This window comes from Bufo gargarizans, chromosome 10, assembly GCF_014858855.1.
Source record: "Bufo gargarizans isolate SCDJY-AF-19 chromosome 10, ASM1485885v1, whole genome shotgun sequence".
Taxonomy (NCBI): domain Eukaryota; kingdom Metazoa; phylum Chordata; class Amphibia; order Anura; family Bufonidae; genus Bufo; species Bufo gargarizans.
This window is the reverse complement of record NC_058089.1, coordinates 7,514,250-7,658,428: the sequence shown is the minus strand read 5'-3', so window position 1 is coordinate 7,658,428 and position 144,179 is coordinate 7,514,250. Positions and strand designations below refer to the sequence as shown.

At 45.2% G+C, this 144,179-nt stretch overlaps 2 protein-coding genes across 5 annotated transcripts in view; both read left to right on the top strand.

The window, feature by feature from the left end:
* Positions 1-61,462, top strand: part of LOC122920135 (1-aminocyclopropane-1-carboxylate synthase-like protein 1) — a 98,574-nt gene extending 37,112 nt beyond the window's left edge. For 2 of the 4 annotated variants that reach the window (XM_044269342.1, XM_044269346.1), the window contains exons 2-16: positions 34,979-35,609; positions 36,626-37,155; positions 37,446-37,505; positions 38,971-39,041; positions 39,259-39,328; positions 39,417-39,483; positions 40,512-40,609; positions 40,884-40,961; positions 41,433-41,533; positions 43,348-43,437; positions 43,692-43,737; positions 44,224-44,365; positions 45,018-45,160; positions 46,199-46,352; positions 59,037-61,462. In XM_044269342.1, coding sequence (XP_044125277.1) covers positions 34,979-35,609; positions 36,626-37,155; positions 37,446-37,505; positions 38,971-39,041; positions 39,259-39,328; positions 39,417-39,483; positions 40,512-40,609; positions 40,884-40,961; positions 41,433-41,533; positions 43,348-43,437; positions 43,692-43,737; positions 44,224-44,365; positions 45,018-45,160; positions 46,199-46,352; positions 59,037-59,317 — 2,562 coding nt within the window. In that variant the 3' untranslated portion in view covers positions 59,318-61,462. Of the gene's footprint in view, positions 1-32,959; positions 33,190-34,978; positions 35,610-36,625; positions 37,156-37,445; positions 37,506-38,970; positions 39,042-39,258; positions 39,329-39,416; positions 39,484-40,511; positions 40,610-40,883; positions 40,962-41,432; positions 41,534-43,347; positions 43,438-43,691; positions 43,738-44,223; positions 44,366-45,017; positions 45,161-46,198; positions 46,353-59,036 lie in introns of those variants that run through there. The other 2 variants (XM_044269343.1, XM_044269344.1) reach the window with 2 other exon arrangements.
* Positions 61,463-84,295: 22,833 nt separating this feature from the next.
* EXT2 (exostosin glycosyltransferase 2) lies at positions 84,296-139,377 on the top strand. The gene is made up of 14 exons (XM_044270430.1): positions 84,296-84,407; positions 85,471-86,036; positions 90,293-90,382; positions 91,010-91,123; positions 92,629-92,824; positions 95,029-95,168; positions 95,276-95,369; positions 106,803-106,934; positions 121,685-121,874; positions 125,117-125,283; positions 128,908-129,051; positions 129,788-129,916; positions 131,256-131,338; positions 138,425-139,377. Exons 2-14 carry the CDS (start codon positions 85,501-85,503, stop codon positions 138,561-138,563), a joined length of 2,154 nt encoding a protein of 717 aa, XP_044126365.1. The 5' UTR covers positions 84,296-84,407; positions 85,471-85,500; the 3' UTR covers positions 138,564-139,377.
* The last annotated feature ends 4,802 nt before the right edge of the window (positions 139,378-144,179 follow it).

Here is a 144,179-nt window from a genome sequence, read left to right as displayed (position 1 = left end):
CAGTGTAGGGCAGTTCTGTATTGACTAGACACACCTGCCCACACTGTAAGACCACCACCACCACCACCAAAGGCTCGTCTGGTGACAACAGTGGCTGGTGCATATCGCTCTTCCTTATGTCTCAAACATCGTTGCCGGCCATCATTTCTGCTCAGCGTGAATCGACTTCCATCAGTGAACAGTACTGAGGCCCACTGGTCCCTCGTCCAACGTAGATGCTCCCTGGCAATGCCTCCTGTGGTCAGGTTTTCTTGCAGGTTGTCTAGCACGCTGATGTAAACAGTTTCGAATGCTCTGATGTGACACTTGGGTTTCTCTTACCTCCCTTAAAGGTGCCTGGAGTTGTCTGGCATTCATCATCCTGTTCCACAGGGCATTGTTCACAATGAAGCGGTCATCAGTGTCCACTTCTCTGCCTTTCTGTGACTCTTCCAGTCTTTGTATCTCCGATACAACCTGCTGATGACACTCCGCGACACTCTAAGCTCCGTGGTCACTTCCGTCTGAGAACATCCTGCTTGAAGCCTCGCAATGGCGAGGTACTGTTAATCAATTTTTAGGAGTCGTCTTGGTCTCATGATGTCAAAATGTGAACAGCATGATGAGGAGGACTGTTTAAATACCAATTCTAATTGAACCAGGAAATTTATTGGGCGATTCATGGATCAAACACCTGTTGTGAATTTTGCCTTTAAGCTCCTTGTTAAAGAACAGCAAGTTGTGCAAAAAGGTCTCCTGTAAGGGTCCATTCACAAATTGCGGAACGGGTGCGGACCCATTCATTCTCTATGGGACAGGAATGGATGAGCTGTCCGCATCCACATTTCCGGAGCGTTCCCCACTGATCTTCCGGTCCGCAGCTCCGGAAAAAAACAGAGCATGTCCTATTCTTGTCAGCAACTGCGGACAAGAATAGGCAGTTCTATGGGGGTGCCGGCCGGGTGTACTGCGGATCCACAATGCACTACAGACGTGTGAATGGACCCTAAAGGTTATAGGGCATTTTAGGTTCATCCTTAAATTTCACCCACATGCCAAATATCTCTACCATTTTGTGAGTAGTGTAGATATGAGATAGATAGATGCTGGATCATGTGCCATGTTGTGTCATCCGCCATTGTAATGCATGTCCTGTGCCTCCGCTGCCGTCATCCAGAGTCTTTTGCTGTGACTTCCAGGATGTGGTTTTTGTATTTATCCTGATTATAGACATATCTGACCCGTGTGGGAATCTTTCCTCCACAGAACATTGCTTCATCTCTGATCTTCCCCTGGAACCTGCATGCCGGGGATTACATGGCGATCCATTCTGCTTATTACCTGCTGCGACCCTAATTACGGAAGGCATCAACAGCGTAATCTGTTTATGGATCCCACAGAATTAAATCAGATTAAAAATAGTAACAGGCTGTAATAAACATCCCGCGCCGCCACCGCTGCACTTGGCGCATTTCAGTGGAAAACAGAACGTTTGTTTCCATTTAATTCCATTTGATATTGTGAATCTTAAAGTGACCTACACCTTAAAGGAGTTTTGCCCGGATTTGGCCCCTTTTCAAGTAGACCCTCTAACGTGTGGCAGCTAGGGAATGAGTCATACTCAGATGCATCGACCCAACGCCCTTGGCGATCTTCTGGCCTCCTGCTTAATTCTAGCCTGGTTATGGATGAGGTCACATGTGCCGTATCAGCGGTGACGTGTCCCCAAGTGGCACGTGACCCAGCAGTAATGTGCCACCTGGGGACACGTCTCCACTGAGTCCAGTCATTGGCTGCAACATCGCACATGACCCCATCCATACCCCGATTGGGAGTAAGCAAGCTGGGGACCAGAAGATCACAAACGGAGCCAAAGGAGCTGGAAACAAAGAGGCAGAAAGTAGGTGAGCACGCGAGGGGGCCTAATTAACAAAATCCCGGAAAAAACGTTTAAAGTGCATTCTTCATTCTTTGGTCAAGGAGGCCCAACATCAGCTGATCGTTTATTTAATGACTGGGCAGAGCATCCATAATACACTCTGCCCCATCATAGGGAGAACTGCTAGGCTGTTCATAGTCCTCTCTACTTATGCCTGGCACTGACCTGCATGATGATGCAATGAGATGATGGACACAAAAGGACGTGTCACAAACTATTAACCCCCTTATCTACCCTGGACCCAAAAGAAAGGTGGCATTAACCTTTCCATTGCCCTAGCCTACCGGGGGATCAAACAGTTACCAATTTATCACCCTGGACCACCAGAAAATATGAATCACTTTACTGGTCTATACCAACAAGGATAGCAACATTAATCCATAAAGAAAATACCGATAACCCTCCACTACCCTAGACCACCAAGGACGGTGAAATTAAAGTGGTTGTCCAAGATTAGAAACACGTAAGCAACACAGGTTGTGCATAGCATTTCTACTCAGTCTCATTGACTTCAACGGTGCTGAGCGGCAATACCAGACAGAAATCATGGACACGTGTGGCACTGTTTGTGGAAGTAAGCAGACAGATTTTTTTATATCTACTACCCTAGACCACCAAAAATGGTTACACTGTCAACTACCCTAGACCAACAGGAAAGCATGAGTCAACAACTGTCGTAGACCACCTGAGAAGCAAGTATTAACCTCTACCCTGATCTACACCGCCAGGGAAGCAGACATTATCCAATTTACTACCTTACACCATCAAGAATGGTGACACTAGACCTTCCACTATCAACTAACCTAGACCAACAGGAAAGCATGAGTCAACAACTGTCGTAGACCACCTGAGAAGCAAGTATTAACCTCTACCCTGATCTACACCGCCAGAGAAGCAGACATTATCCAATTTACTACCTTACACCATCAAGAATGGAGACACTAGACCTTCCACTATCAACTAACCTAGACCAACAGGGAAGCAGGAGTTTACCCCTCTACTGTCCTAGACCACCTGGGAAGCAGGCATGGTCCCCTATCCTGCCCTTGACCACCAGGGTTGGTGGACACAATTGTTGCAAACGCTCAGCTATGTAAATATTAACAGCAAAGAAAAAAAAACAGGGGTTGGTCAGCACATCCCAATGTGTAGGTGCACGTCGCCATGGTTGAAAGCACAAAAGCAAAAACAATGTAACAGCACTCTCCACACACAAATAATAAAGTAAATACAATCGTGCCATACTCACTATAGAAAATGTACTAATGCTACATTATAAATGTGAGATTCTTGGCAAATACATTTTGTACAAAATCGTTTGTGCCTGTCCGCCAACGGCAAGGTGATTACTTTAGGACAGGAACCTACACTAAATACCACCACCTTCTCTGGTGCCATACTGGCCTCCATTAAATTCAGGGAATGCAGGTTCCACATGCATGCTGAGCCCACACTGTTATACCTCTCCTGGTGCCAAATGGCCTTCCATACATGCAGGGAGAGCAGTCTACAGCTTTATGCTTAAACTAATTAAAATGAGCCTGCGGGACTTCATTATTTGTGTTTGCAGACTGCTGTTGCATTGTGTTTGTTTTTGCTTATGAAAATATTATCTCTGTTTTCTTTTCTTTTGTCTCTGGCTATAAACAAGAACGTTCCAATTTACTGACAGCAAGCAGAAATCTTGAAAATGGCAAATTCAAAGTATAGGAGAAAGCTGCAGGACATTTCATTAAGTAATGACTGGCAGCACAACATTTGCCAAGCTGCTGTGTTGCCCGCGTCCTAAGAGCAGATCCTGGAGTCGTAAGACCCCCCTCACGTTTGGAGGGACTCTGTTATCATCTCTGGCGCATGTTGTGCATGCAGAATGCTTCCTCTGTGCGCGCTCCGGAGCGGAAGGGAAGTGCGTTCCCTGTGTGCCAGTGAATAAGCCCACTGTGCACCAGTCTGTGACTGACACAGCGCGGGCAGTGGGAGGAGTGGGCTATGCTGATGTGAAATAGCCTCCCGAGACGTTTAACCCTTCATCTGCCGTTGCTATCTGCACATAGGATGCTTTGTTTCTGCACATTACTTCTATACATAGAAGGAGACAAGGAGATCTGTGGTCGCAAGAAATACATCAACCCATACATTCTAGTGCTAGGAAAAGTGGTACAGCGCCCCCTGCAGGATGGGATCATTCAGGTCAATTATGCTATTAAAGGCCGTGATCGGCCCAGCAAACATGGTCTTTGTGTCGGCCGCAACTCCCCTGACCCGAACTGGCTACCATAGTAATCTACTTATAATATTGATTAACTACAAATACAAGGACTCTGTTTTTGGTCCTAGAAGGGTTCCCCCCAAAAAAGCAGATCGCAGCAATCGGAGATCCGCTGTAATCTGTGGGGAAACTCAGCAAGAAGTGATCAATTCTCCTGCAGCGCCCCCACAAGGGAAAAGAAAGTGGACTCATCACCTAAGAAAAATACCGCCCTCAGACAGAAAAGTCCGTTCGCTGCAAGACTTGGCTTGCAGTTATGTCTCGGGTAGATATGTACACGATTACAGGTGTGGTCTGGTTCTTGCCACAAGAGGGCGTAAAAGTGCTTCCCCTGCTGTCCTATAAAAAGGCTCTCAGAGGCTATTTTTGGGTAGTGTACCTATTGCTGAGAGAATGTTGACTGCCAGACATGCCTCTATGACACTTGAAAGACATTTTGCCCAGTTGACCCTTTGAGAGGGGGCGCATCACTGGACTGAGAGAAGTGGGATAGTTGTTTCGATGAATGCTCCCCCTCCAATCTAGGTCGTTCTGACCCACCTGTTGGGAGTAGGGTTGCCACCTTTCGCAACAAAAAATACCGGACCAGTTAAGCCACACACCAGAGGGGATGTGGTTGTGGGGGCATGGCTTAACACGGGGCGTCAAGTCGCTGTCACACTGTGGATCCCAATATTATTAATGTCCCCCAGTAATAGTAATGCCCCCATTAGTGCTGCCCAGAATTAATAATGCCCCCAGGATTAATAATGACCCTATTAGTACCCCCAGTAATAGTAATGCCCCCATTAGTGCCGCCCAGAATTAATACTGTCCCTATTAGTGCCTCCCAGTAAGAATAATGCCCTCATTAGTGCTGTTCTGTAAGAATAATCCCCTCATTAGTGCCCCCCAGTAACATTTTCCCCATTAGTGCCCCCAGTAAGAATAATGCCCTCATTAGTGCCCCCCAGTAACATTCTCCCCATTAGTGCCCCAGTAAGAATAATGCCCCCCAGAAAGAATAATGGCCTCATTAGTGCCCCCCAGTAACATTTTCCCCATTAGAGCCCCCAGAAAGAATAATGCCCTCATTAGTGCCCCCCAGAAAGAATAATACCCCCCAGAAAGAATAATGCCCCCATTAGTGCACCCCAGTAAAAATAATGCCCCCCATTTGTGCCCCTCAGGAATTATAATGTCCCCATTAGTGCCCCTCAGGAAGAAAAATGCCCCCCATTAGTGCGCCCCAGTAAAAATAATGCCCCCCATTTGTGCCCCTCAGGAAGAATAATGCCCCCCATTAGTGCCCCCTTCTCTGCTTCTGCCCAAAAAAAAAAGGCACTCATCCCCTGCATTTGCTCGCGCTGCTGACTGGAAGCTCAGGACCTGCGCTCAAGCAGATGACGTTTCACAGGTCCTGTCCTGAGCTTCCAGTCAGCAGCGCGAGCAAATGGAGGAGGGGGTAAAGGCTGCACTAATGAGCGCCCCGCAATGGAAGCGCTCATTAGCAGCAGACCTTGTAGGAAAATATTAATTGCCGGTAGAAAAAAAAATTACCGGCATAGACAGGGCCACTAAAATACCGGCCTTCCTCGTGAAATGGTGTTGGGAGCAGTGGGTACATGAGGGCAGGCACACACATGATGCACAGGCACAAGCAGCTCCCACAGTTTCCACCATCCAGACACAGGCGGCCCCATCATTAACCCCTGTCTCTGTTTGGTCCATTTCCAGGCGTAGCAGAAGGAAATTTGGTGTCATGGCGCACATTATGTGTCCTGCCACTGACAGTCAGCTACCGTCCAGTAAGTTTGCAGTGGTGTCGTGAACAGGAAACCTGGACTCCAAAAGTTTGATTTGTGCTGAAAAGTTTATGCAAATTTCCCCCAAAAAAGTCCCCAATTTGTTAGATTTTTAGGAATTTAAATGTCGGAAAGTATGCAACAGGGTTTTTATAGCCCATGATCCTTCAGAGCTGCATTCACAAAACTACTGATTTCAGAGGTGGCGTTTCTGAGCAATCCCTGCAAGTTCAGTGTCTGCAGAGCTCGCTCTATGGAGTGTCCTTCATTGCCAGCGTCGTCTACACCAGGATAATTCTCCCAGAATGCGGTGCAGCAGAGATGCTCAAGATCAGATCTGCAAAGTTTCCCATGACTAAAAATTTTCCTTTAATTGCAGCAATAATTTCTACCTCGAGAATCTCTGGATGAGTTCATTCTGCGGCGATCAGCGTTTGTTCTATTCCTGTAAATTGATAAATGGAAAAGTCAGAATTACGCGTTCTCTCGTATTTTCCAGTCCGATCCGCTGAACATTTTTGTTTTTTGGCTCTGAAATGGATTGGGAGCCGCTCCAGCATCATCAGGAAGTCGCCAATACTGCAGGGGGGGGTGACCGTAAACAAGGGGCGATGGTCACATTGGAGCGAGGTGTAGGGTCCATGGGGGGGGGGGGGGGACATGTTGAGACAAACCCTGCTGGCGTACGATGTCCGAGAATCATTAATTCCGCCGCCTTGTTGGGATCTTCATGTGCCACTAAATTTACAACAGCAAGGGAGCTAATGTGTGCCAATTATTTGGAGCCCGTGGCTCATCTCTTCCATGCCCTGCTGCCCACATTTTAGGTAGCAAAGTTGGTGGCGCAATTGACACTTGCGCCAAAAACTGCAAGATCAGCACATTCCTGTGCTGCAATACTCTGTGCTGCTGGGGTGCCTGCTCCCTCCACAATGCGACTAGCAGTCTGTGACCACTAATTCGTCTCATGCAACCTGATCCCCACTAGTATCATCAGGTCACTGCCTACCACAAGATCAGCCTATACCTCTCCTGAAATACTCTGTGCTGCTGGGTAGTCTTCTCTCAATACAATAGGCTGTGACCTCCAAATCATGTCCCCCGTCTCATGGAAAACCGACCTCACTAACATCATCACAAGAGAGGACAGGTCGCTTCCCCCCCAACAAAATCTACCCACCTCTCTTCTAAAATACTCTGTAATGCATTTTGCACTCGCGTGAGAAAAATCGGCATGTTTGGTACTCAAACCCGAACTTCTTCACAGAAGTTCGGGTTTGGGTTAGGTGTTGTGTAGATTGTATTATTTTCCCTTATAACATGCTTATAAGGGAAAATAATAGAATTCTTAATACAGAATGCATAGTACAATAGCGCTGGAGGGGTTAAAAAAAAATAAAACATTTTTTAACTCACCTTAGGCTACTTTCACACTAGCGTTCGCCGGTCCGCTCGTGAGCTCCGTTTGAAGGAGCTCACGAGCGGACCCGAACGCCTCCGTCCAGCCCTGATGCAGTCTGAATGGAGCGGATCCGCTCAGACTGCATCAGTCTGGCGGCGTTCAGCCTCCGCTCCGCTCGCCTCCGCACGGACAGGCGGACAGCTCAGAATGCATCAGTCTGGCAGCGTTCAGCCTCCGCTCCGCTCAGCTGGCGGACACCTGAACGCTGCTTGCAGCGTTCAGCTGTCCGCCTGGCCGTGCGGAGGCGAGCGGATCCGTTCAGACTTACAATGTAAGTCAATGGGAACGGATCCGCTTGAAGATGTCACCATATGGCTCAATCTTCAAGCGGATCCGTCCCCCATTGACTTTACATTGAAAGTCTGAACGGATCCGCTCAGGCTGCTTTCACACTTAGAATTTTTTCTAAGTTATTAATGCAGACGGATCCGTACTGAACGGAGCCTCCGTCTGCATTAATATGATCGGATCCGTTCAGAACGGATCCGATCGAACGCTAGTGTGAAAGTAGCCTTAGTCCACTTGCTCGCGCAGCCGGCATCTCTCCTGTCTTCTTTTTTGCTGTGTGCAGGAAAAGGACCTGTGGTGACGTCACTCCGGTCATCACATGGTCCATCACCATGGTAAAAGATCATGTGACGGATCATGTGATGACCGGAGTGACGTCACCACAGGTCCTTTGACTGCAATCAGCAAAGAAAGAAGACAGAAGAGATGCCGGCTGCGCGAGCAAGTGGATTAAGGAGAGTTAAATGATTTTTTTTAACCCCTCCAGCGCTATTGTACTATGCATTCTGTATTCAGAATGCTATTATTTTCCCTTATAAGCATGTTATAAGGGAAAATAATACAATCTACCCAGCACCTAACCCAAACTTCTGTGAAGAAGTTCGGGTTTGGGTACCAAACATGCCGATTTTTCTCACGCGAGTGCAAAACGCATTACAATGTTCCCGCAACGCACCCGCACCTTTTCCCGCAACGCCCATGTGAACTCACCCTTAGGCCTTATGCACAAAAAAGTATTTTCTTTTCGTGTCCATTCTGGTTTTTTTTGCGGACAGTGTATGGAACCATTCATTTCAATGGGTCCGCAAAAAAACGGAAGTTACTCCGTGTGCATTCCGTTTCCGTATGTCTGTTCCGCAAAACAATAGAACATGTCCTATTATTGTCCGCATCACGGACATGGATAGGACCGTTCTATCAGGGGAAAGCTGTTCCGGTCTGCAAAATACATACGGTTGTGTGCATGGGGCCTTAGTCTGCGACCTCTTACTTCACATCATGTCGCTTCGCTTATTACCTGCATACGGTCCCATAGGAACGTCCACATAACAGCCCACGCGGACCCTAGGAGCTAGCAATCTAAGCTGAGACACAGCATCACAACCCAATGGTATCATTTATGTTACTATGGTGTCCGTAGGGCTGCGTCTCTTGCTGGCGCCGTCTAAACTTGAGGTATTAATAGACACGGCTTTAATTAATTATTTGCCTTTCCCACAGATCTCATCTCGTATAAAATTCCTCCACTTCTGTTTGCAGACTTTTCTTGGGAGCCATTTCAAGTCTTGAGACGGGGCAGAAGATGGTCTACAAGGAGAACCGTCTGTGCCCGGAGCAACCAATCACAGCACAGCTTTCATTTTGCAAGACTGCTCTAAGAGATGAAAGCCGAGCTGTGATTGGCTGCTATGGGACGCTTTCCTTTTAGGCCATCTCCCTACGTACCCAGATACTTCCAGGAGCATATAGGCTGTAGACGTTCCGGTACGGAAAAGTGTCCGAAATAGATTTTACCCAATACAGTGAATGTAAAGTGAAACACTCGAGCACCGCCCCTTGAAATGTCCATAAAACGTGACTCCCAAGGGTTATAGGACATACAACGTCTCCTGGGTCATGCGATTGGTGACAAATTTAGTCCTAGTCAGTTAGCCCATGGGTGTTCCTATTCACTGACAGCAAGCAGAAGCCTGGAAAGTGTTGAAGAACTGACACAGAATACAGTAATTAAGCTTTATTTACAGAAAAGCCTTGAATTTACAGCGGTCACGACTTGAAATCTGGAAGACGCCACCTGCTGAGTTCTGGGAAATGTTGTGAGTGGCTCCGACTTCAATCTGCAAGAAAAACCTGACTCCATGAAACAGACGATTTATTGAGGCTTTCTGTTTGACCCCCTGTCCTGTCAAATCATTGCGCTATTCAGTCAGCTGGTCCGCTCTTATCTTACTGAATGTAGGAATCACAAGGAATATGAATGTCGAGCCAGAGCTGGGTCATAAAGGAACCAACGTCACATAATAATATCCACAGAATGCTTTACAAAAAGCTCTGACGCCTGCGGATTCCCAGCAGTTGTGAAACCACAAAACTCAGCAAGCTGTAAGCTGTTTCACCGAATCTGGTGATCCACAGGATGAAAACCACTGCCCCATACTGACACCTGGACGCAAAGGCTCTAATCGATCAAACCGATTGAAGGAGACTTCCAAAAATATGCTTGCTTATAATACTGCAAAAGAACATATCTACTATACTACTTCCCCCATGTATACAAATGTAACTACTATAATACTGCTCCTATGTACAGGAATATAACTACTATAATACTGCTCCTATGTACAAGAATATAACTACTATAATACTGCTCCTATGTACAAGAATATAACTACTATAATACTGCCCCTATGTACAGGAATATTACTACTATAATACTGCTCCTATGTACAAGAATATATCTACTATAATACTGCTCCTATGTACAAGAATATAACTACTATAATACTGCCTCCTATGTACAAGAATATAACTACTATAATACTGTTCCTATGTACAAGAATATAACTACTATAATACTGCCCCTATGTACAAGAATATAACTACTATAATACTGCCTCCTATGTACAGGAATATAACTACTATAATACTGCCTTCTATGTACAAGAATATAACTACTATAATACTGCCTCCTATGTACAAGAATATAACTACTATAATACTGTTCCTATGTACAAGAATATAACTACTATAATACTGCTCCTATGTACAAGAATATAACTACTATAATACTTCTCCTATGTACAAGACTATAACTACTATAATACTGCTCCTATGTACAAGAATATAACTACTATAATACTGCCCCTATGTACAAGAATATAACTACTATAATACTGCCCCTATGTACAAGAATATAACTACTATAATACTGCCCCTATGTACAAGAATATAACTACTATAATACTGCCCCTATGTACAAGAATATAACTACTATAATACTGCTCCTATGTACAAGAATATAACTACTATAATACTGCCCTCTATGTACAAGAATATAACTACTATAATACTGCTCCTATGTACAAGAATATAACTACTATAATACTGCTCCTATGTACAAGAATATAACTACTATTATACTGTTCCTATGTACAGGAATATAACTACTATAATACTGCCCCTATGTACAAGAATATAACTACTATAATACTGCCTCCTATTTACAAGAATATAACTACTATAATACTGCCTCCTATGTACAGGAATATAACTACTATAATACTGCCTCCTATGTACAAGAATATAACTACTATAATACTGCTCCTATGTACAAGAATATAACTACTATAATACTGTTCCTATGTACAAGAATATAACTACTATAATACTGCTCCTATGTACAAGACTATAACTACTATAATACTGCTCCTATGTACAAGAATATAACTACTATAATACTGCCCCTATGTACAAGAATATAACTACTATAATACTGCCCCTATGTACAAGAATATAACTACTATAATACTGCCTCCTATGTACAAGAATATAACTACTATAATACTGCCTCCTATGTATAAGAATATAACTACTAAAATACTGCTCCTATGTATAAGAATATAACTACTATAATACTGCTCTTATGTACAAGAATATAATTCCTATAATACTGCCCCTATGTACAAGAATATAACTACTATAATACTGCCTCCTATGTACAGGAATATAACTACTATAATACTGCCTCCTATGTACAGGAATATAACTACTATAATACTGCCTCCTAAGTGCAAGAATATAACTACTATAATACTGCCTCCTATGTACAAGAATATAACTACTATAATACTGCCTCCTATGTGCAAGAATATAACTACTATAATACTGCTCCTATGTACAAGAATATAACTACTATAATACTGCTCCTATGTACAAGAATATAACTACTATAATACTGCCCGCTATGTACAAGAATATAACTACTATAATACTGCCTGCTATGTACAAGAATATAACTACTATAATACTGCTCCTATGTACAAGAATATAACTACTATAATACTGCCTCCTATGTACAAGAATATAACTACTATAATACTGCTCCTATGTACAAGAATATAACTACTATAATACTGCTCCTATGTACAAGAATATAACTACTATAATACTGCTCCTATGTACAAGACTATAACTACTATAATACTGCTCCTATGTACAAGAATATAACTACTATAATACTGCTCCTATGTACAAGAATATAACTACTATGCGGGTATCGGCTCTCTTTCACATATTTGGTGGGACTGCATCAGTATGCGCCCCTTCTGGAGCCAAGTGGAGACTTTAACCAACAAAATCTGCTCCACCTCTGTATCTTTGGATCAAAAGCTGATCCTACTCTGGTGCCCCAACTCTTCATTCACCCCAACCAAATCAGATTTGCCTACTATGTTACTTACTGCCGCTAGGCTTCTAGTCCCCTTGATGTGGAAGCAGACTCTGCCTCCCACTATTTCGAGGTGGCTGGAAAAAGTGGACCAACTTTACCGGTTTGAGGAGTTGGCACACTGGGAAACCCATACGCGTGCGAAGTTCCTCAAGGTGTGGCTTCCCTGGAAGAAATTCAGGTTTCCTGACAGTTAGAGCGATTCCCCCCCCCCCCCCCCTTTTTTCCCTCTTTACCCTTGTCTGTCTGTTTGTCTTTCTTTACTTTATTGTTATATTGGATCTCTATTGGACCTAATTTAAACTTGTCCATATGCTTGGATAGAGATGATATTCTTGCATATCATTGTTGATACAGACCATGGCACATGATATTTGTAATGTGCATTACCGGCATTTACCATGTTACACCCTTTTGGCTATACTTGTCAAATGTACTATTACCCACTTTGACTGTATCTTTTCCTTGACATAACCAATAAAAAGAGATTTGGTTAAGAATATAACTACTATAATACTGCCCCTATGTACAAGAATATAACTACTATAATACTGCCCCTATGTACAAGAATATAACTACTATAATACTGCCTCCTATGTACAAGAATATAACTACTATAATACTGCCTCCTATGTATAAGAATATAACTACTAAAATACTGCTCCTATGTATAAGAATATAACTACTATAATACTGCTCTTATGTACAAGAATATAATTCCTATAATACTGCCCCTATGTACAAGAATATAACTACTATAATACTGCCTCCTATGTACAGGAATATAACTACTATAATACTGCCTCCTATGTACAGGAATATAACTACTATAATACTGCCTCCTAAGTGCAAGAATATAACTACTATAATACTGCCTCCTATGTACAAGAATATAACTACTATAATACTGCCTCCTATGTGCAAGAATATAACTACTATAATACTGCTCCTATGTACAAGAATATAACTACTATAATACTGCTCCTATGTACAAGAATATAACTACTATAATACTGCCCGCTATGTACAAGAATATAACTACTATAATACTGCCTGCTATGTACAAGAATATAACTACTATAATACTGCTCCTATGTACAAGAATATAACTACTATAATACTGCCTCCTATGTACAAGAATATAACTACTATAATACTGCTCCTATGTACAAGAATATAACTACTATAATACTGCTCCTATGTACAGGAATATAACTACTATAATACTGCCTCCTATGTACAGGAATATAACTACTATAATACTGCTCCTATGTACAGGAATATAACTACTATAAGACTGCTCCTATGTAAAGAATATAACTACTATAATACTGCTCCTATGTACAAGAATATAACTACTATAATATGATCCTCTACACAAGAATATAACTACTATAATACTGCTCCTATGTACAAGAATATAACTACTATAATACTGCCTCCTATGTACAAGAATATAACTCCTATAATACTGCCTCCTATGTACAAGAATATAACTATATAATACTGCCTGCTATGTACAAGAATATAACTACTATAATACTGCCTCCTATGTACAAGAATATAACTAATATAATACTGCCTGCTATGTACAGGAATATAACTACTATAATACTGCTCCTATGTACAAGAATATAACTACTATAATACTGCTCCTATGTACAAGAATATAACTACTATAATACTGTTCCTATGTACAAGAATATAACTACTATAATACTGCTCCTATGTACAAGACTATAACTACTATAATACTGCTCCTATGTACAAGAATATAACTACTATAATACTGCCCCTATGTACAAGAATATAACTACTATAATACTGCCCCTATGTACAAGAATATAACTACTATAATACTGCCCCTATGTACAAGAATATAACTACTATAATACTGCCTCCTATGTACAAGAATATAACTACTATAATACTGCCTCCTATGTATAAGAATATAACTACTAAAATACTGCTCCTATGTATAAGAATAGAACTACTATAATACTGCTCTTATGTACAAGAATATAATTCCTATAATACTGCCCCTATGTACAAGAATATAACTACTATAATACTGCCTCCTATGTACAGGAATATAACTACTATATACTGCCTCCTATGTACAGGAATATAACTACTATAATACTGCCTCCTAAGTGCAAGAATATAACTACTATAATACTGCCTCCTATGTACAAGAATATAACTACTATAATACTGCCTCCTATGTGCAAGAATATAACTACTATAATACTGCTCCTATGTACAAGAATATAACTACTATAATACTGCTCCTATGTACAAGAATATAACTACTATAATACTGCCCGCTATGTACAAGAATATAACTACTATAATACTGCCTGCTATGTACAAGAATATAACTACTATAATACTGCTCCTATGTACAAGAATATAACTACTATAATACTGCCTCCTATGTACAAGAATATAACTACTATAATACTGCTCCTATGTACAGGAATATAACTACTATAATACTGCCTCCTATGTACAGGAATATAACTACTATAATACTGCTCCTATGTACAGGAATATAACTACTATAATACTGCTCCTATGTACAAGAATATAACTACTATAATACTGCTCCTATGTACAAGAATATAACTACTATAATACTGATCCTCTACACAAGAATATAACTACTATAATACTGCTCCTATGTACAAGAATATAACTACTATAATACTGCCTCCTATGTACAAGAATATAACTACTATAATACTGCCTCCTATGTACAAGAATATAACTACTATAATACTGCTCCTATGTACAAGAATATAACTACTATAATACTGCCTCCTATGTACAAGAATATAACTCCTATAATACTGCCTCCTATGTACAAGAATATAACTAATATAATACTGCCTGCTATGTACAAGAATATAACTACTATAATACTGCCTCCTATGTACAAGAATATAACTAATATAATACTGCCTGCTATGTACAGGAATATAACTACTATAATACTGCTCCTATGTACAAGTATATAACTACTATAATACTGCCACCTATGTACAAGAATATAACTACTATAATACTGCCTCCTATGTACAAGAATATAACTACTATAATACTGCCTCCTATGTACAAGAATAGAACTACTATAATACTGCCCCTATGTACAAGAATATAACTACTATAATACCGCTCCTATGTACAGGAATATAACTACTATAATACTGCCTCCTATGTACAGGAATATAACTACTATAATACTGCCTCCTATGTACAAGAATATAACTACTATAATACTGCCTCCTATGTACAGGAATATAACTACTATAATACTGCCTCCTATGTACAGGAATATAACTACTATAATACTGCTCCTATGTACAGGAATATAACTACTATAATATTGTCTGAGTTGCAAGGATATTTACAATTTCAGTGACTGACAGCAGTTTCTGAATAAAAGCCTATGATATGAAGATGACTTCTTTAGTGTATAATTGATCATCTCCATATATTGCAGTACGGTGACTTTATTTCTGACTGTATCCCGTTAGGAGGAGATGATGGGGGTCCTGCTGGGGTTCACCCCGCTATCTGATCGCTATCTGGCTCTCAGCATTGGCCACATCTCATGGAAACACTGCTAGAAATATTTAGACAGAAAGTAATTTGTTTTGCTGCAGAACTCGAAGCCGTTGCCATGGAGACATTCGTTTTTTTTTATTGTTTTCTAATTTTCTTGGCTCGGCTTCTGTGGCTCTTAACCCGCTGCGAGAAAGTCTGGGAATACAGAGGCACAGGAGTGGCTGTGGTGGGGTGCATGGTAGACAGATAAGCACCCCACATACTATACATGACGCCTCCCGTATGTTATACAATGTAGCAGCGCACATCAGTATGTACAGAGACATGCACTGACCTCAGGCTAAGCGTCCGCAGCCAACACAAGTTCCATGAACCTGATGGGAGTCCACATGAAAAATACTTCTCCCGCCCTAGGGCATAATTATATGGGATGCAGAGTTTGCAGTTTCCCCAAGCTCTGGATCCTGAGGGGTCCTACAGGTTCCTCTGGCCTCTATAAGGAGGCCCATTTACACACTTTGTATTGGGGTGTAAGGAAATTAGACCTCACCCCTGACCCTCATGATCCTGGCTGCCCCTCCAAATAACCTCCAAAGCTCAAGATAATATTGTTTTCTGAACTGTGCTGGAAATCGTCCGCTATAGTGCACCCCACCGATCTCCTCCATGGGCCTGCACTGTGTGACCGTCATCAACCAAGCCTGAGGCTGCACTACTGACAACGGGTATCTTTATTTTACCAGCGGCAAATCCTGCGAAGGAGACCTTTTTTGGTTACGTTTATTTATTATCTATGTTTCTGCAAATGGTCACATAACTGAATGTGCGGGAGACTCCTGGAATAAGGGGAGATCTTCCCGACACCCTGAAGAACACACCAATTCCAGTCCTTGGTGTCAGGATATTATATATGGTGACGCCTGGGAGAAAGAGGATTGTAGCTGCACATATTATGTGGGGTCTGTATTAAGGGTTGGTTTGGGGTCTGTGCATATGTGGGGAAGGGGGTCTGTATAAATTGGGTTCTAGTAGGCACCTACCTACGGTAAATAGGTAGTTTGGGCTGGGGTCTACGTATTTAAAGGTCTGTATTAATGGGGATCTGCTCAGGCGTCTATATTTATTTTGACAGCCTTTTCCAGGGTCTATATTCGTATTGGGGTTCTGATCTGGTGTCTATAGTTATTTTGGGGGTCTTGTCTAGGGTCTTCATTTATTATGAGGGTCTGTATTTATTTTGAGGGTCTGGTCTGGGGTCCCACCAGTCCCTGCTGACAGGACATTGTCTGCGATGGTGCATAGGAGTAAAAGGGTTGTAGGAACGAGGACAGATAAGTAAATCTACCTCTGGAATCTATACAATGTGGGGAGAAGGGGGGTCTGGTCTGGGATGTATATTTACTTTGGGGTTATGATCTCGGGTCTTTATTTATATAGGGGCATGATCTGGGGTTTGTATTTAGGGGTCTAATCTTTAGTCTATAATTATATAGGTGTATGATCTGGGGTTTGCATTTAGGAGGTCTAATATCTGGTCTATATATATAGGGGTCTGATCGAGGGTCTATATTTACTCTGAAGGTATGATCTGGGTCTGCATTTAGGAGGTCTAATATTTAGGGGTCTGGTCTAGATTTACTTTGTAGGTATGATCTGGGGTCTGTATTTAGGGGGTCTAATATCACGCTGTGGAGTACTTGGACGCGTGTGATGGAGCATTGTCCTGCATGAAAATCATGTTTTTCTTACCTTGCAGACTTCTTCCTGTACCACTGCTTGAAGAAGGTGTCTTCCAGAAACTGGCAGTAGGACTGGGAGTTGAGCTTGACTCCATCCTCAACCCGAAAAGGCCCCACAAGCTCATCTTTGATGATACCAGCCCAAACCAGTACTCCACCTCCACCTTGCTGGCGTCTGAGTCGGACTGGAGCTCTCTGCCCTTTACCAATCCAGCCACGGGCCCATCAAGACTCACTCTCATTTCATCAGTCCATAAAACCTTAGAAAAATCAGTCTTGAGATATTTCTTGGCCCAGTCTTGACGTTTCAGCTTGTGTGTCTTGTTCAGTGGTGGTGGTCTTTCAGCCTTTCTTACCTTGGCCATGTCTCTGAGTATTGCACACCTTGTGCTTTTGGGCACTCCAGTGATGTTGCAGCTCTGAAATATGGCCAAACTGGTGGCAAGTGGCATCTTGGCAGCTGCACGCTTGACTTTTCTCAGTTCATGGGCAGTTATTTTGCGCCTTGGTTTTTCCACACGCTTCTTGCGACCCTGTTGACTATTTTGAATGAACCGCTTGATTGTTCGATGATCACGCTTCAGAAGCTTTGCAATTTTAAGAGTGCTGCATCCCTCTGCAAGATATCTCACTATTTTTGACTTTTCTGAGCCTGTCAAGTCCTTCTTTTGACCCATTTTGCCAAAGGAAAGTTGCCTAATAATTATGCACACCTGATATAGGGTGTTGATGTCATTAGACCACACCCCTTCTCATTACAGAGATGCACATCACCTAATATGCTTAATTGGCAGTAGGCTTTCGAGCCTATACAGCTTGGAGTAAGACAACATGCATAAAGAGGATGATGTGGTCAAAATACTCATTTGCCTAATAATTCTGCACTCCCTGTATATAGGGGTCTGATCTAGGGTCTATTTTTACTTTGGAGGTATGATCTGAGGATCAGCATTTTGGAGGTACAAGGTCCCTTGCAGTCATGAAAGCATGATGAACAGCGCCTCCCCCCCATCATGGGCTATACACAGTCTGTCTATCTATCTGTCTATCCTGGGACTGTGATTACAGAAAGTTTTGGCCCGAGTGACTGGAGCTTCTATTTGGCTTCTGATCTAAGTCCAGAACCTCAAGAGCTTAAGATGAATGAGGGCTGGGATCATCACCCTGTCAGGGGCCAGTAATAGCGTTTCTAAATCTCTTCCGTAAATGGTAAGTCTACACTGTATTGGGGGGACGATAACCTCATAGTGACACTGATCTATTTTATTATGGGGGTGCCCCCACCAAACCCTATTCCTACGCCCCACCATGCCTAGATCACATAAATCACTGTATCTACGTCATTAAAGCCATGGAGCTCAGAAACACAGCAGGTGCAGATTTCATGTTGAAACCCTTTAGCCGTGATGCCACTTTGGCAATAGCCTTTGTTTTCTTGCATGCCAGGCTCGCAGGTGGGCATCAAATCCATTATATTAGGCCAGGGATCCACAACTTCGGGCATTCCAGATGTTCTGAAAACTACGAGTCCCAAAATCCTCATTTCACTTCTATGGAAGTTACAACAACTGCCGAGCTAGTTTGCATGCTGGGAGTTGTGGTTTCACAGCAGCTGTGTTCGAATTGAACATTTAATTTTCACAGTTTTCCCACATTTATTGCAGTTTTGCAGATTTTTTTTTTTGCTCACATTATTAAAAAATCATGGCAAAAATGTATCTCGAGTAACGTCACTGTGGAGACTATCTTATGGTTCTACACAGCTCTCATATGGGGAAACTTTCACATGCGCGGCACAGCTCTCCAGCAGGCTGTTCCAGCAAAGAATGCCAGGAATCGGCCAGACTAAAACCATTGCGTGCAGAAGTTTTTGTCCAACTGAATCCTGGCAAATTTGCCAGGGAGCGCCAGGATCTTCTCCAGATCCCATTATAGTCAATGGGGTCCTGCAGGCAGGGAGCAATATCCTGAGAACTCCGGCAGGAATAGCCTACTGGAGAGCTGTGCCGCAGATGTGAAACTAGCATAAAAACAGTGTTTCATACTCCAGTCTTAAACAAAAGTACACTAAAGTAAAATACCTCTGAATGAATGTGGTGCATTTTGGAAAGTCGCAGTTATTAAAGGGGCTATCCGAGCCTGGAAATGCCCCCCCATATGCCCAGGACCCTCACACTGATTCTACTTACCTGGTCCCCGCACGGCCGCCGCTGCTTCTCCCCGTGCACAGATGAAAACATCTGGTGTCGGGGGGCGGCGACGAGCCTCACTATTACCGCCTGCCATTGGCTACTCCCCCCCCCCCCCCCCCCCGATATGTGGGGACCAGGAGCTGCGTGTGGAGTCAGGTAAGTAGAATCAGTGTGAGGGGCCCGGGCATTTGGGGGGGCATTTCCAGGCTCGGATAACCACTTTAATTCTACTCCTTCTATGAGCAAGTGTAGAGTTGAGCCTAAGGCCTCTTTCACATGGGCGTTGCGGGAAAAGGTGCGGGTGCGTTGCGGGAACATGCGCGATTTGTCTGTGCGAGTGCAAAACATTGTAATGCGTTTTGCACGCGCGTGAGAAAAATCGGCATGTTTGGTACCCAAACCCGAACTTCTTAACAGAAGTTCGGGTTTGGGATCAGTGTTGTGTAGATGTAATTATTTTCCCTTATAACATGGTTATACGGGAAAATAATAGCATTCTGAATACAGAATGCATAGTACAATAGCGCTGGAGGGGTTAAAAAAATAAATAAAAATAAATGTAACTTACCTTAATCCACTTGCTCGCGCAGCCCGGCATCTCTTCTGTCTCTTTCTTTGCTGATTGCAGTCAAAGGACCTGTGGTGACATCACTCCGGTCATCACATGATCTTTTACCATGGTGATGGCTCATGTGATGACCGGAGTGATGTCACCACAGGTCCTTTGACTGCAATCAGCAAAGAAAGAGACAGAAGAGATGCCGGCTGCGCGAGCAAGTGGATTAAGGTAAGTTACATTTATTTTTTTAACCCCTCCAGCGCTATTGTACTATGCATTCTGTATTCAGAATGCTATTATTTTCCTTTATAACCATGTTTATAAGGGAAAATAATAAAATGATCGGGTCTCCATCCCGATCGTCTCCTAGCAACCGTGCGTGAAAATCGCACCGCATCCGCACTTGCTTGCGATTTTCACGCAGCCCCATTCACTTCTATGGGGCCTGCGTTGCGTGGAAAACGCACAATATAGAACATGCTGCGATTTTCATGCAACGCACAAGTGATGCGTGAAAATCACCGCTCGTGTGCACAGCCCCATAGAAATGAATGGGTCCCGATTCAGTGCGGGTGCAATGCGTTCACATCACGCATTGCACCCGCACAGAATACTCGCCTGTGTGAAAGGGGCCTAAATCTGTGCCATTACCTGGCTTCAGTAATAATAAATCTTTCTAAGGCCTCATGCACACGACCGCATTTATTTTGCGGTCCGCAAAAAAACGAATCCGCAAAAGGTACGGATGACGTCTGTGTGCATTTCGTATTTTGCAGAACAGAACAGCTGGCCCATAAAAGATCAGTAATATCCTTGTCCATAATGCAGACAATAATAGGACACGTTCCTTTTTTTGCGGAACGGAAACGGAGTGCACAAGGAGTAAACAAAAAAAACGAAAATACGTTCGTTTACATGAGGCCTAAATGGTTTAGGCCACGCCCTTCCTGGAAAATCACACCCAGTTTTCCAACTTTTGGCTAGCATAGAATAAAATAAAAAAATAACATTTTTCTTGTGCAAATTGCAACCCTATTGTTCCACTGCAAAGGTGTTGATAAATTGCTGCCATAGTCCTCTGTAGAGCCGTACTGTATCCTTGTATGCCTCCAATTACATATGACGGCATACAGACTTTATTTCAGCGGGATTCATATGGAACAATTTGTGACAGGCTCCATTAGAAGCCGTATCTCCAACATATGGTGCACCATGTGGCGGCACACATAGTCCCCGCAGCCTCATAGTTTAGTGAGCCTGTGTGCTGCCGTGCAGCCTCCTGGCTGGATGCTGAATGGATTTGTGAGTAATTAGATCTAAATTGAATGAAGCTGAAAAGAAATAAATCACAGCAAAGAATACTCCTCACGGTACACTACTCCGAAAATGATGATGCTGGCCCTTTAAATGTCCATGTAGATGGCTGAAGTCCTGCCAAGGTCATCATCTGCTAATATTTTGGGTTATTTTGCTTCCAGATGTTGATGGGAATTTGGGAAGGCATGCAGAACGGTTTCCACTGATCAGCAGGGGTCTGCCCCAGTATTTTGCCCTGTGGCGGGGCGGGTCGCCGTCATTCCCAGATATTGGCCCAGAGGAAGATTACTGGTAATGATCCCAATGGTTGCAACATTCTGAAAGCAAAGCAGAGCAATAACTCCAGGACCGAAAGTCTAATCTTTAGAAGTGATGAAATTCCAAAAACGCTTTAATCCCCAAAAATTAAAAACCATGCTCCAAAAATATAAGCGTCCTGACTTTGGCCCTGTGATCCAGCCAACAGGGCGGACAGAAAAACATTAGCTACAGCTGATTTCACAACTTATGGCTACATGCACACTAACGTATTTGGTTTCCGTGTCCGTTTTTTTTGCGGATAAGATGCAGACTCATTCATTTCAATGGGTCCGCAAAAAATGCGGATAGCACACCGTGTGCTGTCGCATCAGTATGTCCGTTCCGTAGCCCCGCAAAAAAAAATTGAACATGTCCTATTCTTGTCTGTTTTCTGCATTGTTACAATGGGTCCGCAAAAAAAACGGATGGCATACGGATGGCATCCGTTGGTTTTTTTGTGGACCGCAAAACACATGCGGTCGTGTGCATGTAGCCTATTTCTTTTGTGCAAATCACAGCTAGGTATCTGGAAACCATCAGCAAGCAGGTCCACTGCGGGTCACTGATCTGTAGTCCATGTCATGCACCTCTAGTTAGTACTCGTATGGGCTGTACAGAGGATTGGTTAAAATATGAGACTTTTATACTTACAAATGGGTTAGCAAATTCTCCCCTATGTGTATCACCATTTGCAAGATCTCTGCTGGCTGTGCGTCTTATACCAAGAGCCAGAAAACATGTACAGACCTAATACTTATCACAGCTGAGATTTTGCTGCAGTTATACCAGGTCTAGACCATGCTCTGTTGGGTAAAATGTATCAACTGATTGCCTAATACATGGTAACAAAGTATCAGGAAAGGAGACACATTTGTGCCGCTGATGCGTTTAGGCTACCTTCACATCCGCGGCATGCAGATCCGGCCGCCTAATCCGTCAGACAATGCCGGGAATCGGCCGGACACAAACCGTAGCATGCAGCCCATAGCGGGCCACGGCGGTGACAATGCAGAAATTGGCTGCTCCCTCCGTCGCCGGATGTTTTGATCGGGGAGATGCCAGCGCTGGCCGTGCGGGAATCGGGAGCGACGCGGGTGCCAGAGAGCGGGTTAAGTATAACCTATATGAGGGGCCCTGGCATTAGAGGGGGGGTCGATATAGGGATTGGATAACCCCTTTATTGGGGCCAGCAGACATCCTGGTTGCATCCTGCAGTGCCGGATCCGGAGAATTCTGCCACGCTGCCGCACGCGTGAAAAGTAGCCTGGGCTGGCAGAGGACGGTCTAGACTGGATACAACTGTATCAAACTCTCAGCTGTGAAAAGTAGTAAGTAGGTCACGGCAGCCTCTGGATGTGAATGCCCCCATTCACTAACAGCAAGCAGAGATTTTAAAGTTTGAAACAATTTATTATAAATAAATATATAAACAGGATTGTTGCAGAACATGTACGTATAATGAAAAGCGATAACATTTTGCAACATAACTTCTGTATCAATTCCTTAAGGTTTTCAAGATCTCTGCTTGCTGGGAACCAGCTTTGATATCTTTCTGCTATGGTTAACCCCATGTCAACTACTGTACTGTGCTTGGAAATGATGTACCTGTTATTGGAGTGTTTGTAATGCTTTGTTAATCTTTAATTAATAAAAAGATACTATTAAAAAAAATCTTTGATATCTTTCAGTGAATATAAATCAGTCATCGTCATGTGACGGACACACGGGGCTCATTACAAAACAATTTACCAAAGCTGTGCCTTGTAACGAGCAACGCTCCTGTGGGTCCATGACATGTCCTGGACACACTATTAGAAAGCTTAATATGGGATGGCAGCAAGCAGAGATCTTGAAAACGATGTGGAATTGTTGCAAAAGGTCAACTGGAAAGGTATACATTATACAAAGAATGAAAAGGATTTGCTAGAACTGGGATAAGTGGGGTACTCCCATCTGGATGGCCTAAATATCCAGTAGGTGTAAGTCCTCCGACCCCCCGTCTCTGATAACGGAGAGGTGGCTGCACGCGCCGAACTCCGTGTTGTTTTACTATGGCCATTTTATGGTTTTTAATGCAATTTTGCAATAAACAAAAACAATGCAACCGCGAGGTGTGAACAGACGCGTGCTGCCAGTTTGATGGTAATGCCTTGTTTATCTGTATCCAGTAACAGGGCGACAGCTGAGGACCCCGCTGCCCAGTAAGCAATATGCCTGCAGGATGTTCTCTCTGTAATCTGACTTGTTCGCTTGCTTTAAAGTCATCCTCTTAATCTGTGCCGATGTAGCAGAGCCGATCTTGTCCTATAACTCTTTGGGGCTCCACTGAAATAGGGCAGCCCTGTGTCAACACATCATCTGAGCGAAATGACAACTCGGCTCTGCTACATCTCTCTGATCGCCTCCCAGGTCGGGGGTGTGAGGGGTTAAGCGGAGATGCTGCACACTGGGTGCTCTCGCTGCGATGTGTAAACATGTTCTTGGCAGGACGAAGGTTTGGTTTTGAAATGTGCTGCCCGGCAGGACTTCAGACGCAGAGAGAAATCCATCTTCCCCTCTCTGCAAATCCAGTTACCAAATACAGCGCGGCGGGTGACGACATCCCAGTGCTACTGGCGGAACATGGATAAGTCCACCGCCAACATGACTTAGGCAGCGTGAATCTACTGACACCCCCTCTATTGCTTAAAGGGGGTGTCCCCCCCATAAGAACTTATGGATAGATAGAGTTAAATGCTGCAATTGCAGCTACCTGCAGTCACCACTAGAGGGAGCTTGCTACATACTGGTTTAGGGAATGTATGCACTGCATGCAGTAAGCTCCCTCTAGTGGTGACTGCAGGTAGCCAAAATTACAGTATAAAACTCTAGAAGCAGGGGATTTGGAGCTCTGTATCACAAAAACAAAGCTCAGACGGCTAAACACACATATATTACGACATGAATCAGTACATAAATTAGGACCTATAATTGATATTTCAATGTGCCTCTCACAGACTTCGGTAGAAAGGGCCAGACAAATGTGTGGCAGCCTCTCTGTCGGTTATAACTGGTCAGATGGAGGCCTCCACCAAAATGTTTTCCTAGGAAGCCCCTGCCTACCCCATACCCAGCTACGTCATCATACATACGAATGCTGGGTTTATGTACAGACCATATACAGTGCGACATCATCACATGGAGCCTGGCCCCAGCTCTTACACTATATTAACCCCGCATTTCCTGCACTGTATGCACAACCCTTACTTTTCCTCCATGTGCCTCGCATCAAAAATGTTCCTTGTTCCAAAAAATTTGCTTCCGTCACTCGGCGCCTGCATTTGTACAGTTTTGATTTCCTGCCACCAGTTGAGCAACATACTCTGTGTGGCTCTCTGCTTGCTGTCAATGAATGGAAACATTCTTGTTTATATACAGAGACTTAAAGGGATTGTGCTGAGTTGTAAAGTTATCCCCAATTCATGGGATAGGGAATAACTAACTGATCGGTGAGGGTCCGATCGCTGTGACCCCCACCTGATCCAAAGAACGGGGGGTCCCCTTAAAGGGGTTATTACATCTTAGACAATGGGGGCATATCACAAGGATATGCCCCCATTGTCTGATAGGTGCGGGTTCCACCTCTGGGACCCGCACCTACAAGATGAACGGAGCTGGGAGAGTTGTGCCTGGAGGACCCCGGGTTTCCCGGGGTCCGTCCACCACCAGGCGCAGCTCCCTGCCTCTTCCATTGAAGTGAATGGGAGCACACTGCGCATGCGCGGCCACCGCTCCAATTCATTTCTATAGGGCCGATGGAAATAGCCGAGCCACCGCTCGGTATTTTCAGCGGCTCCATAGAAATGAATGGAGGGCGCCTGCGCATGCGCAGTGCGCCCTTCTCAACTTTCTCCGCTCCAGTCTCCTTGTAGGTGCAGGACCCACACCTATCAGACAATGGGGGCATATCCTAGCGATATACCCCATCGTTCATGTTTAGGGTTACTAGCTGGGGGCAAGTAAGCTGACGTGTGGCCATCGCTGGCACACTGTGACGGATCCCTTATGTTTTCATAGACCCCACTGATTTCAATGGAAAGCAGGGTGTACACGTGTGAACTTTTGGGGGCAACAGCGAGCGATGTGACCGGATCCATCCTGCACAATGTGGATGGACGTCTCTGTGCTGCACGCACAATGGTTTATAATATATCAGGAGATGTTTCTCAGCGTCGCCCCTGCCGGGTCCAGAGGTGAAGACGCTTCCATTTCTTTCAAGATGCATTCGATGGGCACAAGACGTTCCACTCTGATTGTCTAATCTCCTGACGTCACCCATCCTGCTGTTTAGACTCCTGAATATACACAGACGTCAGCGCGAAGACAAGAGCAAAAACTGAGCGCGGTCTGGGGCTGTTGCGCCCCCCGCTGGAGACTAGCGGAACTGCAATCACTGCTCGCTGGAAGTTTATAAAACATAATATTTTATTCATATAAATTGTTATATTTTTTCAATAAAACAAAAATTTACAACATAATAAACACTTCAGGTTGCATCTGAATGTGGCTTATAGGGATTGTACAGATATAGAAAGTCAAATTGCACCTGTGTATCGTACCAGATGTGGTCGGGACAAAGCCAACGTAAACTGTGTAAGGACATAGGGATTGTATAGGATCAGAAAAACATGGCTACCTTCATCCTTACTCAGCGCCATACCTGTCCACAGTCCGTGCGTGGTACCGTGAGCTGCATAACCCAGTGGTGTCTATTGTACTTCTAATGAATAAATTATGGTGTAGACTGGATGAAATTGTAGCAAACCTTCAGCTGTACGCAGTCTAGGCTCTGTATTCATATTCCAGCTACTAGATCAGGGGTAGGCAACCTCCGGCTGTTGTGAAACTACAACTCCCAGCATGCATACTTGCTCTGCTACTCTAAGAACTCTTTATACAAATGAATGGAGCATGCTGGGAATTGTAGTTTCACAAGAGCTGGAGTGCTGAAGGTTGCTGATCCCTGTACTAGATGGAGTATTTTGGGAATCTCCAGGTGAACTGATACAGAAAGTATATGGCAGTTTCCACGTCCGGTCGTCCTCCTGTTGTCTAAGATATGGAGGAGAGGGCTGTGGAGGTGGGAGCACTACCAAACATACAGGAGAATACAGCATTACATACCTCCAGTGATGTACATGTTCTCTTTCCTTATCTTCTCCATTCGCCCAGACCACCATAACTACTTTTGCGCCATGTCTCGTCTCTGCAGAGTTAACCAGACAGATATCTTAGATTCCTCACTTACCTCAACAGTGTTATCCCGCTGCCACCCACAATACTGCACCCGCTGTTCTCCCTCACACCCCCAAATACTACACTGCAGGCATACGGATAGTCCCCCTTAAAATTCTGCATAAATAACTGTGCCAAGCAGAGTGCCTTCAATAGTGCCCACAGTAGTAACACCACCCCCTAGAGCACCCCAATATTAAAGGGGTTGTCCCATCGAGACAATGTCTCCCCTGTTAACAGGATATGGGATAAGTGTCTGATCGGCGGGAGCCTGCGTTCCCCCGTTTGGCGCGGCAGACTTACATGGGTGCCTGCCGCTCTATTCAAATGGGGGAACTTGCAAGTTACCAGCGGAGAGGAGGAGCACGAGAGCGGATGCAATGTGACGTGGTCCGTCTCTTCTGGAGCGTCCCCTTGGCGTTTTTACGAGCGGCGAGGTTATGAAGTAGCTGCGGTGAGTAAGGTGGTGGTACCCACCAGGCGGAGGCATGAGTCTGTTTGGAGTAGCACAGGCGGCTGCAGCCATGAGGCGGGTGTTTGGAGCCGCCGCTGCGGTACAGTAATACACTGGTATAGATTATACGCCGCGCGCTCCTGCACTCAGCAGGCCTAAGGTGCCGTTTTTTTAAATCACTACAGCATTCCAGTTTAGGCTACTTTCGTACTGGCAGTAGCCTTTTCCGGCATGGTGTTCCAGCAGGGGAACAGCCTGCCGGATCTGTGCTGCCGCTAGTGCACCATGCTGGCTGAAGAGACAACCCCTTTAAGGCCTCCTGCACACGACAGTATTTTTTAACGTCCCGCAAAACATGGTTCCGTTGTACCGTGATCCGTGCCCGTTTTTTCTTCCATGGGTCTTCCGTGATTTTTGGAGGATCCACGGACATGAAAAATGCAAAAAAAAAATCTAAGTCAAGTTTGCCATTGAAATGATAGGAAAAAACGGACACGGATCACGGACGTGGATGACAATCTTGTGTGCATCCGTGATTTTTCACGGACCCATTGACTTGAATGGGTCAGTGAACCGTGAAAAAAAATAGGACAGGTCATATTTTTTTCACGGCCAGGAAACACGGATCACGGATGCGGCTGCGGTTTCCGATTTTTCCACTGACCTATTGAAAGTCAATGGGACCGCAGAAAAACACGTTAAACGTGACAACGGCCACGGGTGCACACAACGGTCGTGTGCAGGAGGCCTAAGAGTAAGGGTACTTTCACACTTGCGGCAGGACGGATCCGGCAGGCTGTTCACCCTGTCAGATCCGTCCTTCCGCTGTTTCGCCGTGCCGCCGCTCCGTCCCCATTGACTATAATGGGGACGGGGGCGGCGCTCTGGTGCAGTACGGCGGTGCACGGCAAAAGGCTTCCGGACTAAAAGTCCTGCATGTCCGACTTTTTAGTCCGGCGGCCTCTGACCGTGAACTGTCGTACTGCGCCGGAGCGCCGCCCCGTCCCCATTATAGTCAATGGGGACGGAGCGGCGGTCCGGCGGCACGGCGAAACAGCGGAAGGACGGATCCGACAGGGTGAACAGCCTGCCGGATCCGTCCTGCCGCAAGTGTGAAAATAGCCTAATCTGAAAAAAACTTTTTTTTCCCCCCCCAATGAAATCGAAGAGTGGATGGAGGATAAACTGAAATATCAGGAAGCGGCGGGAAATAGAATGGATTAAGAGGGACACTTAGGGACATTTTGGGGATCCATTGGTGAGAATCTACACCAAAGGGGTCACTTAGTGATGGATGTGAATGAGGGTGGGGGTTTTTTTGTTGTTTTTTTCCTCTCTCTTTTTCCCACCCCCTCTCGGCAGTCCCATGCTTTATATTATATCTTTAATAAATAATGACAATCCTGTCCTGGAATATAAAAGGGTAAGGCTCCATTCACACGTCCGCAGCGTGTTTCGCGGATCCACGGAGCTGTGGATCCGCAAAACATGGAAAGCGGCAATGTGCGTTCCGCATTTTGCGGACCGCACATTGCCGGTACTAATAGAATATGCCTGTTCTTGTCCGCAATTGCAGACAAGAATAGGACATGTTCTATTTTTTTGCAGAACGGAAGTGCAGGTCCGCAATTCCGTGTCTGGGCCGCATAGGAATGAATGGGTCCGCAATTATTTTGCGGAAAGAAATTGCGGACGTGCGAATGGAGCCGAGGCTCTAGATGAAAAAGGGTGGCCATCTTTAACACTATATATAATTTTTTGCCAGCAATAGCGTGCCTCCAGGAGACGCATTTGATTGGACCCTGGGAAAGGATTTACTTGGGCCCCTGGATCCCGTCTTCCCTAGCATGCGATCACGCCGCCACCACAACACACACCTGGTAGAGTAGGAAACTTTTATAATATAAACATAAAGAACTGGTTCACAAATCAGTCCTTAGATTGACCCGTTTACCACCTGTAGCTCCTCCCACTTCTCCAACCACCCAGCACCCTTAGGCCTCATGCACACGACAGTATTTTTTCACGGTCAGCTAAACGGGGTTCCGTTGTTCCATGATCCGTGTCCGTTTTTTTCTTCCGTGTGTCTTCCTTGATTTTTGGAGGAGCACCAGACCAGAAAAGTGAAAAAAAAATCTAAGTCAAGCTTGCCTTGAAAATTATACGAAAAAAACAGACGCAGATGACAAAAATGTGTGCCTCAGTGTTTTTTCACGGACCCATTGACTTGAATGGGTCCGCGAACCGTTGTCCGTCAAAAAAATAGGACAGGTCATTTTTTTTGACGGACAGGAAACACGGATGCGGATGACAAACGGTGCATTTTCCGAGTTTGAAAGTCAATGGGTCCGCAGAAAATCACGGAAAACGGAACAACGGACACGGATGCACACAACGGTCGTGTGCATGAGGCCTTACTGACGTAAAACAATATATATATATATATATATAATATAGCTTGCAGTGAATGACTGTAAATCCTTACAGTTGTGAAGACTCCAGCGACTCAGGATCAGTGCTCTGGGCGATATACCGATGTTCACGATATACAGCGGTATTAAAAAACGGCGATATCGCTGTTTCCTAATTACCGCTGTATTTTGCGACGTCACACGAAGCTGTCATGTGCGCTGACCGCTTCAAAAACTGCATCCGCGGCCGCCCGCCCCTGCATCATTACACACTTATTCCTTCCCGCAGCGGCCGGCCAGGCTCCTCCTCGCTTGCTCCCATGGTGCAGTCTCCGCCCACCGACGTCTATCGTCGGAATCAGGTGACGCCCGGGCTGAGCAGCGCAGTAGCAGCGAGTGGCGGCAAAGTCAGTCAGAAGTTGAACTTTATCACGGCTGCCGGACGGGCATCTATTAAAGGTGTAACGTCTCTGCCCCAATTATATGTCTTCTGTCCGACCTCGGCCGACTCGTCAGTCCTTCATGCAACTAGCGGCTCCGCACTGCACAGTGAAATAGCAGCCAGCAGGCACTGGGAACGAGCCATCACCAGCAAGAAGGAATTACTGTATGGTGGTGGCAGGTCACACAGGTGGCCATAAGACATGGGGGGGCAGCATCTTGTGGCTGCTGCCCCGCTGTAATGTCTCCTTTTGTGGCTGCTGCCCCCATACTGTAACGTCTCCTTGTGGCTGCCCCCCCATACAGTATAACGTCTCCTTGTGGCTGCTGCCCCCATACAGTATAACGTCTCCTTGTGGCTGCTGCCCCCATACAGTATAACGTCTCCTTGTGGCTGCTGCCCCCATACAGTATAACGTCTCCTTGTGGCTGCTGCCCCCATACAGTATAACGTCTCCTTGTGGCTGCTGCCCCCATACAGTATAACGTCTCCTTGTGGCTGCTGCCCCCATACAGTATAACGTCTCCTTGTGGCTGCTGCCCCCATACAGTATAACGTCTCCTTGTGGCTGCCCCCCATACACTAACGTCTCCTTGTGGCTGCCCCCATACAGTATAACGTCTCCTTGTGGCTGCTGCCCCCATACAGTATAACGTCTCCTTGTGGCTGCTGCCCCCATACACTAACGTCTCCTTGTGGCTGCCCCCATACAGTATAACGTCTCCTTGTGGCTGCTGCCCCCATACAGTATAACGTCTCCTTGTGGTTGCTGCCCCCATACAGTATAACGTCTCCTTGTGGCTGCTGCCCCCATACAGTATAACGTCTCCTTGTGGCTGCTGCCCCCATACAGTATAACGTCTCCTTGTGGCTGCCCCCATACAGTATAATGTCTCCTTGTGGCTGCCCCCATACAGTATAACGTCTCCTTGTGGCCCCCATACAGTATAACGTCTCCTTGTGGCTGCCCCCATACAGTATAACGTCTCCCTGTAGCTGCCCCCATACAGTATAACGTCTCCTTGTGGCTGCTGCCCCCATACAGTATAACGTCTCCTTGTGGCTGCCCCCATACAGTATAACGTCTCCTTGTGGCCCCCATACAGTATAACGTCTCCTTGTGGCCCCCATACAGTATAACGTCTCCTTGTGGCTGCTGCTCCATACAGTATAACGTCTCCTTGTGGCCCCCATACAGTATAACGTCTCCTTGTGGCCCCCATACAGTGTAACGTCTCCTTGTGGCTGCCCCCATACAGTATAACGTCTCCTTGTGGCTGCCCCCATACAGTATAACGTCTCCTTGTGGCTGCTGCTCCATACAGTATAACGTCTCCTTGTGGCCCCCATACAGTATAACGTCTCCTTGTGGCCCCCATACAGTATAACGTCTCCTTGTGGCTGCTGCTCCATACAGTATAACGTCTCCTTGTGGCTGCTGCTCCATACAGTATAACGTCTCCTTGTGGCTGCCCCCCATACAGTATAACGTCTCCTGCTGGCTGCCCCCATACAGTATAACGTCTCCTGCTGGCTGCCCCCATACAGTATAACGTCTCCTGCTGGCTGCCCCCATACAGTATAACGTCTCCTGCTGGCTGCCCCCCATACAGTGTAACGTCTCCTTGTGGCTGCCCCCATACAGTATAACGTCTCCTTGTGGCCCCATACAGTATGCCCCTTATAGTGCCCCCAGTATTAATATAAATGCCCCCTATAGTGCCCCCAGTAATAACAGGAATGCCCCCTATAGTGCCCCCAGTAATAATAGGAATGCCCCCTAAAGTGCTCCCAGTAAAATTACAATGTCCCCTGCAGTGCCCCCAGTAATATCAGGAATGCCCCTATAGTGCCCCCAGTAATAATAGGAATGCCCCCTATAGTGCCCCCAGTAATATTAGGAATGCCCCCTATAGTGCCCCCAGTAATATTAGGAATGCCCCCTATAGTGCCCCCAGTAATATTAGGAATGCCCCCTATAGTGCCCCCAGTAATAATAGAAATGCCCCCTATAGTCCGACCTGAGGGTCCCAGTGATGTCTGCTCTCCATGTTCCACCTCATGTACCTCAGGACTAGTGGCCATGCGGGTGAACGCGGACAGGGGGCCACCAGGGACCCACCCCAGTATTCAACTGTATCCCCATCCTGAGGAGGGTGACTTACCTGATGACATGGTCAATGTGAGGCAGGGGCCCCCAGTTCCAGGGGCCCTCTGGGCACTGGCCCATTCCCTGTAGGGTATGATAGAAAGCACATGTTCAGGGGCCCTGTGGTACTCAGTTTGTGCTGGGGCCCATTATCTACCAGTTAACCCTCAGACCATGGCACATAACGTTTGTCGGGCTCACCTGAGCTTGTACTCTGTACTTCTGTGGTGAGACTACAACTCCCAACATGTCCTGACACAGCCTGTAGAGAGCCTCACTGCCGCCGCACTACCCTCCTTTGGCCACACGATGGCGGCAGCACACCCGCCGGCTGAGGAAGGGGGGGGAGGTTGTCTCAGTCCCTCCCGGCCGCACAATGACTGACACGGACCAAAGTTATCCCGGAATAATGGCAGCACGCATGTGCACGGACCCGGATGTGATCCACCCGCCGCAGCCCTGCCGGACCGAGCTGTGCCGAACCGGACCAGGCCAGGACAACCCCAAGCGGGTCCCATGTAGGCTAAGTGCACCCCTCCCCCCGCCGGCGTGACCCGAGCTAGAAATGTAATAACCGGGCGGAGATTATTATAACCGGGTGTTACAGGAGCCAGGTAACCCGACAATGATCGCGACCCGCAGATCATAATGGGGTTATAATATCCAGACCCCGCAGATAATAATAAGGTTATAATATCCAGACCCCGCAGATATAATAATGGGGTTATAATATCCAGACCCCGCAGATATAATAATGGGGTTATAATATCCAGACCCCGCAGATATAATAATGGGGTTATAATAGCCAGACCCCGCAGATAGAATAATGAGGGTATAATATCCAGACCCCGCAGATATAATAATGGGGTTATAATATCCAGACCCCGCAGATAGAATAATGGGGTTATAATATCCTGACCCCGCAGATATAATAATGGGGTTATAATAGCCAGACCCCGCAGATAGAATAATGGGGTTATAATATCCTGACCCCGCAGATATAATAATGGGGTTATAATATCCTGACCCCGCAGATATAATAATGGGGTTATAATAGCCAGACCCCGCAGATAGAATAATGAGGTTATAATATCCAGACCCCGCAGATATAATAATGAGGTTATAATATCCAGACCCCGCAGATATAATAATGGGGTTATAATATCCAGACCCCGCAGATATAATAATGGGGTTATAATATCCAGACCCCGCAGATATAATAATGGGGTTATAATATCCTGACCCCGCAGATATAATAATGAGGTTATAATAGCCAGACCCCGCAGATAGAATAATGGGGTTATAATATCCAGACCCCGCAGATATAATAATGAGGTTATAATATCCTGACCCCGCAGATATAATAATGGGGTTATAATATCCTGACCCCGCAGATATAATAATGAGGTTATAATAGCCAGACCCCGCAGATAGAATAATGGGGTTATAATATCCAGACCCCGCAGATATAATAATGAGGTTATAATATCCTGACCCCGCAGATATAATAATGGGGTTATAATATCCAGACCCCGCAGATATAATAATGAGGTTATAATATCCAGACCCCGCAGATAGAATAATGGGGTTATAATATCCAGACCCCGCAGATAGAATAATGGGGTTATAATATCCAGACCCCGCAGATAGAATAATGAGGTTATAATATCCTGACCCCGCAGATATAATAATGAGGTTATAATAGCCAGACCCCGCAGATATAATAATGGGGTTATAATAGCCAGACCCCGCAGATATAATAATGAGGTTATAATAGCCAGACCCCGCAGATATAATAATGAGGTTATAATATCCAGACCCCGCAGATATAAGAAGATCCACTGATGTTCACAAGACTCCTCAGATCCAGTTGTAATAATCAGGTTGGATCATAAAAAAATACGTATAAAATATGTAATATAATAATCCAATCCTGTAAGGAAATAATTTTAACAATTACAATATTACAGTCCGGTAATTATAGCGCTATAACATCATAATAACTAGAACTTGCTGCAAGATTGTCTCGTTATAATTCAAAGAAGCAGCAATCATAATAATATCTAGTTATAGTATCCAGAGCCGGTGATTATAGTATCCAGAGCCGGTGATTATAATAAGGTCCACTGCTGGAACAACCAGAGTCAGTAACTATAATAAAGTGTAGTTATAATATCCAGATCCGGTAATTAGAATCCGTCCGGTTATAAGTATACGTACGCATTCCGCTCCTTTCTTCTGGATTACGATGAGTTTTCCATCCCCCTCTTGTTCCTATAGGGAGTTCAGTCTTTCTTGCAGCAGCTTTGGTGAGGTCTAGAGCATGTCCTGGGCTTCTGCGCCGGGTCATGTGGTCGGTCCAGGGGTCACTAACTTTCCATATCTTGGCCTTTTTGTCTCTAGAATATGGATTTCCGTGGGAAGAAGTATGAACGTGGCAGCAACTGGTCGGACCCGGAGGTGGTGGAGCTGCTGCAGCTCTGGGGCAATGAGTCGGTGCAGATGGAGCTGGAGAGCTGCCTGAGGAACCAGCACGTCTTCAACCGGATCGCAGACGTCCTGAGGGAGAAAGGGATCCACCGCACGGGCGACCAGTGCCGCGAGAAGATCAAGAAGATGAAGCTGGAGTACCGGCGGCTGAAGGACAACAGTAAGACGCTGCGCGGCGGCCGAGCGTGGAAGTTCTATGAGGTCATGGACCGGGTGCTGACCCACCGCCCGACCATCTCCTATGGAGCCATGGGCCCTGGCGGGGTGCTGGGGCAGGCGGTCCTGCAGGGGCAGCTCTCGGACGGCTTCCACAACCACTTCCCTCAGTACGGCCATGCCCAGCACTCGGATCTGATGGAGATCAAATGTGAGGAGGTGCAATCTGACGAGCAGTGTCTGACCCCCGAGCCCCCCTCCATGACCTACATACACGACTCTGGGGCCGAGCAGGAAGAGGAGGAGCAGAGCCTGATGGAGCGGGGGGCCCCCGACTCCCCCATGTCAAGAGTGGAGGTGACCGAAGACGTCAGCGCGTCCCCCTCAGGTAAGGCAGTGGCTATAGAGACCTTAAAGGGGCATGTTAAGTTAATTGAAGGGGTCCCGTTCTTAGGGCCCCGCATTATAGCTACAGCCAGGGGCCACGCCCAACACACTCAGGACGGCCACCCTTCTAAAAAGAGTATGGCCAGTTTATGGATGCCTTTTGGGGCCGTATTATGACCTCAGGATAGGAGGTAACTGATAAATCAATGGGGGTCTGACCGCTGGGAACCCCACCGCTGGGAACCCCGTGTCCCCCATTTGAATCGAGTGCCGGTAAAGCATGCCCACTACAGTACACCGGCAGTCCCATAGAAATGTCTCATGCTCGACCACCTCTCCAATCAGTGACGGTCGAGTATGCGCCCTTTCTGATGGGTGGGACGCCCGCCAATCTCGCAGATGACTTTGTGTTACCAGAATACCCCTTTAAATCCTATACAGACCCAATACGTCTCACAGCTGAGAGTTTGCTACAATTGTATCCAGTCCAGACAATTCCTAAAAGGTTACACCCACTGTGAATATATAGCGCCGTCCTGTGCCGCCTCAGTCCCAGCTCGCCCTCCGTTGTCCTTGTCCAACCCCCATCATTGCGGACGAGAAGAGGTTAAATCATACCGCGCGATGTGCTGCGGTCCCGTGAGAGGCTCGCAGTGGATCTGACGCTACCGCGCGGTCGGCTCTTGTACAGAGCGCCACTGTCTGCTTAGAGGGGGGGGGGACAGAAGCATCACTCGGGAGTCAGTCTTCCGTGCGTGAAGAAATTGGGAGTTGTACTCCGGATCCGCCCGAGAAAGCCAACCAAGGGGTGAGACAGCAGGCTCGGGGCGAAAAAAAATGGTGCCATATCTTAATAGCATAATGTAGCGCGAACTTCGCAAAAGTTCTGCAAATCGAGGAGTAACACGCGGGTCTGGAGTATATAAATGATTCTGTTCATCCTGAGCCTCCTGGTTCATGACTGTGATGTAGGAACTGGCAGGGCGAGGGGGTGGTAACATTGCTTTGTTCTTTCAGGCTTTAGCGAATCCAACATGGCTGGATCGTCCGGGCAGAGCCGTCGCCAGCGGTTATGGAGAAAGCGTAAGAACCACGAACCGCTGAACCAGCTGATCTCCCAGATGCTGATGGCGCAGCGAGCGTCCGAGGAGCGCTTCCTCCAGATGGAGGAGCGGCGGATGGAGCAGGAGCAGGAGGCCGAGGAACGGAGGCTGCGCCTGGAGGAGCGGAGACTGCAGCTGGACCGCCAGCACGAGCTGCGGATGTTCACCGTTTTTGCCCAGATGTTGGGCATGATACGCCAGGGGGGAGGGGCAGAGGCCACGCTCCCCACAGACGCCGGCTTTTCTCAAGAGGGGGACGTCGTAGGCAAGGGAGTATCGGGGAAGGTGCAGGAGTCCACAGTGGGGGACGTCTACAGCTGCAGCCAGTACTGCAGCCCCTATCTCTCCACCCGCGGGAACATCCTGAGCGGCTTCCATGGATCCTCCGAGGAGGGGTACAGAGCCTACCACGAAGACAAGTACGATGAGGACAAGAACCCCAACGTGAGTACAGGGAGTGCCATATTTATATCAGGACTGCGACACGGCGGGAGGTTTGTTACAGTGTACCAGTGCATTCTCAGCCTGGAGTACAGGGTCGCATTGTTGCTGTGTCCAGTGATGACTGACACATTGTAACAAGCCCAGGATGAGGTCGCTGTGGCTGACTCCATTCACTGACAGCAATGCACTTTTGCTGAGCTATCGATTGGATAGGTCATAAAGGGTCCGATTAAAGAGAGCCCCTTTAATCTTATAGTGGGGCGACATTTATCTTCTCCGTTTTTTTTTAGGGAATCATCAACTTCGGCACCAGTGAGAACAAGCTGTGCTTTGATCTGATGTCCAAGCGGGTAAGTACTCCTGGGGGATGCAGTAAGGGGAGTGGTTAAGTAGTCAGGGTGGCTCAGTAACATTAGGACAGGTGCACCCACAACTACAACAAGCTAGACCCCCCATGTTACATCAGCTACCAGAGGATGAAGGAGACTGTCTTGGGGTTCTTTCTGAGGACTATGTTTACAGCTGCCAGAAGGGAAAGGAGGCTGACTAGGGAACTTTCTGGAGACTGTATTCACAGTTACCAGAGGGAGAAGGAGACTGACTCTGAAACTTTCTGAGGACTATACTCATTGCTGCTAGAGGGAGAAGGAGACTGACTGTGGAACTTTATGAAGACTATGTTTACAGCTGCCAGAAATGGAAGGCGAATAAATGGGGAACTTTCTGAGGACTATATTTAAACCTGTCAGAGGTGCGGAAAAGAGACTGACTCGGAAACTTTCTGAGGACTATACTCATTGCTGCTAGAGGGGGAAGGAGACTGACTTGGGAATTTTCTGAGGACTATATTTAGAGCTGCCAGAAGGGGGAGGAGGCTGACTAGGGGATCGGGGACTATATTTACAGCTACCAGAGGGGGAAGGAGGCTGACTAGGGAACTTTCTGGGAACTATATATATATACAGCTACCAGAAGGGAAAGAGGCTGACTAGGGAACCTTCTGAGACTATATTTAGAGCTGCCAGAAGGGGAAGGAGACTGACTAGGGGATCAGGGACTATATTTACAGCTACCAGAGGGGGGAAGGAGGCTGACTAGGGAACTATATATACAGCTACCAGAAGGGAAAAAGGCTGACTAGGGAACCTTCTGAGACTATATTTAGAGCTGCCAGAAGGGGAAGGAGACTGACTAGGGGATCAGGGACTATATTTACAGCTACCAGAGGGGGGAAGGAGGCTGACTAGGGAACTATATATACAGCTACCAGAAGGGAAAAAGGCTGACTAGGGAACCTTCTGAGACTATATTTAGAGCTGCCAGAAGGGGAAGGAGGCTGACTAGGGGATCTGGGACTATATTTACAGCTACCAGAGGGGGAAGGAGGCTTACTAGGGAGCTATATACTGTATACAGCTACCAGAAGGGAAAGAGGCTGACTAGGGAACCTTCTGAGACTATACATACAGCTGCCAGAAGGAGAAGGAGACTGACTGGGGAACTTTCTGAGGACTACAATTATGGCAGCCAGGGGGGGAATGGTGAATAGCGGGAGAACTTTCTGAAACAAAGTGGTTAAGTGACAATATTTAAATCCTCATCCTCATCAATGTCCAGATATAAACAAAGTTTAAGAGCTGATATCTCAGCCCAGCGGTCAGTCACTAAAAAACAGTTTTCATGTTATTCCTGCGCATTTAAGGGCCTTTTAAAACGTATTTTTATTTTTTTTTTGCGAGTATTTTTTAAGCCCCTCCCCCATTCTTAGTTTGCAGTGTAGAAATTAATTACTTACCTGTGGTTACTTCCCGGCAGCTGACGCAGAGTGACATGAACGTGATTGAGCCGCCGCTGCTGCAGTACCCGGACTGGAAGGGACATACCTTGTGAGTATTGCAAACATTAACCATGCCCATTCACTGACATCAAGCAGAGATCTTTTTTTTTTAAGGAATTAAATCATTGTCTATTAAAAAGTTGTATAACTTTTAATTTGTGCAGTGATTAATTCCTGTGTAAACCTGGAAGGCCCCTTTTAATAAGTACGTATTTTTATTAATTTCCTTGTCTGTCGTTTTCTCCTCCTTTCCGCTTTTCTTTCAGTCTGAGGGAGGAGGTGGCGCGTTTTTTTACCTATTACTGTAAAGCACCCGCACCTTTAAATCCTGAAAATGTAAGTACTGCTGATATAATCGGACTGAAGGGGAGACCTCGGTTTGTGTCCGGCTGCTGACGTCCCGGCTCTGTCCCATGTCTCATAGGTGGTCATCTTGAATGGCTGCGGCTCCCTGTTCTCCTCCATGGCCGCGGTCCTGTGCGATCCAGGAGGTAGGTTTACTGGGTCATGGGTAGTGCATGTCAGGAGGCTGCATCCTCCCCGTAAGGCCTCGTGCACACGTCCATCTGCAAAACCGGCCCTATTGTAGAGCTGCCTATTCTTGTCCGCAAAATGGACAAGAATGGGACGTGTCTCTTTTTAGTGGAATAGATACACGGACATTCGGATGTGGACAGCACACGGTGTGCTTTCCACGTTTTTTTTGCAGCTCCATTACAACGAATGTGTCCGATATGCAAAATTCGTGTATTGGATGCAGATGCGCATGAGGCCTAACTGGGAAAAAATATGTCAGCCCCGGGTACAGGTATAATCGGCAACAATATAATATATATATATTATAGTATAAAATTATTTAATATATTTAATAAATTTAAAATTGACTGCAACAGAAAGGGGGCAGAATTTAAAAAAAATAAGTTAATCAAAAAATAGAAAAAAATGTACAAAAAAGATTTTTTTTTATACATTTTATTCCCCTGATATCACACAGAAAATAAAAATAAACTAATATAAAAATGAGATAAAAAAAACAATAAATAAATAAAGGACGAGTAAGGCTACTTTTACACTTGCGGCAGGACGGATCCGATAGGCTGTTAACCCTGTCGGATCCATCCTTCCGCTATTTCGCCGGACCGCCGCTCCGTCCCCATTGACTATAATGGGGACAGGCGCTGAGCTCTGGCGCAGCACGGCAAAAGGCCGCTGGACTAAAAGTCCTGCATGTCCGACTTTTTAGTCCGGCGGCCTCTCGCCGCGAACTGCCGTGCTGCGCCGGAGCTCAACCCCCATCCCCATTATAGTCAATGGGGACGGAGCAGTGGCACGGCGAAATAGCGGAAGGACGGATCCAACATGGTGAACAGCCTGTCGGATCCGTCCTGCCTCAGGTGTGAAAGTAGCCTAAATGAAAAATAACCAAGAAAAAAAATAAAAAATCGTATCAGAATTTCAGAGCTTGTGCAGTGGCGGTTCCTCGTGCCGCACCATGTAACGCTGTGATTACTATCGGCAGATGCGATTCTGATCGCCGCCCCCTTCTATGGAGGAATCACACAGAGTATCTTCCTGTACAGTGGCATCAAGCTGGTCTACGTGCACCTGGAGAGCAAGGTGAGGAGGGTGCGGGGTGACGACGCAGGGGCTGTAAAATATGGCAGCGCTCCGGTGGGAGAGTCCTAAGGTTCCCAGTCATGCACAGATGCAGGGCCCCGGGGCTCAGAATGGCCGCCAGGTGAAAAACCGGGATCAGAGGCAGTGGTCTTCCAGCACGTTCACATTGGTCATCCATCTACCTGTCTTGCTTTGCCAGTATTGCCCACCTTCAGATTTGATGCAGAGGACTAAAGCGTCTGTCCCATGGTTGTTGGGTCTGCTTATTTTTCAGGTCACGTTACCGGAAACCCGTCCGTTCCAGCTGACCGTGGCGAAACTGGAATCAACCATGCAGACTGCCAAGGAGGAGGTAATGTGTCCTCAGAACCAGGTGTAACCGATAGCAAAAGTATCAGTGTGAGTGCAGTGTGTGGTTCACTGACAGCAAGCAGATAGCTTGACAATAGTGAGTGAATAGGGGGGCTGTTCTGTTCAAGATACTCATCTTGTGTCCACAGAGGAGAGTGGTGACAGAGAGGCGGCTGTGGGCTTGTCAGGCAACCCATTGATGTGAATGGAGACTGCGTAATACTTCATTTCCCCTGTGGTGGCGCTGCAGGGAAATTAAACACTAGTACCACTGATTGCTGGGAGTCCCAGCGGGGAGACACTTTATAATGAGCTTATGTTTAAGGGAGCCTTCTATCAAATAGGGGTTGTCCAAAGTGAAAAGCATCAATTTTTTTTTTTAACATAAAACATTTTAAATTAAACTTTGTGCTGCACACAACAAACTCTGCTATTCCTGCTGAGCCGACACTGTTTCCATTGCTTTTCGTAGGGCACTAATGTAAAGGCATTCATCCTGTTAAATCCACAAAACCCCTTGGGAGACGTATATTCTGCGGCTGAAATGTTGGACTTCTTAGAATTTGCCAAAAGGTAAAGTGAAGCCTTGTCTGTTATTATCCTGTACTGATCCTGAGTTACATCCTGTATTATACTCCAGAGCTGCACTCACTATTCTGCTGGTGCAGTCACTGTGTACATACATTACTTATCCTGTACTGATCCTGAGTTACATCCTGTATTATACTCCAGAGCTGCACTCACTATTCTGCTGGTGCAGTCACTGTGTACATACATTACATTACTTATCCTGTACTGATCCTGAGTTATATCCTGTATTATACTCCAGAGCTGCACTCACTATTCTGCTGGTGCAGTCACTGTGTACATACATTACTTATCCTGTACTGATCCTGAGTTACATCCTGTATTATACTCCAGAGCTGCACTCACTATTCTGCTGGTGCAGTCACTGTGTACATACATTACATTACTTATCCTGTACTGATCCTGAGTTACATCCTGTATTATACTCCAGAGCTGCACTCACTATTCTGCTGGTGTAGTCACTGTGTACATACATTACATTACTTATCCTGTACTGATCCTGAGTTACATCCTGTATTATACTCCAGAGCTGCACTCACTATTCTGCTGCTGCAGTCACTGTGTACATACATTACTTATCCTGTACTGATCCCGAGTTACATCCTGTATTATACTCCAGAGCTGCACTCACTATTCTGCTGGTACAGTCACTGTGTACATACATTACTTATCCTGTACTGATCCTGAGTTACATCCTGTAATATACTCCAGAGCTGCACTCACTATTCTGCTGGTGCAGTCACTGTGTACATACATTACTTATCCTGTACTGATCCTGAGTTACATCCTGTATTATACTCCAGAGCTGCACTCACTATTCTGCTGGTGCAGTCACTGTGTACATACATTACATTGCTTATCCTGTACTGATCCTGAGTTACATCCTGTATTATACTCCAGAGCTGCACTCACTATTCTGCTGGTGCAGTCACTGTGTACATACATTACTTATCCTGTACTGATCCTGAGTTACATCCTTTATTATACTGCAGAGCTGCACTCACTATTCTGCTGGTGCAGTCACTGTGTACATACATTACTTATCCTGTACTGATCCTGAGTTACATCCTGTATTATACTCCAGAGCTGCACTCACTATTCTGCTGGTGCAGTCACTGTGTACATACATTACTTATCCTGTACTGATCCTGAGTTACATCCTTTATTATACTGCAGAGCTGCACTCACTATTCTGCTGGTGCAGTCACTGTGTACATACATTACTTATCCTGTACTGATCCTGAGTTACATCCTGTATTATACTCCAGAGCTGCACTCACTATTCTGCTGGTGCAGTCACTGTGTACATACATTACTTATCCTGTACTGATCCTGAGTTACATCCTGTATTATACTCCAGAGCTGCACTTACTATTCTGCTGGTGGAGACACTGTGTACATACATGATATTACTTATAATGTAATATAATCTTGTACTGATCCTGAGTCGCAGCCCTTATAATATACTAAAGCTACCATCAGTATTCTGCTGGCTTCAGAGCTGAACTCGCCTAGCATTCAGAAATTGTTCAGTATCCGGTGATTTACATTCTGGAAAATGTTTGTAGTCCAGCCTCTGTACAGAAATGTAAAGTAGAGGAAGCTGCATTATAGGAGTTTAGCTAAATTGTTAACTGTGTCTGTTGACCAGATTGCAGACTATTTCCAATAACTACCAGCAGAATTATGAATGCAGCTCTGTAACATACGAATGTAAACTGATGGTGATTAACATTGTTACAATATTTATAGACCTGTACAACGGCACAGGATTCATTGGATTTCTCTTTGTCTTGTAGGCACTCTTTGCACGTCATAGTGGATGAGATTTATATGCTGTCCGTGTTTGACGAGTCTGTAGTGTTCCACAGCGTGCTGAGCCTGGACAAGTACGGACATCGTCTGATTATATACTGGGGTCGGGGGGTTGTACAAGAGTCGCACATGTCCCCAAAGTGGCAGAAGTAGCCATTTTACAGTTAAAATCCTCTAATCTCTTTACAGCCGTGCTCCGCTTTAATTCTCCCTGAGCAGCGCTCTTGTAAAACGTTAGATGAAATCTGATTGGTTGTAGTAGGCAATGCCGCCCTTCATAGCTCCTCCCCTTTGTCATAATTCACTGTGTTGTTCTGTATGTTTTTAGGCTTCCTGATCCTCAGAGGACTCACGTTATGTGGGGAATTAGCAAGGTAAGGATCATTTCTTGATGTAACACCCCCAACCCCTCAGAAGGCATGATGGCGGAAAAAAAACAGCTAAAATGGAGCAGAGCTTTCAGTATGAGCAGTATTATGTGGAGGAGGCGGGCAGATCAGGAAGTCTGGGTGTTACGGCTTCAGCCAATCACCGCAGAGCAGGAAGTGATGTCAGAGAAGGGGTGTGGTTTGTACGGCCCAGTAACCTGCAGCAGCAGTTATTTCCTGGGCCTGGAAGTTGCATTTGGAATACAGAGAACTGTGTTACATCCCTGTCCCCTGGATACGACATTCAGAGCTGGCTGACAACCTCTTAGGTAGCTGTAATTTGGACTTTTGGTTGTCGGCTTTCCCAGAGCTCAGAAACAATTAAAATGCCCCTTGACAGAAAAGGCCGACTCCGGAATTTTTTTAAAAATTTTTTGTTGCTGGTCTCTTTGCTTTGTGTAGTGTTTCGTTCTATCATTTTCCACCCTGCAGGACTTTGCCGTCTCAGGAGTTCGGTTTGGGACGCTCTACTCCCAGAATCGGGACGTCTGCAATGGCGTGGCCTCTCTCTGCTACTTCCACGGGGTCTGCGGCCCCATGCAGTACAAGATAGCTCAGCTACTGCGTGACCGAGGTGAGGTCTTAGGGCACGTGATGGGGGAGTTTCTGCTGCGGAGTTGTCTCCCCTTTAAAGGGCATCTGTCAGCAGTTTTGTCCCTATGACACCGGCTGACCTGTTACATGTGCTCCTGGCAGCTGAAGGCATCTGTGTTGGTCCCATGTTCATATGTGCCCACGTTGTTGAGAAAAATGAAGCTTTTATATATGCAAATGGGCCTCTAAGGAGCAACGGGGGCGTTGCCGTTACACCTAAAGGCTGAGCTCTCTCTGCATCTGCCACACCCCTACACTTTGATTGACAGGGCCAGGCAGTGAAAACATCATCACACCTGACCCTGTCAATCAAAGTGCAGATAGCAATTTAGAGAGAGCAGAGCCTGTAGGTGTAAAGGCAACGCCCCCGTTGCTCCTAGAGGCTCATTTGCATATAATAAAACTTAATTTTTCTCAGCAATGCGGACACATATGAACATGGGACCAACACAGATGCCTTCAGCTGCCAAGCGCACGTCTAACAGGTCAGCCGGTGTCATAGGTACAAAACTGCTGACAGATGCCCTTTAAGGTGGCCATACGCAAACCTGCCTTAGTTGGCCGGTATGTACTGCTTGCACTAGGGTTTGGCCTCTTATACTCACCAGACTGTGTTTCTGTTCATTGTCTAGACTGGATTAACCAGGTTTACTTACGAATCAATCACTCTCGCTTACGGGCGGCTCAGGCGTATGTGGCAGACGAGCTCCGCGCCATCGGCGTTCCCTTTCTAAACCGCAGCGCAGGATTCTTCATCTGGATTGACTTCCGTAAGGTGAGAAGCTGCAGGTGGTAACTTAGTTATAGGAGGGTTGGATACATTGTTGCTCTATTGATTTCTGTATATTTCTGGAGATGCCCTTAATCCTCCTACGGCCGCAGATACGTCTTTTTTTACGGCGGTCATTAATGGGCCTTATTCTCGAGCGTCGTGCGGTAGAATAACAGCTGCACGGGAGATCATGCAGTCATGTTTCGGATGCCTGTCGGCCTCTGCCGTCCCAACTTCCACTGGTCCTAGTGATCTTGCGATCGTCGGGTGACGGGTCACATGAGCAATGCTTACAGTGACAATAATGGTGGAAATGCTGCAAATTTTACATTAGCAACAGAGTGGATTAGAAATAAAAAATAAAATAAAAAAACATCCACGTTCTGTAGAAAATTTCCCCAATCGAATCCGCACGAAGTGGGGATTTTTAATCCGCAGCAAGTCAAATTTATATTGCATCCGATATTGTACAAGGATTTCATCCTTTGCAATGCATTGGGTGAATCTGCAGCAAATCCACCCCTAAAAACCACATGTAACTCATGCAGATTAACATTTGCTATATATGAGATTAAAGGGGTTTTCCGAGAGTACAGTATTGATGACCTACCCTCAAGTATCTGATTGGCGGGCGTCCAACTCCTGGCACCTCCGCTGATCAGCTGTTGGAAGGAGCCGCGGCACTCTGGCCTCTTTCTAGGCCAGTGATCACATTTAGCGGTCACATGGCCCAGGAGGTGCAGCTCAATCCCATTCAAGCGGACGGGCCTGGGCTGCAATACCACTCACAACCACTACACAATGTACGGCGCCGTGCTTGGTAAGTTGGGAAGAGGCTGCAGAGCTCTACTCTTCTACTCCAGGAAAAAAACCTTTAAATGTGCAAAAAAATTGTATTTGACCTTTTTTTTTTTTACACAATAAACAGCAAACTTTGATAATAAAAATAGAAACATGCTAAAAATGAAAGTCCCGTTTGGAATGAAAATAAGATGTAAAAAAACAACTAATATTGGTGTTTGGTGTCGATGTTCTCTGCAGTACCTGCGGACTCCAACCTTTGAGGAAGAAGTCAGTCTATGGAAGGATTTCCTGGATAATAAGGTTCTCCTGTCTTGCGGGAAAGCCTTTGAATGTTCGGAGCCCGGTTGGTTCAGGATTATATTCTCAGACAAGACCCACCGGCTGCAGTTAGGTAAGTGCTCGGGGGACTGCCCCTTGCTGGACGTCTACGAGCTCCAGAAGTTCGGTGTTGCAGAAGCATGGCTCCTTAGTTTTGGCTCATATGTCGGAAATGGAGCAGTAGGGAGAGTTGTCTGCTACCTCCCAGCAAGAGACTCAGCAGATTATGCCCTGCCTCTTCTTAAAGGGGTTGTTGAGGACTTAAATATTCAAACCATATGAGCTCCCAGCTCTTCACACATTCTCATATATATGTATGTGTGTGTGTGTGTGTGTGTGTGTGTGTGTGTATATATATATATAATTTATTTTTTTGCATCAGCCCATTTCAGTAAGATTTTAATTGGGTGCAATGGCAACACCCTCGTTGCTCCAGGGGCTAGTTTGCATAAAATTGAAAGCCTTATTTCTCAGAAATGGGGGCACGGACAAGGTGCAGATCTGAACATGCAGCTGTTTCAGTTGCAGGTATTTGATGGCAGACCCCCTTTAATTCACTGGTATATATTGGGAATTAAACCTCTAGCACTAGCGTTAGCACTAGCAATCACTAGCCTTACCCACTGCTGTATAGAGATAGCACTGTATTTTCTATGTCTAGCAGCTCCTAAATAGTATTACTACCTATTTAATGTTATGCCTGTGAAGAAAACGGTAATACTATTTAGGCTCAGAAAATCCAATACTGACTATAGAGCCCTTCTATGCAGTAGTGGGTAAGGCTTCTGCCTGCTCTAGTGAAAGCCTGGTGCTCAATTCCTAGTACATACCTGTGAAATATTTCTTTATTAAAAGTTATGGCAGAAAAATTGAACTTTTATATTTTTATAATATTTTATCAAAGGTAACCACTTCCAGACCAGCCCATTTACCCTCCTTCCTGACCAGTCTTAATTTTGTGGTAATAACTTTGGAATGCTTTTACTTATCCAAGCCGTTCTGAGGTTGTTTTTTCGTGGCACGTTGTATGTCGTAAGTAAAAGTCGCAAAACAGAAGTCTCTGATACATTGCCTGGAATCTTGGCGCTGCTGATCCTAAAAAGTGATGTGGGTCAAAGTCACCATGTAATTCACTAAGTCTTGTATAGGATCGCGCTGCCGAACTTCTCTCATCCGATTCCTCTTTACACCATAAGGCTCATTTCTGGTAACCCGGACATGGGAACAAGGGCTTAAATCCACCAGAACTCACTCCCCCAGTCCTGGTGGATGTTCCCATGTCCGGGTTATCAGTAATGAGCCTTATGGTGTAAAGAGGAATCGGAGGAGAGAAGTTCGGCAGCGCGGTCCTATACAAGACTTACATTGTATGTCATGTTAATGGTAAATTTGAGCCAATATGTTTTACCTTTTATTTATTTTAAAAATCGAAAATTTGAAAAGATTTACTATTTTCTAAATTTAAATCTCTCTGCTTTTAAGATGGTGATACCTCATAAAATAGTTATTGATTAACATTCCCCATATGTCTACTTTATGTTGAAATCACTTTGGTAATGTTATTTTATTTTTTTAGGAAGTTTAGAATTTTAGAAGCAATTTTTGAAATTTTCATGAAAATGTCTTAAATCAACTTTTTTAAGGACCGATTCAGTTCTAAATCACTTTGAGGAGCTCACATAATACAATCCACCCTTAAATTACCCCATGAGGGACTACATCCCTCAAACTTTTCTAAACTGATTTTAGAAATGTTGTTAACCCTTTAGGTATGCCACAGGATTTAAAGCAAAATGTAAGTGAAATTTCAAGCTTTCCCTTTTTTTTTTGCAGATTTTCCAATTTAATAAATTTTTTCCTGTAACACATCAAGGGTTAACAACAAAACAAACCTCAATATTTATTACCCTGATTCTGCAGTTTACAGAAACAGACCCCGTATGTGGTCGTAATCTGCTGTATAGGCACATGACAGGGCTCAAAAAGGAGGGAGCGCCATATGGTTTTTGAAGGGCAGATTTTGCTGGAATAGTCTTTAGGCGCCATGTTGCATTTGAAGAAACCCTGAGGTACCCCTACAGTGAAGACCTGAAAAAGTGACCACGTTTTGGAAACTACACCACCCATGGGGTTTAAAGGGGTGTAGTGAGCACTTTGACCCAACAGGCGTTTTATAGAATTTATACACTTGGATGTGAAAATGAAAAAAACTTACAAGAGGGTGTCCCCGCCCCCAGGACAGGAAACAACGCAGAAGCACATGATTTTAAAGGCCTCCTCCCCTTACCTATTCAGTCGTTGTTTCCTGTCCTCGGGATGCGTGGAAGCTCTCCTGGAATGCCAGGAATGATATATTCTCGCCCAGCCTTATTTCTTTCCACACACATCGTGGGATGGCTGGAGCAGGGGGGGGGGGACGCGCTGCCTCCCTTTCTCGTTCCTGGGCATAAGTCCTGCGCACGGGCAGCCCCGGGCTCGCGATTCTCCCAGGTAAGGGGAGATTGCGCAGGATCTTGGCGCGCCTTTCAGGAAGATTTAAATGGGGTGAGAATCCCCAGACAAAACCTTCCCTTCATCGCCTGAAGTCATGCTTGCCCCGGTGGACGCGGACGCATCAAGGAAACCTGGAGATCCCGCTGCCTCAGCCCGGTAAGCCTCCTCCCCAGTGGGGACTTAATGTGTCTCCTAGTTTCATTCCTAGGTACCTTGATGCACAGTGTTGGTTTGCTTATTTTCACGTGGGAATTGTGGCTTGTCTCCGTGCTCTCACCCCTGGTGTAGGTGTTGTTAAAAAAATAAAAATAAAATTTCCTGGCCCTACAATCTTCTTTTTTTATTATTATTATTATTTAATTCTATAGGGCCCAGAGACCATGACCTAAGCCGGCTGGTGGAGATACGGGATGCAAAAAGTGTGCCATCTGTAGGAAGTCGTTTTTCTCTTCAAAAAGAAATCCTTATGTCCTAAATGCACCGAAAAGGTGTAGTCGCCGAAGAGTCGCCGTCCTTCCTTGATTCTCTAAGAGCTATAATAAAGGAAGAAGTTAATACGGCTGTGGACTCTAAAATTGCGTCACAATCCCCACGCCCATCTACATCTCGCAGATCTTTTGCTTCTGACATGGCGTTTGATCTGGATGAAGAAGAACTAATATCTGATCCGGACTCTGACTCTTCAGATGACGGCTCAGGAAAACCTTTGTTTCTTCCTGAAGAAACTGATGGTCTTCTAAAGACCATACGGGCTACCATGAACATTCAGGAGGAGAAAGAAATTCACTCCGTTCAAGATCAAATGTTCCAGGGTTTGGGGGAGAGAAAGAGAAAGGTCTTCCCCATTCATAACAACATAAAATCCCTGATACCTAAAGAATGGAGGGATCCTGAAAAAAGATCAGCCGTGACAAATTCCTTTAAAAGGAAGTATTCATTTGCTGAGACTGAGTCAGATCCCTGGGACAAAACACCGAAAATCGATGCCCCAGTTGCCCGCATTTAAAAAAAAAGGCCTCTCTACCGTTCGAGGACATGGGTCTCTTACGAGATCCCATGGACAAGAAATCTGAAAACTTACTAAAAAAGGCCTGGGAGACAAATACGGCTATGCTACGTCCAAGCATCGCCTCTACTTGGACGGCTAGAACTCTGTCCGTCAGGTTGAATCAATTAGAACAGCACTTAGCAGCTGGTACCCAAAGGGAGGAAATCTTTGCCTCCCTACCTATTTTAAAAAAGGCATCCAATTTTTTGGCAGACGCCTCTGCTGACTTAGTAAAATTCTCCGCTAGATCAGCTGCTCTGTCTAATGCGGCTCGTAGAGCAATCTCGCTGCGTTCATGGTCAGGTGACGCTGGATCAAAGAACCGCCTTTGCTCGATCCCCTGTGAAGGAGATTAGATGATATCCTTGAGAAGGCCTCAGATAAGAAAAAAGGGTTCGCCCTTGAGAATCGCTATTTTAACCAAAGGCGATCCTTTCAAAATCAGAAAAAATCGAGGCTGGATCAGAAGAAAAAAGAAGATTCTAGGAAGTGTCAACCTTCTAAAGGTCGAGAAAAGGGATTCCTGTTCAATCCTGAGAACTCCTCCCGTCCCAATAAATGACGCCATAACCTATGTCGGGGGAAAGGCTAACCTTTTTCATCTCAGCCTGGGAAGAAACAGGGGCTTCCCCTTGGGTGATATCTACTCTAAGAGAAGGCCTAAAATAGAGTTTTTATTCCCTCCCCCGGATAGTTTTTTTTATAAACACAAAGCTGATTCAAAAAGAAAAACAATCTTGTCTAGAAACAGAGATCTCTTCTCTTATAAACAAAAATGTGCTTTATCCAGTCCCAGTAGATCAATACGGAAAAGGTTTCTATTCTCTGGTTTTTCTGGTACAAAAACCAAGCAGAGCCTTCTGTTTGATAATACATTTTTAATCATTGAACCGATTCATTGTTTACAAAAAATTCTAAATGGAAACAATAAAATCCACCATAAACTTACTCCCTCAGGACTGTTTTATGGTGACCTTGGACCTCCAGGACGCCTACTACCATGTTCCGATGTGCCAAAGTCACCAGAAATATTTAAGAATCGCTGTCTTTCTAGGGGATCAGTTACACCACTTCCAGTTCGGAGCTCTCCCATTCGGAATCTCTTCGGCTCCAAGAATATTTTCAAAAGTCATGTCAGAGGTCATGAAATACCCTCACCTAAAGGGGATTCTGATTATACCATATTTAGACGATTTTCGTATCGCTTCACCTTCGGAAGAAAATCTGCGATCCCACCTCTTTCAGGTGCAAACATGCCTTACCACCCTAGGGTGGATTATAAACTTTAAGAAATCAGACCTGTCGCCGGACCGAAGAAAGCTCTTCTTGGGAGTGCTCCTAAATTCTCATCTTCTATTGTCCTTTCTACCCCTAGAAAAACGGAACAATCTACTTCAAAAAGTAACTCTGTTCTGCAGTCACCTTCCGCCATCAGGAACATTATGACCATCCTAGGTCTTCTGATGGCTACAATTTCCTCGGTCAGATGGGCTCAGAATCACACGAGAATCCTTCAGGCCTTCCTCTTATCTTCTTGGGATAGAACAAATTCTGCCCTGGAAAAGCATGTGCTCATTCTAAATTCCGTAAAGAGGTCCTTAATGTGGTGGAGAATAGACAAAAACTTACGGAAAGGAGTCTATTGGCGTCATGAAAAGCAAATGATCGTGACAACAGATGCCAGCGGTTCAGGACGGGGAGGTCATTTGGAGGGAAGAGTAGTTCAGGGCAGATGGGGAGAAGATATGTTACATGCTTCTTACAATCTGAAAGAACTCCCATCTAGAGTCATCGTCTCCCTTCACACTCCATCTCCGAAACACGTAAAAGTATTATCAGACAACACCACGGCCGTCGCCTACCTGAGGAGCCGTTCTCTACAGGCAGTGTCTCAAAACATCTTTCATTGGGCAGAAAGGAATCTCTTTTCTTTAACAGCAGTCCATGTGAAAGCAGAGAACAATGTAATCGCCGATTTCCTCAGTTGGACCCTGAAAGAAGGTGAATAGTCCCTGAATCCTCAAATTTTTCAGCAGATCTGCAAAAGATGGGGAATCCCGGATCTAGATTTATTTGCCACAAAGGACAACAGGCAGGCCGAAAAATGTTGCTCCCTCTCCCGACTGGACCAGCCGTTATGGGTAGATGCGCTACCCCAGCCATGGCCGAAAGCACTTTTTTATGCCTTTCTCCCTTCAATTTGATTCCAAGAACTCTTATGAAGGTGGAGGAGGAAGCAGCTCAAGTGATATTCATCGCCCCTTTCTGGCCAAGGAGGTCTTGGTTCCCTCTGTTACTCAGGTTGTCTGCAGGAATATTATGGACCCTTCGATCAACTCCGGACCTTCTTCACCAGGGACCAATATTCCAATAACCCTAACCCCAGAGTAATTCAACTCAACCTGACGGCCTGGTGGCTGAACGCCTCGCTTAAAGAAAAAGGGCTTGACGGATGCTGTAATCTCTACAATGATATTGAGCCAGAAGCCTATAACATTTAAGAACCTGTAACGCTTTTTTGTCCTTTTCAAAAAATTGCCTTTCTCCAGACATTCCTCAGGTTCTTAGTTTCTTGCAGGTGGGTTTGGATAAAGGTCTCCGACGATCAAGGTACAAGTCTCAGTGTTAAGTGTCTTTCTGGATGAGAAATTGGCGGATTCTCCGCTCATCAAGCGTTTTTTTAAAGGGGCCGACGAGTCGTTCCATCATTACCCCTTAGGACCTAAACTTAGTTCTCTCAGTTCTGACCAATTCATAAAATTTATTTAAAGATGCTCACCTACGAAACGTTTTTTTTCTTGTGGCGATTAACTGCTAGGAGGGTTGGAGAAATCCAGGCGTTTTCTCACAAGCCTCCAGATCTTACAGTCCTGGACGACCGCATAATTCTCAGGCATTGTCCTTCCTTTCTACCTAAGGTCGTCTCCAAGTTTCACTGTGAGCAAGAAGTGTCGTTACCTTCCTTCTGCCCATCTCCAACTACGGAAAAAGATAAAACATTCCACAACTTGGACGGTAAAAGGAGCGTATTGTCCTACCTACACACCACCAGTAAATTTAGGCCGTCCGATCATCTTTCTCCAATATCAATGTCCGAATGAAGAGCAAGCGGCCAGCAAATCATTCATAGCAAGATGGATCAGAGACGTTATTGCTTTTGCCTATGTGCAGAGAAATCTTCAGCCCCCTTCTGGAATAAAAGTCCATTCTACTAGGGCGGTATCATCTTCATGGGCAGAATCTACATCAGTAACTCTAGACTAAATCTGCAGGGCTGCCACGTAGGCAAGCCCTATGACTGTTTTCAATCATTATAAATTGGACATTCTAAGGAACCAGGATTTGTCCTTTGGCTTCAGGGTCCTGTCGGCTGCGGTCCCTCCCTAATGTGAATTACTCTGTTAACCCTCCTGTAAGTGCCGTTGTGGAGGCTATTGGAAAAACCAATTACCGGTAAGAGTAATTATCTTTTACAAGACAATGGTGCTTTAGGCCCAAACTTTCTTTTTCACAAGGGATTACAGGAGAACATCACCCCACAATTTTCTACCCATTTTCTCCTGAATACAGTTACACCCCATTCTTGGTCGTAAACTGCTGTTTGGGGATACGCCAGGGCTCAGAAGGGAAGGAGCGGCACTTGGATTTTCTGACGTGAAATTTGCGGAAATGGTTTATAACAGCCATAACTTTGCTGTGTGAGGGCTTATTTTTTGTGGGACACGTTGCACTATTTTGGGGTACATTTGACTTTCTGATCGCCTTTTATCACATTTTTTGGGAGGTGAGGTGGGCACAAATAAGATATTTTTATTATTTTTTTGGTGAGGTTCGCCATGTGGTATATATGATCAGAGAACTTTATTCTGCTGTTTGATGCGATTATGGCGATATAAAAAAACTACATACATCTTGTGTTTTACTACTTTTGCATAATAAAATCACTTCTCATGAAAAATCTGTTATATTCCGCATTGTCATATACATATACTAACATCCATAATATTTTTGTTTTTCTGCCAACATACAGTGCTGCCCATAATTATTCATACCCCTGGCAAATTTTGACTTAGTTACTTTTATTCAACCAGCAAGTAATTTTTTGACGGGAAATGACATAGGTGTCTCCCAAAAGATAATAAGACGATGTACAAGAGGCATTATTGTGGGGGAAAAAACATTTCTCAGCTTTTATTTACATTTGAGCAAAAAGTGTCCAGTCCAAAATTATACATACCCTTCACAAACTGTCAGTCTGTGGGAAAATCTAAAGTTCTATACCATTCCAAATAGTCCAAGCTGTTCTAAAGCCTCCTAATTACCCTGATTATTTGGGAACAGCTGTTTTAATCAACTCAACAGGTGAAAAACAGCAGCTCTCTGCAGTTGGTTTGTGGACAGTTATGGCTAAGACAAAGGAGCTCAGTGAGGACCTGCGGCTGCGCATTGTGGCTGCTCACAAGTCAGGAAAGGGCTACAAGGCCATTTCTAAATGTTTTTAAGTTCCAGTGGCTACAGTGCAAAGTATTATAAAAAAATACAAGATGTTCCGCACTCTGGAAAATCTCAGAGGACGTGGTCGGAAGCCAAAAGTGACTTCTGTGCTGGCCAGGAGGATAGTTAGAGAGGTGAAAAAGAATCCAAGGATCACCACTAAGGCCATCCTGGTGAATCTGGGCTCTGCTGGTGGCAATGTCTCAAGGCAGACAATCCAACGGACAATGCAGAGCAAGGAGGACGCCGCTTCTCCAGATAAGGCACACAAAAGCTCACTTCGCCTTTGCAAAAGCTCATCTGGACAAAGAAGAAGACGTCTGGTCTTCTGTGTTATGGTCAGATGAACAAACATTGAATAGTTTGGTCACAGTGATGTTTCCTTCATTTGGCGTAAAAAAGGAGAAGCCTTCAACCCAAAGAACACCATCCCCACTGTCAAACATGGTGGTGGGAACCTAATGCTTTGGGGGTGTTTTTCAGCCAATGGACCAGAGAACCTAATCCCAGTAAACGGCACCATGAAAAAAGAGCAATACATGAGGATTCTCAACGACAACATCGGGCGGTCTGCAGAGAAACTCGGCCTTGGGCACCAGTGGACATTTCCGCATGACAATGACCCAAAACACATAGCAAAAGTGGTGAAGAAATGGTTAGCAGACAACAACATTAACGTTTTGGAGAGGCCCAGCCAGAGTCCAGACTGGACTCCAATAGAAAATCTGTGGAGGGAGCTAAAGATCAGGGTGATGGCAAGAAGACCCTCCAACCTAAAAGATTTGGGGCTCATTGCTAAAGATAAATGGGCAAAAATACCTGTGGAGACCTGCAAAAAGCTGGTCTGCAATTATAGGAAGCGTTTGATTGCTGTAATAGCCAATAAAGGCTTTTCTATTGATTATTGAGAAGGGTAGGAATCATTTTAGACTGGACACTTTTTGCTCAAATGTAAATAAAAGCTGAGAAATGTTCTTTTCCCACAATAATGCCTCTTGTACATCGTCTTATTATCTTTTGGGAGACACCTATGTCATTTCCCGTTAAAAAATGTACTTGCTGGTTGAATAAAAGTAACTAAGTCAAAATTTGCCAGGGGTATGAATAATTATGGGCAGCACTGTAGATGTTTGAGGGCTTTCCTTTTGCTGGACAGGCTACTTTTTATTGGTACTGTTTTCGGATACATATGGCTTTTTGATCACTTGATATCATGTTTTTTGGAGGGTGAGATGACAAAAAAAGCTGTTTTGTTGTAATTTTTATTTATTTTTATGGCGTTTACCTGATAGGGTAGATCATGTGCCATTTTTATAGAGCAGGTCGTTACGGACACGGCAATAACAAATATGTATATCATTATATATATATATATATATATATATATATATATACAGGGAGTGCAGAATTATTAGGCAAGTTGTATTTTTGAGGATTAATTTTATTATTGAACAACAACCATGTTCTCAATGAACCCAAAAAACTCATTAATATCAAAGCTGAATATTTTTGGAAGTAGTTTTTAGTTTGTTTTTAGTTTTAGCTATTTTAGGGGGATATCTGTGTGTGCAGGTGACTATTACTGTACATAATTATTAGGCAACTTAACAAAAAACAAATATATACCCATTTCAATTATTTATTTTTACCAGTGAAACCAATATAACATCTCAACATTCACAAATATACATTTCTGACATTCAAAAACAAAACAAAAACAAATCAGTGACCAATATAGCCACCTTACTTTGCAAGGACACTCAAAAGCCTGCCATCCATGGATTCTGTCAGTGTTTTGATCTGTTCACCATCAACATTGCGTGCAGCAGCGACCACAGCCTCCCAGACACTGTTCAGAGAGGTGGACTGTTTTCCCTCCTTGTAAATCTCACATTTGATGATGGACCACAGGTTCTCAATGGGGTTCAGATCAGGTGAACAAGGAGGCCATGTCATTAGATTTTCTTCTTTTATACCCTTTCTTGCCAGCCACGTTGTGGAGTACTTGGACGCGTGTGATGGAGCATTGTCCTGCATGAAAATCATGTTTTTCTTACCTTGCAGACTTCTTCCTGTACCACTGCTTGAAGAAGGTGTCTTCCAGAAACTGGCAGTAGGACTGGGAGTTGAGCTTGACTCCATCCTCAACCCAAAAAGGCCCCACAAGCTCATCTTTGATGATACCAGCCCAAACCAGTACTCCACCTCCACCTTGCTGGCGTCTGAGTCGGACTGGAGCTCTCTGCCCTTTACCAATCCAGCCACCTGGCCCATCAAGACTCACTCTCATTTCATCAGTCCATAAAACCTTAGAAAAATCAGTCTTGAGATATTTCTTGGCCCAGTCTTGACGTTTCAGCCTGTGTGTCTTGTTCAGTGGTGGTCGTCTTTCAGCCTTTCTTACCTTGGCCATGTCTCTGAGTATTGCACACCTTGTGCTTTTGGGCACTCCAGTGATGTTGCAGCTCTGAAATATGGCCAAACTGGTGGCAAGTGGCATCTTGGCAGCTGCACGCTTGACTTTTCTCAGTTCATGGGCAGTTATTTTGCGCCTTGGTTTTTCCACACGCTTCTTGCGACCCTGTCGACTATTTTGAATGAAACGCTTGATTGTTCGATGATCACGCTTCAGAAGCTTTGCAATTTTAAGAGTGCTGCATCCCTCTGCAAGATATCTCACTATTTTTGACTTTTCTGAGCCTGTCAAGTCCTTCTTTTGACCCATTTTGCCAAAGGAAAGGAAGTTGCCTAATAATTATGCACACCTGATATAGGGTGTTGATGTCATTAGACCACACCCCTTCTCATTACAGAGATGCACATCACCTAATATGCTTAATTGGTAGTAGGCTTTCGAGCCTATACAGCTTGGAGTAAGACAACGTGCATAAAGAGGATGATGTGGTCAAAATACTCATTTGCCTAATAATTCTGCACGTAGTGTGTATATATATATATATATATTTTTTTGTTTGTTTGTTTGTTTTTTGTTTTATGCTGTGTATACAGGGATCCAGAAGACAGGGACACAGAGGAACGGTCCCTGCCTTCTCTATGGGGTGCCGCCCGCACAGCAGCTGCACGATTAACATTCCAAAAGTCCCGACCACCCAGTCGTTTATAGTCAATGGGTGGTCGGGAACAAGTTAATGTCACAAAAAAAATATAACACAGCAAAACCCATTACACAACATACTATTAAATATTTAAAAACAGTATTTATAGTCTGTCTGATCATAATCACCCGCGCAGTAGGGAATGGGGATCAGTAAACAGTGCACATAAAAATCGCGCAATGGTTTTTCCTTTCATTTCAGTAATAATCTGTTTATGTAATATCATTCCTGGACAGATAACTGCTTTTTAAGCACAGAACGTCTCACCCCAACATGGTAGGTCCATAGCTTAATAGTAAGTCGTCTGCCTGTCATGCAGGTCTGGGGTTCAAATCCCAAGACAGACCTATAAATTAGTTTCTTTAGTAAAAGCCTACGTGCTCTGTCGTCCAAGGGCCACACAGCTTCATTAATATTAACTGAACTGAAAGGGGTGGGCCCAGCATAGACCATGGGGGTATATCGCTAGGATATGCCGCCATTGTCTGATGGGTGCGGGTCCCACCGCTGGGACCCGAACCTATACCGAGAACAGAGCGGGGAAAGGTGGTGGAGGGCGCATGTGCTTGGTATGCTATAAAGAGGCCATTGTAACACTAAATGCAGTCGGAGAGCTCTGGGGTCCTTCAGTAGACCCTGAGCTGCCGGCCTATACTAGCAATGACCGTTGATCACGTCATAGAGGTTTTGTGTGACACGATCAGAGGGCCCCCCCCCCCCACAGTCTTTCTTTTTTAATGCAATGATCAGCATTGTTCCTGGCATTCACTTGCGATCAGCTGGACGGGTATGCATCCTGCATCCTCAAAAGGGTTAATTCCACCGGTTCCCATTTTTCTTGTAATTAGTCTTGACTTCTTCACCATCTATAATGCACTCGGTATAATCCATTTGCAGCTAATTGATCTTCCGCACTTCTCTCTCGTTAGTACAGTCCAGTTACAGTAAGCAATGACTTATTCTAGTTCTCTTAAAGGGGAACTCCAACGTGGAGATTTGAAGTCTCTGACCCAGCATTAGTAATGCCTAATGGTTACAGAATGGTTCTCCAGATACCATCTGAATTGAAGCCATGAATGTTTATATTCACTGACAGCAAGCAGAGGTCTTTGAGGTATTGATAACTTTTAGGAGAATGTTAGAATTGATCACCGAGACCCCCATGATCACTCGTACAGGGTCTTGAGCCCCCCCTTCTTTCCGATCTTGCACAGTTGTGGTGAGGAAGAGTCTGCATGAAGCACTGTGCCCAGGTGTGCCTCTGTGTTAATTTTGGCGTACCCTCAGGGGTCCTGCACTAACCTGCTTACAGTTACAGCGTTTACCTGCAGTCACCACTAGGGGGAGCTCGCTGCAGAGACAACTTCCCATTGAGATAGTGTAAATCCGGATGCACTCAGCTCCCCCTAGTGGTATTTACAGTGTGAAGTGAAGCAGGGGATTTGGCTCTTTTTGTTTGACAACCCCTATAAAAATGTGTTATTATAGTGGACGCTTGTGCATTTTTGGGGAAGGGTCCATTCTAGGCTCGTCCTATCTGTGTACACCCTTTTCTCACTATTAGGACTCCCTCTAACAATCCACATTTCTTATTTCCTCTCATCAGGAATGCAGCGGATCCGCAAGGTGCTGGAAAGGAGGGAGAAAGAGCTGCAGATAGAAGAGCAGAATCCCGTAGAAGAAGACGGCAAAGCGGACAGCACGGACGAGGTCATCTACGTGTCCAGTCACCACGAACCTTCAGGCTCCAACCTGAGCGACCTCATCGTTCAGCTCCAGAACCAGATGCGATCGTCCGACTGGCTGCGGCGAAACACGGCGGAAAACTTTGCTCAGCAGAACCCGGAGGTTTTCCAGGTGTATAGCAAATATGTGGGAAAGCAATGAGGCAGATGGGGCCGGGGCGGTGTGTCTTCTGGAGTCCTGTTCCTGTCAGAATAGACTGTATAGGTGCTTCCATCTTGTATGGCCCGTTGGACTCCATCGGAAACCAGTTCAGGATGGCTCCGCTCCAGCTGTTTGCAGCTTCCATAAGTGGCTACATACATATGGCTGCCAGAAGACCGAAGATCGGGGGCTCGTCTTTATCGTTGGGGCCAAGTAACTGGAAATGTAACCAAAAATAATCTGTAGCACTTAATGTACTGAATATTTGACACATGCCCCCGACTTGTGCTAAACGGAGTATTCTCCTGCATTCGGTCTGTTTCATTTTTCATAAACTTCGTCAGGACAGGACAGGACCATAGAATGTGTCGACAGATAAGAACCATTTGGCCCATCTAGTCTTCCTAATACCATCAGCATCATGGAGGACATTTTTGACATCTCTCTGCAAAAGAAAAGTCCTAAAATGTGTTTTACAGTCGTGGCCGAGAGTGTTGGCACCCCTGAAAGTTTTCCAGATATTGAAGTATTTCTCCCAGAAAATTATTGCAGTTACACATGTTTTGTTATACTTGTTTATTTCCTGTGTGTGCAATGCCAAAAAACGGAGAAAAAAACCCCAAAATTACCATACATCATTTCATTCAAAACTCCAAAAATGGGCCGGACAAATTTACTGGCACCCTCAACTTAATATTTCTTTGGAGGAAATAACTGATATCAGTCACTTCCTATAACCATCCACAAGCTTCGTACACATCTCTACTAGTATTGGACGACTCTTCTTCTGCAAACTGCTCCAGGTCTCTCATATTTGAAGGTCCACCGGTGTTCAATGGGATTTAGATCTGGGCTCATTGCTGGCCACTCTCCAGCGCTTTGTTCCCATCCATTTCTGGGTGCTTCTTGAAGTACGTTTGGTGTCATTGTCCTTCTGGAAGACCCATGACCTAGGACGCAAACCCAGCTTTCTGACACTGGGTCCTACATTGCGACCCAGAATCCTTTTGGTAATCTTCAGATTTCATGATGCCTCGCACACAGTCAAGGCACCCAGTGCCAGAGGCAGTAAACCAACCCCAAAACACACCTTTTGAACCTCCACCATATTTGACTGGAGGTACTGTGGTCTTTTCTTTGTAGGCTTCATTCCTTTTTTCGGTAAACAGTGGACTTAAGTGTTTTACAAAAAAGCTCATCTGTCCACGAGACGTTTTCCCGGAAGGATTTTGGCTTATTCACGTACATTTTGGCAAACTGCAGTCTAGCTTTTTTATGCCTCTGTGTCAGCAGTGGGGTCCTCCTGGGTCTCCTGCCATAGCTGACACTGATGCACCCTGAGCTTGAATTTCTTTGGAACTTGATTGGGGCTGCTTATCCACCATCCGGACTATCCTGCGTTGCAACCTTTCATCAGTTTTTCTCCTCCGTCCAGGGAGATTAGCTACAGTGCCATGGGTTGTAAGCTTCTTGATTATGTTGAGCACCGTGGACAAAGGAACATCTAGATCTCTGGAGATGGACTTGTAACCTTGAGATTGTTGATATTTTTCCACAATTTTGGTTCTCGAGTCCTCAGACAGTTCTCTGCTCCTCTTTCTGTTCTCCAGCTTAGTGTGGCAGACACACAATGCAAACATTGAGTCAACTTCTCCCCCTTGTATCTGGTTTTCAGTGTGAGTTCTATATTGTCCACACCTGTTACTTGCCAAAGGCAAGTTTGAACGAGCGTCGCATGCTTGAAATAAAGTTGTTTAACCACAATTTTGAAAAAGTGCCAACTATTTTGTCCGGCCCATATTTGGAGTTTTGTGTGAAATTATGACCAATTTGTCTTTTTTTTTTTTTTTGTTTTGTTCCAGTACAGACAAAGGAAATAAACGTGTAATTGAAATAATTTTCAGGGGTGCCCACACTTTCTGCCATGTACTGTATATGTTTCCAAAAAGTTGTATTTACATTTCCTTTACTTTCCAATGGTCGCAGACTGAATGAATCATAGAGCACAGTGTCAATCTGCTGCTTGTAAAGCCAACACAGTAGGATCATGTCACCTGGACATTTGACTTTACATGCTCGTTGTAACCCAGTGCTAGCATAAATGGGTCAGTGTCCACCCTAGCACCACAGCGTCATCTGTATGCTGAACCCTAGAGACGAAAATAAAGGGGACCTGAGCTTATAATCCACCCGCTGTAGGAATTGGACAGTTGTATAGGAGCTCGGCTGAGCAGCTATTTATAGTGCAGAGCAGCTACAAAGAGTGTCTCTTATCTGCTGCAATCCATTGATTTGAATGGGCACCGTGTAATACTTACTATCGCCTGTGGTTGCGCTGCAGGGAAATTAAGCACATATATTATCCAGGTTTCTCAGACGATCACTGGAGGTTCCATGGGTCTGATCACACGTTGGTGGCAAATCCTAAGAACAGTCAATGGATGTTATCCCCGGAATACCCCTTGAAAGCTGGTCCCTAGTCCCTGGAGTTGTCAATGTAACTGCGTAAGACGATCTGCTGTGTTTTTTACCTTTTAACGATTTAGCTTTTAAAATGAATACAAATCAAACACAAATCTACAGCCACAGGTCAGCGGGGCAAAATCCGGGCCTTTTTTGTGAGCGGTGACATCCCTATAATGCAGATTTGTGACTCTTCTATAAGCGGAAACTTTATTATGTCTTTTGAGCGGTGATTTATATGTTCCATATATTATACACTAATGATTCTTAGTATTTAGACGCCTCAGATACAATCTTTCCATTCAGTAACTTCATGTACGGTTTTTCATCTGTGACACTGTTCCATGGTGGCTGAATAGTTTTATTTTCTCGGTTTATTGTCAGTTTTAACAATTTCCTGTAATAAATGATCCTTGTTTTATGTGGTTGTTCACAGTCTCTTCTTAAGGAGGTCTGCAGAACCCCCAATATTTAAATGGGTTTATGTAAATAAAGCTTAAAGGGTCACCATACTTTAGCACAATTTCACTTAATAGAGAATGGTGTCAACAGCAAATTTCTAAATCTCTTCATTTAAAAAATCCGCCAGAAAAAGAGCTGTAAAGTCATGGCCACGAAGGGTCTCACTTCCACCTAAGTTGCAGTCTACTGCCTGATCCGTCCCTGGTAACAGAGACACGGAAGACGGCAGAGAGGAAGCGGGGGGTGTCGGAGCTAGCGGAGATCGGGAGCCAACTGTTTCGGAAGATCACAGGAGCCTCCTGCCTTTCTGTAAGTGTGATCTCCTTATCTGTTCTGCGAGCTCAGGAGCTGAAAACAAACCTAGTGGGAAGTAAGGGAAAGGACGTCACAGCAGTACAGTGCTGGCAGATTTCTCAGAAGCGGCAAGAAATTCGTATTTGTGTTGAATCTAATTTTTCCAGAAATTTGGATTGAATTCCGCTTTAAGTTTGATTCACTCAACACTAATCGCTGTAATGCATAATAAAGAACATGACTTGGGCTGTGGTTTGGTGCCAAACATCTAGTTGAATGCCTTTTGGGTCACTCAATGGCTTTCCCGACTGGTCCAGGACCTGGTGCTGTCACGGCCTCTGTGTTGTGAGCCGTGACGCGTTTGCCGTGCATGCTGTTGCCTGTGGCTACGTGTTGTTTATGCTGCATGTATGTGCTCTGCCCCTCATATCGTGGTTCCACCCTGTCTGGTGCTGGAGGGGGTTAACTACCTGGCTGGGTGTGACCACTTGATGTTTATCTTGCCTGTGGCTTCCAGGCGGGAGTTAGTTGTCCTCCAGCTTCTGTTAGTGCTGGAGCTGTGCTCCTGTCCTGGGTGTTCTGTCTGCCCAGTCCTTGAGGGCCACCTAGTGGGACATCAATGTCTTCCCGATGTCTTCTATGTCATCCAGTTGTCTACCTTCCCTTCACTACCCTTGCATAAAGTTGGTGATGTTTATGTATGGGTGGTTATCTTGTTTAGTGGTTGTTACATGTCTGGTCTGTTGGTGTTTGTAGTCCAGCATGTTTGCTAGACATGTTCCTGTGTTGTTTACCTCCGGAAGGGGGTCTCAGGGTTCCCCGGAGGGGGAACCACAAGTCAGTATGCAGCTCTGCCGGGGGCCGCCATGCATCCTGTCCCCATGGGGGTCCGTTTGCCATTGTTGTCGCAGCAGGTAAGTGCGTATTGGCTCTTGTCTGCTGATTTTGTAGAGGTGCACTGTCTGTCCCTTCTCTAGCAGCTTGGCCAATGAGACTCCTGTTCATCCGTGTCTGAGACGAACAGGTTGTCTTAGCCCCTTTCTCTATTTGAGGGTTTATTAGGGTGACTCGGGGTCCTAGGTTTCCTGGGAATGAGCCTTCCTACCATCCAGGTCCTCTCATACGGTTAGGAGTTAGGGCAAGGATTATAGACGTTATAGGAGGTGACCTGATCCCGGCATCCAGGCCTAGTTGCTTTCCCGTCTACTCCTCATTATACGGAGTTTCCCCCCACTACCCACCGTGACAGGTTCCCCATGAGCCCTTCTATTGATAGGGGCAGTCACAGCAGACGGCCCCAGTGCAACAACAGTATATGGGCCCCCTGCTCTTTAATAGCTCATCAGAAAAAGAACCCCCTTATGTCTCAATCACCCAACCAGTAATTGTAAGGCATGAAATGTGTTAGCTCCTAGTAGACTGCACACATGGACATCTCTTGCCAGTGGAGAGGACTAGATAGATATAAGAATCCAACATATCCTCTCCAAAAGCAAACCTCAGACAGTCTGCTGAGCCCAAGACACGTTAGATTGTCGAGAGATCTTAGCAAAATCAGTGGAAAGAGCCTAAAACTCAACCGAAACACCTCATAAGGAGAACGAATGGACCATTAGTGTCAGGAGTAAATATTTTAGCATTAAAACCATATTTCCGGCTCTCAACATGAATTGAAACCATTTACATTTCTAATGATTCTCCTGCAAATCATTTTCATCCCCAAAAGTCCTGATAGGCAAATGGCATTTATTATGTATAGAAAGTTAATACATGGCACTTACTAATGTATTGTTATTATCCATATTACCTTCTTTGCAGGCTGATACATTCTTCCTTAAAGTGTGACTGTCATTTTTTTTTATTTGCTAGTTTATTAGAGCTCGGCATGTATACCTGAGAGTCTGTCAATGATTGTCAAAAGATCTGTAATTACCTTATAATAACCGCTTCCATTAATGTCCCCTGTCCCTTTACACTGGTTCCTTAAAATACCGTTGCTAGGGCTTGTCTGTCTTCCCTTTAGGCTAGGGCTAAAAGACGACATGTGTTGCGCGACAATTTTTATAATGATAGTCTATGGTGTCGCACTGCAACATACTGCGACAGGACAGTAGCACAAAAAATCCATCAAGATGGATTTTTCTGCGACTGTTGCGTCAGTCGCAGCATGTCGCGGTGCAACACCATAGACTATTATAGAAATTGTCACATGTTGCAGTGTAGTTGTGCCCTATGTGTCGCGCAGCCCTAGCCTTCATGTAAACAGAAGACAGAGGGGCGGTCCTTCACACTACATGCCTGCATTAGGCTTCAATGAGGAGGCGTGTCTCTCAATAATCCAATCTGATTGGCTGGCAGGGAGCTGCTGGCTACACAAGTATGTATGGGAAGTGAAGGAAAGCAGTTTTGGCCTCAGAGAACTGGCAGAGGAGCCATCTTGAGAAGGTCCTCATATTGTAGGGGTTAAAACAGCCGTAACTAAGGGAAAAGCTCAAGGAAAACAGCGGTATGTGAAGAAACTAAAGATTACTTTATGCATAATGCTACAGCAGCAGTAAAGTATGAAAACATGACAGTTACACTTTAACATTATACACTGCTGGTATCCAGGAGTTACGACCACCCTGTAATCCAGCAGCGATGGCCGTGTTGGCACACTATAGGAAAAAGCTCCGGGACTGCAGGAGTGAGCATAGACCAGCTCTTTTTTCTATAGTGTGTAAACACGATCACCACTACTGGATTGTAGGGTGGTCATAATCATGGAAATGAGCCGTGTATTATGTGATGAAAAAATGAATCAAGCCAGCAAAGGAGGCAATATGAATAATAACAGTACTAGTGTTGGGCGATCATGCTCGGCTGAACACCATTTTGACTCGAGCATCGCGATGCTCGGCACATCGCGGTGTACGGCCGAACACCCCGTGTGCTCGAGCGCGATGCTCGAGTCTCCTCCCAGCACGTTTGTTGGCTACTGCGCAGCCGATAAACGTGCGGGGAAGTACTGGCACTCATTGTAATTCCGTAGCCATGTTGGTTACTGGCATTACAGTGATTGGCTGGCCGGAACGCAGCATCGGTTCGAGGTTTGGCTCAGTCTTAGGGAGAGCTGCAGCAGAAGGGACAGATAATGTAAGGATAGGAATATTTTTATTTTTTTTTTAGGCAGGATTTAGTGTTGAAAGGTGTTAGAGACCCAAAAGTCCTTTTAAGACTATTGTTTTATCTGGCTGCAATTTATATTATTAGCGCAGCCTGAGCTAAATTGCTTGCAATAGTTTGGCCTCTGCTGACAGCGACATTACCTGCTCTACATCTCCTGTATAACGTTTGTGCATCCTAAATATCTGTGACATTCAGTGTAGTTTATTTGCGCATACACTTACAAAACCTGCGCTACTGTACGTGTGACATACTTGCAAGCATATATACCATTTAATATGAAGAAGGCGAGCAGTAAGGGTCGGGGCAGTGGCCGTGCTGCTGATGGTGCACGCAGAGGCCGTGGCCCTGGGTGCGGTGAAACTGTGCCTGCTGCCAGAGCAAAAGAAACACACTCATCCACGATACTTAGCTTCATGTCCCAGTTTGCAGGGCGGCGCAGGACACCACTCTCGGAGTCACATGATTGCGACCAGGTGGTCGGTTAGATTGCAGCAGATAATGCTTCCAGTCGGTTAAGCACCACCCTGTCTTCCACAAAGTCCAGTCTCAGTAGCCAAGAGTCTGGTCAACAGAATCCTCACCCTGATCCTCCTTCCTCCCACCATGGAGAGTCTTGGCAAACAAGTGATCCCACACTTGGATATTCTGAGGAGCTCTTTTTATCGCCATTCCTTGATTTGGGCCTCTCGCCAAATCATAAAGGGACATGAGGAGATTTTGTGCACTGATTCACACTTGAGCATGCACAGTCAGAAGAAGATGACGGTGGGGAACGGCAATTAGGGTTTAATGAGGTGAATGATGATGAGACACAGTTGCCAATAAGTGAGGTTCTTGTTAGGTCAACAAGTCAGGAGGATGAGCAGAGTGAGGAAGTGGAAGACGATGAAATCACTGACCCAATCTGGAAAGGTGGCAAGCCGAACGAGGATAGCAGTACAGAGGGGGAGGGGGCTGGAAGAGGCAGTTGGGTGGCATAAGGGAGAAGGCGGGCCACACCAAACAGGCCCACAACTGTTCCCCGGAGCAGCCCCTTGCAGCAATCTCCCTTGTCAAGGGGTAGGTGTTCCACAGTCTGTCGCTTTTTTTTTTTATGAAAGTCCGGACGATAAAAGAATTGTCATTTGCAACCTGTGTAATACCAAAAAGAGCTGGGGCGAGAACACTAGCAACCTCACCACCACCAGCATGATCCGCCACATGGCATCAACGCACCGTAATAGCTGGGCCGAACACCTGGGTCCACAATCCGTGTCTGCGGGTCACACCACTGCCTCCTCTTCCCTAGTGTTACGTGCTGGCCAATCCCCTGTCCAAGACGCAGGCCCAGATGCCTCCCGACCTGCACCTGGACCTTTGCAAGCACCATCAGCGACCACATCCACCTCCGTGTCCCAGCGCAGCGTCCAAATGTCCATACCTCAGGCCTTTGAACAAAAGCGCACATACCCACCCACCTACAGGCCATAGCAGCAAATGCACAACTTTCCAAATTACTGGCCCTGGAAATGTTGCCATTTAGGCTTGTGGACACTGAGGCTTTCCGCAGCCTGATGTCGGCGGCCGTCCCTCGTTACTCAGTCCCCAGCCGCCACTATTTTTTCAGGTGTGCCGTGCCCGCCTTACACCAGCATGTGTCCCGTAACACCACCTGTGCCCTGACCAATGCAGTTATTGGGAAGGTCCACTTAACGACTGACAGATGGACAAGTGCTTTTGGCCAGCGACGCTAAATTTCCCTGATGGTACACTGTGTGAATGTTGTGGCGGCCTGGAGCGAGTCGTTCCCTGGTATGGCACAGGTGATACCGAGGCCAAGGATTGCGGGCCCTACTTCCATCAGGGTTTCCGCCACCACCTACGTTAGTGGCTGCAACCCCCTAATTCTCCTCTTCCTCCACTTCCACCTCTGAATTATCCTCTTGCAGTACCAGTCAGCCATCAGTCGGTAGCTGGAAGCAGTGTAGCACTGCAGTGGGGAAGCGGCAACAGGCCGAGCTGAAGCTGATCTGCTTAGGTGACAAACAGCACACCGCCGTAGAGCTGTGGCAGGGGATAAGGGACCAGACTAAGCTGTGGCTCTCGCCACTCAACCTACAACCAGGCATGGTTGTGTCTGATAATGGCCGTAACTTGGTGGTGGCTTTGGAGCTCAGCAAGCTCACACACATCCCATGCCTAGCCCACGTGTTCAACTTAGTGGTTCAGCGGTTTCTCAAAACCTACCCCAATTTGCCTGAGCTACTGGTGAAGGTGCGCCGCGTGTGTGCCAATTTCCGAAAGTGATGTACAGCTGCTGCCAGTCTGTCAACGCTGCAGCGCTTGCAATTGCGAGCTCACCAACTGTTGTGCGACGTGAGCATGCGCTGGAACTCCACGTTTCACATGTTGGCCAGGCTTTGTGAGCAGCAGAGGGCAGTAGTGGAATACCAGCTGTAACATGGTCGTCGCCTTTCCAGTCAGTTTCTGCTCTTCACAAGCGAGGAGTGGGCATGGATGTCTGACCTCTGTGAGGTTTTACGCAACTTCGAGGAATCAACACAGATGGTGAGCGGCGATAGCGTTATTATCAGCGTCACCATCCCACTTCTGTGTCTGCTGAAAAGCTCGCTGCTCACAATGAAGGCGGACGCTTTGCATGTGGAAGAGGTGGAAATGGTGGAAGACATTACACAGGGTGATAGCCAGACCACCCTCCGTTCGTCTTCTCAGAGCGAATTGGATGATGATGAGGAGGAGCAGGAGACGGTTGCCTCCGCTACAGAGGGTAGTACCCATGGCAGGTTTATTACATCTGTTCAGCGTGGATAGGCCGAAGAGGATGAGGAGTTTGAGTCATCCTCCTGATGAGGACAGCGAAGTCTTGCCTGTTGGTACTCTGGCACACATGGCTGACTTTATGTTAGGCTGCCTTTCCCGTGACCCTTGCGTTGTACGCATTTTGGTCAACACCGATTACTGGTTGTTCACCCTTCTCGACCCCCGCTACAAAGAGAACTTCTTATCTCTCCTTCCTGTGGTGGAGAGGACGAGCAAAATGGTGCAATAGCAGAAGGTCCTTGTGGAAAAATTGCTCCAAAAATTTCTAGCGGCAGAGTCCGTACTTCCTTGGGCAACCGAGGAGGGGAGGCGAGGGGAACACACAGCAGTTCCAACAGAGGCAGGGCAACACTCTCCAAAGCCTGGGACAGTTTCACGACACCCCGCCAGCACCCTCACCCTGATGCGCGGCCTACTGTCACAAGGAGGGAAAAGTTTTGGAAGATGGTGAAGGAGTACACAGCAGACCGTGTCAGACCGTGATCCCTCTGTGCCTTACAACTACTGGGTGTCCAAGCTGGACACGTTGTACGAACTGGCGCTCTACGCCTTTGAGGTGCTGGCCTGCCCTGTCGCCAGCGTTTTGTCAGAGCGGGTATTTAGTGCTGCTGGGGGCATAATAACTGATAAGCGCATCCTCCGGTCAACTGAAAATGCTGACAGGTTGACTCTTATAAAAATGAACAAGGCCTGGATTGCCCCTGACTTCTCTTCTCCACCAGAGGAAAGCGGCTGAACATAAAGGCACTTTACATGTCGCTTTTATGGTGTATTGAATACATTCCCATGCACTTCTTCCACCACAAAAAAGTATCTTCGTATTCTCGTCCTTCTCCATCATAGCAACATACTTATTAGGCTGCCCTCGCTCCTAATGTTTTTGAGGGTCACCAGCAGCCATCAATCATAATTTCTCAAGGCTGTGTATGATGCCCTCCTTTATGTGTAATAAAGGGTGTATCGGAGTGCCGGATCCTTGTAATTTTTGGCAGCCCTTTCACTTAGTGCATAGGCTTTATGAGTGCAGGAGTCCCACTACATGAACCATTGTACCACAATGTGAATGAGGCCTCCTTTATGTGATATACAGGGTGTATCGGAGCCTCTTCCTTGTAATTTTTGGCAGCCCTTGCACTTTATATACAAGTAAATATACAGGAAGGAATGTTTATCTTCGGTTTTGTGCGTATTATTGTCAGTGTAAAGGGGGAATATTAAAGGGTTTCTACCACTTCGTTTTCACATAATTAGCTTCCAGACACTAGCGCTCCGCTAGTGTCTGCTCTGCCAAACAATCCTAATATAATAGCTTTTGGGGCAGCCGTTCCGCTAAAAAAATAACTTATATTGATATGCTAATGACCCTCTAGGTGCTATGGGGGCGTCATTAGCACCTAGAGGATCGGTCTACCTTCACAAAATGCCGCCGCCCAGCGCGTCCCTCCAGCCCGCCCATCTCCTCTGGAATGCGATCAAGCGGACGACTTCTCGCGCATGCGCCATGCGCGTCTGTATTCGGCGCATGCGCAGTGAATGTCCGACCGCTTCCCTGCTCAGACATCTCCACTGCGCCTGCGCCGATGGAGCACTGTGACGTCATCGGCGCAGGCGCAGTGGAGATGTCTGAGCAGGGAAGCGGTCGGACATTCACTGCGCATGCGCCGAATACAGACGCGCACGGGGCATGCGCGAGAAGTCGTCCGCTTGATCGCATTCCGGAGGAGATGGGCGGGCTGGAGGGACGCGCTGGGCGGCGGCATTTTGTGAAGGTAGACTGATCCTCTAGGTGCTAATGACGCCCCCATAGCACCTAGAGGGTCATTAGCATATCAATATAAGTTCTTTTTTTAGCGAAACGGCTGCCCCAAAAGCTATTATATTAGGATTGTTTGGCAGAGCAGACACTAGCGGATCGCTAGTGTCTGAAAGCTAATTATGTGAAAACGAAGTGGTAGAAACCCTTTAATTACAAATATTTATGCAAATATTAATATTCATAAATAGGAAGAGTCGTCTAGTGATGACTCCGCCTATTTATACCTTAAGTAAAGAATAATACTTTCACCTTACCTTACGCTAATCACTAAGCTAGCTGCATGCGCCTTACTGAACTAACTACCGCTAATAACCACACGTTACACAGTAGGTACAAATAACACACAATATTTATTAACACTTACAATACACAACGCACGCAATGCACTAACAATACAGTACTAAATACACTATTCAATCCCAAGTTCCACCCACGAACTAACTATACAATACACTTACATGGCTCTAAACTATCCCTATGATTGAAGGGTTAACGGTGGCGCTGCAAGGGTAAATGCAGGCCACAGACACAGGGTTACAGGGGTACAGCAGGGGTTAACACAGAATAGGGAGCAGGGATGCTCCTACAGGGTTAGAGTAGGGGATTGTTGGTAATATGAATTGTTGGAGATTGATGGGATAGGGGAAATAGGGCAAGTAGGGGTCAGAGGGGTCCGTTGGTGGGATAGGGCTGGTAAGGGTTAATATATTGTTGGTGGGATAGCGGGGATGACACTCAGCCCTCCAGGGATGCTCGTTTCCAGGGGTCTTCTTTGGGGGGCGGCTCGGCTCTTCTGTCCAGTACAGGGGCCACCGGATATTTATGTCCGGCGGCCCGCACTGCCGCACCGCCCACACTGTGGCGGGCAGGCGCACGCCACCATCAGGGACACGTGGGCCGGCGCAGTAAAATAACGTCACTGCGCCAGCCCGCGCGTCCCTGCACGAGCGCGTCAGGTCCACTCCACTTCCTGACAGGCAGGAGAAGCCTTTGATCTCCGGCCTGTAACACTTTGCATTCTGGGCAGTGCGATAGTAATCTCGCTGCCGGAATGCACATAATAGAATTCAACAGTCAGTCTGTAAAAGTGGCGTACTACTCGGACAACATAGTTCCCAGCAGCGACCTGGGAGTCCAAGATGCATCCAGACATCCTCCCCATGCTATTCCAGAACCATTTTAGGTCAGACATGTCCAAACTGCGGCCCTCCAGCTGTTGCAAAACTACAACTCCCAGCATGCTCTAATAGCTGTAAGCTATCCAGGCATGCTGGGAGTTGTAGTTTTGGAACAGCTGGAGGGCCGCAGTTTGGACATACCTGATTTCGGTGGTATTTCCATCAATTTCTGACCTTTTCCTGTGAACCAGACACTCTCTTCTCTTCAGAGCACGGGGTGCCTGGTTTAATGCTTGGGTTCTCCCATAGACTTCTATTGTGCTCGGTAGAGAACCCCGAGATGTTCTACTCGAGCACCCGAGCACTTTGGTGCTCGATCAACACTAAACAGTACATTAGTAAGTGCCTTGTATTCAGTGAAATGCCATTTGCTGAAGTGGGACAACCCCTTTAATAGCTGTTTCTAGCTTAAAGGGGTTGTTTCATCATAGACAATGGGGGCATATCGCTAGGATATGCCCCCATTTTCTTAAAGGGTGCGGGACCCGCACCTATTTCGAGAACGGAGCCCCACAAGTGAAGGAGGGGGCACTGCGCATGCGCAGCCCCATAGAAATGAATGGGAGCGGGGGCCGCGCATTCATTGGGGAGCTGGCTTGGTGGAGTCCTCCAGCCAACACCTTGCGGGGCTCCATTCTCAATATAGGTGCGGGTCCCAACGGTGGGACCCGCACCTATCAGACAATAGGGGCATATCCTAGCGATATGCCCCCATTGTCTAAGATAAGACAACCCCTTTAAAAATACCTTTTTACACAATTTTTTGCTTCCATGTGCTCCCTTTGGTGCTGCTGGGGAGAACTCTGTACAGAATCCTCCCCCCTCTGGCAGCTGACAGTATAGTCCCTTATTACTTCTTCTCAGCTATACTGACGTGCTACGGCAGAGGCTCTGCTCCTTCCCTGAGATCGACCAGGCTGTGGGGAGAGCGACTGAGACTGTGCAGCAGCTTAGTAGATGCATCACACGTTTCTATACACAGTGACCACCATGAGGACACCATATTATCTAAGTAAAAGAACACCAGATGGAGCCACACTATGTAAGTAAATGATCACCAGGTGGAGCTATACTATGTAAGTAACTGAACACCAGGTGGAGCTATACTGTGTAAGTAACTGAACACCAGGTGGTGCCATACTATGTAAGTAACTGAACACCAGGTGGAGCCATACTATGTAAGTAACTGAACACCAGGTGGTGCCATACTATGTAAGTAACTGAACACCAGGTGGCGCCATACTATGTAAGTAAATGATCACCAGGTGGAGCTATACTATGTAAGTAAATGATCACCAGGTGGAGCTATACTGTGTAAGTAAATGATCACCAGGTGGAGCTATACTATGTAAGTAAATGATCACCAGGTGGAGCTATACTGTGTAAGTAACTGAACACCAGGTGGAGCCAAACTATGTAAGTAAATGATCACCAGGTGGAGCTATACTATGTAAGTAACTGAACACCAGGTGGAGCCACACTATGTAAGTAAATGATCACCAGGTGGAGCTATACTATGTAAGTAACTGAACACCAGGTGGAGCCATACTATGTAAGTACCTGAAAACCAGGTGGAGCCATACTATGTAAGTAACTGAACACCAGGTGGAGCCATACTATGTAAGCAACTGAACACCAGGTGGAGCCATACTATGTAAGCAACTGAACACCAGGTGGCGCCATACTATGTAAGTAACTGAATACCAGGTGGAGCCATACTATGTAAGTGACTGAACACCAGGTGGAGCTATACTATGTAAGTAACTGAACACCAGGTGGAGCCATACTATGTAAGCAACTGAACACCAGGTGGAGCCAAACTATGTAAGTAAATGATCACCAGGTGGAGCCATACTATGTAAGTAACTGAACACCAGGTGGTGCCATACTATGTAAGTAACTGAACACCAGGTGGAGCCAAACTATGTAAGTAACTGAACACCAGGTGGAGCCAAACTATGTAAGTAACTGAACACCATGTGGTGCCATACTATGTAAGTAAATGAACACCAGGTGGAGCCAAACTATGTAAGTAACTGAACACCAGGTGGCGCCATACTATGTAGGAAATGGAACACCAGTTGGGGCGCCATACTATGTAAGTAAATGAACACCAGGTGGAGCCATACTATGTAAGTATATGAACACCAGGTGCAGCCATACTATGTAAGTAACACCAGTTGGGGCGCCATACTATGTAAGTAACTGAACACCAGGTGGCGCCATACTATGTAAGTAAATGAACACCAGGTGCAGCCATACTATGTAAGTAACACCAGTTGGGGCGCCATACTATGTAAGTAAATGAACACCAGGTGGCGCCATACTATGTAAGTAAATGAACACCAGGTGGAGCCATACTATGTAAGTAAATGAACACCAGGTGGAGCCATACTATGTAAGTTAATGAACACCAGGTGGAGCCATACTATGTAAGAAATGGAACACCAGGTGGAGCCATACTATGTAAGTAACTGAACACCAGGTGGAGCCATACTATGTAAGTAAATGTACACCAGGTGGTGCCATACTATGTAAGTAACTGAACACCAGGTGGAGCCACACTATGTAAGAAATGGAACACCAGGTGGAGCCATACTATGTAAGTAACTGAACACCAGGTGGAGCCATACTATGTAAGTAAATGTACACCAGGTGGTGCCATACTATGTAAGTAACTGAACACCAGGTGGAGCCATACTATGTAAGTAACTGAACACCAGGTGGAGCCTTACTATGTATGTAAATGAACACCAGGTGGAGCCATACTATGTATGTAAATGAACACCAGGTGGAGCCATACTATGTAAGTAAATGAACACCAGGTGGAGCCATACTATGTAAGTAAATGAACACCAGGTGGAGCCATACTATGTAAGAAATGGAACACCAGGTGGAGCCTTACTATGTATGGATATGAACACTAGGTGGAGCCATACTATGGAAGTAACTGAACACCAGGTGGTGCCATACTATGGAAGTAACTGAACACCAGGTGGTGCCATACTATGGAAGTAACTGAACACCAGGTGGTGCCATACTATGTATGTAAATGAACACCAGGTGGAGCCATACTATGTAAGAAATGGAACACCAGTTGGGGCGCCATACTATGTATGTAAATGAACACTAGGTGGCGCCATGTTATATCAGTAAATGAACACCAGGTGATGCCATACTATGTAAGTAAATGTCATAACTCTTCATTGGGTCGCATGTAAATGCCAAATATAAGGTAATTCATCTTTTATGATCTACACAATAAATATTATATTTAATGATGAGACAACACTCTTAGGCAGCATGCCTCCCTCACTGTGCTAAGTAGGCACAGAGAAGTAAGTAAGTATACACATACCCATTCACAGATATGGAGAAAGAAAGTAGGAGGAAAGTGTCTACTTTTAGTTTGGTGACCGGGTGACTTACACTTTCCATTCCCTCCAAAGTGGCTGATTATAAAAGATTTGACTGTCTTTGCATATTGGGAATAAATACTATACATCATATATAACATGTAATAAATAATTCTGATGTGACAGCCAAATTCTGAATATTCTTACCTGTAATAAATATAATTTATGCATTATTTTATGTATATTATTTTCATATAATATGATATTTAACCATGCGATTATAAGCATCATTTAAAGGGCCACTCCTGTTTGGCCAAGCCCTATAAATGAGTGCAGGTTCTCTAAAAAAGTAAGGTTGATTATGATGGGTTTTGTAGGGGTTGGGGCCCCTAAAATATAGAGTGACCCATTATTAGTGCCCCAGTCAGGGCCTCCCTATTACCTTAGTGTACCCTGTGGGGTATCCCTCACAGACAGCCCCACCATGTAGCTTAATTCTCCACCTCCAATGCGCCCACTGTTAGATCAACATCACTGTCCGATCTGCTATACATTATACATTCAGTGATTACGAATATGACCGGGATGCAGATCACCAGTATAGTCCATGCTAAGACGCCCAACCAGTAAGAGAAGCCGAGACCGGACCAGTTTTTCTGTATCTCCTCCAGGTGTTGCCCAGTAAAGATAGTCCAGCCCACAGAGAAGAAACATCCTAAAAGGATAGAAGAACATAAGTTTAGGAAAAAACATGTCATCATTCAGTGGGGTCAATGGGAATCACCTATACCTTGCAGCAATAAACTTTAGTCCACCCCAAACCACAATATTAAATCAATTAACCTGCAGTACCACCCCAAACCACCAGGTGGTGCAAACTCATTAGTTTAGGTCCCAAATTCTTATTGTACAAGGAAATGTATTCACAGTTTTGGGCAGGAATCATATATCCTACTGGAGGGTCTTGCTTTTAGTGTACAGGATTCAACCTGGATATAGTTCACCAACCAAGGGGTTGTCACTCCATGGCCGTCATAGCCAGTCATGATACCGACAAAAAATGTCACAATTCTGTGAAATTCAGACCACTGACAGTTATTAGACCCCTTCATGTAGCCGCAATTCATCTCCATTAGTGTCTCACCTGTGGGTAAAAGTATAGTCAAGAATAGGATTGCAGGACTTGGCTCATGCTCAGTATCTTGGAAATATTTAGGCTTCTTCCAGCCAAACAAAAAGATCAGGCAGGTACAGAAACTGGCAGCAGCCATGATGAGGGAGATACCGAAAAAGAATAACTGAGCTTCTTGGGCTATCAGATAGAAAAAGAGACAGAATAAATAGAGTAAATTGAATAATGATATTTAAAAACACAGAACAGAATGTACTCATATAAAAGATGGACTAGCATAATACTGCCTCCTATGTACAGGAATATAAGTACTATAATACTGCCTCCTATGTACAGGAATATAAGTACTATAATACTGCCTCCTATGTACAGGAATATACCTACTATAATACTGCTCCTATGTACAAGAATATACCTACTATAATACTGCCTCTATGTACAAGAATATAACTACTATAATACTGCTCCTATGTACAAGATATAACTACTATAATACTGCTCCTATGTACAGGAATATAACTACTATAATACTGCTCCTATGTACAAGAATATAACTACTATAATACTGCTCCTATGTACAAGAATATAACTACTATAATACTGCCTCCTATGTACAGGAATAATAAGTACTATAATACTGCCTCCTATGTACAGGAATATAAGTACTATAATACTGCTCCTATGTACAAGAATATAACTACTATAATACTGCTCCTATGTACAGACTATAACTACTATAATGCTGCCTCCTATGTACAAGAAATAACTACTATAATACTGCTCCTATGTACAAGAATATAACTACTATCATACTGCTCCTATGTACAGGAATATAACTTACTATCATACGCTCCTATGTACAAGAATATAACTTACTATAATACTGCTCCTATGTACAAGAATATAACTACTATACATACTGCTCTAGTACAAGACTATAACTACTATAATACTGCTCCTATGTACAAGAATATAACTACAATATAATACTGCTCCTATGTACAAGAAATAACTACTATAATACTGCTCCTATGTACAAGAATATAACTACTATAATACTGCCTCCTATGTACAAGAATATAACTACTATAATACTGCCTCCTATGTACAAGAATATAACTACTATAATACTGCTCCTATGTACAAGAATATATACTTAATACTGCTCCTATGTACAAGAATAACTACTATATATACTGCTCCTATGTACCAGAATATAACTACTATAATTCTGCTCCTATGTACAAGAATATAACTACTATAATACTGCTCCTATGTACAAGAATATAACTACTATAATACTGCTCCTATGTACAAGAATAACTACTATAATACTGCTCCTATGTACAAGAATATAACTACTATAATACTGCTCCTATGTACAAGGAATATAACTACTATAATACTGATCCTATGTACAAGAATATAACTACTATAATACTGCTCCTATGTACAAGAATATAACTACTATAATACTGCTCCTATGTACAAGAATATAACTACTATAATACTGCATCCTATGTACAAGAATATAACTACTATAATACTGCCTCCTATGTACAAGAATATAACTACTATAATACTGCTCCTATGTACAAGAATATAACTACTATAATACTGCTCCTATGTACAAGAATATAACTACTATAATACTGCTCCTATGTACAAGAATATAACTACTATAATACTGCTCCTATGTACAAGAATATAACTACTATAATACTGCTCCTATGTACAAGAATATAACTACTATAATACTGCTCCTATGTACAGGAATATAACTACTATAATCTGCTCCTATGTACAAGAATATTACTAACTATAATACTGCTCCTATGTACAAGGAATATACTACTATAATACTGCTCCTATGTACACGACTATACATACTATAATACTGCTCCTATGTACAAGAATATAACTACTATAATACTGCCCTATGTACAGATAAACTACTATAATACTGCACCTATGTACAAGAATATAACTACTATAATACTGCTCCTATGTACAATAATTCTAACTACTATAATACTGCTCTATGTACAAGGATATAACTACTATAATACTGCTCCTATGTACAAGAATATAACTACTATAATACTGCTCCTATGTACAAGAATATAACTACTATAATACTGCTCCTATGTACAAGAATATAACTACTATAATACTGCCTCCTATGTACAAGAATAACTATTACTACTACTATATACAAATAATAACTACTCTAATACTGCTCCTATGTACAAGCATATAACTACTATAATACGCTCCTATGTACAAGAATATAACTACTATAATACTGCTCCTATGTACAAGAATATAATACTATAATACTGCTCCTATGTACAAGAATATAACTACTATAATACTGCCTCCTATGTACAAGAATATAACTACTATAATACTGCCCCTATGTACAAGAATATAACTACTATAATACTGCACCTATGTACAAGAATATAACTACTATAATACTGCTCCTATGTACAAGAATATAACTACTATAATACTGCTCCTATGTACAAGAATATAACTACTATAATACTGCTCCTATGTACAAGAATATAACTCCTATAATACTGCTCCTATGTACAAGAATATAACTACTATAATACTGCTCCTATGTACAAGAATATAACTACTATAATACTGCACCTATGTACAAGAATATAACTACTATAATACTGCTCCTATGTACAAGAATATAACTACTATAATACTGCCTCCTATGTACAAGAATATAACTACTATAATACTGCTCCTATGTACAAGGATATAACTAGCTATAATACTGCTCCTATGTACAAGAATATAACTACTATAATACTGCTCCTATGTACAAGAATATAACTACTATAATACTGCTCCTATGTACAAGGATATAACTGCTATAATACTGCTCCTATGTACAAGAATATAACTACTATAATACTGCTCCTATGTACAAGAATATAACTACTATAATACTGCCCTATGTACAAGAATATAACTACTATAATACTGCTCCTATGTACAAGAATATAACTACTATAATACTGCTCCTATGTACAAGAATATACTACTATAATACTGCTCCTATGTACAAGAATATAACTACTATAATACTGCTCCTATGTACAAGAATATAACTACTATAATACTGCTCCTATGTACAAGAATATAACTACTATAATACTGCTCCTATGTACAAGAATATAACTACTATAATACTGCTCCTATGTACAAGAATATAACTACTATAATACTGCTCCTATGTACAAGAATATAACTACTATAATACTGCTCCTATGTACAAGAATATAACTACTATAATACTGCTCCTATGTATAAGAATATAACTACTATAATACTGCCCCTATGTACAAGAATATAACTACTATTCACGGGTAATAACTCCCCCTCTTGGCTCGAACAGAAGGTTTTGTCTACCAAGCCCCCCCCCTAGGCCATTATCTCAGATGTATAAAGAATTACTCTCCTCCCTACCCCCGGAGCTGCGTTTTGTGACCTCCTGGGAACGGGAGCTTTCCTTGTCCCTTACAGAGCCGGAGAAGGCGTTTATCTTGGCTCACTCGCACGGCTTCAATAGATGTGTGAGGATCCAAGAGAATTCCTTTAAGCTTCTTAGTAGGTGGTATAAGACACCTGAGTTTTTGCACAAACTAAACCCGGAAGTCCCTGCAGCATGTTGGAGATGTGGCTCAGGCACTGGCTCTTTGTCACACATTTGGTGGCTCTGTCACAAGATCCAACCGTTTTGGAAATCAATTGAGGCAATGGTTAATCAGATATGCAATACTAAGATGTCATTGGACGCTAAGCTCGTTCTACTATGGTGCCCCAATAGCTCTTTCACCCCCGCTAAACATAACCTTCCAACGATGCTGCTTACAGCGGCTAAATTACTCATCCCCTTTTTGTGGAAAAATGATTCCCCGCCGACTCTTCTCATGTGGACTGACAAGGTGGACCAGATCTACCGTTTTGAGGAGCTTGCGCATTGGGAGACTAACTCACGCTCTCGCTTCTTAAAACTGTGGTCTCCGTGGAAAGTTTATAGAAATTTTGCATAATAGAGCAGAAGTCTTTTCATTTCCGTGTTTCCCTCCCTCCTTCCCTCCCTGATTGGTCCTTATCCCTCTCTTCCCCCCTTTTACTTGATGTCAGTTATTGATCATTGACGATGATAGCTTGTAATACCTACTCATGACATGTCTGCTCGACTACCATCTGATGCTTTATTGTCAACATTGTAATGTCATGTGCGGGCTCTGGCCTTGATTTTTCTTTCCATAATAAAAAGAAATATGGTTAAGAATATAACTACTATAATACTGCCTCCTATGTACAAGAATATAACTACTATAATACTGCTCCTATGTACAAGAATATAACTACTATAATACTGCTCCTATGTACAAGAATATAACTACTATAATACTGCCTCCTATGTACAAGAATATAACTACTATAATACTGCCTCCTATGTACAAGAATATAACTACTATAATACTGCCTCCTATGTACAAGAATATAACTACTATAATACTGCTCCTATGTACAAGAATATAACTACTATAATACTGCTCCTATGTATAAGAATATAACTACTATAATACTGCCTCCTATGTACAAGAATATAACTACTATAATACTGCTCCTATGTACAACAATATAACTACTATAATACTGCCTCCTATGTACAACAATATAACTACTATAATACTGCCTCCTATGTACAGGAATATAACTACTATAATACTGCTCCTATGTACAAGAATATAACTACTATAATACTGCTCCTATGTACAATAATATAACTACTATAATACTGTCCCTATGTACAAGAATATAACTACTATAATACTGCTCCTATGTACAAGAATATAACTACTATAATACTGCTCCTATGTACAAGAGTATAACTACTATAATACTGCTCCTATGTACAAGAATATAACTACTATAATACTGCTCCTATGTACAGGAATATAACTGCTATAATACTGCTCCTATGTACTCCGTTACAGTCTACTAGTATGTGGCATGTCGCGTTTCATACCTCTGCCAGTGGAGGGGGGCGTCTTGTCATTGCTTTGTGTTCTGTCTGATGATTTCTGGCTCCCCCATAGCCCCCTGTTGTTGTACCACTGTGGGGTGGTGGCAGAGATCATTAGGGCTAATGTACCCAGCATGCCCAGCAGCCCTTGTAGGGCATGGCCCCGGGACATTCTGGTGCCGCCGCTGGGCATGTGTGCCGACATTCCTCCTCGCTGCCGGGGGATTTCTCTCTTGTGGATGTTCTTTCGCTCTGTTTTGGAGCCTCCAGTAAGAGGAGCACAGCTGCGCCCCTTCACTTTTGGTTTGGAGGGAACTTGCCAAGAGAATCGAGAAGTGAAAGTCGGCCGGTGTCCTCGGGGCGCTGAGGTCTCTCCTTGATGTAAATTCTCCGCAGCTTTAAGACTTTAGAGAAGAAATTTCCTTTTATGGTTCTTCTCACCTCTCTAAGTGCAAAGAAACCACAGGAAATGTAATGCGAATTATAGAGAGCGAGAGGAGAAATCTTTACACAGAGACAGAAAGATATAAAGTGACCGCAGTGAATAATCCGACATTCTCTGCTGATTCATGTCATCATCCATAGCTTTATGGTGGTCAGAGCCCTGCCTTCCTGATACAGAGCTCCAAATCCTCTGCATACACATGGCCAAACGATAAAATACTTGCAGCCTTCAGCCACCACTAGGGGGAGCTTAGGAGCTCACCTCACACGGTAATCTATTGAACTCAGAATGGTATGCAGCAAGCTCCTGAGCTCCCCCTAGTGGTGGCTGAAGGCAAAAAGCATTGTAGAATTTACCGCCTTCCACTGTACATGTACGGCACAAGTTGATGCTTTAAAGATGGCGCCCCGCTCAGGAGCCGAACGGGCGCAATAGCCGCCGGGTGTCTGCTGTTTTGCACATCAGACACCCGGAGGCATTTTCCATGATTGGCGATAACTTTGATCACAGACAGTTAACCCCACAGATGCCATGATCAACTGTAACCACGGCAACAGAGCGGTCTTTTGTCGGGAGCGCTTTGCACCCAGTGGCCGACCGGCTCCACCGCGCAGAGATTGAGGGATCCGTTTCGTTGGTATGGCAGCCTCAGGGCTTCTGAACAGATTAGTTCTCCCATAGACTGCAGTGTTAAATCATTGTCCTCTAGGGGTACTTAAAGGGAGTGGGAAAAAAAAAAAGATTAAAAAAAAAACATACAAATTTAAATTCCCTATATTAAAAATAAAACTGAATAAGCAATAAAAAATAAACATCATCAGCACCGATGAATCCCAAAACGCCCGTACTATTACAATATAAAGGTATTCATCCCGTACGGTGAACGCCGTAACAGAAAAAAAAAATCGAAATAGACTATTTGCAGTTTTTTTGACACTTTACCTCCAAATAGAAATTTCATAAAGATTTATCAAAAACTCATACACACTCCAAAATGGTATCAACAAAAACTACAGATCGCCCCAGAAAAACAAAAATGAGCCGTCACAAAGCTCCATAGACGTAAATATGAAAAAAAGGTTATGGGGGTCAGAATATGACGATGCAAAAAAAAAAGAAAAAAAGTTTTTTTCTTCAAAGTTTTAGTTTTTTTAAATTATTACACAAGAAAAACTATATAAATGTGTTAACCCTCTAATCGTACTGACCTGGAGAATGAAGGTAACAGGTCAGTTTTGCCGCATAGTGAAAGCTGTAAAAACTAAACCCATAAAACTATAGCGAAAGTGTGTTTTTTTTCCAATTTCACCCCATTTGGATTTTTTTTCTGGTTACCGTTGCATCATATTCAATATTAAATAGTGCCATTAGACAGTACAACTTGTATTTTCGGCAGTCCCATAGAAATGAATGGAGGACGGCCGCACATGTCCCCAATGTCCAAGATGGGAATACCCCTTTAACTGTACATCTACGCAGGGGATTTGGAGCTTTGTATCAGTAAAAAACTGAGCTCCAACCGCTATAAAGAGACTAAGGAATCACAGAGAACGTTTGACCTAAGAACGGAGGCGCCATGACCTACAACATGGGCCAAAATGGGATTAAATGGGTATACCTATTAGATCAGTGGGGGTTCTACCACTAGGACCCCCACCAATCACAAGAACGGGGGCCCCACACGCCTTGCAGCCCCCCTAAAATAAACCATGGCTGCTCCATTCATTTCTGGGGGGAATTCTGGAGCTAGGGGGGCACTGTACTCGGCTATGTCCGGAACTCCCATAGAAATGAATAGGGCGGCCTCGCACATGCCCTCACATTCATTTCAGGGGGGCTGCAGGAGTTTGGGACCCCCGTTCTCGTGATCGTTGGGTAGTCCCAGTCGTAGGACCCCTACCGATCTAGTGGATAGCTTCTAACAATCGGAGTACCCCTTTAAGTTCTAGAGGAGTAAAAGGGGAACCGTGGCCCCATTTCCCCAGATTGAAGCCCATGGATCAGAGACGTGCTGCGCCATGATTGTGTGGCTCGCGAATACCCTTTTACCCATATTTTCCTCTTCCCCATAGACTTTAATGTGGTTCAGATTTCTGCTGCAGCAAATCTGATTTTCCATTGTGTATTTTTGTGTGTGAACGCACCCCTATGCTGCGGTATTTCATGCTGGTTTCAACCTTTGCATAAAAACTCTCAGAACGCCTGGCAGACCCCCAGACACCTGGAAAAGCTGGCAAATCGACCGCCGCAGCATGGAGGACGGCTATCTCCCGGAAATCAGCCTTCCATGTACTGTCGCTGCATGTGGAGCAAGGATTTGGCTTTATTAGACACAGCCCTGACACCCAAAGTTTAATGAGAGGGTACAGTATAAAAGGAGGCAGGGGGCTGCAGAAAGGGGACAAGCCTAAAGGGTGCGACACGACTCACGTAGCAAACTACTATACATATCACTTTACAAAGCTTATGGAGGCACTGTTATAGGCTGTGACAGCTGAGCACTGAGGAGGGCACTTCTGTGAGGGCACTGTTGCCATGGTGACGTAATAAATAATGATGAGGGGTTATCTGAATGTGGGGATTCAATTAAAAACCCATTTGGATGTAGACTTCAGTGTGGTCCAGAAGGGTTTCCCCTCAGTCTCTACTTTTTATTTGCTGCCCTCACAAACGCCACAGTGTTCGAACTCCGGCAAAATGGCGGCCGCCGAAATCTGGAGACAGATCCGCCGACACATGCACTACTCTAGCAGCGCCTGTTCTTCATACACATTCCGGCGGTGACGTCATTTCCGCTCAGTGTGGGTGTCTCCGGCCGAGGGATGAGGCTGGAGTCGTGAACGGTGTTGGGGGCGGCCCGGGGTCGGGAGCTGCTACTACTGGGGGCCGAGGTGAGGAGCAGGGGCCTAGGCCTCATCTGCAAGGTGTATTTAGTGTCCATCTAGCCGCAGGGTGACCGCTGTGCTACACCTACATTGTATTTAGCTGGATATGTGATGGTATACTATCAGTATATTGCATATAAATGTCACTGTCTGCCCCCCAGCTACATTATGTGCATCTGACCTGTCATAGCAACGCGTCCGCGCCAAAATGGCTGCCTGTCGCTATACAGCACCAATTTACGTAGAAGTCATTGGGGGATAGCGGGCAATTTAATTTTCGGGAAAGCATTGTGCAAATCTCAGTCCCTTGTATGTTATGAAGGACGTAATTAAAGGGGAACCCCTCAAAAAAAATGTTTCCCCTTTTATTCATCCATGGCGCTGAAGCAGCGCCAACTTCTAGCGGTGGTCCTAAGCCCAGAGGACCCCCTCCGTTCTCTCCTTGAGCTGAATAAACCTTTTAGGTTTAAGGGGACAGATAACGGTGGGAGTGGCGGGGGTCCGCCAGCTACATAGGCCCCATAATAAAGGGTTCAGGTCACATTTTCCATTATGGATTTAAAGGGCGTGGGATGACGTACCCCATAGAGCCCCCAGACACCGTACCCTTAAAGGGGATGTCTGAGGGCAGAGGATGATGGATATGACGCTAGAATACGGGGTCCGACCGCCATTCTCCCCGACTGCTTCCTCCATAGGTTGCATCCTGTATAGTCAAACAGCTTCCAGAAGATGGTTTCCGTTAGATGCAATTGTGACAAACCCTCAGCGGTGCGAGGTATCAGCCTCTGAGTGGATAGGAGAATGTTGTGATTCACTGACAGCATGCAGAGTTTTTGAGAATAGAGAGAAATTGAAGCACAATGGGAATAGGGGATGAGTTAACTTTAAAGTTCTATTCTCGGAATTCGGAAAATCCCTTTAAAGTGTAATTCCCCTTTAAGAAAAACCAAGAAGTTGGCTGCTGGGTGACACAGTGGGATTTCTCTCCGTCTTGCTTGTGCGTGATGAGATTAGATAGCGGTCGTGCTTCTATCATCTGATTAATGTCTGTTTCCGCCCCCGGCAGGAGCGCAGGATCGGGGAGGAGGGGTCCATTATGTGCGCCTCGGTCAAGTACAACACCCGGGGTCCAGTCCTGATCCCCAGAATGAAGTCCAAGCACCGCGTCTACTACATAGCTCTCTTCTCGGTGGTGCTCCTGGGCCTCATCGCCACCGGGATGTTCCAGTTTTGGCCCCACAACATCGAAACGCCCGGCGACTGGATCGCGGAGAAGCGCAGCGTCCACGACGTGCCTGCCGTTAAGCTGTCGGAGAGCAGCCCGCTGCCGGACAGGGGGGACCTGAGCTGCCGCATGCACACTTGCTTCGACGTGTACCGCTGCGGCTTCAACCCTAAAAACAAGGTGAAAGTTTACATCTACCCCTTGAAGAAATACACGGACGAGTACGGGAGCGCGGTGGGCAGCGTCATCTCCCGGGAGTACAACATGCTGCTGACCGCCGTATCCGAGAGCGACTTCTACACCGATGATGTCACCAGAGCCTGTCTCTTTCTGCCGTCTATCGATATGCTGAATCAGAATAACCTACGGATTAAGGAGACGGCGCAAGCGCTGGCCAAGCTGCCCAGGTAACAGGATGGGAGAGGAAATGTAGTGAGGTTGATCAGGGTCCGTGCTCTCTACATACGTCCACGTCGATCAGACATTTATGGTCAGCGAGGATATGCCACCCATGTCACATAGGCACAGGTCCCAGAGGTGAGACCCGCACCTGTCTCTAGGATGGGGCTCCCAAATCGAAGGAGAGTGTACCGCGCATGCACAGTGTGCTCTCCATTCACTTCTAGGAGTCGGCACTCCTATAGAAGTAAATGGAGGGTGGCAGCGCCTGCGCAGTGTGCCTTTTTTTACTTTGGGGGTTCGGTTTTAGATATAGGTGCGGGTCCCAGTCCAGAAGTAGGACACACACCTATCTGACGTTGGTGCAATATCCTAGCAATGTGTCATCAATGTCTCATATGAGACGGGTTGTTCAGGATAATAAAAACATGGCTGCCTGGCGCAGCACCACACGTGTCCATGGGTTGTGTCGCTCTATTGACATAAATGTGGCTGAGCTGCAATACCACACTCGGCCAAAGTTAAGGAGTGGCGCTGTTTTTAGAAGAGCCATGCCAGGCAGCCATGTTTTTTTCTGTTCGTGAATTCATTATGCTCTTTTCTGTCACCAGCCATGCTGCTTTAAGAAAAAAACGGAAATGTTTTAGGCCTTTTTTTATTTGCTGTTTATTGAGTGTTGTAAGCTGGGAACATTCTGTCTGAGATAAGGCGCTGTTCAGATATGCGCTCGTATTTCTGTTTTTCTGCTCCGACATAGGAACAGAAAATAAAAAATAACGGAAGCACCGGATCTGTCGCGTGACTGACACCGGCGCGCAACAAAGCTCCATTGATTTTAACAGAGTAGTTTGCGTTTCAGTCACCATCAAATCGCTTCATCTCCACAGGAAACACAATTATCTTTACCGATCTGCGGCCCTGATGTGAGGGCGAGCAGCGCGAGGGCGCGGCGTAGACAAAACTGCAGGGAAAAGTTCTGCAAGTTTCTGGTCTACTTTGTGTCAGTTCGTCATCATTTCAACATCTCTGCTTGCAGTCAATGAAAAGGAACTTTTAATAAATAGACCGAATGGGTCTCGGGGGTCGTTACAGTTGTATCCGGTGTGACTCAGTCCTCAGACATTTCCAATCTCTCTCCTGTCCTGGGAGTTTGTTACAATGTGTCGGTCACAGAGGATGGGGTAGACTGGACACAAAGCAGCGCGTACTGAAATGTGAGGTCCTGACTGGTTTCAGCCTCATAGAGATGAATAGAGCGGCAGTGCTCCAATCATATGGAAGACCCCAGGACCCCCGTTTTCTCAATCAGTCGAGGTCCCACTGATTAGATGCTTACCACGTGTCTTGTAAATAGGGGTTAAGCTTAAAGGGGTTGTTCAGAATACAGATATTGACGACCTATGTTCAGTATCATGTCGGCGGGGGTCCGACTCATGAGCTGTTTCAGACAGTTGGGGTGCCGCAAACTATACAGGGCGGAAGCAGAAGGCTCTGTGCATTTATATTTAGCTGCAGTACCCTAGCATGGCCACTACTACAGGTATGGCGCTGTGCTCCGTACCCAGTATAGCTTCCAACACAGCGGCTACATGAAACAGCTGGCCGTGAGGGTGTCGGGTGTTGGACCCCACTGATCTGATAGTGATGATCTATCCATCAATATCTGTAGCCTGAACTACCTCTTTAAGTTCCATCACTATTCCTTTAAAGGGGTTTTTCCGTCTCAGATAATGGGGGCATATCGCTGGGACCTACACTGAGAACGGAGGCTCCAAAAGTTGTGGAGGGCGCACAGTGATTGCGCAGCAGTCCTCCATTCCTTTCTATGGGGCTGCTGAAAATTTCCGTTGGCCCCCATAGAAATGGATGGGAGTGGTGGCTGCGCAAGCGTGGTGCGCTCCCATTCAGTACTATGGGGAGATCGCTTAGCGGTGGCCAGACCTGGTGAGACCCGGGGTCCTCCGGTCACCAACTTCCCCACTCCGTTCTCGGTGTAGGTGCGGGTCTCCGAGGTGGGACCTGCAACTATCAGACAATGGGGACATATGCAAGCGATATGACCCCATTGTCTCAGATGGGAGTACCCCTTTAAGGGTGTTTTCTGGTCCTTCGATCCTTAAGTTAGGGAATCACTATCAGATCAGTAGGGGGTCTGACTCTCTCCACCCCCACCACTGATCACCACATCCCTTTCATGGTTTATCAGGAACAGCGCCGCACTTTAGTAGTGGCTGTTCCTGGTATTACAGCTCAGTCTCGTTTACTTGGATTGGCCAGGCACCGCCATAAATATGTGCTGTGCCAAGGCCCTTTCAGCCAGCTGTGGGGTGGGATACCGGGTACCAGACACCCACCGATCTGATTCTGATTTCCTATCCTCAGGATAGACAATCAATTTTTATTTTTTTATCCCCGATCACCCCTTTAATACTGCCCTACACATAAGATAGAATGCAGTCAGTGGTAGTATGGAGTTAGATCCTTAGATCTGAAGAAACGATAGTTAGCTAGTGCATACCCGATGGAGTTATTGTATGAGGCCATGCAGAAGGCTTCATCTATGGACCGAAGTGCGGTAACATCGGGAAAAACAAATGTGAGGAAGAGAGAGGACAATCGGAAACGTTTCGTTTTCTCTCCTTTAAATATAGTCCAGTGGCGGATCGGATTAGGAAAGTGACAAGAGAAAATTGGGACATAGTGGAAAGGGACAATAGGTCTAAGGCTACTTTCACACTGGCGTTTTGGCTTTCTGTTTGTGAGATCTGGCACAATAGAAAACAGATCCGTCCTCCATTGACTTTCAATGGTGTTCAAGACGGATCTGTTTTGGCTATGTTACAGATAATACAAACGGATCCGTTCTGAACGGATGCAGACGGTTGTATTATTTGAACGGATCCATCTGTGCAGATCCATGACGGATCCGCACCAAACGCGAGTGTGAAAGTAGCCTAAACCGTTAGTAGCCTTTAGGAGAAGTCATACTTTGAAAGCTAGGCTGGTTAGGAGTCGGATCCACGGTTAGGAGTCGTTTCGTGGAGCCAAAATCTGATATACGGCTGAAAGTATATGGTAATTTTTCCTACTGTAAGTACAATCCCCAATGGGATTTACAGGTTTTTGGTGGATTACATCACAAAGTAAATACCTTGATAAGGTTTTACATACTCCCACCTTACATAGTAAGGTGGGAGATGGACATCGGACCCTCCTAAGGAAGGAAGCACGATGGATTAGGCGGTCCGGAGCTGTGGGCCCTCTGGGAACGATCTTGTTATTTCTGTAAAAATATATGTATCTTTGTTGTTTTGTTTTATTTTGCACATTGTTGGGATTTATATGTATTTGGCCGGTTCCTCTGTGACGGAATCAATGTGCTCCGCACAGATGAAGTGGCGCATAAAGGTGATGTAATCACGTCAGAACGTTAGTGGCCTTAGGAAGCGCTAAAGCATGAAGCGGCCATCGCCATGAGCTACTTGCCTGCGCTGTTTGTACGTCCACCCCATGCCTGTACCGTAGAATGTTTATGACATCTGGGATAAAGAACATCCACTTTTTGGTGAGTGCCGCCTAGTTGTTTCTCTTTTGTTGCATATTTGAAAGACTTAGGCTACTTTCACACTAGCGTTTTGGCTTTCCGTTTGTGAGATCTGTTCAGGGCTCTGACAAGCGGTCCAAAACGGATCCGTTTTGCCGTAATGAATTCTGAATGGAAAAGGATCCGCTCAGAATGCATCAGTTTGCCTCCGATTAGTCACCATTCCGCTCTGAAGGCGCTGCTTGCAGCGTTTTGGTGTCCGCCTGACAAAGCGGAGCATAAACGGATCCGTTCTGGCACACAATGTAAGTCGATGGGGACGGATCCGTTTTCTCTGACACAATCTGGCACAATAGAAAACTGATCCGTCTTTCATTGACTTTCAGTGGAGTTCATGACGGATCCGTCTGGGCTATGTTACAGATAATACGAATGGATCCGTTCATGACGGATGCATGCGGTTGTATTATTGTAACGGATCAGTTTTTGCAGATCCAGGACGGATCCGCCCAAATGTGCAAGTGTGAAAGTAGCCTTAGAGGCAGGAGCACCGCCACGAGTGGTAGAGTAGATCCGGTCTTGGAGGTCCGTTTTTTTGGAAGTAAGAGAAAGGAAGCAGTGCCACCCGCTTTGTGTTCTGGGACTTTTTCACGATGGAGTTATTGTGACACCTTAGGACCAGTTATTAATTAGTCTTTAATGACCTTTTATTCTTCATAGATGGGACCGAGGTACAAACCACCTGTTATTTAACATGCTGCCCGGAGGCCCCCCAGACTACAACACCGCTCTGGATGTTCCTCGTGACAGGTAAGAGTAGTGTGCTCCTTTAGGGTCTTCCAAGTACTAACCAGCCCCTGATGCCCCTTTACATGGAGGACCTATTTGGGGGGGGGTGCAGGTGGGTTAACCTGTGCATCACCAGACATAAAGGTTGCATCCCTACACCCATGTGCCATTATTATATATGCCATGTCTGCACACAGACTGACCCGGGATGGGACGATACGGAGCTCTCCCCGATTTGATCTCACTTGGTTTTATCTTGTCCTGTAATTATGGTCATTGGGTAGGTATGCAGGTCCTATGCAGGTCGCATGGGAGATGCTATCACATCCTGTCCCTGCACCTTGTAACCGCACAGAGGCAGGATCACGTCTGTCAACTTGAAAGTGGAATTCCAGTTATTGAGAAGCCATGACATGGGGGCGTCACGTTCTTATGGGTGGGGATCCGTGTGTTGTGACCCCTGCTAGCATGAAGGGGCTGCGGTGGTGTATAGAGCCACAGACTGTAACATATGTCTACAGACATCTGCACTGTCCCGAGCGTCCATCCCCATGTTCTGCAGACCTGCTCTGGTCAGGTCTATCATATAAACCACATTCATAAAGAGAACTCGCTGCCGGGGACCAATCATTTTCATCTTTTTTGTAGAGCAGTGCTGGCTGGTGGAGGATTCTCAACATGGACGTACCGTCAGGGTTATGACGTCAGCATACCAGTATACAGTCCACTCTCTGAAGTGAACCTACCTGAGCGGGCACCTGGGTAAGTCGTAATGCCAGACAGATGTTACAGCTTGGTCTTTTACATTGTATGCAAGTGATAGACTGGATGTCCATGATTCACCGTAAATCTATGAACGGTAACATGGGGGAGGTCTGTCTGTTGTGCTTAGCATCCAACTGGAAAGGAAATTTGAAAGAATTAGTAGAAGACTACTGATTGGTTGGGAGCAGATGACTGACATGAGAATACTCCACCCATATGTCCCTTTCAGCCAGATGCCATACAGAGTCTACTGGCTCCTGTTGTGAGGGATGAGAATCCATTTTGTATAAGTATTTCTTCCATCTTGTTCATATGTGGAAAATTAATGAATTCTAGCTATGGGAGGTGTATAATGGACACTCTTATAGGCCTCCTAAAGATGCGCTTATTTTCAGTGATTCTGTGTTATGTCAGAGGCCAGAACTGCGGAGGAAAGGGAAGCATGTAGTGATTTGTATAGCCAATGAGGAGGAGGAATACAGCTTGGTGGATCATATTGGTGGATCATATCCAGCAGAGGAACAGACTGCTGGAGTTCACTGTATCCAGCATTGCCAGATAGGGCTGCACAACGCTGGATCCATATAGACTACAATGGGATCTGACAAGGATCCGGCCACTTTTCAGCATAGATGTTGGCTTTCAGACGGACAAAAAGTAATGTAAGCATAACTTATTGTTTGGCCTAAAGCCGGTATTTATATCAGAAAGCAAGTGGATCCCATTGTAGTCAATGGGGATCCGAAGTCCTGCGGCCCTATCCCATGGCTATGTCGGATATGGTGAACTCCAGCAGTCTGTTCCTCTGCGAGGCATTCACATGTCTCATGTGACCCTAGCCTTGGATTACTAAGGGTACTTTCACACTAGCTTTGCCGCTGGAACTGCCTGCCGGATCCGGAAATCCATATGCAAACGAATATCATTTGTTTGCGGATCCGTCTGACAAATGCATTGCAATACTGAATCAGTCTCTCCAGTGTCATCCAGAAAAACGAATCCGGCATTTATTTTTCACAGTTTTAAAGGTCTGCGCATGTGCAGACCGGGGAACCAAATCCGTTTTTTCCTGAAAACTTGGTACCGGATCCGGCATTAATACATTTCAATGGATCCGGCAAGTGTTCTGGAATTTTGGCCGGAGAAAAGTATTTTCTCCAGCCAAATACCGTAAAAGGGGCTGAACTGAAGACATCCTGAGCGGATTACTCTCCATTCAGAATGCATGGGGATAAAACTGATGCGTTTTTTTCCAGTATTAAGCCCCTAGGACAGAACTCAATACCGGAAAACTTTAACACTAGTGTGAAAGTACCCTAAGAAGGGGCACAGGGGACACCATGTTGAGTGTTTTAAGATCCAGCAGGGGGCGCTCTTGGTGGAACAAGAAGGATCTTCATCACCTTTAAAAGTGGAACGCTGTAGCCTTGCATTTTAGATTTTACTTACGACTTGACTCTTCATCAGATGATCCTCATTAACCCTTTTTCTTTTCCCTACAGCCCCCGCACTTTCTTCCTCATCTCGTCCCAGACGGCCGTTCATCCCGAGTTCCGCGCTGATCTGGAGACGATTCGAGCTGAGAACGGAGAATCTGTCTTGATCCTCGACAAATGTAGCAATCTATCCGACAATTCGCCGCCCCATCGCAAGCGGTGCCACAAGAACAATGCCTACGACTATCCACAGGTCCTGCAGGTAATTGCACAGCTTTTGCAGGCAGGGGGCGCTGTGTATTGTAGATTTGACAGCGATATCCCATCTAGACAAATCCTCTGTGATGCATACATATAGCTCAGCGGCACAAGTCTACTGTCCTGATAGTTTGTTACAGTGTATCAGTTTGTTTAATGTGAAAATAACTTGCTCCATTTTTATACCATGAGAAATTGCATTTATATATTTATGTAATAGGTTTGCAAAAAAAAGTAGCCCGCCTCCAGCGATAGTATGACAAGATGAACGAGCAAGTGGATTGTTTTTTTAATTACCCACGAGTCACAAAAGATGCTGAACGTGGTCCCCCTTCAGGTCTCTGCGTCGTTGGTCGGGTTATGTTTACGGCTTGCAGCTCTTCAGCTGTGACGCTGCAGAAGAAGAAAAATGTCCTTCTTTTTCCAACAAGATGGGTCCAGATGCCGCACCTCACGGAACTCCGTGAACAGTTCATGAACCCGTCCAGTGAGGAGCGGACTGTGAGCAAGGGGTTATGCCCGTCACGTTCCCCAGACTTGTCCACATGCGACTTTTATCTGTGGGAATATTTAAAACAGAAAGTGTCCACTAACAATCCATATCCCCTGGAGGAACTGAAGGAGAACATCACAAACACCGTCCGTGAAGAGCTGCAAGCAGTAAACATAACCCGACCGGCCCAAAGATGCAGAGACCTGAACCCTTTCAGCATCTTTTGTGCCTTGTCGATAATAAAAAAATAAATAAAAAAATCCACTTGCTCGTTCATCCAGTCATACTATCACTGGAGACGGGCCATCCTGTATATAGTGGGTAATCACCTCTTCCCCGCTAGTCTTGGCGTTGGTCTTCTCTTTCAAATAAAGACCTTTACCCGTGAATATTGAATATAGAATTGCAGTACTTGGAGTGTCCATTAGATGTCGCTACGAGCGAAGTTCAGAGGAGATAAAGGGGTCTTCCGGTTACATTAAGTTTTCTATCTATTAGATCGGTGGGGGTCCTCTCACTTGGACCCCCACTGATCATGAGAATGGGGCCCCCGTACCCCCTGCAGCCCCCTGAAATGAAGAGAGCGGCTGAAGGCTGCAGGGGCCCTATCCTGTTGTTAGGGGATAACCTAATGTAACTGGAATATCCTTTCAAACTTGTTAGATTAATTGCAGAGGCTTGGCCCATGGGCCCTTTTTACACGCATAATTTCAGTCTGTATATCAATGTATCACAAGCTGATCGATGCTTGTTTTAAGGCCCTTTACACAGTCTGCTGCAAATTGTATGGGGGGGGGGGGGGGCGCGATACGACCGTTTGGGCCCTACATCTTGAATATTGTTGGCAGCACATCCCCTGTTCATATGGGGAGATAAGCTGCTGACAGCAATGGTTTTTATGCCCACATAAAAAATTTGATCACCAACATAATCTCACAAAAAAAACGAGCAGTCACGCTGCTGCCTTGCCGGAAAAATAAAGAAGTGGCTCTTGAAATGCATTAAAGAAAATGCATGCTAAAAGGTAGCTTGATCCTTAAAGGGGTTGTCCTGGATTTTACTATTGATGGTCTATCCTCAGCACAGGCCCTCAATATCTGATTGGGTCCTACACCCTGTCCCACTGCTGATCAGCTGTTCTGACGTAGTCCCAGGGCCAGAAGATGGATGGTGCTGGAACTACATAGCTTTGCCGATTGTGTAGGGGACGGACCTGGTTTCTGCCAATACTGCTATAACAAGGTCCAGAGTGTCTGGTTCCGGAGCTACTCTCAAACAGCCGACCAACAGGTGTGGGGTGTAATGGCCTATTCCAGGGATTAGTAAATTCTGGCAATCCAGCTGTCGTGAAACTACGACTCCCAGCATGTACACTTACTTGGCTTTAATCTGAAATCCCATAGAAATGAATGGAGCATGCTGGGAGTTGCAGTTTCACAAAAGCTGGAGTGTCAGAGGTTGCTGACCCCTGGTCTATCCTGACTTTGGGCCATCAATAGTAAGATCCTGGATTTCCCCAGTTAAAGCAGCACATAGGCCGGTGTTTAAAGGGGTAAGTAGTGTGCAGTCGTTTCTGCACTTGCTGCATAGTTGGATATTCCAGCTCATTGAAGAGCACCTGAATCCGCCAATCAAGCCTCACTATACACAGGTGATCTGTGTGGCCCCTGCCTGATATAAGCTGGGCAATACTAAGTATCAGTTGTGCTTTGCAGGAAGCCACGTTCTGCTTGGTCCTCCGTGGGGCCCGCCTGGGACAGGCCGTTCTCAGTGATGTCTTGCAGGCTGGCTGTGTGCCTGTCATTCTCGCGGATTCCAATGTATTGCCTTTCTCTGAGGTGTTGGATTGGAAGAGGTAAGAATCCTTTATGGATCTGTTCGCATTTGCAGCTTCTTTATAACGGATGTTCACCTTCATTTCAGTGTCTGATATATTTAGATTTATTTTTATTTTTTGTATAGAGCATCTGTGGTAATCCCGGAAGAAAAGATTCTGGAAATGTACATTATCCTGCAGAACCTCCCACAGCGGCAGGTGGAAGAGATGCAGAGACAGGTGAGCCGCTGACAGGGAGGCAGCACTGTCAGTGCTTACATCATATATGTGGAGAGACAGGGAAGCAGCACTGTCAGTGCTTACATCATATATATGGAGAGACAGGGAGGCAGCACTGTTAGTGCTTACATCATATATATGGAGAGACAGGACTGTCAGTGCTTACATCATATATGTGGAGAGACAGGGAGGCAGCACTGTCAGTGCTTACATCATATATGTGGAGAGACAAGGAGGCAGCACTGTCAGTGCTTACATCATATATGTGGAGAGACAAGGAGGCAGCACTGTCAGTGCTTACATCATATATATGGAGAGACAGGGAGGCAGCACTGTCAGTGCTTACATCATATATGTGGAGAGACAAGGAGGCAGCACTGTCAGTGCTTACATCATATATATTGAGAGACAGGGAGGCAGCACTGTCAGTGCTTACATCATAAATGTGGAGAGACAGGGAGGCAGCACTGTCAGTGCTTACATCATATATGTGGAGAGACAAGGAGGCAGCACTGTCAGTGCTTACATCATATATATGGAGAGACAGGGAGGCAGCACTGTCAGTGCTTACATCATATATGTGGAGAGACAGGGAGGCAGCACTGTCAGTGCTTACATCATATATGTGGAGAGACAGGGAGGCAGCACTGTCAGTGCTTACATCATATATATGGAGAGACAGGGAGGCAGCACTGTCAGTGCTTACATCATATATATGGAGAGACAGGGAGGCAGCACTGTCAGTGCTTACATCATATATATGGAGAGACAGGGAGGCAGCACTGTCAGTGCTTACATCATATATATGGAGAGACAGGGAGGCAGCACTGTCAGTGCTTACATCATATATATGGAGAGACAGGGAGGCAGCACTGTCAGTGCTTACATCATATATATGGAGAGACAGGGAGGCAGCACTGTCAGTGCTTACATCATATATGTGGAGAGACAGGGAGGCAGCACTGTCAGTGCTTACATCATATATATGGAGAGACAGGGAGGCAGCACTGTCAGTGCTTACATCATATATATGGAGAGACAGGGAGGCAGCACTGTCAGTGCTTACATCATATATGTGGAGAGACAGGGAGGCAGCACTGTCAGTGCTTACATCATATATATGGAGAGACATGGAGGCAGCACTGTCAGTGCTTACATCATATATATGGAGAGACAGGGAGGCAGCACTGTCAGTGCTTACATCATATATATGGAGAGACAGGGAGGCAGCACTGTCAGTGCTTACATCATATATATGGAGAGACAGGGAGGCAGCACTGTCAGTGCTTACATCATATATATGGAGAGACAGGGAGGGAGCACTGTCAGTGCTTACATTATATATATATATATATGGAGAGACAGGGAGGCGGCACTGTCAGTGCTTACATCATATATGTGGAGAGACAGGGAGGCATCACTGTCAGTGCTTACATCATATATATGGAGAGACAGGGAGGCAGCACTGTCAGTGCTTACATCATATATGTGGAGAGACAGGGAGGCAGCACTTTCAGTGCTTACATCATATATATGGAGAGACAGGGAGGCAGCACTGTCAGTGCTTACATCATATATATAGACAGACAGGGCGGAAGTACTACCTGTACCTACAGAAAGGTAAGCAGTACTATCTGTACCTACATCATATATATGGAGAGACAGGAAGGCAGTACTATATGTATATATATATATTACATTTATAGACATGAATGAAGTACTATCAGCAATACAGTAACCCTGAGATTACAGTAGTTGGTGGTCACCTCTCTGCTATGGGGTCTGTGGCTATGTGGTGATCCGCTGCCTCTGTAAGTGGTTACTAAATATACTGTATTGGGTGTGACACTAGGAACCTGTAGGAAATTAATCAAAAAGATTCTGTTCACTACAACAAAAAAAATCCAAAAGTGATTAAGGGCTCGTTCACACGAACGTATTTTGAATTCCGTATACTGGCCGTTTTCTGCATTCCGCATACGGAACCATTAATTTCAATGGGTCCGCAAAAGATGCGGACAGCACTCTGTGTGCTGTCCGCATCCGTTGCCCCGCAAAAATTATGAGTCCTGTCCTATTCTTGTCCGTTTTGCGGACAAGAATAGGCATTTCTATAATAGGCCTCCTGTTCCGCTCCGCAAACTGCGGAAGGCACACGGGGGCCATCTGTGTTTTGCGGACCGCAAAAAACGACACTGTTGTGTGAACGAGCCCTAAAAGTCACGGAAACCAGAACCTGATTAAAGACACCATTTTCACCAGGGTTTTTTTTCCGTGCGGCGGCAGTTCACATTACGGCCTGCAGATGTCGCTCTAGGACTTCATGTTCTACGCGGTCAGCCTTACAGCTTGTACTCGGCATTTCCACAGCTCTCCTGCTCAGAACTGCAGAATTAGCACATATGGCATCATAAATTAACGGTACATGGCCCTTGGATGTTATTTCAGTAGATATTATCCAAAATTTCTCTGTATTCTGTTCATAATGTGAACGTCATCCTAAGGTCTGACTGTCAGCCATATCTACGAGGGATCCAGGAGTAATTTCACTTTCACAAAGTACAATTTCTCGTTCCCTGTTATCAGTCATTTCCGCCGGAGGCTGAATATACTGTTCTTTAATACTAGGGCAGACTGTGCAAAAACGCCCTGTCCCCGCATCTGGGTTCCACCCCGTGGAAAAAAAAAACACCATGTAGATACGGTTGTAGAATGAGACGTTTTGCAGCTTTCTAATATACTTTCTATTCCAGTCAAGATTTCTGTCATTGAGTAGGAAAACTCGCTATTTAGAGAGCACTGCTTGCTGTAAGTTAATGGAGCTATTCATAGCTCACGTTAAAAAGCTGATAACATGTCTTGACCTTGTGTTACTCACACAGCTGAGGGTTTGGTACAGTGAATCACAGTATAGTTCTCTAAACTGCAGAGACTGACAGCGAATTGCTGCATTACGCCGTAGCCTTTTCTGCATAAGGTAGGAGGGGATGGAAACGAGAAGGAATCCATTCACTGCCAGTCTGCACAGATATTGCAGTGTATTGTGCTCCAGTACATAGTGGGGTCATTGTTAGGCCATGATAACTCAGTGGGACCCTGCAATCACGTTGCGGGACATCAATGGGCTTTTAGAGGGAGCCTGCTTCCTCTGTGAGACCATTTAGGTGCCTCACTATTGTCCAGGTCATCTAAGGGGTTAAACTGCTGGAACGGGCGTTATCTTGGCTGTTAGACTGGGGTGTCAACTGTGTCATACAACCCACACCCGTGAGTGAGGGCACGGCCTGTGCCAAAAAAGTATGATGGCTCCTAGGAACATCACTCCCTTTGGTGTATTATGGCTCAGGGTGGCAAGGGGTTAAACAAGGCCCCTGTGTGTAGATACTGGATGCTTGTCATGGCGCCCCCTGGCTGCACGATAGCAGGAATTACGCCACCATCCGTATTCAAGAGGGTACAGACGTCTGAGCTACTGAGCATGTGTGACCACCACCACATTAGGTGGTGGGCGTTTTGGAGCAGGAGGTGCTGTAACTAGTAAGTAATAGGAATATCTACTCGCAGGGAAATTTTATAAGAACAATTCCAAATGGAAACTTTGAACGCAGTAAATGAATATCTCACCGCGGGACAACCCCTTTAAGCTTTATTTACATGGGCCTGCTGGAGCCCTGGAACGGCAGTAATGGTGTCTTTTTTTTTTTTTCTATAGTGTAGATAATTTTTTTTTACAGCCCAAAAAAATAAGAAATGTAGGAATTTCTGCTGATTGGTCTTGATGTGAGTTTTTCCCGAGCCCTGCATCAGGTAGGACAGGAGTGAAATGGTATCTGCGGAGCAGCGCAGCATGTGTGGGTCAGAGGCCCGGAGAGGTGTAAACAGATCCCTGATTTATCTGCGCGTCCGCTTCTGCAAACAAGCTTTCATTTGGCCGGTGGATTTTGCTTGACTAACCTCTAACCCTGCGAGACTCTGAAGTGCGGTTACTGACAGGCCAGCTTGCCTTTCAACTCTCCCCTCCTGGCCTCACTGTGTTTTTTAGGGGGGATGTCTCAGCACAGCGGGGTGCCTGCAGGAGGGGAATCTCATTCTTCCCCTCCCCGCAGGTCGCCATGAGTAGAGAATATTATTATTTTTTTCTAGGAAATTTATAACCGGGGACAATCATAGCTGGATTCAGAGCGACATGGTTAATACCATCCATTATAGTGGATTGTATAGTTTTTATATCGGGATATCACCAGTATATAGATGCTCTTAAAGGGGTTGTCCATATAGGCGGAGATCTGACTACTAGGACGCCTGATGATCAACTGGTGGAAGTGGCCTCTTAGGCCGGTGACGTCACGTCCACAGGTCACATGGCCTATGTGCGGCTGTCCCATTCAAGTGAATAGGATTGAGCTGCAATACCAAGCATAGCCATTATACAATGTACAGCGCTGTGCTTGGTATAGTACAAAGAAACCGCAGCGATTGGCGTGGGTGCTGGGTGTGGTACCCCCACCATTCAGATGGGGATTACCTATCCTAAAGGTAGATCATTGGTGTTAAACCTGTGGAGAACACCTTAAGGCTACATGCACACGACCGTTGTGTGTTTTGCGGTCCGCAAAACACGGATGGCGTCCGTGTGCGTTCCGCAATTTGCGGAATGGCACGGACAGCCATTGATATAACTGCCTATTCTTGTCCGCAAACCGGACAAGAATAGGACAGGTTATATATTTTTTTGCGGGGCCACGGAAACTGAGCAACAGATGCAGATGGCACACGGAGTGCTGTCCGCGCATATTTAGCGCCCGTGTGCATGAGGCTTAAATCTGAGGATCTGTGGCAGAAACCTGAGAGAGACACCTGGATTTCCCACAGATGCCCTTGACAATGGGGCCCCATTCAATGCATTTCCATATACTAACTTCAGAAAAAAGTAGGACTGGAAAAAAATTCTGCAGTTTTTTTCTGGTCCATGTGAACAGGGTTGCAGAGACTGATTGTCATAGGTTGTGGCATGGAATCTGCACAGAGTTCAGAACTTCTGAACAGGGGCCTAAGGTGGATTAGCGCCATGCAGTCCTCGTGCATATCCGCAGTACATCCACCGCAAATATACAATTGTCTTGGATTTGTGCCTCAGAACCCTCTAGGACAGGCATCTCAAACTGCGGCCCTCTAGCTGTTGCAAAACTAGAACTCCCACAATGCCCTGCTGTAGGCTGATACCTGTAGGCTGTCCGGGCATGCTGGGAGTTGTAGTTTTGCAACAGCTGGAGGGCCGCAGTTTGAGATCCCTGCTCTAGGAAATACATGGCAGATCTGCTATAAGTGTGAACATATTATTAGACGGGCAGGCCCCAGTAGTGCACCAGCCTAAAATGGGGTCTGGCAAGCCATGACCTCAGGAGCGGAGAGCTGACCTGCAGGATGGAGCCTTGGTAATGGTGGAGCTGAGCGGACGTGCCGCTGGTTAACACCGAGTCCCCGCAGTCGTTGGCAAGACTTTCACCAGGGGATTGATTTTAATAAGTAGGAAAGAAAGCGCTGCCTGCCTTCAGAGTTTTCCTTCAGTATTTATTAGATGCCTGCCCAACTCCTTGACCTGCGCTCCTTTGAGCCTACAGAGAACGGGGGTGAGTGATGGCTGGGGGAACCCTGCAAAAAGAATTACAAAGGGAAACAGGGCTTAGGTAACAGAAGAAAAGCGCGCCCTGCATCAGTCCCGGGGACGTCCTCCTCCCTCTCGCAGCAGAGTTAATCACAACCCTCGAGGAAAACAAAAAAAAGCTAAGACGTCATAAATAATCCGTCTGAGTTATGGTCGGGTCGTATGTAAAACGTCGGCTATGATTTGCCACTGAATATTTAAAGTGTGCAGCCCTTAATTTAAAACCCAAACCTTGCAAGCTTGGAACGGGCCGAGTCAAATTAGGAGCTGCCTAACGAGGCAGGTCCTAGGAGTGATGGATGACTGCTGGCGCCGCGCCCAAAACCGCAGGGCTTTTAAAGGGATAGAAAGCTGGAAAACTGTTTGCTTTGCAAAAATAAGCTCGGACAAGTGGCTGCTTAGGAAGAGGATGATGATGGGCTTTTATAAGCCGCAAGGGAGGAGAGTGGGGTAACCCCCAAGATTCACACCTCTGCAGTGTCTGTCATTAGGAGTGTGCATAGAGAATGCACCTTATATACTACATGATAATCCAGGGCTCTTTTCCTAATTTAATCTGGGGTTTCATAAGACCTCAATTAAGACATTCCTCTCGTATTTTTGCTAACATTTTCCAAATTGTGGAATTTTATGTTCTTTTCTATGACATCAATGAGTCCCATTGACCCTGCATGAAAATAATTTTACTGTCGTGATGCTAGACGTGCATATTTTCACTCTTCATCCCTCTCGCGGTGAGCATGCTCTTCCTAGGGTGATGCTAGTGCTGTGCTCAATCTGATGTGTTCTCCCTTTGCTGCCCCTCCTCCCCTCTCACAGCATGCAATCTCAGAGAGAGAGAAATCTGCAGCTCCACACCCCTTCCCACCTGTCATATTTACACCAAATGCATTTTTGGAGACTTTTATTTTTTTTTGTATTGCAAAGAGCTTGCTGTTAGCCGAGAAGACGATATTTTAATAAAAACATTTAACCCCTTATCCACTGGGTAAGGGTCCAACCTCTCTGACCACGAGAATGGGAGACCTGATTTCCCTGTTTGAATGAAGCAGTGATTGAGCATGTGTTCTACCACCCCATTTACTATCCATGAGACTGACAGATATCGCCAAGTACAGCTTGTTACCGGAATATCCCTTTAACACTGATGAGATAAAATGCAAATTTTTCGGATATTCACATGATATACTGATTTAACCAAAGAAAGGGTTATGTGCTGGGGTTCTGTGAAATTAGGAAAACATGGCTGCTTTTTTATAAAATCAATACTAATGATTGGCTGGAGAGAGGAGCTGCAGTACCAGAATCCACCTTTGAGAAGAGTGGCGCTGTTTTTGGATGAATACATCTATGTTTGTCTAATCTTCTGCTATCCCTTTAAGCTGTGCTTCCCTTGATCATTCGTTTCCGATAATTTGCTGCGTCTTTGCTTTGATGCCTTGTGTGATGGGTGGGTACACATGATAAAACCTGTCTTCCTTTGATCCAGAGGAATATATGAGGGTCTCTATATCCTGCCCAGTGGTGCCATATACCCTGCTGTCTTGTAAATACCAGCGTGTGTGCAGCGGATGGCCGGGCCCTTGACGGTCTGTTAATCTTTATGACGTATTCCGGCATGGCTGGTCCTTTCCTGTCTATATGCCCGCACTGTCCTTAGGGGTTTATATTGCAGTGTGGGACGGTTTACGAGATTCTCCCGTGATTAGCCCGGCGACCCAGCCCTGTCCGATGTGGCTGACGCCCCGTATCGTATCAGTTTTATGGCGTTTATAGGGTCTGGACCATTGTCTGGTTGTAATTGCTAAACAAATAGATATGTGAAGGGTTAATGCGGGAGGCCACATAGACGGGCAGGCGCTGATACTGCTAACCTGCCATGTGTGTATAGACCAGGAGTCCGGACATTCTGATAATCCGACAGTTGTGTTCACCACAGAACTGAATGAGAAACTTGAATTGCAGAAGATTCAAATGAGAGAAGGAAGTTTTAACATTTTATTTTAGGCCCTTTACCTTTTTATAAGTAAACTATGTGCTGAGTGTTTGATTACCTATCTCATATTTATGTATCTATCGATCAGTCGGTCGGCCTGCCTGGCTCGGCTCTGCTCTAACGGGCGGTCGGCCTGCCTGGCTCGGCTCGGCTCGGCTCTGCTCTAACGGGCGGTCGGCCTGCCTGCCTCGGCTCGGCTCTGCTCTAACGGGCGGTCGGTCGGCCTGTCTCGGCTCTGCTCTGCTCTAGCGGGCGGTCGGCCTGCCTGCCTCGGCTCGGCTCTAACGGGCGGCCGGCCGGCCATCAATATGAAAATCCCAGAGAACCCCTTTAATACTTTTGATACTAAACCTGGGTTGATTACTATTCAGACTTATATTTTTCGTCTGGATATAAGCCTTTGTCCTGCCTGTAGCTTTTAGCTTTGCCTGTGAAACACGGGACCCCTCCACCCTCAGCCTCTGCTGTCTCTCTCCTTCACATGCAATTTCCACAGGGCCACTGGTAAACCCTGGAGGCTGTAAATGAAAACCACTTTATTTGATAGTCCGCCCGTCAGGGGCCCCCCTCTCTCCTTGAAACTTTGTAACTCAAGAGGCTTACAGCATGAGGTCAGCATCCCTGAAGGTATAATGCTTGGCAAACCGGGATTTCAGTGAAGGAATTCTGGGAAAGGACGGATGATTTTTTGGAACTCTGGTTACAATGTAACATTCAGATTCCTCTGATCATAAAGAAAAACATGATTCAGTTTCTTCTCTGCGGTTGCAGCGGTTCGATAGGAACGGGTTCAGTACATGATGTCATGTACAGTCTGGAGGAGTGTCAGTCTCCCCGGGCTCCAACCTCCACTGTAACATCTACGAGATGATGATCGCCCAGTGCGGAGCAATCTAACCGATGGGAAAATAAACACAGGACGTATACATTTCACCCCCTCCATAGGATCTGAGCATAGTTTAATGTCACCGCCCCAGATTTAAAGTAAAAGGACACCGCTTACCTTATTCCACAAGTGTGAAGCAGGGAATAGTCCTATAGAAAATAAACTGATACAAAAATAAAGACACGGGAAATAAGTGTAGGACTTTTTTTTTTTTTTTTTTCAAACCATTTTTATTTATTGCTATTATTCCATATAATGGACAAGAGACAAATCTCAGCCCCGAATGAGTTCCTCCCGCGCTCGTTGTCGCTCGCGCTGAGTAATCGGCTTTCTGCAGTAGGAGTTGGGAAATTGACAACTTCTCTGAGCTCATTTCTGGTGACAAAAGTAGGTTATAACTCCTTCAGCTTTTGAAGTTCTAATAGAAGTAAGACATCTGTGCAGCAGCAGGACAAAGTACTAAAAAACCGACCCTCATATGTACAAGAAAATAACTCCACTGCCTGTCCAAAAAAAAAGGTCACACACACTCTAATATTTTGTTGGACCGCCTTTAGCTTTGATTACGGCACGCATAAGCTTCTGCAATGTCACAAGATTTATTTCCATCCAGTGTTGCATTAATTTTCCACCAAGATCTTGCATTGATAATGGTAGAGTCTGACCGCTGCGCAAAGCCTTCTCCAGGACATCCCAAAGATTCTCAATGGGGTTAAGGTCTGGACTCTGTGGTGGCCAATCCATGTGTGACAATGATGTCTCCTGCTCCCTGAACCACTCTTTCACAATTTGAGCCCAATGAATCCTGGCATTGCCATCTTGGAATATACCCATGCCATCAGGGAAGAACAAATCCATTGGTCATTCAGTATGTTCAGGTAGTCGCTGGCCTCATTCTTGGAGCACATACTGTTGCCGAACCTAGACCTGACCAACTGCAGCAACCCCAGATCCTAGCACTGCCCCCACAGGCTTGTTACAGGAGGCACTAGGCATGATAGGGGCATCACTTCATCTGCCTCTCTTCTTACCCTGATGCGCCCATCACTCTGGAACATTGCTCCAGAGTCCAATCTTAGGGCTCACAAGCAAATTGAAGCCTTTTTTTCTGGTTTGCCTCACTGATTAGTGGTTTTCTTACGGCTACACAGCTGTTCAGTCCTAATCCCTTGAGTTCCCTTCGCATTGTGCATGTGGAAATGCTCTTACTTTCACTAATAAACATAGCCCTCAGTTCTACTGTTGGTTTTTCTTCAATTTGATTCCACCAAACATTAAGTGATCGCCGATCATTCAGGATTTTTTCCCGCCACATTTCTTCCTTGTATACGATGGGTCCCCACTATCCTTCCAGTTTTTAATAATGCGTTGGACAGTTAGTAGTTTCTGTAATCTCCTTAGATGTTTTCTCTGCTTGATGCATGCCAATGATTTCACCCTTCTCAAACAGACTAACATCTTTTCCACGACCACGAGATGTGTCTTTCGACATGGTTGTTTATAAAATGAGAAGCAACTCATTGCACCAGTTGGGGTTAAATAACTTGTTGCAGCTGAAAGATAATCACCCAGGCAGTAATTATCCAATAGGAGGCTCAGAACTATCTGCTTAGTTAAATCTAGGTGGCGACTTTTCTTTCTTTTTTTTGGACAGGCAGTGTATAATACTGCTCCTATGTAACAAGAATATAACTACAATAATACTGCTCCTATATAACAAGAATATAACTACAATAATACTGCTCCTATGTAACAAGAATATAACTACTATAATACTGCTCCTATGTACAAGAATATAACTCCTATAATACTGCTCCTATGTACAAGAATATAACTGCTATAATACTCCTCCTATGTACAAGAATATAACTACTATAATACTGCTCCTATGTAACAAGAATATAACTACTATAATACTGCTCCTATGTACAAGAATATAACTCCTATAATACTGCTCCTATGTACAAGAATATAACTGCTATAATACTCCTCCTATGTACAAGAATATAACTACTATAATACTGCTCCTATGTAACAAGAATATAACTACTATAATACTGCTCCTATGTAACAAGAATATAACTACAATAATACTGCTCCTATGTAACAAGAATATAACTACAATAATACTGCTCCTATGTAACAAGAATATAACTACTATAATACTGCTCCTATGTACAAGAATATAACTCCTATAATACTGCTCCTATGTACAAGAATATAACTGCTATAATACTCCTCCTATGTACAAGAATATAACTACTATAATACTGCTCCTATGTACAAGAATATAACTACTATAATACTGCTCCTATGTACAAGAATATAACTACTATAATACTCCTCCTATGTACAAGAATATAACTACTATAATATTGCCTCCTATGTACAATATAACTACTATAATACTGCTCCTATGTACAAGAATATAACTACTATAATACTGCCTCCTATGTACAAGAATATAACTACTATAATACTGCTCCTATGTACAAGAATATAACTACTATAATACTGTCTCCTATATACAAGACTATAACTACTATAATACTACTCCTATGTACAAGAATATAACTACTATAATACTGCCTCCTATGTACAAGACTATAACTACTATAATACTGCCTCCTATGTACAAGAATATAACTACTATAATACTGCCTCCTATGTACAAGAATATAACTACTATAATACTGCTCCTATGTACAAGAATATAACTGCTATAATACTGCTCCTATGTAATAAGAATATAACTGCTATAATACTGCTCCTATGTACTGGAATATAACTACTATAATACTGCTCCCATGTACAAGAATATAACTACTATAATACTGCCTCCTATGTACTGGAATATAACTGCTATTTTTCACATGTCGTTTCCAGGCTCGGTGGTTCTGGGAAGGTTATTTTAGATCAATGAAATCCATTGCTTTGACTACACTACAGATAATCAATGACAGAATCTACCCTTATGCAGCGAGGTCATATGAAGAGTGGAATGACCCTCCATCTGTGGTAAGATTGATTTTTTTATTTTTTTTTCCTATTATCAGCATGTTATAAGTTAATGGCACAACAACTTTATGTTCTGAGTTCATGTGATCTACATGCCAACATATAAAAACACCATTGTTTTTGTTGAGTTGTAAAGTGTGAATGCAAAGTGTAATGTATCAGTGCTACACCAATCTCTTAGGTTCCATTCACACGTCTGTAAGTGTTTTGCGGATCCGCAAAACACGGACACCGGCAATGTGCGTTCCATATTTTACATCGCCGGCACTTAATAGAAAATGCCTATTTTCGTCCGCAATTGCGGACAAGAATAGGACATGTTCTATTTTTTTCAGGATCGGAATTGCACGTCTGCGGCCCAATAGAAATGAATAGGTCCGCAATTCCGTTCCGCAAAATATGGAACAGAATTGTGGACTTGTGAATAGAGCCTTAAAGTGCATTTAAAGTTTACTTGCTGATATATTGTACACAAAATTATTCTCTTCATAGATACATTACATTACTTATCCTGTACTGATCCAGAGTTACATCCTGTATTATACTCCAGAGCTACACTCACTATTCTGCTGGTGCAGTCACTGTGTACATACATTACTTATCCTGTACTGATCCAGAGTTACATCCTGTATTATACTCCAGAGCTGCACTCACTATTCTGCTGGTGCAGTCACTGTGTACATACATTACTTATCCTGTACTGATCCTGAGTTACATCCTGTATTATACTCCAGAGCTGCACTCACTATTCTGCTGGTGCAGTCACTGTGTACACACATTACTTATCCTGTACTGATCCTGAGTTACATCCTGTATTATACTCCAGAGCTGCACTCACTATTCTGCTGGTGCAGTCACTGTGTACATACATTACTTATCCTGTACTGATCCGGAGTGACATCCTGTATTATACTCCAGAGCTGCACTCACTATTCTGCTGGTGCAGTCACTGTGTACATACATTACTTATCCTGTACTGATCCTGAGTTACATCCTGTATTATACTCCAGAGCTGCACTCACTATTCTGCTGGTGCAGTCACTGTGTACATACATTACTTATCTTGTACTGAATGATGAGTGCAGCTCTGGAGTATAATATGATTCTCAGTATATGAGTCTATTGGGGTACATTTCACTCAATGGCCATTTTAAGAGCTGTTTCATTCTATGGTCCTAGTCACATGGCCTTTTTTAAACGGGCCATAAATAATGACTATAAAAAAGGGACTTGTCCTAATTTGTCTGTTTTTTTGTGGACTGACAGCCCAATTTTTAATTGCTGTTTTTCGCAAAGGCAACTATAAAAAAACAGATGTAAAAAATGGACCGTTTCCCGTTTTTAAAGGAATTTTTTTTTTTTTTTAATCAGGGTTGTGTGAATGTAGCCTTACAGAAGGAGCGTCCCACCTGTCCTTGGGTTGTGTCTGGTATTGCAATTCAGCTCCATTGATGTGAATGTCACTGAGTCGCTATACCGCACGTAACCTGTGGACGGGTGTGGTGCTATTTTTGGATGAAAGCGACCATCTTTTTCTATTGTTATGTAACCACTTTCATATAGAAGATATCCCAAGAGACGGTGGTAGAGGAGATGGTATGGAGAAATGGGGCCAGATTGGGAATAGAGTTTGGCAGTGGAATTATTATGTCTCCGATCTGCAGGAACAATTGCCGCTTCTCTTCCCATTTTATTATATTCCTCTATATAAGGAAAGATGGAGCATCTTTTAGAGCACAACAGACCTTGTATTTAAAGGGGATTTACAGCCAGTACATATTGATCCTCACCTATCCTCAGGATGGGTCATTAATATCTGCTCACAGCGCCATGCATTCTACAGTGGCTGTACTTGGTATTGCACTCCATGCCTTTTCACTTGAATGGGATTGTGCTGCACGACGTATTCCATGTTACTGATGAACATGACGTCACAGACCTAGGACGAGGCTGCAGCACTCAGCGGAGCGCCATGGCCTCTACTAATAGCTAATTGACAGATACTCCTCTTGTGGGGAGAGTGGATAGCGGCTCCAAAGAGCATCTCCTGCTCTGGAGGAACTGTCCGGCTTTACTCGGACAATGCATTGATATGAAAGGTCACTGTGTAATTCTTAATTTGTCCTCTGATGGTCTTGCTGGGAAATTCAGCTTACTCCCAGTTCCTCCCCAGATTACAGCTGGTTGCCGGCGGTCGTATTGTGGGGGGTGCATTTTGCGGAACAGAACATCCTTCTCCGTGATAAGAATGCCTATTCTTGTATGCAAATCTTTTTTGCGGGGCCACAGAACGGTCATACAGATGCGGAGAGCACACAGTATGATGTCCACATCTTTTGCAGCCCAATTGAAATCCGCATCCGATCCATAAAATTGCGTAAGAGATGCGGACAGAAAAATACGGTTAAGTAAATGGGCCTTAATACTGTGGCAGTGGCAACAGTCCCCAAAGGTGACCCAAATCAATCCTACTTCTTATGATGGATTATATTGACTTGTAGTAACCTGTCCTGAAGTCGTTACATGACCCTAATTTTCTCACTCATCCTGTCATGGCCTCCATTCTTCTTCATCCTTTTAATTTGTGTCTTGTTTTATTACTTGGGTATGGTGTTCTGAGTATTTAACAACAGCCCGCTCTGTGTACACATCGGGCCAGTGCAGAAATCATCTGATACTTATTATCTGATGCACAAAAGATCTATGTCAGAGAAATTATGTTCTGCTGGTCACATTATATGGAGGCTGCTCCCAACCCGCCCTTCAGTGTTACACTACCGACCTGTGTGATTTATGTATTACACCACGCAATTATGTACATAACTACTATAATACTGCCCCCTATATACAAGAATATAACTACTATAATACTGCCTCCTATGTACAAGAATATAACTACTATAATACTGCCTCCTATGTACAAGAATATAACTACTATAATACTGCCTCCTATGTACAAGAATATAACTACTATAATACTGCTCCTATGTACAAGAATATAACTACTATAATACTGCTCCTATGTACAAGAATATAACTACTATAATACTGCTCCTATGTACAAGAATATAACTACTATAATACTGCCTCCTATGCACAAGAATATAACTACTATAATACTGCTCCTATATACAAGAATATAACTACTATAATACTGCTCCTATGTACAGGAATATAACTACTATAATACTGCCTCCTATGTACAAGGATATAACTACTATAATACTCCTCCTATGTACAAGAATATAACTACTATAATACTACCTCCTATGTACAAGAATATAACTACTATAATACTGCCTCCTATGTACAAGAATATAACTACTATAATACTACCTCCTATGTACAAGAATATAACTACTATAATACTGCCTCCTATGTACAAGAATATAACTACTATAATACTGCCTCTTATGTACAAGAATATAACTACTATAATACTGCCTCTTATGTACAAGAATATAACTACTATAATACTGCTCCTATGTACAAGAATATAACTACTATAATACTGCTCCTATGTACAAGAATATAACTACTATAATACTGCTCCTATGTACAGGAATATAACTACTATAATACTGCTCCTATGTACAGGAATATATCTGCTATAATACTGCATCCTATGTACAAGGATATAACTACTATAATACTGCCCCCTATGTACAAGAATATAACTGCTATAATACTGCCCCGAAGGTCAGAACATTTTGAAACATTTTACATCCACGCCGGAGATCATGATGAGTAGATGCAAGATGTTTGCCCATGGAGGAGTTAATTTTGCTGCGCAGCTGCCCTTTAACCAGCGCAGGATGAGAATCATACTGACATTCTTTCTCAGAGTATGCTGTGGAAATACATTGTGCATAATTGGAGAAAAAAAAATAGAATAAATCAAGACTTTCCTTTTTTTAAGGTCTGGTAATTCATAATTGAAACCACATTCATGGTTGAGGGGTTGGTATTTAAGAAGAAAATAAAAAAACATGAAAATACCAAGAGAAGCTAGAAGGAGCTGTGTACTCCATCCGTCATGACAGTCACAGGGCAGCGCCGAGGGATGAAGTGAGGGGCAGCGGCGGTGCTTTTATCAGCTGGATGTAACCGGCAGACGGGATGATGGAGGGCTGCCTCTTGTAGATCAGTAAATGACTGGACATCTACTCCTATCATTGTATTAATCCACACTCATCTGTCATAAGTGGGAAACATCTGCCTTCCAGTGTCTGAGTAATTCCCAGATATCACCAGGGGTTGACTGATCACTGTAGAACCGACTTAAAGGAATCCTGCTTCGGGACAGCTCTGTCATTTTCTGTAAGACGCCCTAATAATTCAAAATGAGTGAAATGTGTTAAAAGTATAGACAGCTCCTCTAATATGAGAGATGATGCAGCAATCATCTGATCGCTGCGGATCCAGCTGCGGAGATCATCGGCTATACTAATCTCCTGCAGCGGCCACTACTGGTGGACTGTAGTATTACACATGTTCCAGTAAGATACTGCATGGACAAGTAGGAGAGCAGCTTGCCTAATGATGCATTTAATGAGAAGGGGTCAATGAAGGATTGGCCATAGACCTTACAGGGAAATTCTCCCGGTGGGCCGATGCCCAGGGGACCGCCTGAGCCCTTCTCACGGCCGGCCAATGGAAGTTTTTGGGGATGTATTTTGTGATGAACTGTGTTATTTGGCTCTGTGGTATAATGTCCCATAATAGGATATTGCTGGCCCTGCCTTCCATCAATTCTGATCAGACTACAAAGACTTTTAGTATTTTTTCCGGGGCCACTTTAAGTTCCCAGTCCAACCCTGGAAGGGGTTGTCAACCGCTAGAAATGTTATGCATTCAAGACTCTCAGGGTTCCTCGTCTTAAGCTGAACTTTTGAGGGTAGGGGGGATTTTTTAGATGCTTTTCATCCGTTATATCACTGGGGGATATGAAAGGGTCTTTGTCCTGGTGACTTCTTAAAGGGGCTGTCTGGTCTGGCAGCCGACGAATCCTATGCTCTGAACCAACTAAATAAATCAAAAAGACTCCTCTGAAGTCCCACAATTTTTGCCCCTTTCCTGACGGACCAGACGTGGCTTAGTCCTGTGACCGCTGTGACTACCCTCTGTATACAGCTCCCCTTCAGACCTGTCAGTAACTGGCCTCTGTATACAGTTGCTCTGCAGACCTATGTCAGTAACTACCCTGTGTATACAGCTCCTCTGCAGAGCTATGTCAGTAACTACCCTGTGTATACAGCTCCTCTGCAGAGCTATGTCAGTAACTACCCTGTGTATACAGCTCCCCTGCAGAGCTATGTCAGTAACTGCCCTGTGTATACAGCTCCCCTGCAGAGCTATGTCAGTAACTGCCCTGTGTATACAGCTCCCCTGCAGAGCTATGTCAGTAACTGCCCTGTGTATACAGCTCCCCTGCAGAGCTATGTCAGTAACTGCCCTGTGTATACAGCTCCTCTGCAGAGCTATGTCAGTAACTGCCCTGTGTATACAGCTCCCCTGCAGAGCTATGTCAGTAACTACCCTGTGTATACAGCTCCCCTGCAGAGCTATGTCAGTAACTACCCTGTGTATACAGCTCCCCTGCAGAGCGTTGTCAGTAACTACCCTGTGTATACAGCTCCCCTGCAGAGCGTTGTCAGTAACTACCCTGTGTATACAGCTCCCCTGCAGAGCGTTGTCAGTAACTACCCTGTGTATACAGCTCCCCTGCAGAGCGTTGTCAGTAACTACCCTGTGTATACAGCTCCCCTGCAGAGCGTTGTCAGTAACTACCCTGTGTATACAGCTCCCCTGCAGAGCGTTGTCAGTAACTACCCTGTGTATACAGCTCCCCTGCAGAGCGTTGTCAGTAACTACCCTGTGTATACAGCTCCCCTGCAGAGCGTTGTCAGTAACTACCCTGTGTATACAGCTCCCCTGCAGAGCGTTGTCAGTAACTACCCTGTGTATACAGCTCCCCTGCAGAGCGTTGTCAGTAACTACCCTGTGTATACAGCTCCCCTGCAGAGCGTTGTCAGTAACTACCCTGTGTATACAGCTCCCCTGCAGAGCGTTGTCAGTAACTACCCTGTGTATACAGCTCCCCTGCAGAGCGTTGTCAGTAACTACCCTGTGTATACAGCTCCCCTGCAGAGCGTTGTCAGTAACTACCCTGTGTATACAGCTCCCCTGCAGAGCGTTGTCAGTAACTACCCTGTGTATACAGCTCCCCTGCAGAGCGTTGTCAGTAACTACCCTGTGTATACAGCTCCCCTGCAGAGCTACAGTACAGACCAAAAGTTTGGACACACCTTCTCATTCAAAGAGTTTTCTTTATTTTCATGACTATGACAATTGTAGATTCACACTGAAGGCATCAAAACTATGAATCAACACATGTGGAATTATATACATAACAAAAAAGTGTGAAACAACTGAAAATGTCATATTCTAGGTTCTTCAAAGTAGCCGCCTTTTGCTTTGATTACTGCTTTGCACACTCTTGGCATTCTCTTGGTGAGCTTCAAGAGGTAGTCACCTGAAATGGTCTTCCAACAGTCCTGAAGGAGTTCCCAGAGATGCTTAGCACTTGTTGGCCCTTTTGCCTTCACTCTGCGGTCCAGCTCACCCCAAACCATCTCGATTGGGTTCAGGTCCGGTGACTGTGGAGGCCAGGTCATCTGGCGCAGCACCCAATCACTCTCCTTCATGGTCAAATAGCCCTTACACAGCCTGGAGGTGTGTTTGGGGTCATTGTCCTGTTGAAAAATAAATGATGGTCCAACTAAACGCAAACCGGATGCAATAGCATGCCGCTGCAAGATGCTGTGGTAGCCATGCTGGTTCAGTATGCCTTCAATTTTGAATAAATCCCCAACAGTGTCACCAGCAAAGCCCCCCCACACCATCACACCTCCTCCTCCATGCTTCACGGTGGGAACCAGGCATGTAGAGTCCATCCGTTCACCTTTTCTGCGTCGCACAAAGAGACGGTGGTTTGAACCAAAGATCTCAAATTTGGACTCATCAGACCAAAGCACAGATTTCCACTGGTCTAATGTCCATTCCTTGTGTTCTTTAGCCCAAACAAGTCTCTTCTGCTTGTTGCCTGTCCTTAGCAGTGGTTTCCTAGCAGATCTTCTACCATGAAGGCCTGATTCACACCGTCTCCTCTTAACAGTTGTTCTAGAGATGTGTCTGCTGCTAGAACTCTGGGTGGCATTGACCTGGTCTCTAATCTGAGCTGCTGTTAACCTGCGATTTCTGAGGCTGGTGACTCGGATGAACTTATCCTCCGCAGCAGAGGTGACTCTTGGTCTTCCTTTCCTGGGGCGGTCCGCATGTGAGCCAGTTTCTTCGTAGCGCTTGATGGTTTTTGTGACTGCACTTGGGGACACTTTCAAAGTTTTCCCAATTTTTCGGACTGACTGACCTTCATTTCTTAAAGTAATGATGGCCACTCGTTTTTCTTTACTTAGATGCTTTTTTCTTGCCATAATACAAAAAACAGTCTATTCAGTAGGACTATCAGCTGTGTATCCACCTGACTTCTCCACAACGCAACTGATGGTCCCAACCCCATTTATAAGGCAAGAAATCCCACTTATTAAACCTGACAGGGCACACCTGTGAAGTGAAGACCATTTCAGGTGACTACCTCTTGGAGCTCATCAAGAGAATGCCAAGAGTGTGCAAAGCAGTAATCAAAGAAAAAGGTGGCTACTTTGAAGAACCTAGAATATGACATATTTTCAGTTGTTTCACACTTTTTTGTTATGTATATAATTCCACATGTGTTAATTCATAGTTTTGATGCCTTCAGTGTGAATCTACAATTGTCATAGTCATGAAAATAAAGAAAACTCTTTGAATGAGAAGATGTGTCCAAACTTTTGGTCTGTACTGTATGTCAGTAACTACCCTGTGTATACAGCTCCTCTGCAGAGCTATGTCAGTAACTACCCTGTGTATACAGCTCCCCTGCAGAGCTATGTCAGTAACTACCCTGTGTATACAGCTCCCCTGCAGAGCTGTCAGTAACTACCCTGTGTATACAGCTCCCCTGCAGAGCTATGTCAGTAACTACCCTGTGTATACATCTCCCCTGCAGACCTGTCATTAACTGCCCTGTGTATACAGCTCCCCTGCAGAGCTATGTCAGTAACTGCCCTGTGTATACAGCTCCCCTGCAGAGCTATGTCAGTAACTACCCTGTGTATACAGCTCCTCTGCAGAGCTATGTCAGTAACTACCCTGTGTATACAGCTCCCCTGCAGACCTGTCAGTAACTGCCCTGTGTATACAGCTCTCCTGCAGAGCTATGTCAGTAACTACCCTGTGTATACAGCTCCCCTGCAGACCTGTCATTAACTGCCCTGTGTATACAGCTCCTCTGCAGAGCTATGTCAGTAACTGCCCTGTGTATACAGCTCCTCTGCAGAGCTATGTCAGTAACTACCCTGTGTATACAGCTCCCCTGCAGAGCTATGTCAGTAACTGCCCTGTGTATACAGCTCCATCGCAGAGCTATGTCAGTAACTGCCCTGTGTATACATCTCCCCTGCAGAGCTATGTCAGTAACTGCCCTGTGTATACAGCTCCCCTGCAGAGCTATGTCAGTAACTGCCCTGTGTATACAGCTCCCCTGCAGTCCTGTCATTAACTACCCTGTGTATACAGCTCCTCTGCAGAGCTATGTCAGTAACTGCCCTGTGTATACAGCTCCCCTGCAGACCTGTCAGTAACTACCCTGTGTATACAGCTCCTCTGCAGAGCTATGTCAGTAACTGCCCTGTGTATACAGCTCCCCTGCAGACCTGTCAGTAACTACCCTGTGTATACAGCTCCTCTGCAGAGCTATGTCAGTAACTGCCCTGTGTATACAGCTCCTCTGCAGACCTGTCAGTAACTGCCCTGTGTATACAGCTCCTCTGCAGACCTGTCAGTAACTGCCCTGTGTATACAGCTCCCCTGCAGAGCTATGTCAGTAACTGCCCTGTGTATACAGCTCCCCTGCAGAGCTATGTCAGTAACTGCCCTGTGTATACAGCTCCTCTGCAGAGCTATGTCAGTAACTACCCTGTGAATACAGCTCCCCTGCAGAGCTATGTCAGTAACTGCCCTGTGTATACAGCTCCCCTGCAGAGCTATGTCAGTAACTGCCCTGTGTATACAGCTCCCCTGCAGAGCTATGTCAGTAACTGCCCTGTGTATACAGCTCCCCTGCAGAGCTATGTCAGTAACTGCCCTGTGTATACAGCTCCCCTGCAGAGCTATGTCAGTAACTGCCCTGTGTATACAGCTCCCCTGCAGACCTGTCAGTAACTGCCCTGTCCTTTGCTGCTGTTGCTTATCGCTGACGGTAGTAGAGGCGGCAGGTGAGCAGTACAGGTGCCTGTAGATATAAAGTGTCACCCGCGATGTTTGGGAGACTCGTCCCCGTCACCGCCTGCCATTGGCTGCTCCCCCCGACACCGGGTGTTTTCATCCGCGCACGGGGAGAAGCCGTGCAGGGATGAGGAGGGGAGCGGGGTACGTATACTCGTTGTGAGGGGCCCGGCATATGGGGGAGCTTTTTATAGTCTTGGATAACTTTTAAAGCTACCGATTTTGGCTGGAGCGGCCCACCATCTGATGTGTATGGGGGTGTCCTGGGGTGCCCCATCCTTTTTATTCTCAAAGAAGATAAGCCAATGCAAGAGGTGCCTGGCATCTGCTTAGTCCCTATTGAGAACACATGCATGCTCGGTCACTCTGGGCATTCATGTAGGCAAGAGCTGAGGAGGAATATCTGTCCGCCAGACGAGCATACTTCGAACATCTATTCAATGTGCTTGGCTATTTTAACCCATGACGACATGATGGGATTACCGAGTGTAGTTTGTAACCTTGGGAACACACAGATCTGCATAGGAACTGATTACATAAAACGGTCAGAGACTTTTTTTAAGGCAGAGCTTTTTGTGAGTCTTGAGTGTTAGCTCTTCAGCCTCCAAGGTTCCTCTCTGCTAACAACCAGCAACTACAATTGGAGTAGTAGTCATTATTTCACGCCCTGTCATGGCCGCCTCTGACTGCTTCCTCCGGTACTCGCCACTCTCCAGTCCTGATTGAATTATTGGCTTTGCCGGTGCCTGATTTCTCCTTTTGAAGCCCAGGAGGTCAGAGGTCTCAGACGGCAGACGCCCGGGCGGGGGGTCGACTCTTCATGGCACTTGAGAATAAGCCTTAAAAGGCCCACTTGAAAGTGATTTTCCTTCCAGGGGCCACTTGTTCACTTTAATTGTGGGGGCGTCCCAGCGACTGTTAATGACTTTGACGCGAGGTACCCGGCCATGGCTTGGGCGGACATACACAAGGGCGTCTATAGTTCACAAGCTGCCCCCTTCCTTGTAGAGACCCCGGTGATGCATTTCCCTGGGCAGCTGCGTCCTTCTCTGTCCTCTCGGGGGTCAGCGGGTGGAGGCGGACAGCTGGCGGGGTCCCTGTGGATGTTATATCTGGCAGCACCTGCTAATTACCGGGATCTGTCTCATCTTACCGTACACAAGTGCGGTTTTCATGTTGGGATCTATGTTCGCAGCTCCCCGCCACCTCCGGAGGTCACCGTTCCAAATTATTTGGTAGCAGATATGCAAATTAACGGCTCCAAATATCCCGCTAACTAGATGGGGCTCAATTTGCACCCTGCGCGAAGCCGTCATTCTAAACAAGTGTAGGATAGCCTAGAAGTAGGTGCCCCCTCTCCAATCAAGGGATATCCCAGTAAGGGCTCCCGCACACGACCGTATGTATTTTGCGGTCCGCAAAAAATACGGATGGCGTCCGTGTGCATTTCGTATTTTGCAGAACGGAACAGCCGGTCCCTAATAGAACAGTCCTATCCTTGTCCGTATTGCGGACAATAATGGGACATACGGAAACGGAATGCACATGGAGTAACTTCCGTTTTTTTTTGTGTTTTTTTTTTTGTGGACCCATTGAAATTAAAGGTTCCGCATACAGTCCGCAAAAAGAAATGGAACGGACACGGAAAGAAAATACGTTTGTGCGCGTGAGCCCTAAAAGTAAATCCTTCAGCTGACCTCTTGTAGTGCATCTGTGTCTGGGAAAGCTGGATAGCAACTGGCGAGAAGAGATGTGGGAGGAAGCAATGTCTCAGCAGCACAGAGTATTTCAGCAGAGACGTTTGCTGCTTTTGTAGGGAACTGTCCACACCTGTGATTGCTAGTAAGGGCAGGACCACATGAGACAGAGGCAGTGTGCTGATAATGGAGTCGGATTCAGAGATGCAGCACAGAGTATTTCAGGAAGGTTATGTGCGGATCCAGGACATAATATAACATGTGTAGTTGGAAAACAATCTTCTTGTAAAGCCGCCATGCAGTGGCACAGAATAACGAGATTCTGCACATATGGTTTGGCGGCAGAAGCATCAATGCCGTGATAACCATCCAGCGCGAAATGCGGCGCTCGCGTCCTTTCTGCAGATAATAGATGGGCTGCCTCAGAAAGCGGCTCCGCACTGAACGCAGCAAATGTTTAGGGCGGAGGCGGCTGCCTCGTAAACTGCAGTCCTGGGTCACATCATAGACCAAGGTGCTCTGAAGTCTGACTTGTTTATGCCGCGCTCCACAGCAGTATAATTGGTAGTGGCACAGCCCGCTGACTGGTTCCATATGCACGGCCATGCTTGTGAATATGCATCAGCCCGAGTCGTCAGGAATCGGGACAATGGGGGCCTTGTGCGCAGAGGAGCTGCAGGGGATGTGCACCTTTCTCAGGAGCAACATGAAACACGGATCTGGAGATAGGACTTTACTACATGTGCAGATGCAGCAGACCTTATTGTAAGGAGACGCTCATCCAGACCAAGCCCTACCATAAGTACATGTGCCGCCCGCTCAAGGCCCCGCAGTCGGTACATGAATCCCTTTTTCAGGTTCCGCCCTCTCAGCATCTGCACCGGGCATAGTACCCCGTGTTTGGAGTGTCCCTTTAAAAATGATTGGCAGTAGGGGTCTCCTGGTTGGATGCTACAGCTATCACTCAGAGCAGACTTCACAGTGAAGCTCCGCATCCTGGACACTTACAGGAGCCATACTTGGTAGAATACAAATTCATACTCTCACTGCTCCTGGTAATAAAAACTCCAGAAAAGGTAAGTTGGTGCTGCCCTCCCCAGCTCCTACCTAGTGCTGACACATTTGCTTCTGATAGGATCAGCACCTTCTCCTAAAATACTCTGTGCTGCTGGAGAACCGTGCTTCTCTGACCCCCCCCCCACCATGTGCACACTTTTATCTCCATTCCCCTCCACACCCCATGAAAGTGTGGCTTGTTTGTTGCAGCCGCGGTCACACTACCATCATCACATGAGAGAACTAGTCACTAGAGCGCTTCCCTCCTGAAATACTCTGTGCTGCCGGGGACCCGGGATCATGTAACTTTCTCTAGGTACTAGGACCTCCCAATTTTCCCTAGTCACTTCACATGGTGACACATACAGCCCTGTGCTTCCTGCCATAATTTTCGCATGGTCACTAGAACATTCTCTATCTGAAATACTCTGCGCTGCTGTGGATCTGAACCATATAGCTCTCTCTAGAACCTCCCACGTGCTTTTTTACTTCATATCATGACAACACTGCCCTTGTCGCATACAACCTGTCCTCGGTATCCTCATCACATGAGTGGATAGGTCACTGCCCCCCCCCCTCCCCCAAATAATTCTTTCCTGAAATACTCTGTGCTGCTCAAGGACTCCTTTCCTCACATCACGTCACTGCCATGTGTAGCTCTATTTCACATGGCAGCGGCAAAAAATGAAAACACAAATAACCTGAAATACTCTGTGCCGCTGTGGCCATGGCATTTTCTTTCTTTTTCTCTTTTTTTTTCGCCCTCTCTCTTCATCCACCTTGATTCTAGTAACGATCTAGATGGATCTGGTACGGCAATTTGCTCGGGCTCAGTCCTGCTTTGGAGTCTATGCAAAGAAAGGGCTCCGGTCCCTTTTTTTAATGAGCCTTTATGGAAACCTGAAAGGAAGCGAAGCCTGCGGAATAAACAGCCTCTCATTTTCCTCGACGTATCCTTTTACTGACAAGGTGGTGAAGAGAGAACGCATTCGATTTGTGCTATTTAACGCTGTCCGTCCAATAGGCAGCGGCGCAGAAACAGTGCCGCTTTTTTGTCACCGGGCAGAGTTACCGAATTTCCGAGCCCTCCTTCCTCGTCGTATGGCGGATTTATTTATTCCTTTATTTGTTAGGGATTTTTATTTATTTTTTTCCTTTGAGTCAACATGTGTTTACTGATGGCGGTCATGCTGTGCCCTTTATAAGCGCGGTGCCCCCTCCCCCTTCCCGTCTGCAGGGCACTCTTATTAGGAACAGACCCTGCATGCCCGCTCTTGCCAACCCCTCTGGGTTCCATCTCCTTGGCAGGATTCAAGAGCGAAGGCTTAAAGTTACGGTCGCTCAAATTCTACTTTTGTAACTCTGTAAATTCCGTCTTCTAAACGCACTTTGTTATTGTGCCTCCCCCCCAAAAAAAAAAAATTAAGTTAATGGACTCTTTGGCCATTTTTTCCCCAAGAACAACCAGCGTTTTGTTTCAGACATTTAATCCGTCTGTATCCCGGCATTATTTACTTTTTTTATTTTTGTGCATGCCCACTTTGTGTCAGGGCTACGTCTCGGCTACACTGCGTCCAATTTCCTTTCCCGTGGAAAAATGGTTCGGCTTCAGATACTCAATGCTTTCCAGTCTCTGCCCAGGCTGGGATTTAGAGAGAGAAAATAAAAAAAAAAAGCATTTTCCACTGAGGATGCCCTCACCGGCTGTAATGAGCCGTACTTTCCCCAGACCACTTCCAAAAACACAGAAAAAGCCCCCCTCTTGTATTATATTAGCGCAGCGCTGGCATCGGCTTCTGACACATTGTAGCGGAGCAAGGAAGAAAACGTGATTTGATACGCATCATCAGCCGACAACTTTATTAGCCACTTTCTGGCGATTATTCCTCCTTCCTCCTGCGGGAAGAACAAGACATAAATATTATTTTATCCCGTTCTTCTTTAATATTTGCAAATTAAAAGGTTCCCTTCTTAGGATCACTTTAAGTCGCTCGTGTGTAGAGAGGTTTTCCTGGCACCTGTTGCTACTTTTAAAGGGTTCAATACAAGTTTTAAAGGGGTTAGCCCATAATTACTGTAAAAACCGAAAATCAGACATCATATAGGACAGCGGGGTGTCTAATACACCCTATAGTCTTTAATGGGTTTATTTGGTTTTGAAGGTAATCACTTGGGGTGGTTCTGTTCCGCCATCCTCCCCTGACTACTCTCCCTTGCCAGCTGTAGGGGGTTGTGTTATTTTTGACATCCCCTTTAATGGAGGGGACCAGGCACCTCCTTTCCTGGGATGTCTGGAGGCTCCCAACAGCCTAACCCTTTGCATTCAGACATTTATGGCGCAGCTCGCTGACAACCCCAACAAGCGGGATATTGGTGTCCATACTGGTTGTCACCCAGCTTTCCCAGAAGCAGACATTGTGACAGAGGGAGACGTCTGCAGCTTTAAATATTCGCACTGGTTTAGTCCTTGGCTGATTAGTAGGTAAGCTCATACGTCTCGCCTGTTTACAACCATTGTTGGTTTATTTGTCATTTTGTTACAGTTTTTTATCTGTTTCTTGGCGTTTTCACTCATATTTATGTGTTTATGCTTTTGTTATTTCGTTCCTATAGAAATGGAGCAGCGTGAGCAACCCCCTCTTTCTGCCGTTAATCCCCCCTCAGTCTCAGGGGTTCACCGCTGTGGTGCTGACCTACGACCGCGTCGAGAGCCTCTTCCGAGTCATCACCGAAGTGTCCAAGGTCCCCAGCCTCTCCAAGCTCCTGGTGGTGTGGAATAACCAGAACAAGAGTCCCCCTGAAGGTAATCTCCCGTAAGACTTCACTGCTGTGGGCATAAACAGAAAACGGGCACGGAAATTACAAAACTGGTGTAGTTACCCCTGGCAGCCAATCGGATTCCACCTTTCATTTGCCATATGAAAGGTGGAATTACATTTTTTGCTGTGGGCAACTAAGTCACTTTTCCCTTACACCAGTTTTGCTAAATCTACCCCATCGTGCCAAAATGATGCATGTACGCCCCCTTCTAATAAAGGGGTTCAGTCATTTCAGTTACACCTCTGGCTACCAGAAGCATAAAATCTTTCAAAAAGCTGTACCATAGAGAAAATATTTGCGTCTTTTTGGGAGGGTGGTCTCCATGGATTGGATTTCCATAGCCACACACAAGCCTGATACCACCAGTCCATGAAGCCTTCCAGAGCTGCATTCACAATTCTGCTAGTTATCAGTTTTGTGCATCGTGTGAATCCCATCTGCAAATACACACAAGATTATTTTCTCCTGCAATGAAAAATTGTAAATGTTAAATTCCTGTAATTTGGCAGCAAAGCAGAGCTGTGTCTCCGTGGTACCAAACTACACAAACTCTGTGTAGTCGGACCCTGCCGGCAAGTGTTACTCTTTTCTTTTTGCCATCTGTAGGTTTTTAAAAAGATGGAGTGGAGTAGAGGCCCCCTTTACATAGGCCGAGCATCAGCCAGATAATCGCTAACAAGAGTTCAGCGGACACTCGTTAGCAATTATAGTCGTTGTAAAGGTGCCGCCGATTAGGCTACTTTCACACTGGCGTTTTGGCTTTCCGTTTGTGAGATCTGTTCAGGGCTCCTCTCACAAGCGTCCAAAACGGATCAGTTTTGCCCTAATGTATTCTGAATGGAAAAGGATCCGCTCAGAATGCATCAGTTTGCCTCCGTTCAGTCACCATTCCGCTCGGGAGGCCGCCTGCAGCGTTTTGCTGTCCGCTTGACGAAACTGAGCAAAATGGATCCGTCCTGACACACAATGTAAGTCAATGGGGACGGATCCGTTTTCTCTGGCACAATAGAAAACGGATCTGTCTCCTATTGACTTTCAATGGTGTTCATGACTGATCCGTCTTGGCTATGTTACAGAAAATGCAATACAAACGGATCAGTTCATGACGGATGCATGCAGTTGTGTTATTGTAACGCATCCGTTTTTGCAGATCCATGACGGATCCGCCCAAATCGCAAGTGTGAAAGTAGCCTTACCTGATGAACAAGCGAAACGCGGACACCTAAATCATCGTTTGCGGGCAGCAGATTGCGCCGTCTAATGAAGCTCTGCTGCCGCCAAACAAGGAGTCTATATGGGGAAGAGTAATGGCATCAGTGATCACTGGTCCCAATACTGTGGAGGAGATCGCTGCATGTAAATTCAGCTATCTCCTCCACTGACGCGCAGGCGTTTGCCAGGAAGGAACGCTTCCTTCTTGACAGACGTCTGCTAAATCGGTGTAAAGGGGCCTTAATGCATGATGGCAGGATCAGACTGGAGCCACGGAGACATACACATCTGCGTTGGAGCTGTATATACAAAAGACAAAAAAAAAATATAAAATTTTACATTGAAGCGATATCTTTTTTTTTTTTCATGGTTGGACATTGTTAAAGCACAGAATCTCGCTGATCTGGTGCCTCCTTTCTGACATGGCTGTAAAGTGCCCGAGTTCTCGGCCAAGCGCGTGCACTGCCGCTCCATTCATCTCTGTGGGTCTGCCGTAGATCGCCGAGTGCTTTACTGCTCTTCACTTCAGCAGCCCATAGAGTTGAATGGAGCCGCAACGCACATGGGTGACCATTGTCCCTTTCTTGTGATAGACGGGTGTCCGAGCAGTTGTGGTAATCTGGATGTCATCAGCTATGACATGATTACCCTGCAGAGGCTGGATTTGTCATTCTTGCTCTGAATCTTTCCCCCCTTTATTCCTGAAGATTCCCTTTAACTCCACCATGTCCACATGCAGGGAACCGTTTCTGAAGGTCTCGGCTCATGCGGTGCAGGGGGACGCACGTCACGGTGTAAATCGATATTACAGCTCAGCAGGCCGAGAGCAGGGACGGCTAATCATATGTAAATAGGAAGTTATCACATGCGGGGACGGTCGCGGTGCTCCACCGGGGGCCTCCTTACAGTAGCCGACAAAAGTGATAATTGAGCAGCCTGCGCCTGGCAGTGGGATGGATGTCAGCGGAGACTTCAAGGTCTCTTCCTTTCATTTCACTTTAAACAAATAGTGCGGTCAGATGACGAAGACTGCAGGGAATCCATCCGCCGGCTGCAGAGAAGCCATGCTCCTGCCACATTCATCTTCATTTTCTTTCTTTGATGCTTCCGTCCAGCCGAGATATTTATTTTAGTAAAAAAAATTTTTTCCTTGATACATTTGGAAAATTCATCGTGATTTAATGCATTCGGTATTAGGTACGAGCTGACGCCCGATCACTGGAGACACCGCGCGAATTGCCGAATCCATGAGGTTTCCTAGATCTGAAAGGCATTATGTGACTTCATAGAAATAAAGCTTAATCACTGTATGAACAACTGCTACAACTCTCTAATAGACTTTGTTTCACGCCTCATCCATTTCAACATCTCTGTTTGCTGTCGGTGAAAGAGGATACTCTTGCTTAGACGGAAAACCATGGCTAGGCTTGTTCTCTGCTGAGAAGTGGATCACGGAGCATAGTCTCATTCACTGACTGCTAGTAGAGATCTTGAAAAAGGTGAGGAATTAAAGGGGTTGTGCAGTGGTTTTATACTGATAACCTTGCTTCAGTATAGGTCATCAATGTCTAAGGGTACTTTCACATTAGCGGCAGGGGACTCCGGCGGGTGAACAGCCTGTCGGATCCGTCCTGCCGCTAGTTCACGTGTTTCCCCGAACTGCCGCTCCGTCCCCAGTGACTATTGACCACCCCAACAATTCCAAGAACGGAGGTCCCTAAGTCCCCCACTTGAATGGGAGCTGTCGGTCCACTGCTCCATTCACATCAGTGAGACTGCCATATACAACACTCCATCAATCCCATAGAGCCGCATTCAAACGGGGAACTCGGGGACCCCGATCTTAGTGTCATTGGGGGTTATTTAACCTCCTGGGGGTAGGTAATAATTGTAATTCAAAGGAAACCTCAAGTTTTTTTATTTTATTAATTTCTAGGACATTACATTACTTACTAATCGCTGGGGGACCAAGCCTTTGAGCTGAATTTCATCTATTAAAGTTTTCTTCCACAGAAAGTCTATGGCCCAAAATCCGGGTTCCTCTTAAAGTGGTGAGGACGGCTGAGAATAAACTAAGTAATCGCTTCTTTCCTTATGATGAGATTGAGACGGAGGCGGTGCTAGCCATTGACGATGACATCATCATGTTAACGTCGGACGAGCTGCAGTTTGGATACGAGGTAAGTGAACCCCTACAGCCGTCTAGTGACTGTCACTCGTGGACCCTATTCTTGGGGCTCAAGCACACGAGCGTATTTATTTTTTTTTTATTTTTTTTTCTTGGGCCTTTCAGTAAAAAATAGAACATTTTCTATTATTGTTCGCATTACAGCTAAGGATAGGACTGTTCTATTAGGATCCGACCGAAAAATGTGAAATGCACACGGCCGGTATCCGTGTTTTGCTGACCGCAGAACATCCAACGGTCATGTGCTTGAGCCCTTAAAGAGGTTTTCCGGGAGGTCAGGATTGATGGCATATCCTCAGGATAGCTCATCCGTATCTAATCGGTGGGGTCCGACTCCCAGCACCCTACTGTTCAGATGTTTGAATGGACCGTGGTTTTCTGGGGAGTGTCGTGGCCTCTTGCTAGGCCAGTTACGTCAAGCTCATTCTTTACATGAGGCACAGCTCCGTCCCAAATGAATGGACCTACTGTAGAATGCAATACCAAGCACAGCCACTGTATAATGTACGGCGCTGTGCTTGGTAAGCTGTGAGGAGGCTGCAGCGCTCACCGGCCTCTTCAAACAGCTGATCTGTGGCGGTTCTAGATGTCAGACCCTTACCGCCAATATTGGACTCCCTGAAAACCCTTTAAAGGAACAACCGATTTCTGTGCTATCCATGTACGCGTTTATGAAGTTCCCCTTTAAAAAAAGACCTCTCCCCAATCCTGACATGTCTGTTTTAATAGCTTCATGCATTCCCCATGTAATAACAACTCTAGTGCCTCTATTCATATGTCTCTATGTTGTCCCATTCCTCTATTATTTCTTCTAGAAGTTATGAATAATTGCTAGCAGTCTGCAGTAAGGGTACAGAGGGGAGGTCACCAGATGGGGGCATGTCCCTGCACAGTCTCATTCTATCCAATCAGTGCTGCCACTTTCACACTGTGCAGGGACACACCCCCAACTGGTCACCTCCCCTCTGTACCCTTACTGCAGACTGCTAGCAATTATTCATAATGTCTAGTAGAAATAATAGAGGAATGGGACAACATACAGACATAAGAATAGAGGCTCCAGAATGGTTAGTACATGGGGAATGCACGAAGCTACTAAACTAAACGATGTCCGGAGTGGGGAGAGGTCCTCTTTAAGATGCTTTATTGTTGAGACAGTAGCAGATCTTCGGGTTTGAGGTTCGTTCTCCACATCCCTGGAGAATTTCATTATTGGTGCCAGACTGCTGGGTTCTGTGGGAAACCTGCCCCGCGCCGCCTTCCACATGGTTCCATGCTGGCTTTTCATTGCTCTTAGGAGACTTCTCGTGGCTGTTTACTGGCCCAAGTCCTCTTCGTAGATGATGTGAAGGATCGGACTCGGCTGCTCTCGTATTTTTAGCACAAAATAATGGATTTTTTTTATCTTATCTATCAGACATGTCTCAGTTTACAACATTGATTAAAGGGGTTACTCCCTATTTTATATGAATTCAGTGGTAAGCTTGGCAGGGAACGTAAATCCTCAGCATCGTAGCTCAGTGGTTGCACTGTTACCTGCGTTCACATCCAGCCAAGGCCAGCGTGGGTATGGAGTCGTATGTTCTTCCTGTGCATGCGTTTCCTCCCCCTCCAAAAAAAAAAACATGCACAGCAGCTTAGTTCTTGCTTCAGGGGATTGCAGCTCTATTCATCCTGATCCTCCTGTTTCATATATAAAAGAACAGTGTCGCAGTAAAGGCTGGCAGTTACACAGGAGCAGTGTAATGTAAATTTTCTAAAGCTGCGGCATAGTACTGTAATATGCCGCAACATTAAGATCAGTGTGGGGGGGGAACAGCTGGGAAATGGGAGCATCGCCGTACCGGACGCCCGCCTATACTTGTAATATATTGTCACTTTATAGTTTCAGAAAATCGTTTTACATCAGGTTTTCTCAGTGAGCTGCGGCCATATAAATTGTATATTAGACAAATGCTCATAGTGCAATTCCATTATACAGTCCGAAGCTTCGCTAATTGGAAACATTCCCTGACTGGCCGTGGAGTCCAGAAGGATTTGGCGGCATTCTACGTGTCCCTTTTTAATACGAGGTGCGGTGGCAGTAGGACGGGGGTCAGCTGTCGTAAACGTATCCCGCTCAGTAGCTCATTAACCGTTCAGCCCAGATTTGAGGAGAACATTTGTAATTTCGTTGACTGTTCTCTCATTCTTCATTTAAGGGAATTGTCTGACCCTTTCTTCCCCTGTTCCTGGCCTGTAAATCAGCCCCATTTAATGCGGGGCAGTAGCATGTTTAACATTTCGGGGTGCTACTAATGATCACCCAGCCTGTTCTCATTTTCCTGTAGTTTTGATCCCCTTGTCAGCGGTCAAGTTATGGATGAAGTGACGGAAATGGAGGGTCTGATTGTATCCAGCTGCTGACTCGGGGGGTGACATGTCTGTCTGCGGCAGCATTACGAGTCCTTCACAACACCCCCACATACCCCCACCCCACCTTCTAGTATGCACGTTTTCTCGTCCGACTCCCATGGTATATGTCAGGGATCTGTCTCCTACGCCTTGTGCAGCCGCACAGCGTCTCCAACGCGTCTTTTATGCGACAGAGAGGGAGATGGGGGGTCCTAAGTGACGTGCGGATGTGCTGTGGGGTGTAAATGTTAGTTACTAAAGGGCGCCAAACGTGTATTTGAATTATACGTCGGTCCTCGAGGAGTTAAAGGGTCATTAGCTTTTCCAGAAACTTTTGATATGTCATAGAGAGCGGAGGGGATCTGAGCACTGAGACCCCCACCAATCTCTAAAATGAGGAGAGAAAAGCGCTGCAAGGGACTGCTCCATAGAAGTTAGTGGACCAGTCTCGATTACGTCCTGTGCAGCGAGGAGAGAGCGCGTGATAGGTTCTCTCTTCTTTCCCCTCGTTCTAGGGGTCGGTTGGGGGCTTAGTGCTAAGACCCCCGTTGATATAAACTTTTGATATCTCTATGAACTATCAAACGTTTTTGGAAATGTTAGTGACCCTTTAAAGCTTCTGGTAATTTCTTAGTGGGAGAGGGATGAAGTGCACGCAAGTCACATGACAGCATTCATTCGTGGTCATTGGTCACCACAATTACCTGCTCTGCAGCCACAGATGAGGCTCGCCCTTGCCTTAATCAGAAAATGACCTGTTGTTTGAATCAGGTTTTTATGTTGGCATGTTAAGCAGTTTTTATCCTGAGCCTGACTTCCTGTTTTGTACAGATCACTTCTCAGCAGTCATCTAATTATTATCACAGACTGGATTACAATGACAGATGACAGTTATATATAGATAATACAGGATCCACCATTTATAAGAGGCGATTTCACAGCTTACCTTCTCCTCCTCCCTGCACAATGACCTCTGCACAGGTCACAGGGCATGCCCACCACACTTTCCCATACAAGTCAATGACAATGTTCTATTCATTGTGGCCTATGATCTATCTCGCTAACAGCTGCTCAGGCAAGAAAGCTGCCCCCCCCCCCCCCTCATAAAAATGTACAGAAAATTGAATAAAACAAAATGTGCAGAAAAAGGAACATTTATACGTTTCTGGTTTTAATTTTGTTAAAAAAGGATTGTCTGTTTTTCTCGGCCATTCTCTGCCAGGTATGGAGGGAGTTTCCTGACCGACTGGTTGGGTACCCAGGACGACTCCACCTATGGGACCACGAGATGAATAAGTGGAAGTATGAATCTGAATGGACAAATGAGGTGTCAATGGTGCTGACCGGAGCTGCGTTCTATCACAAGGTACCTACAGACGCCCACCTTCTCTTGTCCTCCTGCCTTCTCCTGTCCTCCCGCCTTCTCCTGTCCTCCCGCCTTCTCCTGTCCTCCCGCCTTCTCCTGTCCTCCCGCCTTCTCCTGTCCTCCCGCCTCCTCCTGTCCTCCCGCCTCCTCCTGTCCTCCCGCCTCCTCCTGTCCTCCCGCCTCCTGCTGTCCTCCCGCCTCCTCCTGTCCTCCCGCCTCCTCCTGTCCTCCCGCCTCCTCCTGTCCTCCCGCCTCCTCCTGTCCTCCCGCCTCCTCCTGTCCTCCCGCCTCCTCCTGTCCTCCCGCCTCCTCCTGTCCTCCCGCCTCCTCCTGTCCTCCCGCCTCCTCCTGTCCTCCCGCCTCCTCCTGTCCTCCCGCCTCCTCCTGTCCTCCCGCCTCCTCCTGTCCTCCCGCCTCCTCCTGTCCTCCCGCCTCCTCCTGTCCTCCCGCCTCCTCCTGTCCTCCCGCCTCCTCCTGTCCTCTGTCCTTGAGGCCCGACACATGACAGTTGCCATATTGGAATATGCCTCCTCGTAGTAAATTAAGGCAAGTAAAATACCCATAATCTTGAATCCTGTAATCCAGAAATGATGATAATTTGGCGCTAGTTTTATCAGAAATGTTACAAAACTAGTAGCGGAAGGCAGGGCAGAGCATCTGATAATCCAGCACCTGTCCTATCCTGGTAATTCTGCTGGCCTAATGCAGACCTTTCTTCTCTTGTTGGCATGGGCAGTACTTCAATTACCTGTACACCTACAAGATGCCCGGAGACATCAAGAACTGGGTGGACGCGCATATGAATTGTGAAGACATCGCTATGAACTTTTTGGTCGCCAATGTAACAGGGAAGGCTCCTATCAAGGTAATGCCCTCTATAACTCGACCCAGTTTCTCCTGAGTGGGGGCGGCAGGGGGGATCTGAATGCCAATGTAATTTTATATATTCATTGTCAAGCGGGCGCCGCCCTTTCAACAGATCTATTGAAGTGCATCAGATTTAATATTACTATAAGTTTTGTTTTTTTCAGCACCACACGTGTCCGTGGGCTTTTACTGGTATTGCAGCTTATCGCTATTCAACACTTCAATACCAAACATGGCCAATACACAAGAGTAGCGCTCTTTCTAAAATATATAAATAAAAAAAGCATGTCCAATTTATGGTAATAGTATGAGCTATGGCATGGGCAGCGGTGTCTGTCAGGGTGCATTTTTATTGCGTTTGCGGTGTACGTGTGGCGTATGGGTGATATGACACTGTATACCCATGGAAGAGAACCATCGGAAGTATACAGCAGGAATCCTCCTAAAAGAATGAAGGGGGTGCAGCTATCGTGTGAGCACCTCGACCCCTTTACTGTGCAGGTTCCCGGGTGTAAGACCTCCCCCAATCATACACCGACGAACCCCTTTAATATTAAGTGCATTCCATGTTGTAGCGTCACCCGCCATATTTTTATCATCAGAGCATCCATCATTTTCAGTCTCCTTTACATCATTGAATTTGTGGGGTCTCTCCAGTAGCCAAATATCAGAGCGGAGTCACCCTATATAGAAGACATCTGTCTTCCCTGGGACAGCTGACCAAAGAATGTTAATTATAAATTTCACCCCTCGCGAATGTTAATTTAAAAGTGATCTTGCAATCATCTTCTCCAATCCCCAGTATTACCGGGGGTATCTGCCTGGTGTCGGCCACTCTTTGATCCTGAGCCCTTCACACATACATTTCCCGTGGTGTCATCAGCGCCCGGATCGGGTGCTGCAATGGCATCTCCTCCGCTTGTAAACGGCGCTGTAGGTTGGCAACTCGGTGTTCCTGGCAGCTCTGGCTCATCTATCTCTCCCAGGGATTACCCTTTGCTGATGCCGGAGAGGAGAGGGGGGCGCAGCTCATCTGCAGTGTCGGCTGAAGGTTACAGAGAAGCCGCAGAGGGCTTGGAAAACTCCAAAAGACCAAATGATGTTTACACAGGGACCTTGGCGGAGCAAGAAGTCATTAAAAGGGAATTAAAGGGCTTGTCATCACCAAGTCTCTCTATGAGAAGGAGGGGGGATGCAAATCCCGCGATCTGTTTTCATTGGGTCTTGGGCTTACCACCGCGCTACCCAACCCGAGCAACCTGCGCGACAAAAATGCACTGTCTCCTGTGACCAACATTCTACCCATTGATGGTCTGTCTCATTCATCTCCCCTATAGGTGACACCTCGCAAAAAGTTTAAGTGCCCTGAGTGCACCGCCATCGATGGGCTGTCATTGGATCAGACGCACATGGTGGAAAGGTAAGTGTCCCAGATCCTTGTATATCATGGTTTAACTATAGTAATTCCATGTATTCACTCACTCAAAGGGCATCTGTCAGCAGTTTTGTACCTATGACACGGGCTGACCGGTTACATGTGCGCTTGGCAGCTGAAGGCATCTGTGTTGGTCCCATGTTCATATGTGTCCGCATTGCTGAGAAAAATGATGTTTTAATATATGCAAATGAGCCTCTAGGAGCAAAGAGGGCATTGCCATTACACCTAGAGGCTCAGCTGTCTGTGCAACTGCTGTGCCCTCTGCACTAGGAGAAGTTAGGGCCAGGATTGATGGTGTTTTCACTGCCGGGCCCTGTCAAAGTGCTGAGGGAGTAGCAGTTGCAGAGAGAGCTGAGCCTCTAGGTGTAATGGTGACGCCCCCGTTGCTCCTAGAGTCTCATTTTCATATATTAAAACACAATTTTTGTCAGCAATGCAGCCACATATGAACACTGGACCAACATAGATGCCTTCAGCTGCCAAGCGCACATGTGAAAGGTCAGTCAGTGTAATAGGGATAAATCTGCTGACGGGAGCCCTTTAAGGGATTGTACAGGAGTAGTGTTGAGCGAACTTGTGTTTTCAAGTTCGGTGTACAAGGTTCCGGTTATCTAAGAATTCTGCTACCACGGACTATAATATATGGTCCGTGGTAGTGGAATCCATAACGGAATTCTTAGATAACCTGAATCTTGTACACCGAACTTGAAAACAAAAGTTCACTCATCCCTATACAGGAGTGGAAAAACATGGCCGCTTTCTTCCCTGTCCATGGGTTGTGTGCGATATTGCAGCTTTGTTCCATTCAGTTCAATGGAGCTGAACTGCGATATCAGACCCAACCTATGGACAGGAGTGACAGTGTTTCTGATGGAGAGCAGCCATGTTCTCCTAATCCTTCAGTTACTTAACCAGGGTAATTGAATGTCATGAACCAGTAGGGGACACCGCCCCGATTTTCACTCTGAGGCCCTCTTTATAGGGTCATTAACTTTTTTTAAAATAACTTTTGATATGTTATAGAGCTATATCAAACATTTAGATTGGTGGGGGTCTGAGTGCTGAGACACCCCCCCCCCCCCCCCCCCAATCTCTAAAACGAGGGGAGACAAGTGCGCACATATTACGCTCTCTTTCCTTGCTGCAGGGGACTAAAATGAGACAGGACTCTATGGAGCCAGTCTCATGCAGCGAAGAGAGTGCAATATTCGCACACTTCTCTCCCGTCAGTCTAGAGATCGTTGGGGGTCTCGTGTTTAGACCCCCATTGATGTAAATTTTTGTTAGGTCAAGGTGTTGCCATAGTGACACATCTTCAGTATCTGATCGGTGGGGGTACGACACCTGACACCCCCTGCCAGCTGTTTGAAGAGGCTGCAGCACTTCGGTGACTGCCGTGGCCTCATCATAGCTTACCAAGCACAGTGCCTTACATTGTATACCAGCTGTGCTTGAATGAGTCTAGGCCGTGTGACCAAAGAGCAAGATGTCACGTGGACCCCCACCGATCAGATACTGATGACCTATTAAAGCAGCCGGTATGCCACGACCTCAGAGGTCACTGTCGGTGTCCACAAATCCGGATCATTCCATTATTGGAATGGGGGGGAGTGGTCTTGAACTGTGTCTACATGGAATTTGACATCCTCGCGTCTCTGAAGATTTACCGGAATCGTCCCACATATTTAAGCAATTGCCGTTCAGGCATTTTCCTTATATTCATGCAACATTCACGTGTGTATATGTGTGTGTATATATATGTATGTATGTGTGTATATATATATGTGTGTATATATATATATATATATATATATATATATATATATATATTATATATATATATATATATATATATATATATATAGAGATATATATATATAGAGATATATATATATAGAGATATATATATATAGAGATATATATAGATATATATATAGATATATATATAGATATATATATAGATATATATATAGATATAGATATATATATAGATATATATATAGATATATATATATAGATATATATATAGATATATATATAGATATATATATAGATATATATATAGATATATATAGAGATATATATAGAGATAGATATAGAGATAGATATAGAGATAGATATAGAGATAGATATAGAGATAGATATAGAGATAGATATAGAGATAGATATAGAGATATATATATAGATAGATATAGAGATATATATATAGAGATATATATATAGAGATATATATATAGAGATATATATATAGAGATATATATATAGAGATATATATATATAGAGATATATATATATAGAGATATATATATAGAGATATATATATATAGAGATATATATATAGAGATATATATATATAGAGATATATATATAGATATATATAGATATATATATTTTCTGGCCCACATTGTGTTATCTGGTCCTGAGGAATCCACGGCGGAGCAGATGCTCCACAAATGTCCTGTTCAGAGGGGGTTAAGAGATGAAATGAGTGCGGTGAGCGGCCGTGAGTTATAGGGGACCTCACCTCCGTCCATATGGGGGCCTTATCTCGGGCCCGGACTGATGTTCTGTCAGGCACACAGCTTTAGGAATGGCAGGAATTTGGGAGGATTGGAAGACGCAGAGGAGGCAATGATAGCACTTGTATCCCCTATGCTGGTCTATTGCTGTCCGCCTGGACTGTTGGCTTAACCCCTTCCTCACTCATAACTTGAGTTTTTTTTTTTTTTTATGTATTACTGGAAGTGAGGATCAGATCCTTCCCAGGATGGACCCTGGGGCTCAGAATCCTCCTCAGTCAGACTGTTGTGGAGGTGATGTGCCATTAAACCAATTTATATATTCCCCGGCTTCCTGCAGGTTGTCTTTATTTCTTGAGACCCTCTATACGGATACCCCCTTTTATAGTCTCTCCTGACTCCAGTACAGGTTGTCTTCATTCCTGGAGACCTTCTATACAGAAAACCCTTTATAAGCTCCTACAGGTTGTCTTCTTTCCTGGAAGACCCATTGACAGAAACCCCTTTAAATACTCAACCAACCCCCTTCAGGTTGTCTTTGTTTATGGAGACCCTCTATATGGAAACCCCCTTATATACAACCCCGGGCCCCCTACAGGTTGACTTCATTCCTGGAGACCCTCTATATGGAAACCCCCTTATATACTACTCCGGCCCCCCTTCAGGTTGTCTTCATTCCTCGAGACCCTCTATATGATTAGGGCGGCCTATCTATAAAATATGATGATTGTTCCTGATGTGAGGGTTCCTGCGGGGGCACAGATGAGGAGCACTGTGCGTGCGAGTCCGACCTCTACTCGCAGGGGGTTTATGGCGTGGTCTTCAGCCAGGCTCTGCTGGGTACTTGGGTTCCTTGCATTCCTGAGGCGCTGGCGTGTTGGCTGGAGTTGTGTCCGACCTGTAGACAGATGATTTTCACTCTCCACGTGTGTGAATCAAGATGGATCCCCCGCAGGTAGGAACACATGAGCGTCCAGCAGGGAAGCCAGAGTGTCGGCACGATGGAGGGAGGGGTGTGCTGTAAAGAATGCACTGGGCTCAATATCTCAAATTACTATAGAAATATGTTCTGAAGTCAGTAATCTGGATGTGTAATGTGCGTGTATCACTTCCCAGCTACTGCGACACAACAACTCCCAGCATGACCGCTTCAGCCTTCATATTCTAAATCATTGACCAGTAACCTATGCCGTCCCAGCTATAGTGATACTACAACGCCCAGCATGCCCTGAAACCCAAAGCCTTTATATTCTACATCATTGACCTCCAACATGTGACTTCTGAGCTATTGTTATACTACTACTCCCAGCATGCTTTGACAGCTTTAGACCTTCCTCCTTGTTCTTCCACTTGTTGGTACTACAACACCCAGCATGCCCTTACACCTTCGACCTTCATAATCCAGTATTATCCAGTTGTTTATACTAAAGCTCCCATCATGTTTTAACAGCCTTTCACCTTCATAATTGTGGTCTTACAGCTGATGATACTACAACTCCCAGCATGTCCTGATACAGTGCCTTAAAAAGTATCCATACCTCTCTGCCTTTTTTAAATTTTTCACCTTACACCCACAAACTAAGGCTACTTTCACACTAGCGTTTTTTGCGCATCCGTCATGGATCTGCAAAAAAACGCTTCCGTTAAAATAATACAACTGCATGCATCCGTCATGAACGTATCCGGTTGTATTATGTCTTCTATAGCCATGACAGATCCGTCTTGAAAACCATTGAAAGTCAATGGGGGACGGATCCGTTTTTTATTGTGCCAGATTGTGTCAGAGAAAACGGATCCGTCCCCATTGACTTACATTGTGTGTCAGGACGGATCCGTTTATGCTCCGCTTCGTCAGGTGGACACCAAAACGCTGCAAGCAGCGCCTCCAGAGCGGAATGGTGACTGATCGGAGGCAAACTGATGCATTCTGAGCGGATCCTTTTCCATTCAGAATACATTAGGGCAAAACTGATCCGTTTTGGACCGCTAGTGAGAGCCCTGAACAGATCTCACAAACGGAAAGCCAAAACGCCAGTGTGAAAGTAGCCTTAAATAAATAAGTGAAAAGAAAGTGATACAGAGTTTTTAAAATTTTTAATAACTAAAAGTCTGGAAAGTGTGACGTGCATTAGTATTCAGCCCCCTGTACTCTGTTCCCCCTAAATAAAATCCAGTGTCACCAACTGCCTTCAGAAGCCACCTAATTAGTAAATAGAGTCCACCTGTGTGTAATGTCTTCTCCGTATAACTCCAGCTGTTCTGTGAAGGCTTCGGAGGTTTGTTAGAGAACATTAGTGATCCAACAGCATCATGAAAATCAAGGAACACACCAGACAGGTCAAGGATAAAGTTGTGGAGAAGTGTAAAGCAGGGTTATGTTATAAAAAAAAAATTTTTTTTCAAGCTCTGAACATCTCACGGAGCACTGTTAAATCCATTATCCGACAATGGAAGGAGTATGGCACAACTGCATATCCTACCAAGACGTGGCTGTCCACCTAAACTGACATCTGAGACAAGGAGAGCACTAATTAGAGAAGCTGCCAAGAGGTCACTCTGGAGAATCTGCAGAGATCCACAACTCAGGTGGGAGAATCTGTCCACAGGACAACTACTAGCCATGTACTCCATAAATCTGGTCTCTATGGAGGAGTGGTGGGAAGAAGAAATACTTTTTTTTTAAGTAAGCCACAAGAAGTCCTACTTGCGGTTTGCCCCAAGCCATGTAGGGGACACGGCAAACATGTGGAAGAAGATGGTCAGATGAGACCAAAGCTGAACTTTTTGGCCTAAAGGCAAAAAGCTATGTGTGGTGGAAAACTACCACCGCACATCATCACCCTGAGCACACCGTCCCCACAGTGAAACATGGCGGTGGCAGCTTCATGCTGCGGGAGGCTTTTCTTCAGCAGGAACAGTGAAGCCGGTCAGAGTTGATGGGAAGATGGATGGAGCTAAATACAAAGCAATCCTGGAGGAAAACCTGGTAGAGGCTGCAAAAGACTTGAGACTGGGGTGGAAGTCCACCATCCAGCAGGGCAATGACCCTGAACATCCAGCCAGAGCTACAATGGAAGGGTTTAGATCCAAGCAGATTCATGTGTTAGAACGGCCCAGTCACAGTCCAGGCCTAAATCCCATCGAGAATTTGTGGCAAGACTTGAAAATTGCTGTTCAGAGACGCTCTCCATCCAATCTGACTGAGCGCAAGCTCTTCTGCCAAGAAGAATGGGCAAAAATGTCCGCCTCTAGATGTGCAAAGTTGGTAGAGACAGACCCCCCTGTAATTGCAGAGAAAGGTGGTCCTACAAATAATTGACTGGGGTGGGGGAGAGTTGTGAGTACAAATGCACACCACACTTTCCAGATTTTTAGTTATTAAAACTTTTGAAAACCGTGTATGATTTTCTTTCACTTCACACATACTTGCAACTTTTGTGTTGGTCTGTCACATAAAATCACAATAAAATACATTTACGTTTTGGGATGAAACATAAAAAAAAAAGTGGAAAAGTTCAAGGAGTACTAATAGTTTTTCAAGTCACTGTAGCTTCAGCCTTCAAATCCTACGTCATCGACCTGCAACTTGTGACTTCACAGCTATTGTGACACTATAATGTCCTGACAGCTTCAGCCTTTTTATGTCTCTCTGGCGGCTGATACTATAACTCCCAGCCTGTTGCTGTCATGCTAGGAGTTGTAGTATGACATCAGCGGGGGGTGCCACAGATTTCACGTGGCCGCCATAGGTAAGGACTGTTGACTTTTTAATTTTTAATTCTTTTGCTGTGTTTGTTTTCATTGGTGAGGAAGTTGTCGCTCTCTGCCCTTTGTTACATTGCAGGGACACGTCGGCATATATGGTGCCAAGGTGCCAGTTTTGGCACAGCGTGCTGTACTGTATACAATGTCCCATCAGCCACTGGCTGCCCATGATCCATGGAGAGCCTCTGGTGTAAAACTGCTGACTTCAGTGGCATTGGCGAGGGATAATGTGATGCCGGGTATAAGACCTTGATGGCCTGGAGAGCGGCATCTCCATTGTCCTGAAGACCTAATGGTCTAAGGACCACTGTCCTGACCCCACAATAGCCACGGCTCTATTGTCTGTAGACACATGGCTATCATCACAAGACCCTGACATCACAGCAACATTGCCCCAGTGTGCCAGAACAAGGGTTAGAAGAAGTAGGTGGCCATCTAGGGCACCATCTATGGAGGGGGCACAGATTACAGGTCTGTAAATAAAAACAAAATAGACTACCCTTTTCCATTAAAGAAGGGCACATGGTAACCCCTGCCCAAAACTGTTTCTCCTGCCCCTGCCCCAGAACGTGTATTAGTATTGTCCAAAGACCGTGGCGGTGGCGTCCCTACCACCCTGTGGGCACCGCGCTATGGTCCTGAGAACACATTGATGGTACTTATAGTTATTCAGTTCTTTTACCCAGAAAGTAATTTTTCAGATTATAGGATATCCCGAATTGTAGTTTTTTTTTTCTTCTGCATTGCACCCCATAAGTTGACCCTTCATTCTCTACCTCCGCAGGTCAGAATGCATTAATAAATTTGCCACCGTATTTGGCACCATGCCCCTGAAGGTGGTGGAACATCGGGCCGACCCCGTCCTCTACAAAGACGACTTTCCCGAGAAGCTGAAAAGTTTCCCCAATATCGGAAGCCTTTAAGGAGGAGCGCACCGTCTGCCTGACTGCTGTGACACCATCACTCTGCGTCCTCCACGCGTTTCATATCTGACTGCCGGACGGAGGGATGACATCACTGTATTTATCATGTGTTGTATTGCTCAGTATACAAGACGTTCGGTATATTCCGTCATGTGGGCGACATGTAGGTGCTGTCACAGACACGAGATCCAACAGCCGCTGCCCTTCCCGTTCCCATCATTTCAACGGTTCTTTCTGACCCACGGAATTATAACATCTCATACAGAATTTCCCAGTCAAAGTCTACGGAAGATGTTCTGTTGTAATATACTTGTTTCATATTCATTTTAAGAATTGTTAGTATTGTTATATATATATATATATATATATATATATATATATATATATATATATATATATATATATATATATATATATACTGTAATCACACCCAAAGCTGCTTTCAACGTTCTGCTGGCTGTCGGGGTTCTCCCCTCTAGCGCTGCTGTCTAATTGTCATCTGAGCGCCTACAGTGCACTGATGGAGGCGGAATTTTGAAAACTGGTTCGGTTGTGATTAGAGAAGACGTGTAATTCCAAATCACTGCAGCGAACGGAAAGGAAAATATCTGCCATGTTGCTCGGCTTACACTGAAATGCTGGAATGCTGGGGAGTTTTACCTTTTTTTTTTTTTTTTTTTTTTTTTCATCTGTGATCATTTTATTTGATATTTTATGACAGAATTTTTTTAATGCATTTTACTAATTAATTTTGATCCTGTGGAACCTTTTTGAATTTGTCTTTGTGCAATACAAGTTACCGGTGGTGTCTGTAGATGTCACACTACAATTGTCGAGTCCAACACTTAGTGCGTCACCTAACACTGCCGAATGTTAAAGGCGTTCTGTATGTTAAAGGGGGTGTCTGCAACTACTGAGTTGCATCCTATATGATACTCCAGAGCTGCACTCACTATTCTGCTGGTGCAGTCACTGTGGACATACATTACATTACTTATCCTGTACTGATCCTAAGTTACATCCTGTATTATACTCCAGAGCTGCACTCACTATTCTGCTGGTGCAGTCACTGTGTACATACATTACTTATCCTGTACTGATCCTGAGTTATATCCTGTATTATACTCCAGAGCTGCACTCACTATTCTGCTGGTGCAGTCACTGTGTACATACATTACTTATCCTGTACTGATCCTGAGTTACATCCTGTATTATACTCCAGAGCTGCACTCACCATTCTGCTGGTGCAGTCACTGTGGACATACATTACTTATCCTGTACTGATCCTGAGTTACATCCTGTATTATACTCCAGAGCTGCACTCACTATTCTGCTGGTGCAGTCACTGTGTACATACATTACTTATCCTGTACTGATCCTGAGTTATATCCTGTATTATACTCCAGAGCTGCACTCACTATTCTGCTGGTGCAGTCACTGTGTACATACATTACTTATCCTGTACTGATCCTGAGTTACATCCTGTATTATACTCCAGAGCTGCACTCACCATTCTGCTGGTGCAGTCACTGTGGACATACATTACTTATCCTGTACTGATCCTGAGTTACATCCTGTATTATACTCCAGAGCTGCACTCACTATTCTGCTGGTGCAGTCACTGTGTACATACATTACTTATCCTGTACTGATCCTCAGTTACACCCTGTATTATACTCCAGAGCTGCACTCACTATTCTGCTGGTGCAGTCACTGTGTACATACATTACTAATCCTGTACTGATCCTGAGTTACATCCTGTATTATACTCCAGAGCTGCACTCACTATTCTGCTGGTGCAGTCACTGTGTACATACATTACTTATCCTGTACTGATCCTCAGTTACACCCTGTATTATACTCCAGAGCTGCACTCACTATTCTGCTGGTGCAGTCACTGTGTTCATACAGTACTGATCCTGAGTTACATCCTGCATTATACTCCAGAGCTGCACTCACTATTCTGCTGGTGCAGTCACTGTGTACATACATTACTTATCCTGTACTGATCCTCAGTTACACCCTGTATTATACTCCAGAGCTGCACTCACTATTCTGCTGGTGCAGTCACTGTGTACATACATTATTAATCCTGTACTGATCCTGAGTTACATCCTGTATTATACTCCAGAGCTGCACTCACTATTCTGGACATATACAGGCTGTAAGCAGTAGTCATGGTTCTGCACACTACTCGAACAGGACACTGCGCATTTGCTTTGCTTACATTGGATTATATGGGTTAGGGTCCATTCACACATTCGTAATAATCGGTTCGCATCCGTTCCGCAATTTGCGGAATGGGTGCGGACCCATTCATTCTCTATGGAGACGGAATGGCTGCAGAGAGCACACTCTGTGCACTCCACATTTCCGGAGCGCGCTGCCGATCTTCCGGTCCGCGACTCCGGAAAAAAATAGAGCATGTCCTATTCTTGTCTGCAATTGTTGACAAGAATAGGCATTTCTATGGGGTGCCGGCCAGGTGTATTGCGGATCCGCAATGCACAGCAGATGTGTGAATGGACCCTTAAAGTGTAGAACCCCCTTAAAGGGAGTCCGCTAGCAATGCCATGTTAATGTCCTGTTAGATTAGAGTGAAGACCCCTAGACTGGTAAGTATGGAGCCAGCCCTTTAACCATCTGTGTCATGTGATGCTTATTAACTCCTCCCTCTACCCCGCCCCTCTCCCACACGTTACTTGTTATTTTCATGTATTGTATGCCTTCTGTAGACTCTGCGGGTTTCTGCATTTTCTACAGTTTGTGACTGAACCTGTGATCCGTCTGCGCGGTTTATAATTGGTTTTAAACTCTTCAACTGCCATTTGATTGGTCGACCTCATGAGTCATCCAGTAATTCTCTTTGGCTTTTGTTAGTGTTTTTTTTTTTCCTTTTTTAAATATAGAACAGCTTTTCATTCCTAAAAAAAAACGAAAACTGTATATCCATGCTTGGGAAAGCTGGGTGACCACCAATATGCTCCAGTATCCCTAAAGTACTGGGGGGATTGGTCTTTCAGGAGTCTAGAAAAGCCATGATGGTTATCACCAGAGGACTCGAGGTCTTATAGTCGGTGGCCAGTTTTTATTTTATTTTTTTATTTTTAAGTCGGTAATTTGACCAGCAGGACTTCAGTTTTTTTGTACTTGTGTCATTTGCTGAGGATTATGACTTTAGGTGGGAATCAGTTTGTCATGGCGTCATCTCCGTACAGAACTGTGAGAATGACGCAGAACATCACAGAGCGGCTACACATCATGTCATGTGCTCCAGTCACAGCCTGAGCTGCATTAAAAATTTCTGTGTCCAGTTTGTTCTCTGTCTGAATGACCTCACGTCTCACTTCTGCCTCCTGTTGGTTCAGTATGATGTCACGTCTCACCTCTGCCTCCTATTGGTTTATGATGATGTCACGTCTCACCTCTGCCTCCTATTGGTTTATTATGATGTCACGTCTCACTTCTGCCTCCTATTGGTTCAGTATGATGTCACGTCTCACCTCTGCCTCCTATTGGTTCAGTATGATGTCACGTCTCACTTCTGCCTCCTATTGGTTTATTAAGATGTCACGTCTCACTGCTGCCTCCTATTGGTTCAGTATGATGTCACGTCTCACTTCTGCCTCCTATTGGTTCAGTATGATGTCACGTCTCACTTCTGCCTCCTATTGGTTCAGTATGATGTCACGTCTCACTTCTGCCTCCTATTGGTTCAGTATGATGTCACGTCTCACCTCTGCCTTCTATTGGTTCAGTATGATGTCACGTCTCACTTCTGCCTCCTATTGGTTCAGTATGATGTCACGTCTCACTTCTGCCTCCTATTGGTTCAGTATGATGTCACGTCTCACTGCTGCCTCCTATTGGTTCAGTATGATGTCACGTCTCACTTCTGCCTCCTATTGGTTCAGTATGATGTCAAGTCTCACCGCTGCCTCCTATTGGTTCAGTATGATGTCACGTCTCACCGCTGCCTCCTATTGGTTTATTATGATGTCACGTCTCACCGCTGCCTCCTATTGGTTCAGTATGATGTCACGTCTCACCTCTGCCTTCTATTGGTTCAGTATGATGTCACGTCTCACCGCTGCCTCCTATTGGTTCAGTATGATGTCACGTCTCACCGCTGCCTTCTATTGGTTCAGTATGATGTCACGTCTCACCGCTGCCTCCTATTGGTTCAGTATGATGTCACGTCTCACCGCTGCCTCCTATTGGTTCATTATAACAGGACACGCCCTCTGTGCAGTACCTGATGTGAAGAGAACTTTTCCCAGAATGCAAATGTTGCAGGTGAGCCGTATGGTGTAGAAACTCTGCTGGCAGTGAATGGGTGCATAATCGTTTATATCTATAGACTGAATACTTCTCGCAGCTGAGGGTTTGTTACAGTGATATCCAGTCTGAACAAATCTCCACAAGTTTGTCACGCCGTACAGTAAATGGCCTCCAGACGTACCTTTGCCTGCATGGATTCTCCCTCCCCTTGTTGGGTAACATTGCAAACATAGTCCTTTCCAAGGTGGTCCTTCTGTCTTCTGCTAGGCCTGTGAGCGTCCAGTGCAGACACTGATACGGGCTGTCCAGCTCTTCCCAGGATGTCCTGTATCTGCTCCTCTGCTGGACCCTTTCAGCGCATGCACAGTAGAAGGCAGAAGCGCCATCTTGGAAAGACTATGGACGTCAGCACTTGTTTCCATCCCTACTCGTGTTCACCGGGGGTCAACTCCATGTGGATTAAGGAGGGGGTGTGGTAGGTTCTTATTACTGGGGGGGTGTAGTAGGTCCTTATTACTGGGGGGGTGTAGTAGGTTCTTATTACTGGGGGTGTAGTAGGTTCTTATTACTGGGGGTGTAGTAGGTCCTTATTACTGGGGGGTGTAGTAGGTTCTTATTACTCATTACTGAACCCTAGGTACAAAGCAGACAAACCCTTTAACTGCACTGACACGTTGTAACAAACTATCAGACGGGAGCAGGATTTGTGCTGCTGATGTGTTTGGCTCACATGGAGCAGTAGGGTTATTACCCGAAGGCGGTTCTGATGACGGCATTATTTTAGGGAGTTGCTAGTCGTGTAATTCTCCAGTATTTGCTGAGCCTTGCTGCGGGGCTGTTACATTGTAACTCACATCAGATGTGAGGCGCTGAGTGTTCTGTCTGTTATTTCCTTCATCTCTCCTTTGAAATTCCTCCGCCTGCTCCTTCCAGGAGGGGATATACGGTTTCTGGGGCCTTCACCTTCCCGCGGTTGTTGGCCTCCTGTTCCTAATCTGCTGCTCGCCTTGTCAGCAGCTCAGAGGGACATTCGGGGAGATCTTTGCCAAGAGGCTTTAGGTTTTGTCTTGAGCTTCCATCCATTACTGGTTTGTCACAGGCCTAGCGGCTGAGGGTCCGGCGCTGCTGATTACGGCCGTGGGGATTTCAAGAAGAAATTCATCAAAGGCCCATAAAGCCCAGCGCCGCGCACATCCGGAGTCACAGCTTGGGAATCATAACTAAAACCAAACGCGTCAGTCCCGACCATAAAATCCGTTTACAGCTACTGCTAGCTCCGGTGGCTTCAGTTTGGAGCCCGTTGCACCATGTTGCTATTGATGCTTTAAAGGTCTT

Excerpts from the sequence above, each read along its gene's own strand:
- EXT2 (XM_044270430.1), top strand. The coding sequence starts at position 85,501 with ATGTGCGCCTCGGTCAAGTACAACACCCGGGGTCCAGTCCTGATCCCC. Across the intron at positions 95,169-95,275 it reads GAGGTGTTGGATTGGAAGAG|AGCATCTGTGGTAATCCCGG; the intron begins GTAAGAATCCTT and ends TTTTTTGTATAG. Across the intron at positions 129,052-129,787 it reads GAGCTGCGTTCTATCACAAG|TACTTCAATTACCTGTACAC; the intron begins GTACCTACAGAC and ends TGGCATGGGCAG.